Source organism: Mauremys reevesii, unplaced genomic scaffold, assembly GCF_016161935.1.
Source record: "Mauremys reevesii isolate NIE-2019 unplaced genomic scaffold, ASM1616193v1 Contig18, whole genome shotgun sequence".
In the NCBI taxonomy this organism is placed as follows: Eukaryota; Metazoa; Chordata; order Testudines; family Geoemydidae; genus Mauremys; species Mauremys reevesii.
In genome coordinates this window covers 209,983-341,126 of record NW_024100804.1, presented here as the reverse complement: position 1 = coordinate 341,126, position 131,144 = coordinate 209,983, and the positions used below count along the sequence as shown (strand labels likewise).

General features: G+C 59.6%; 5 protein-coding genes across 9 annotated transcripts; 2 read left to right on the top strand and 3 right to left on the bottom strand.

Moving 5' to 3' along the window:
• Nucleotides 1-25,228: 25,228 nt before the first annotated feature.
• Nucleotides 25,229-31,572, bottom strand: LOC120393312 (HLA class II histocompatibility antigen, DM beta chain-like). Its single transcript, XM_039517846.1, is given in 7 exon segments — nucleotides 25,229-26,329; nucleotides 26,410-26,445; nucleotides 27,679-27,795; nucleotides 28,633-28,697; nucleotides 28,699-28,915; nucleotides 29,426-29,707; nucleotides 31,164-31,572. Coding segments are annotated over 7 exon segments (780 nt in total). The 5' UTR covers nucleotides 31,216-31,572; the 3' UTR covers nucleotides 25,229-26,318.
• A 2,242-nt stretch (nucleotides 31,573-33,814) lies between these two features.
• Nucleotides 33,815-39,769, bottom strand: LOC120393316 (class II histocompatibility antigen, M alpha chain-like). Its single transcript, XM_039517853.1, has 5 exons — nucleotides 39,652-39,769; nucleotides 38,009-38,269; nucleotides 36,452-36,733; nucleotides 34,706-34,834; nucleotides 33,815-34,150 (listed from the first exon to the last, which is right to left on the bottom strand). Exons 1-5 carry the CDS (start codon nucleotides 39,728-39,730, stop codon nucleotides 34,146-34,148), a joined length of 756 nt encoding a protein of 251 aa, XP_039373787.1. The 5' UTR covers nucleotides 39,731-39,769; the 3' UTR covers nucleotides 33,815-34,145.
• Nucleotides 39,770-58,841: 19,072 nt separating this feature from the next.
• LOC120393306 (bromodomain-containing protein 2-like) lies at nucleotides 58,842-73,003 on the top strand. 4 transcript variants are annotated; one of them, XM_039517833.1, is made up of 12 exons: nucleotides 58,844-60,115; nucleotides 63,847-64,147; nucleotides 65,251-65,388; nucleotides 65,511-65,652; nucleotides 65,913-66,127; nucleotides 66,498-66,869; nucleotides 67,340-67,468; nucleotides 67,587-67,832; nucleotides 68,427-68,653; nucleotides 70,640-70,950; nucleotides 71,543-71,665; nucleotides 72,071-73,003. In XM_039517833.1, the coding sequence occupies exons 1-12, from the start codon at nucleotides 60,087-60,089 to the stop codon at nucleotides 72,199-72,201; spliced, it is 2,364 nt and encodes a 787-aa protein (XP_039373767.1). In that variant the 5' UTR covers nucleotides 58,844-60,086; the 3' UTR covers nucleotides 72,202-73,003. The 4 variants fall into 4 exon arrangements, with proteins under 4 accessions (XP_039373769.1, XP_039373767.1, XP_039373771.1 ...); XM_039517837.1 differs by lacking the exon at nucleotides 58,844-60,115 and adding an exon at nucleotides 64,667-64,763 and having other exon boundaries at nucleotides 63,861-63,988; XM_039517836.1 differs by lacking the exon at nucleotides 58,844-60,115 and adding an exon at nucleotides 64,667-64,763 and having other exon boundaries at nucleotides 64,009-64,147.
• An 11,988-nt stretch (nucleotides 73,004-84,991) lies between these two features.
• LOC120393313 (HLA class II histocompatibility antigen, DR alpha chain-like) lies at nucleotides 84,992-88,716 on the bottom strand. Of its 2 annotated transcripts, XM_039517847.1 has the most exons (5): nucleotides 88,609-88,716; nucleotides 87,511-87,768; nucleotides 86,486-86,767; nucleotides 85,978-86,128; nucleotides 84,992-85,741 (listed from the first exon to the last, which is right to left on the bottom strand). In XM_039517847.1, exons 1-5 carry the CDS (start codon nucleotides 88,688-88,690, stop codon nucleotides 85,738-85,740), a joined length of 777 nt encoding a protein of 258 aa, XP_039373781.1. In that variant the 5' UTR covers nucleotides 88,691-88,716; the 3' UTR covers nucleotides 84,992-85,737. The 2 variants fall into 2 exon arrangements, with proteins under 2 accessions (XP_039373781.1, XP_039373782.1); XM_039517848.1 differs by lacking the exon at nucleotides 84,992-85,741 and having other exon boundaries at nucleotides 85,974-86,128.
• Nucleotides 88,717-90,471: 1,755 nt separating this feature from the next.
• Nucleotides 90,472-108,989, top strand: LOC120393310 (H-2 class II histocompatibility antigen, E-S beta chain-like). The gene is made up of 6 exons (XM_039517844.1): nucleotides 90,472-90,631; nucleotides 91,418-91,687; nucleotides 92,347-92,628; nucleotides 107,726-107,836; nucleotides 108,361-108,384; nucleotides 108,752-108,989. Exons 1-6 carry the CDS (start codon nucleotides 90,526-90,528, stop codon nucleotides 108,763-108,765), a joined length of 807 nt encoding a protein of 268 aa, XP_039373778.1. The 5' UTR covers nucleotides 90,472-90,525; the 3' UTR covers nucleotides 108,766-108,989.
• Nucleotides 108,990-131,144: the final 22,155 nt, after the last annotated feature.

Here is a 131,144-nt window from a genome sequence, read left to right as displayed (position 1 = left end):
CCCTGGGGCCAGGGAGGTGCCGTGTGCTGGCCTCGCAACGCCCCGGGAAGAGGTGGCTGAGCTGTGAACCGCAGGATAATGCTGCATTCTCCATGACATCAACACAATAGTTAATCCTGCTTCTTAACCCAGCAAAGAATCCTGTGGCACCTTATAGACTAACAGACGTTTTGCAGCATGAGCTTTCGTGGGTGAATCCCCACTTCGTCGGATGCAAGTCACAGAACACAGAACACAGAACCTTCTGCTCCTGTTCTCCCCGCCCAAGGCCTTGTGCCCCCCCAGGGATCTCTTAGGCCTGGTCTGCACCGGTATCGGCGAGTCGGTTCTGTGTGCCAACGCACCGACAGGAAAGGCAGGATGTGTCCGCACCACAGGGCGTAGCAACTCGCAGCCATGAAGGCTCTGGCATGGGGGAGGCAGCGGGACGCAGTTCTGCTAAACACAGCAGTGTAGACGTGGGAGGTCGCACTCAGGCCTGTAGAGAGCTGTGTCGGGCATGTACCCTAAAGGTCTGGCTTGTCCTTACTCGCCTATGCTGGGCCTCCCCCCTGCACTGCTGGTGTACCCGTGCTAGCAGGGCGGGCAGGGTCTGTACCCCACACGCTGCCCACCTATAGCCGCAGCCTCTGTTTTTTCATTAAAAAAAAGAAAGAAAAAAATAGCCGGTGCCCCTGTAGTTAGTGCCTATAGCACCTGGCATCTGCAGAGAGGGCAGAGTTAAGGGCATTGGCACCCATCGGGGTCTCAGCCTAGCCCCCTAACCACCAAACTGTCCCTCATCCTCGTCAGCCCCTGTTGGCTGCCCCGCTGTGTTCTCTGGCCCACCGAAGGCAGCTTTGTGCCATTCTGAAGAGGGCGAATTCGACCTCCATGTGCCGTAGGGCACCTGTGGTCGCCCAACTCCCCCTCAGCCCAGGGGCTCTCTCTCTCCCGGGGTCTCTGCTCCTCTGCCTCCAATGTTCCCCTGCCCTGGGGGTCTGGACTGAGTGGGCCCATGGGGCACTGGCAGTGACCGCCCTTCCCTGGCAGCTCCCCAGGTTCTGCACAATCTCCGCTCCCATTTCAAACTACAGTAATACTCCTGGCCCTTCCAGTGGCCATGAAAACCTCCCAGCTGTGACCCTGACAGGAGGGTTCTCACTGGCTACAGCCAGCCTAAGACGACAACCCTGCAAGGGCTGAGCTGCCCCATTAATCTCAATGGGTGTGTTAACTCTGGACCCTAATGATGGTGATAGTACACGTTGACCTTGCTCAGTATGTCACTGCTGAACATTTTAGCAGAAGCCTCTGGTTTCTCTGGCATTGTGGGTGAGGCTTGGGGACAGCCCTGCCCCCCTGCTCTGACCCCCATGGCTGCTGCATCCCCTTTTCCACTGACTCTCTGCAAGGGCTATCGCTAGGGGTAGCAGAGGGGGGTTAAGAATAGGGGTGTGATTGGGGATGAGGGCTCAGCCCAACCCACGTGGACAGATCCTCCTCCCCGGAGTACAGGGATAAGAGGGTGTTTATCTTGTCTTTCCCGCTGGCCCAGAGCCCCACAGCCTGGACATCCTGATCACCGGGCTGAACGAGCCGGGCGGGACTCACGGGTTCTTCATGCTGGCCAAGCTGGACGGGCTGGAGCTCGCCTCCTACAGCAGCGCCAGCCGCGAGGTGAAACCCCTCCGGGCGTGGGCAGCGCAGGCCGTTGGCGCGAGCTACTTAAGGAAGAAGACCCAGGAGTTCAGGCTCTACGAGGCCATCTCCCGAGTGGTGACCCACCGGTGGATGGTGCAGCACAACCAGACCGGCGGTGAGTGCTGCCCCCGTGCCGAGCTCCAGTGCCTGCAACCTCACCGCCGGCAGCCTCAGGGCGCGGGAACCTGCGTGAGATTACCAGCCCTGATTGGCTGCCCTTCCCCACTGCCCCGCCCCCAGGGGAAGAGCAGCCAATCAGGGCAGCTGCAGGACCGTGGCCGACTTCTTGCTCCCCAGACTCAGGTCTCGGTGGCCAGAGGCTGGCTGGGAACCAGGCCCCAGGCGGGGTCTGTGCGGTGACTTATCCCGCTCAGTAAGTACCTCTGTGGGCGGCGATTTCTGAGCGCAGACGGCACTTTCATCCCAGACGTCGCTGTGCGAGAGCCAAGGGCTGATGACTGCAGAGAGATACATTCAAAGGGGCTAATTTTAACCGGGAGTAACTCCCGCTGGGATCGGGTCACAGGGGATTCTCCATGGAGGCTGGACGCCCGATTCTGGAGTTAGATCAGGAGTGATGGGCTCTCTGCGGGAATGCCAGGGTGTGCCTGACGCCCCGTGTGAGCTGGGCCCATTCATTCTGGAGCTCTGGGCCTCAGTTTCCCTATCTGTGACCCAGAAACAATGGCCCAGCCATGTTGCATGGGGTAATGGGGATACTTGCGTTGGAGATGGGGAGGGGCAGGATCTGTAGATGTACCAGCAATTAGACAATATCCTGCACCATTTTTTCTCCCTGTCTCTCCCCCAGGGATCCACACCCTGCAGCTGCACGTGAACTGTGTGCTGGACGGGGACACCCCCGTGCGAGGGCAGTTTCACTTTGCTTTCGACGGGCAGGATTTCCTCATCCTGGAGAGAAACCAATCCGAGTGGGTGCCGCTGGTGCCGGGAGCCTCCAACGAGGCGCACTTCTGGGATGCTGGTCACACCTGGACCCTGTTTGCCAGGGAGTTCCTGCAGGAGGAGTGCGTGGACACCCTGAGGAGCCTGCTGCGGGGCGGGAGGGAGGCTCTGGGTCGGCAGGGTGAGTCCGAGCAGCCGGTGGCAAGGTCCGGAGGGAGCCACAGAGCACCCCTCTCTCGTGTCCGGAGGGAGCCTTCGGCTGGTAGCGGGTCTCAGAGCTCCCCTCTCTCATTCTGTGACCACTAGTCCTCAGGGCTTTGCCAACCGCCCCGCACTGGCTCAGGGCTGACTGCACCCCGCTGACGTGTTCCCCTCCCCTCCAGTCCCCCCAGGGATCTCGGTGACCTACAGAGACGCCCCCCACGGCTCCGCCACCCTCTCCTGCCACGCCAGGGGCTTTTACCCGCGTCCCATCCGTGTCTCCTGGGTGCGGGACGGGGCGGAGATCCTGCCGCCCACGAACGCCAGCGGGATCCTGCCCCACGCTGACGGCACCTACCAGATCCGGCAGTCCCTGGAGATCCCCCCGCAGTGGGGCCACAGCTACGCCTGCCGGGTGGCGCACAGCAGCCTGGGGGAGCCGGCACCCACCACGGGTAAGGGGGGCGAATGGTGGAACCCAGAGGGCAGGGATGTCCCCTGTGGGGCAGTGCCCCCCAGGAGCGGGCGCTCGGCAGCGCTCTCTGTGTGTCCCGGTCTGCACCCGGCAGCGCCGTGCACCGTGTGAGTTGTGCCCTTCGAAAAGCAGCCCCGGGAGCTCCTAGCGTGGATGTCCTGAGACGGGGCTCCCACCGCTGCCCCCCTTGGGGGATAGCCGAGGGCTAAGCCGGCCGGGAAGCCCCTCGCTCCCGCGGGGCGTCTCAGAGCCAGGCCAGGCCGAAGGTGCCTCTTCTCCTGGGGCGATCGGTCCCCTGGGGCAGTGACACGGTGAAGATCCCTGACCGACGCGCTGATGGAGTCGCTGCTTGTACCACGTGTAACTCGCAGTAACGCTCCTGTCCGGGCAGCGCCCGGGGCGGTGTGAGCAGCTGTGAGGTTCCCTTTCTCTGCTTCCCCTCCGCAGGGCTGGCAGCGCAGCTCATGGTGCTACAACCATGGGGCGGTCACGGCCCAAGCGCCGGTTCTGGGGGCAGCGGGGCCGCGAGGGCCCCGGGGGAGTGGGGCAGCCCGGGGCTGCAGGGCTGAATCTCGCTCGGGCTCTGGGAGCGGAGCTGCGTCCGTTCCCCCCTTTGCAGGCTGGTCGGCTCAACGAGGAGGCAGCCAGACATCAGTGTAAATACGTCCCTGTCCTGTAACCACTGAAACGGGGGGTTGGAGGCTGCGCTTCCCCCTCGATCCAGACCCAACAGGGAGAACTTAACGGTCAGAGCAGAACAAACGTTGGGTGTCTCCTTTTCTCTCCCCCACAGCCCTGCCCGAGATCTCGGTTTCCCGCAGAGACGCCCCCGACGGCTCCGCCACCCTCTCCTGCCGCGCCAGGGGCTTTGACCCGCGGCCCGTCCACGTCTCCTGGGTGCGGGACGGGAAGGAGACCCCGGCGCCCCCCATCGGCGACACGTCCCAGCTCCAGAGATCCGTGGGGATCCCGCAGCAGCCCGGGGACGGGCACAGCTACTCCTGCCGCGTGCAGCCCCGCAGCCTGCAGGAGGCGCTGGCGACTCCGGGTAATGGGCTCTCGGGGTAGGGGGAGGGATGGGACCCCCGCTGGCACCGTCCCTGAGCGGGTCTCCAGCGTGAGCCATTGCTGAGCACGTCTGGCTGCATCCCCTGCCCAGGGCGGGGACCGGATTGATGCCCACGGACGTGGCAGCAGGAGCCAGGTGACCCCACGGCCCCCACACTGTGCCCACCCACCTAGCCCCATTGGAGGCGTCTGACAGCCGGGCCTCTCGGGGACTCGGACACCGGCCGGGTTTGCTCCCAGCTGGGGGAATGAGACACGTCCCCCTCGCCCCCCAACAGGGGCCTGCCTCAGACCGCACCAGGGCGGGGGGTAACTCGGCCCCCATGGGCAGCGACACAGAGCGGGGAGGTCCCTGAGTCAGACGCCCGGTAAATCCCCCATTCACCCCAGTGACCCTCTCTCCTCACCCCCGCAGCGCCCGGGGAGGTGGGGGGCCTGGCCCCCGGGATCCTGGCCGTCCTCTGCCTCGCTGCGCTGGCTGGGGCCAGTGCCATGGTGGCTGGTGTCGTGGTGTGGAGGAGAAAGCGCCTGGGTAAAGAGAGCGACCGTGGGGGGGGGCGAGGGGGGATCCCCCTCAGGCTGGGCTGGGGGCAGAGCCTGGGGAGGGGCACAGAGAGGGCGACAGTCTCCTCTGGGAGGGTGGGGCGGTGCCGGGACATGGGACCGTGGGGTGGGTAGCTCCATGGCAAGGGGCTGGGGGTGGGGCAGGTTCCTGCCTTGGCAAGATGGGCGATGAGCTGGGCTGGGGTAGATGGGGTCAGGATCACCGTGGGGTGGGGTGTCCTTGGCTGGCTGAGGGAGGTGGAGATGGGGGTCACTAGGCAGTGGGGGTTCAGGTGGGTCAGGGATTGCTGGGGGTCCTTTGCTGGCTGGGGTGGAGAAGGGGTCACTGAGGAGGGGGGTTCAGGTGGGGCGGGGATTGCTGGAGCGGGTGTGACAGGTTGGATCACAGAAACCCCCCTGGGAGCTGCCACCTGATGTGCCAAGACTACTCCTGCCCCTGCTTTCCTGCCCTGGCAGCTTAGGACCTCAGTGCCCTGCCTGGTTTGAGCCAGACCCGCTAGCCGGCTGCAAACCCAGACCCAGGTCAGGACCACGTCCCCGAACACCCGTAGGCTTAAGCTGAAAGCAGCTTAAGAAGTGTTCTTGTCTTTAGCACTCAGATGTCCAACTCCCAGTGGGGTCCAAACCCCAAATCAATCCGTTTTACCCTCTATAAAGCTTATACAGGGTAAACTCGTAAATTGTTCACCCTCTATAACACTGATAGCGAGATATGCACAGCTGTCCCCGCCCCCCAGGTATTAACACAGACTCTGAGTTAATTAATAAGTAAAAAGTGATTTTACTAAATACAGAAAGTCGGATTGAAGTGGTTCCAAGTAGTAACAGGCAGAACAAAGTGAATTACCAAGCAAAATAAAATAGAACACACAAGTCTATGTCTAATCAAACTGAATACAGATAAAACCTCACCCAGTAAGCTTCCTTTTACAGACTAACCTCCTTCTAGTCTGGGTCCAGCAATCACTCACACCCCTGTCATTACTGGCCTTTGTTCCAGTTTCTTTCAGGCATCCTTGGGGGTGAAGAGGCTCTCTTGAGCCAGCTGAAGACTAAATGGAGGGGTCTCTCAGGGGGTTAAATAGACTTTCTCTTGTGGGTGGCGACCCCCTCCTCTCTCCTATGCAAAGTCCAGCTCCAAGACGGAGATCTGGAGTCACCTGGGCAAGTCACATGTCACTGCAGGACTCACAGTTTCTTACCAGGTAGCAGCCATGGGTCACATGCTGCCTTGAATGTCCTCAGGTAGACCTCTTATGTGGATTGGAGCCTCCCAAGATCCATTGTCCGTTAAAAAAACAGGAGTACTTGTGGCACCTTAAAGACTAACAAATTTATTTTAGCATGAGCTTTCGTGAGCTACAGCTCACTTCTTCGGATGCATAGAATGGAACACACAGACAGGAGATATTTATACATACAGAGAACATGAAAAGGTGGAAGTATGCATAACAACAGGAAAAGTCTAATCAATTGAGATGAGCTATCGTTAGCAGGAGGAAAAAAAACTTTTTGAAGTGATAATTAAGATGGCCCATAGAAGGTGTGAGGAGAACTTAACATAGGGAAATAGATTCAATTGGTGTAATGACCCAACCATTCCCAGTCTCTGTTTAGACCACAGTTAATAGTATCTAGTTTGCATATTAATTCAAGTTCAGCAGTCTCTCTTTGGAGTCTGTTTTTGAAGTTTTTTTGTTGCAAAATTGCCACCTTCAAGTCTGTCACTGAGTGGTTAGAAAGGTTGAAGTGTTCTCCCACTGGTTTTTGAATGTTATGATTCCTGATGTCAGATTTGTGTCCATTTATTCTTTTGCGTAGAGACTGTCCGGTTTGGCCAATGTACATGGCAGAGGGGCATTGCTGGCACATGATGGCATATATCACGTTGGTAGATATATCACAGAGATAAACACCTACAAGATCTCTATCAAGCATTCTTAAACCTACAATACCCACCTGCTGAAGTGAAGAAACAGATTGACAGAGCCAGAAGAGTACCCAGAAGCCACCTACTACAGGACAGGCCTAAAAAAGAAAATAACAGAACACCACTAGCCATCACCTACAGCCCCCAACTAAAACCTCTCCAGCGCATCATCAAAGATTTACAACCTATCCTTAAAGATGATCCCTCACTCTCACAGATCTTGGGAGACAGGCCAGTCCTCGCTTATAGACAGCCTCCCAACCTGAAGCAAATACTCACCAGCAACCGCACACCATACAACATAAACACTAACCCAGGAACCTATCCTTGCAACAAAGCCCGATGCCAGCTCTGTCCACATATCCATTCAAGTGACACCATCACAGGACCTAATCACATCAGACACACCATCAGGGGCTCGTACACCTGCACATCTACCAACGTGATATATGCCATCATGTGCCAGCAATGCCCCTCTGCCATGTACATTGGCCAAACCGACAGTCTCTACGCAAAGAATAAATGGACACAAATCTGACATCAGGAATCATAACATTCAAAAACCAGTGGGAGAACACTTCAACCTTTCTAACCACTCAGTGACAGACTTGAAGGTGGCAATTTTGCAACAAAAAAACTTCAAAACAGACTCCAAAGAGAGACTGCTGAACTTGAATTAATATGCAAACTAGATACTATTAACTGTGGTCTAAACAAAGACTGGGAATGGTTGGGTCATTACACCAATTGAATCTATTTCCCTATGTTAAGTTCTCCTCACACCTTCTATGGGCCATCTTAATTATCACTTCAAAAAGTTTTTTTTCCTCCTGCTAACGATAGCTCATCTCAATTGATTAGACTCTGCCTGTTGGTATGCATACTTCCACCTTTTCATGTTCTCTGTATGTATAAATATCTCCTGTCTGTGTGTTCCATTCTATGCATCCGAAGAAGTGAGCTTTAGCTCACGAAAGCTCATGCTAAAATAAATTTGTTAGTCTTTAAGGTGCCACAAGTACTCCTGTTTTTTTTGCGGATACAGACTAACACGGCTGCTACTCTGAAAATTGTCTGTTAAGTGTTTCTTGATTAGTTACTTAACTTGCACATTCCTTTCTCCGGGAACTGACCAAACGCTCGACTAAGGTTATTTAGAAATCAAGCCAGTATGTGGCCAATATTCATAACTTTGAATACAGCAATGACACAGGCAAACAAATAGGATGAATAGATTCCGCAGATCAGAACCTTCACAGAGATGTGTTACATGGCATATGTAGCATAACGCATATTCTGGTTACGTCAGATATATATTCATAAGCATATTTTCATAAAGCCTTATGGGGGGGCACCATCCTTGGCTGGCTGGGGGGTGGAGATGGGGGTCACTGGGATGGAGGGTGTTCAAGTGGGGCAGGGATTGCTGGAGCGGGGGTGCTTGGCTGGCTGGGGGGTTGGAGATGGGGGTCACTAGGAAGGGGGGGCTCAGGTGGGGCAGGGATTGCTGGAGGGGCAGGGGTACCCCAACCAGTTCAGCCCCCACACCCCAGTGCCCAGTCGTGACACACTCTCTGCTTCCATTTCAGACTCTGGCAGAAGCAGCTACACCCCGACTGCCAGTGAGTGACCCCGGGGACACAGGGCCCGATCCCCACCCCACCACTGGGACTGCCTGTCCCAGTGCATTGTGGGTACACCGGGGAGGGGAGGAGCACAGCACTGACTGAACGTGGGTGCTGATTGCACCCCAGGGTGGAGATCAGGCCCCATCATGGAGTTGGGGGGGGCAGAACTGTATTTCCATTTCCCCTCCCCCCTGGGTCACCCCAAAACTTTCTTCACCTTCCTCCAACACACAAACTCCTCCCGCCCCAGCTCCTGTCCCGGCACATCCGCACCCGGCTGGCACCCATGGGCTGGGGGCCCTGAGACAGGCGCTGCCACAAGGTGGCTTTGGTGGGCTCAGACCAGACCCACCCCCCAAGGCAGGGTCCTCTCCTGCTGGGCCCCGGCTCGCTGGCCCCTGGGGCTCGCTGGCTCTTGTCCGGGCCGGGTTGGAGCTCTCTCCAGGGGACGCTGGTCACCGTGGGGCTGGAGCTGCCGGGTCCGTGCAGCTGGCGTCTCGGAGCAGCACCAACCCCTCCGGGGCCCGTGGGGCACAGCCGGGACCCCTGAGCCGGCCTGTGTCTGCAGCTCCCAAGCTGGAGCTCCCCGGGGCAGTGCCTGCCTGTCCCCTCACTGACTGGGCCCTGCCCAGGGCTGCTGGTCCAGGTCACCCACCCCAGGCAGCCCCCTCCATAGTGCCCAGCGGGGCGATCAGCCCCTCTGTGCCCACCCGACGCCAGGCCTGGGGTTGGGCTCGGAGTCAGCTGCCGTTCATTGGGCAGGGCCCCCAGAGACTTGGTCTGGGGCTCCGGGACCTGGGAAACCCCACGGGTGGGGGGGAAGGGGGGGTCACACCTGGTCAGGGTGACCAGTTTGGCTGGGACAGTCCCTTTTTTAGGCCCTGTCCTGGCCGTCCCCACGTCTCTGACAGAAGTGGGCGTCTGTCCCGTTCGCTCCTGCCGACTGATCATCCGTTGCCAGAGCAAAGGGGACAAATGCCCACTGCTGCCAAAAAAGCGGGGTGGGACCCCTAGGGAGGCACGAAGGCACATCTGTGGGGGTGCGGGAGTGGCACCCAGCCCTGCGCTGGAGGGAAGGTGAGGGAGAGGGGATCGCAGGTGGACGGTGGAGGGGGTTGGAGGACCAGCCCCATGAACAGGCAGGCAGTGGGGAGGCTCGGAGCAGCCCCGTGCACAGGGGAGGGGGGGCAAAGGCGGCTGTGAGTGGGCATTGGGGGGCTGGGGCCGGTCCCGGGCGCCAGGGGTAGGCTGGCCCCATGTGGGTGGGAGGCAGGGAGGGCTTGGGCTGGGCCCGCGTGTGTGGGGGGGGGTGAGGGAGGCCTCGGGTGGCCCCACAGGGAGGGTCGCGGTAGGACTCAGTCCAGCTCTGTGAGGGTGGGAGGCAGGGAGGGCTTGGCTTGGTCCCACGGGAAGGGGGCGGGGGCTGTTTTCCCTTTGGAAAAATATGGTTGCCCTGGGGAACACGGACTAAACCTTCCTCTGCCTCCCCAGGAGAGGATCCCGGCCTGGACCCCGCTGGCCAGTGTCGGACCACGCCTGTGTGATGGGCCGGGCGCCTGGTCACCTCACCACCCACAGCCCCTGCCGGCCCGGACCCCGCCAGCCAGCGTCAGACCCTGCCGGTGTGATGGGCCAGGCACCCGGTGACCCACCACCCACAGCCCCTGCTGGCCCGGACCCCGCCAGCCAGCGTCAGACCCCGCCTGTGTGATGGGCCGGGCGCCCGGTGACCCACCACCCACAGCCCCTGCCGGCCAGGACCCCGCCAGCCAGCGTCAGACCCTGCCGGTGTGATGGGCCAGGCACCCGGTGACCCACCACCCACAGCCCCTGCTGACCCGGACCCCGCCAGCCAGCGTCAGACCACGCCTGTGTGATGGGCCAGGCACCCGGTGACCCACCACCCACAGCCCCTGCCGGCCCGGACCCCGCCAGCCAGCGTCAGACCCTGCCGGTGTGATGGGCCAGGCACCCGGTGACCCACCACCCACAGCCCCTGCAGGCCCGGACCCCGCCAGCCAGCGTCAGACCACGCCTGTGTGATGGGCCGGCCGCCCGGTCACCACACCACCCACAGCCCCTGCCGGCCCGGACCCCGCCAGCCAGCGTCAGACCACGCCTGTGTGATGGGCCGGGCGCCCGGTGACCCACCACCCACAGCCCCTGCCGGCCCAGACCCCGCCAGCCAGCGTCAGACCACGCCTGTGTGATGGGCCAGGCGCCCGGTCACCTCACCACCCGCAGCCCCTGCCGGCCCGGACCTCACTGGCCAGCGTCAGACCCTGCCTGTGTGATGGGCCGGGCGCCCGGTGACCCACCACCCACAGCCCCTGCCGGCCCAGACCCCGCCAGCCAGCGTTAGACCACGCCTGTGTGATGGGCCGGGCGCCCGGTGACCCACCACCCACAGCCCCTGCCGGTCCGGACCCCACCAGCCAGCGTCAGACCACGCCTGTGTGATGGGCCAGGCGCCCGGTCACCTCACCACCCACAGCCCCTGCCGGCCCAGACCCCGCTGGCCAGCGTCAGACCACGCCTGTGTGATGGGCCAGGCGCCCGGTGACCCACCACCCACGGCCCCTGCCGGCCTGGACCCCGCTGGCCAGCGTCAGACCACGCCTGTGTGATGGGCCAGGCACCCGGTGACCACACAGTGACCCCAACACCCACAGCCCCTGCCTGCCAGGAGTCACCCACAGAGACCCCGAGCGTGGCACCGTGTGCATGGCTCCTCCCCAGACACAGCAGCTCCCCAGTCGCCAGAGGCTCCGGCTGCCCAGGCCCTGCGGCTCTCGCACTGGTTCGGGACACAAACTCCCCGTGCAGCTCGCTGGGCCTCTGCGGGTCCCGGAGAGCTCAGGGGGCTGGACCGTCCTGCGAGCGGTGCCGTTCCGGCTCCCAGACAGGCGTGCGGAGCCCTGGGGAATTGGACGTGATCAGGGCTGGATTAACCTTTTGTGGTCCTGGCGCCAAACGTATCTGTGGGCCCCCATGGGGACAAAGGAGCCTGGCGTGGGGAGGTTGGTCCCCAGAGCAAGGGGCCAGCCAGGGGCAGTGGGGTGGGGCCGGCCCCGCTCCACCCAGCCCAGTGCAGGGCACTAGTTACAAACCGGCAGTTGCCAGACGCACACTGGCCCGCCTGGCCCTGTGCTGCCAGCGTGTTCCTTCCCCTCGGGGGTGGGCCTATGCCACGCCACACAGCCCCCAACTCCCTATGCCCAGCATCCCCGCCCCCCAGACCCTCCACCACAAATGCACAGCAGCCTGCAGCCCCCCGTCCAGCATCCCCCCCAGCCCCACCACTACTGCCCAGTGCACTTCCCCACAGCCCACCACCACAACTACACAGCACCCCACTCAGACCCCACTGCCCAGCATCCCAACACACAGCCCTCCCCACCCCCAAGAGACTGCCCACTGCCCAGCATCCCAACACACAGCCCTTCCCAGCCCCAAGAGACCACCCACTGCCCAGCATCCCAACACACAGCCCTCCCCACCCCCCCAAGAGACCGCCCCCTGCCCAGCATCCCAACACACAGCCCTCCCCACCCCAAGAGACCGCCCACTGCCCAGAATCCCAACACACAGCCCTCCCCACCCCCAAGAGACCGCCCACTGCCCAGCATCCCAACACACAGCCCTCCCCAGCCCCCAAGAGACCGCCCACTGCCCAGCATCCCAACACACAGCCCTCCCCACCCCACAAGAGACCACCCACTGCCCAGCATCCCAACACACAGCCCTTCCCCACCCCCAAGAGACCGCCCACTGCCCAGCATCCCAACACACAGCCCTCCCCACCCCCAAGAGACCACCCACTGCCCAGCATCCCAACACACAGCCCTCCCCACCCCCAAGAGACCTCCCACTGCCCAGCATCCCAACACACAGCCCTCCCCCACCCCCCAAGAGACCGCCCACTGCCCAGCATCCCAACACACAGCCGTCCCCAGCCCCCAAGAGACCGCCCACTGCCCAGCATCCCAACACACAGCCCTTCCCACCCCCAAGAGACCACCCACTGCCCAGCATCCCAACACACAGCCCTCCCCACCCCCAAGAGACCGCCCACTGCCCAGCATCCCAACACACAGCCCTCCCCAGCCCCCAAGAGACCGCCCACTGCCCAGCATCCCAACACACAGCCCTCCCCACCCCCAAGAGACCGCCCACTGCCCAGCATCCCAACACACAGCCCTCCCCACCCCCAAGAGACCGCCCACTGCCCAGCATCCCAACACACAGCCCTCCCCCAGTCCCCCAAGAGACCGCCCACTGCCCAGCATCCCAGCACACAGCCCTTCCCCAGCCCCCAAGAGACCGCCCACTGCCCAGCATCCCAACACACAGCCCTTCCCCAGCCCCCAAGAGACCGCCCACGGCCCAGCATCCCAACACACAGCCCTCCCCACCCCCAAGAGACCACCCACTGCCCAGCATCCCAACACACAGCCCTTCCCCAGCCCCCCCAAGAGACCGCCCACTGGCCAGCATCCCAACACACAGCCCTTCCCCAGCCCCCCAAGAGACCGCCCACTGCCCAGCATCCCAACACACAGCCCTCCCCAGCCCCCAAGAGACCGCCCACTGCCCAGCATCCCAACACACAGCCCTCCCCACCCCCAAGAGACCGCCCACTGCCCAGCATCCCAACACACAGCCCTCCCTAGCCCCCAAGAGACCGCCCACTGCCCAGCATCCCAACACACAGCCCTCCCCACCCCCAAGAGACCTCCCACTGCCCAGCATCCCAACACACAGCCCTCCCCCAGCCCCCCAAGAGACCACCCACTGCCCAGCATCCCAACACACAGCCCTTCCCCAGCCCCCAAGAGACCGCCCACTGGCCAGCATCCCAACACACAGCCCTCCCCACCCCCAAGAGACCGCCACTGCCCAGCATCCCAACACACAGCCCTCCCCAGCCCCAAGAGACCGCCCACTGCCCAGCATCCCAACACACAGCCCTCCCCACCCCCCAAGAGACCTCCCACTGCCCAGCATCCCAACACACAGCCCTCCCCAGCCCCCAAGAGACCACCCACTGCCCAGCATCCCAACACACAGCCCTCCCCAGCCCCCAAGAGACCGCCCACTGCCCAGCATCCCAACACACAGCCCTTCCCCAGCCCCCCAAGAGACTGCCCACTGCCCAGCATCCCAACACACAGCCCTCCCCCACCCCACAAGAGACCGCCCACTGCCCAGCATCCCAACACACAGCCCTTCCCCAGCCCCCCCAAGAGACCACCCACTGCCCAGCATCCCAACACACAGCCCTCCCCAACCCCCCAAGAGACCGCCCACTGCCCAGCATCCCAACACACAGCCCTCCCCAGCCCCCAAGAGACCGCCCACTGCCCAGCATCCCAACACACAGCCCTCCCCAGCCCCCAAGAGACCGCCCACTGCCCAGCATCCCAACACACAGCCCTCCCCACCCCCAAGAGACCGCCCACTGCCCAGCATCCCAACACACAGCCCTCCCCACCCCCAAGAGACCTCCCACTGCCCAGCATCCCAACACACAGCCCTCCCCAGCCCCCAAGAGACCGCCCACTGCCCAGCATCCCAACACACAGCCCTCCCCACCCCCAAGAGACCTCCCACTGCCCAGCATCCCAACACACAGCCCTTCCCCAGCCCCCCCAAGAGACCACCCACTGCCCAGCATCCCCACACACAGCCCTTCCCCAGCCCCCCCAAGAGACCGCCCACTGGCCAGCATCCCAACACACAGCCCTCCCCCCCCCCCCAAGAGACAGCCCCCGGCCCAGCATCCCAACACACAGCCCTCCCCAGCCCCCAAGAGACCGCCCACTGCCCAGCATCCCAACACACAGCCCTCCCCACCCCCCAAGAGACCTCCCACTGCCCAGCATCCCAACACACAGCCCTCCCCAGCCCCCAAGAGACCACCCACTGCCCAGCATCCCAACACACAGCCCTCCCCAGCCCCCAAGAGACCGCCCACTGCCCAGCATCCCAACACACAGCCCTCCCCCACCCCCCAAGAGACTGCCCACTGCCCAGCATCCCAACACACAGCCCTCCCCACCCCCAAGAGACCGCCCACTGCCCAGCATCCCAACACACAGCCCTTCCCCAGCCCCCAAGAGACCACCCACTGCCCAGCATCCCAACACACAGCCCTCCCAACCCCCAAGAGACCGCCCACTGCCCAGCATCCCAACACACAGCCCTCCCCAGCCCCCAAGAGACCGCCCACTGCCCAGCATCCCAACACACAGCCCTCCCCACCCCCAAGAGACCGCCCACTGCCCAGCATCCCAACACACAGCCCTTCCCAGCCCCCAAGAGACTGCCCACTGCCCAGCATCCCAACACACAGCCCTTCCCCACCCCCAAGAGACCGCCCACTGCCCAGCATCCCAACACACAGCCCTCCCCCAGCCCCCAAGAGACCGCCCACTGCCCAGCATCCCAACACACAGCCCGCCCCACCCCCAAGAGACCTCCCACTGCCCAGCATCCCAACACACAGCCCTCCCCCAGCCCCCCAAGAGACCACCCACTGCCCAGCATCCCAACACACAGCCCTCCCCCAGCCCCCAAGAGACCGCCCACTGGCCAGCATCCCAACACACAGCCCTCCCCAGCCCCAAGAGACCGCCCACTGCCCAGCATCCCAACACACAGCCCTCCCCAGCCCCCAAGAGACCGCCCACTGCCCAGCATCCCAACACACAGCCCTCCCCACCCCCAAGAGACCGCCCACTGCCCAGCATCCCAACACACAGCCCTCCCCTAGCCCCCAAGAGACCGCCCACTGCCCAGCATCCCAACACACAGCCCGCCCCACCCCCAAGAGACCGCCCACTGCCCAGCATCCCAACACACAGCCCTCCCCAGCCCCAAGAGACCCCCACTGCCCAGCATCCCAACACACAGCCCTCCCCACCCCCAAGAGACCTCCCACTGCCCAGCATCCCAACACACAGCCCTCCCCAGCCCCCAAGAGACCGCCCACTGGCCAGCATCCCAACCCACAGCCCTCCCCCACCCCCCAAGAGACCTCCCACTGCCCAGCATCCCAACACACAGCCCTTCCCCAGCCCCCAAGAGACCACCCACTGCCCAGCATCCCAACACACAGCCCTTCCCAGCCCCAAGAGACCGCCCACTGCCCAGCATCCCAACACACAGCCCTCCCCAGCCCCCAAGAGACCACCCACTGCCCAGCATCCCAACACACAGCCCTCCCCCAGCCCCCAAGAGACCGCCCACTGCCCAGCATCCCAACACACAGCCCTTCCCCAGCCCCCCAAGAGACTGCCCACTGCCCAGCATCCCAACACACAGCCCTCCCCCACCCCCCAAGAGACCGCCCACTGCCCAGCATCCCAACACACAGCCCTTCCCAGCCCCCAAGAGACCACCCACTGCCCAGCATCCCAACACACAGCCCTTCCCCACCCCCAAGAGACCTCCCACTGCCCAGCATCCCAACACACAGCCCTCCCCACCCCCAAGAGACTGCCCACTGCCCAGCATCCCAACACACAGCCCTCCCCACCCCAAGAGACCTCCCACTGCCCAGCATCCCAACACACAGCCCTCCCCACCCCCAAGAGACCGCCCACTGCCCAGCATCCCAACACACAGCCCTTCCCAGCCCCCAAGAGACCGCCCACTGCCCAGCATCCCAACACACAGCCCTCCCCACCCCCAAGAGACCGCCACTGCCCAGCATCCCAACACACAGCCCTCCCCAGCCCCCAAGAGACCTCCCACTGCCCAGCATCCCAACACACAGCCCTCCCCACCCCCAAGAGACCGCCCACTGCCCAGCATCCCAACACACAGCCCTTCCCCAGCCCCCCCAAGAGACCGCCCACTGGCCAGCATCCCAACAAACAGCCCTCCCCAGCCCCCAAGAGACCACCCACTGGCCAGCATCCCAACACACAGCCCTCCCCACCCCCAAGAGACCGCCCACTGCCCAGCATCCCAACACACAGCCCTCCCCACCCCCAAGAGACTGCCCACTGCCCAGCATCCCAACACACAGCCCTCCCCTAGCCCCCCAAGAGACCGCCCACTGCCCAGCATCCCAACACACAGCCCTTCCCAGCCCCCAAGAGACCACCCACTGCCCAGCATCCCAACACACAGCCCTGCCCCACCCCCCCAGAGACCCCCCACAGCCCAGCATCCCAACACACAGCCCTCCCCACCCCCAAGAGACCGCCCACTGCCCAGCATCCCAACACACAGCCCTTCCCAGCCCCAAGAGACCGCCCACTGGCCAGCATCCCAACAAACAGCCCTCCCCAGCCCCCAAGAGACCACCCACTGGCCAGCATCCCAACACACAGCCCTCCCCCACCCCCCAAGAGACCGCCCACTGCCCCGCATCCCAACACACAGCCCTCCCCCAGCCCCCCAAGAGACCGCCCACTGCCCAGCAGCCCCCCACACCTCCAGAGACCCACTCCCTCACACCCTGCCCCCTGGTCACACTCACCGGCTGAGCTGGCAGCGTGGCCGGGGCCCGTCCAGTGCCAGGGCGGGGACTCACTCCAGCCTCTCGGGAGTGGTGCTATTAGCCAGGCCAGGGTATGCCCCTGGCCTGGCCGGACTCCCTCATGACCCACTTGCCTGGAAATAGGGTGACCATATGTCCCCATTTGGCTGGGACAGTTCCCTTTTTAACCTCTGTCCCGGCCATCCTGACTTTTTTTGACAAAAGCGGGCATTTATCCTGGTCGCTCTTCCCAATTAATCGGTTGGGAAGAGCAAACGAACAAATGCCCAGTTTATCAAAAAAGTCTGGTGCGCCTCCCAAGCAGGGCGTGGAGGAACATGTGTTGAGGGGGTGGGGGTGGCGACAGCACGACAAGGTGTGACGAAGTGGGAATGTTCTTAATGTTCCCTCTGAACACTGTGTGGGTGCCTCAGTTTCCCCTATGCATTCCTTAAGTCTCTAGGTGGTGGGATAAAGGCCAGTGTGCATAAATCACTGACACCCTGTCTCCTGGCAACTAATGGCCGAGGCCCTTCCCCACTGCAAGGGGATGCTAAAGGTGTTGGAGACAGAGAGGTCAGGTGACCTCCTGGCCCGGGGAAGGAGCTGAGCAGAGGAGGGGCTGGAGGGGGTTTCAGTCTGGAGCTGGCTGGGGACGAGGAGTGAGGGCAGATGTGGGGGTCTGGCTCACTGCCCCCCAGAATGGACCCGGCCGAGGGGTCCCGTTCGCGGTACCTACAAGCTCTGTGTTAGACCATGTTCCTGTCATCGAATAAACCTCTGTGTCCCCGGCTGGCTGAGAGTCACGTCTGACTGTGAAGTGGGGGGGCAGGACCCTGTGGCCCCCCCAGGACCCCGCTGGGGTGGACTCGCTGGGGGAAGCGCACGGAGGGGCAGGGGAGGCTGAATGCTCCCAGGAGAGACCCAGGAGGTGAAGCCGTGGGAGCTTCTTGCCCTGCAGACAGGCTGCTCCGAGGGAGAGGAGGCTCCCCAGAGTCCTGCCTGGCTCGGTGGGGAGCAGCTCCAGAGCAGCGCCCGGGGACCCCCTGACACAGGGCTTGGGGGGTGAGCCCCAGCCCCAGGTAGACTGGCGCTTGGGGGGTTAGGGGACAGCCCCAGCCCCTGGCAGTGGTGTGGGGAGCTGGGGCGAGGGAGGGGGTCAGCCCCTGTCCTGGCAGCAGCATGCGGAGCTCGGGGAGTGGGGGGTCAGCCCCTGGCAGCGGCGTGGGGAGCTGTGAGGGAGGGGTCAGCTCCAGTGGCAGATTTAGAGTTAGTGGGGTCCTGTGCTCAGCTTCATTTTTGGGGCCCCTCCTTGGGACCCAGCCAAGAGAAAGAACATTCTGTCCCTCAGCTCGGGGGGCCTCACACCCCCTCCCTCCATGGGCTGTGAGGGGATCCCAGCCCCCTTCTATGCTGCTCCAGGGCCACCTCTAGCAAGCAGCAGCGGTGCCCCTGCCCCAGCCCTGGGGCTGCCTCTCCCCTCTTTGGGTCTCCTCAGGCTGCCTGCCACCCTCCGCCCTGCAGCTATGGCATCTCCTCTCTCCCTCCCATGGTTCCAGCTGGGGGGCGGTGCTGGGTCCTTCCTGTGGCCAGGGGCCCTGGGTTACTTGGGAGCATTTACCAGCAGCTCCAGGTGGAAACCACCAACTGCTTGTGCCTGACCCTGCCGGGCGAGGGCTCTTCCCACGCCCTGATTGGACACCCAGGCCACTGGCAACTCAAGTGAAAGCAACCAGGGGTTTGCAGAGTCCCAGTGACTGGAGCTGGAGCGGGGCCAGGGGTCTCTTCTTTCTGCAGGGGGGAGACCCCTGGCCCAGCACAGGAGCCATAGCCCTGGGTGTCACCCTGGGGCTCTGCTGGGGGGTGCTGGGGGCAGTGGCTGATGGTGAGTAGAGACGGGGCGAAGGGGATCAGGCATGGGGGGGAATGGGGGAGAGGCAGACAAGGGAAAACCAGCTGGGAACACTGGGGGGAAACACCCAGCCAGTGAGACCTTTCTGCAGGGCTCCCCCCCCACCCCCCGGCCCCGCTCCACTGCCGAGCTCCCTGTCCGTGTCTGGCTGCAGCTCCCACAGCTGGGACGTGCTGCCAGGGACCCCCAGAGTGGACAGGTCCCACTGGCACCATGGCAGGGCAGCTGGCTGACTTTAAAATGCTGGATTGAAGCCCGCCAGGGCCTGGACGGCAGAGGCTGTGGGCCAGGTGTATTTCCAGGAAAAGATCTGGGATTTCCTGCAGCAGGAGAAAACCTCCAAACTGGAGACAAACTGATGGATGGGTCTGAGCAATCACACAAGTGGTGAATGGTTCTGTGGGTCTCCCTCCCCAAACCCAGGGACCACAACCTGCTCTGGGGGTCGCTCCCTAGGGCCGCACGGGGGGTGTCTGGGGCAGGGGACAGGTCCCGCTGAGGCCGAGGATTCACGTGCTGCTGCGTTGGCTGGGTGGCGAGGGGACAGCCCATCACGGCAGAGACACCGCAGCCGGACCAGCGGTGCTGGTGGATGCAGAAATGAGTGGGTGTGGTTCCCTGCCCAGGGCTCTGCAGGAGCTCAGACCAGCCGACCAGACCCGTCCCTTCTGGCCTTGACCTCTGTGAAGCTGATTAAAGTTAACACCGCGCATCTGGGCTTTGCTGGCTCAGGGCCTGGGTCTGCCAAGGCCTGGCACCTGCTCCAGAGTCTCAGCGCTGCCTGGCTTTAGCACCGTGGCCCGTGTCTCTCTCCAAGCCCCAGCTCCTGGAGTCCCGGGACTATGGAAGCATCAAATGTGAGTTTCTGGGTCTCGTGGGCAGAGGAGACATGACCAAAAACTGTGTCCCCAGAAGGTGAAAACCCCAAACGTGGTAATAACCAGACCCCAGACGGAGCGATCGCTATAATCCCTTCCCGTGGGTTTGCGGGGCCCGGCTGCCTCGTGATCTCTGAGCGCTTGTGGCTGATGATTTAGTTCTGTTCCTCTTTCCCCCCAGAGCCCCGCGTGATGCAGGTTCTCATGGGCTGCGCTCTGGACGGGGACACCCCCGTGGGGGCAAAGTTCCAGTTTGCCTACGATGGGGGGGGCTTCATTTGCTTCCACACAATGCGGCTCCCGTGGGTGGGGCCATGCAGCTGGCCTGGGCCCAGGATCAGCGGTGGGACCCCAGCCTGCACTATGGCCACTTCGCCCAGTGGTCCCCGAAGAACAAGTGTCTGGAGCCCACGCGGAGCCTGGCGCGGGTGGGGACGGGGATGCTGGAGCGGCGGGTGAGTCTGGGCTGTGGGCCGGGGGGGAGCTGCCGGTCCCTGGGAACCAGCCCAGCCTTGCCTCTACCGGAGCGACAGCTCAGGCAGGTCGGAGCCTTCGATCCCCCCGAGCTCTGTGCCGAAGAAGTGATGAGGAATTGAAAGGGATCAAAGCAGCTATTTTGGGGGCGGGGGCTGCATCTGGGGAACCCCTGGGCCAAATGTCCCCAGATTTGCACCACAGACTCTACACCGGACCCCGTTGCTGCGCCCGATTCCTCACCCCTGTCTCCCTGTGTGCTCCCGCGTTAGAGCAATGGGATCGTTACAATTAGCGTCTCCTGAGAGTGCCTCTATCTGGGGCAGCCCAGGACCAAACACCCCCAGACCTGCCCCCTTAACTCTGCCCCGGCTCTGATGCACCGTAGCAGCTCTCAGACCAGTCCACGTCTGGCTGTGACCCCAGCGCTCGCTGCGGTACCAGCTCGGAAACCCCAAGCATTGAGCTGCTGAGAACAAAATACCCCGAAGCCGCAGCAGGCCACGAGCGACAGGCACAACTGACGGTCTCCGAGCTGCTGGGAGAGACTCGAACTCACAGCCTGTGGGTGCTGCTCACGGTCAGCACGACCCCTCGGGGGGGCCCGGCTGCCTGCAAACCCTCTGGCATCAGCACAGCCCCCGGCCTGCGGCACGAGCCCATTTCACACGCTGCGCCTCAGTGTGGCTCGACCCGGGTGGGGGCTCCAAGCGCGCCCCCTGTTTGCAGTACGGCTTCCCCCAAGGGGCAGCGGGGGCTGGGCACTAGCTGGGGGCCGTCCCGAGGGCTGAGCTGGGCTTGGGAGGGTCACAGCCAGAGTTCCCACAAAACAGCAGCCGCACTGGAAATTGTTGGTGTCACATGGTATTTGGGGGCAGGGCTGGCTCCAGACCCCAGCGCTGCGCGCTTGGAGCAGCGTCCCGCGGGAGGGCGGCAGGCAGCTCCGGTGGACCTCCTGCAGACGTGCCTGCGGAGGGTCCGCTGGTGCCGCGGCTTCAGTGGAGCATCCGCAGGCACGCCTTGTTTTGCTTTGCCCCAGGCCCCCTGAATCCTCTGGGCGGCCCTGCTAGATTCTTCTGTGTCCATCTCCGTGGTATCCGGGCACCTCCCAGGAGCATAAGAAGCTTGGTTTTGGTCTGGACAGCCGTACAAGTGTGAAAGCGAGGGGCTGTCCCTGGAGAAGCCAGGCGAGGAGGAGGGGTGTGAATGCAGTGAGGTTAGTGCTCATTCTCATTTCATGTGGCGGGGAGTTCCGCAGTCCGTGTCCAGCCCATGGGAAGGGTCCAGGACTCCCCCTGCTGGGCGACAGCTGCATGGTTCTCCTGGAGCGCGGCTGTCTGATGGCCGGGAGGGAGGCGTCTCTTCGATCCATCGCCTTTAAGGCCAGAAGGGACCTTTAGCTCATCTCTGACTCCTGGCAATCGCAGGCCACCACGTTGCACCAGTTACCCTGCTGCGAGCCCAGTAGCGTGGGGTAGCCCGAAGCCTTTCAGTCCTCAGGAGACTAAATGTGCCAGGCAGAGATCAGAAGGGCCCAAGGCCCCTGCGACAGCCGGGCGCTGGGCAGGTGGGATCCGCCCGGTATCGCTCAGGGCTGTGAATGTCACGACTCTGCTGATGGTGTCGGGAGCCGGGTCCCGGGGGATCTGTCGCTGAGCAGGCAGCTGCTGTTGGTACCGATGCTGCAGCCTGTCTCTGGACACGGGGCTTTGTCCGAAGGCAGAGAGAGGGGCCCTGCTCCAGCCTGTCCCTCGCCCAGCGTGGGTCTGAGCCCTGCGCTCGTCAGGCCAGGCACAGACAGGGGGGTGACAGGATTCTGCCCCCCCCGGAGCTGTGTGTGTCCCAGGGCAGTGTGGGGGACAGGGTTCCCTCCCCACTCTGAACTCTGGGGTACAGTCGTGGGGACCCCCATGAAAAAACCCCTAAGCTTATATTCTACCACCTTAGGTTAAAAACTTCCCCAAGGCACAAATTCCACCTTGTCCTTGGACCACCACCACGTGAGTTAGAGAAAGATTCAGGAAAAGGACCACGTGGAGTTTCTATTTCCCCAAAATATCCCCCCAAGCCCTTCACCCCCTTTCCTGGGAGGCTTGAGAATACTATACCAACCAAACAGGTTAACCAAACGAGCGCAGACCAGACCCTTGGGTTTTTAGGACACTAAGATCAACCCGGGTCTTAAAAGAATAACTTTATTATAAAGAAAAACGTAAAAGAAGCGCCTCTGTACAATCAGGATGGAAGGTAACTTTACAAGGTAATAAGATTCAGAACCCAGAGCATTCCCCCTCTGGACTCAGCTTCACAGTTACAAAAACAGGGTTAAAACTACCTCTTAGCACAGGGAAAATTCACAAGCTAAAGCACAAGATAATCTAATGCATTGCCTTGCTGTTACTTACAGTAGCTGTAATTGTAGCTGTATCATTTCAGTAGGAGCTGGTTACCTGCTTGGTCTCTCTCTCCTCTCCCCCTCCCCCACCCCACCCCAGATTTGAAAGTATCTTCTCCCCTTGTTGGTCCCTTTGGTCAGGTGCCAGCCAGGTTACCTGAGCTGCTTAACCCCTTATGGGTAAAGGAGGGATTTGATGCTACCCTGGCTGTATGTTTATGACAGTGGGGGACAGGGCCCCCGTGCTCTGCTGGTGGAGGTTACCCTGTGGGGCAGACGCCTCTGCTGGCCGGAGCTCGTTGTGGAGGAGGGTCAGAGCTCTGCCCTCTTCCCACCGGCGTCACCTGAGACGGGGAGAGCCTAAACCGTCAGGGACTACAGGCCCCAAGGGAGGGCCTTGGCCCAAGGGGCCCATCTAGCCCAGTCTCTGGGCGCCGCAGCAGCCAGCAGCGGCCGCACGAGCGGCAGAGGAACTGTTACTAAATAATGGTATTATGGGAGCATAGACGAGCTCCAGCCACAGCCCAGACCCCAGTGTGTCAGGTGCTGTACGTTATATATTAGGTGTATTATGGTAGTGCCTGGGAGCCACAGCCCAGGCCCCGAGTGTGCCAGGTGCTGTACATTATATATTAGGTGTATTACAGTAGTGCCCGGGAGCCACAGCCACAGCCCAGGCCCTGAGTGTGCCAGGTGCTGTACGTTATATATTAGGTATATTACAGTGGTGCCCGGCAGCCCCAGCGGCTCAGGCCTCCAGCGTGTCAGGCACTGGATGGACACAGAACAGACAGGCCGTGCCCCAGTAGCCCTGGCCAGGGCAGTTATGGGCTGACCCATCCCCAGGGGGCACCCCCCCATCAGTCAGTCACCCTGGAGCATGGGGATGCCTAGCGTGACGCTCGATGGGCTCTCTGCCCGCGCCCTGCCCCGGCTGGCACCGGGTAAGTCCCAGTGTCAGTGTCAGCGGGTAAGGCACTGCGCTGACACTCAGGAGACCCGGATGCCATTCCCAGCTCGGCCAGCTGGGTCAAGTTGGGCCACTCGCGTCCCCTCCCTGTGCCTCAGTTTCCCCACCTGTTTGACTGGGTGCCGAGCCTGCCCTCTTTTGCGGCGTGCACGGCAATCTCTGGGGGCAGTGCTGGGGATTGTTGTTTCTGGAGGATGCCTGTGTTGGCAGGACGGGGTGCAGTCAGGGTGCAGGAGTCGCACTCCTGTAATCACACCTGCACAGAGGGAAGGTGTCCCTGGACAAAGCCCCTCCTGTGGGGGGGGGGCGGGTCGCCCGGGGTTGTGTCAGATAAAGCTGCTGGGCATTAACGCTCCGTGGCGTCCTGCATTATCGCGGTGAACTCGCTGCAGGGCCCCCTCCGAGGGGAAACGCCAACAGCCCTGGTCACGGCACCAGGCGGGTCACCGGCCCGGAGCAGGATCGAACCAGCAGAGTCACCACCCTGGGCACTAACAGACCCACCTCTGGACTGGCCCAGCAGCCACCAGGAGCCGGGCCAGGGACGGGATGGGCTGCAAACACACGAGCCGTACAAGACCCTGGAGAGGGAAACGGCTCTGGGAGGGGAGTGGGGGCTGGGAGCCAGGACTCCTGGGTTCTCTCCCAGCTCTGGAAGGGCAGTGGGGGGCTGGTGGGTTAGAGCGGGGGATGGGCGCTGGGAGCCAGGACTCCTGGGTTCTCTCCCAGCTCTGGGAGGGGAGTGGGGGCTGGGAGCCAGGACTCCTGGGTTCTCTCCCGGCTCTGGGAGGGGAGTGGGGGCTGGGAGCCAGGACTCCTGGGTTCTCTCCCGGCTCTGGGAGGGGAGTGGGGGCTGGTGGGTTAGAGCGAGGGGGGCTGGGAGCCAGGACTCCTGGGTTCTCTCCCAGCTCTGGGAGGAGTGGGGCTGGGAGCCAGGACTCCTGGGTTCTCTCCCGGCTCTGGGAGGAGTGGGGCTGGTGGGTTAGAGCGAGGGGGCTGGGAGCCAGGACTCCTGGGTTCTCTCCCGGCTCTGGGAGGAGTGGGGCTGGTGGGTTAGAGCAGGGGGGGCTGGGAGCCAGGACTCCTGGGTTCTCTCCCAGCTCTGGGAGGGGAGTGGGGGCTGGTGGGTTAGAGCGAGGGGGGGCCGGGAGCCAGGACTCCTGGGTTCTCTCCCAGCTCTGGAAGGGCAGTGGGGGCTGGTTAGAGTGGGAGGCTGGGAGCCAGGACTCCTGGGTTCTGTCCCAGCTCTGGAAGGGGAGTGGGGGCTGGTGGTTAGAGCGCGGGGAGCTGGGAGCCAGGACTCCTGGGTTCTATCCACTGTTCCCTCTAAGCTGTGCGTGTGTGCGCATGCACACAGATCCTAAACCCCACGCACACAGGAAAACACTGTGCATAGAAGCACAAAAATTTGCACAGAAGAAATTTGCCTGTCAAAAATTAGAGGGAACATTGGTTTCTACCCCAGTTCTGGGAGGGCAGTGGGGGCTAGTGGGTTAGAGCAGGGGAGGGGGCCTGAGAGCCAGGACTCCTGGGTTCGATATCTGGGTGGGGGGAGGAACCAGTGCTACATTCCTATCCCTCTGTCCAAATCCCATGCCCCCCCATTCCCCCCCTGGCTGAGTCCATGGGCACCATCCACAGAGCATTCCCTGCTGCACCAGAGAGGATCTTTAATGGGGGGAGGGGGAGATTACAACAGCCACCCTCTCCGTACACACCGCACGCGGTCAGCACCCGAATCGGGAACCCGCTCCCTAGAGCCCTGCCCCCGCCCCACCCCAGTGGGAATAGTGCCAGGCGGGGGGGTGAGGGTGCCGTGCCTGCCTGGGAGGGGGGGGGGGCTGGCTGCCACACTTGAGGGGCGGCTGGGTGAGTGATGGGGAATCTTATGATGACCCTGGAGGGAGCCCTGGTCTAGGGTGACCCCTGGTGGGGGAAGTGGAATTGTACCGGGGCTGGAATTGTACCATGGGGGTGGAGAATTGGGTGCATCCCCCAGTGCTGAGGGATCTGTGGGGCTGGGGAGAGGCTAGGGGTCTGATCAGGTCATTATATTCCTGTATTGCCCCGCTGAGCTGTACAGGGCAGAGGGCTCCAAGTCTGTGGGGATGGGGTCTATTACTGGGGTTCCTGTAGCCCTTTATGGGCCCTGCTATACACAGCGGGGTGCATGGGGGACAGTCCTTGTGGGCTCAGGGGCTCTGTCTGGAGGGGTGGCAGGGGCTGGTCCCTATCTCCATCTATAGCCCCAGTATACAAGTGTGGTCTGTATGGGCTCTGGGGCGCTGAGTTGGGGAGAAGTTGAGGATGGGGGTGTGTAGGGGATCTGTATTCAGGTCATTATATCTCTGTATTGGCCTGCTGGTCTATATAGGGTAGCTGGCTCTAATCTGGGGCTTGAGGCCAGCAATCAGGTCATTATCTTGTTATTTTATCCTACTTGCCTCAGGCGCTTGGAGTTGGGAAGGGGAGGGCTCTATAGCCATGTATAGGCCCCAGTATATACAGCCACAGTGGGGGGAGGGGTGCAGGAGGTGCTGGTCCGTACAGGCTCTATGGGGGATCTGGTCTGAGCCGTCCTTGCTGCGGTGCCTGGCTGGTACGGAGACATGTCCCGTCTCGGTCCCACGGATCCCAACTCCGTGGGGAGGGGTGGCTAACCTAGGGGGCGACAGACAGGACGAGCTGGGATCCTCCACTGGGGCGGGGGGACTGGAGCCAGGGGTCTCGGTGCCCACGGGCGTTAGGTGCTGCCTGCAGGGTAAACAGCGAGAGAGGTGTGAATGAACCGGGACAGGCGGCGGGGCAGACGGAGACGGGGGCAGCATAGTTACCTCCAGCGTAGTTGTGCCCTGTGAGGGGAGAATAACCTGGAAGGGGGAAGGAAACAGAGTTAGTCTGAGGTGATCCTGCCCCCTCCCGCACATGCTCCTCCCCTGCCAGCGGGACGGACACACACACACACACACACACACACACACACCCCAGCAGGGGGCAGCAGGACACACACACACACTCAGCAGCAGGGGGCAGCGGGACACACACACACACACACACACACACCAGCAGGGGGCAGTGGGACACACACACACACCCCAGCAGGGGGCAGCGGGACGGACACACACACACACACACACACACACCCAGCAGGGGGCAGTGGGACACACACACACACACCAGCAGGGGGCAGCGGGATACACACACACACACACTCACCAGCAGGGGGCAGCGGGACGGACACACACACACACTCACCAGCAGGGGGCAGTGGGACACACACACACACACCCCAGCAGGGGGCAGTGGGACACACACACACACCCAGCAGGGGGCAGTGGGACACACACACACCCACACACACACACACAGAGCAGGCGGCAGCAGGACACCCACCCACACACCCACACACACACCCAGCAGGGGGCAGCAGGACACACACACACACACACACACAGCAAGGGGCAGCGGGACACACACACACACACACACACACACACACACCCAGCAGGGGGCGGCAGGGACACACACACACACACACACCCCAGCAGGGGGCAGTGGGACACACACACACACCCCAGCAGGGGGCAGCAGGACACACACACACATACACACACACACCCAGCAGGGGGCAGTGGGACACACACACACACCAGCAGGGGGCAGCGGGACACACACACACACACACACACACACACACACACACCCAGCAGGGGGCAGTGGGACACACACACACACACACACTCCAGCAGGGGGCAGCGGGACGGACACACACACACACACCCAGCAGGGGGCAGTGGGACACACACACACACCCCAGCAGGGGGCAGCGGGACACACACACACACACACACACAGAGCAGGCGGCAGCAGGACACACCCACACACACCCACACACACCCACAGCAGGGGCAGCGGGACACACACACACACACACACACACACACACACACAATCAATCCCCAGCCCCCGGGAAGTGCCCCTCACTCACGTTGTCCCCATCTCTTGCAGGGACCCCAGGGACCCCCCCCCCCCGTTGGGAATTGGGTTGGGGGCTCAGGACCCCAGGCGAGGGGGACACATGGCCCCAGCCCCCCACTCCTTACCCGGGGCGGGCGCCCTCCACCAGAACACCAGGCCGGTGCCCAGGAAGATGAGGCCCAGGATCAGCACCACGACAGCCACGCTGACCTTCACCGTCAGCCCCGGGGACAGGCCGGGCCCTGGGCGGGACAGCGGGGGAGGGGTTAATGGGGGGTAGACTGGGGAGCCCCCCACAGCACCCCTGCACCCCCAGCCGGAGTCCTTCCCAGATCCCCCAACCCCCAGATCCCCTTCACCCTCTGTCTCTTTCCCCGCTCCCTGCCCCATTCTGCTGCCCTGCACCCCACTCCTACTGCCCCCAGCACCCCATTCCCCTGCCCTGCACCCCTCTCCATGCCCTGCCCCCAGCACCCCATTCCCTGCCCTGCACCCCACTCCTACTGCCCCCAGCACCCCATGCCCCTGCCCTGCACCCCACGCCTACTGCCCCCAGCACCCCATTCCCCTGCCCTGCACCCCACTCCTACTGCCCCCAGCACCCCATTCCCCTGCCCTGCACCCCCCTCCTACTGCCCCCAGCACCCCATTCCCTGCCCTGCACCCCCTCCTACTGCCCCCAGCACCCCCTTCCCCTGCCCTGCACCCCACTCCTACTGCCCCCAGCACCCCATTCCCTGCCCTGCACCCCACTCCTACTGCCCCCAGCACCCCATTCCCTGCCCTGCACCCCTCTCCTACTGCCCCAGCACCCCATTCCCCTGCCCTGCACCCCACTCCTGCTTCCCCAGCACATCCTCCCCACCCTGTACCTCTGCCCAATCCCTTCCCCCAGTCCATGCCCTGCCCCCAGCACCCCATTCCCTGCCCTGCACCCCACTCCTACTGCCCCCAGCACCCCATTCCCCTGCCCTGCACCCCTCTCCTGCTGCCCCCCCGCACCCCAACCACCCAGCACTCTCTTCCCCCCACCCTCGGCCCCACCCCCCAAGCCCGTACCCCGCCCCGCCCGGGCTCACCCCACTCCTCCGGGTGGGGCTCTGCCAGGCTGACGTGCTGCACGTGGCAGGTGTAGGTGTCCCGGGCTTGGGGTGGTGAGCAGGCTGACGTGGGTCTGGTAGGTCCAGTCGCCGTTGGCCAGCGCCGGGCTCAGGCCGTCCTCGCTGGGCTCCACGGGGCTCCCGTTCCGCAGCCAGGTGACCCCCACCTCCGCCGGGTAGAAGCCCCAGACGTGGCAGGTGAGGCGCACGGATCCCGCGGGGTTCGACAGGGCCGTGGAGACGATGCGGACACTAGGGGGCGCTGTTGGGGTGGGGTCACTGTATGGACCAGCTCCTGGTACCCCCACCGCCCCCACCACACACCGGGGTCAGACCCACGGGCCCCCAGCCCAGTATCCCCCACCTCGGTGCCAGGGGCCCCGCAGCCCCTCCCCCACCCCGCTCGGTGCCCCGCAGCCCCCCACACCCCGCCTCGGTGCCAGGGCCCCCGCACCCCCCAACCCAGCTCTGTGCCAGGGGCCCCAGCCCCCTCCCCACCCGGCTCAGCGCCAGGGCCCCACAGCCCTCCCCACCCGGCTCAGCGCCCGGGGCCCCACCGCCCCCCCCCCCCCCCGGCTCGGTGCCATGGGCCCCACAGCCCCTCCCCACCCCGCTTAGTGCCCCACAGCCCCCTTCCCCACCTGGCTCAGCACCAGGGCCCCGCACCCCACCCCGGCTCGGCGCCAGGGGCCCCACAGCCCCTCCCCCACCCCGCTCAGTGCCCCACAGCCCCCATCCCCACCCCGCTCAGTGCCCTGCTTCCCCCACTCACTCCTCCTTTGCCCCGTGCGGCTCCAGAGGTGCTGGCTTTGGCTCTGGCAGGCCTGGCGCCCCCCTGCCACGCGCTGGCGCAAGCCGGGGTCCGTGTTCATGGCGGCGGCGATGTCCACGGCCATGCGTCTGAGCAGGCCCATGTCGCAGGCCTCGAAGAGCCGGTCCTGCTCGTTGTAACACACCAGCGGGTTCTTGTTGAAGACGAAGGCGAAGTCGAACCGGAGCACGGAGCCGTCGGCTGCCAGGGGGCACTCGCTGGCCAGGTGCATCAGGAACCCGCCTGCGGGGACGGCGCCGTCAGGAGCGGGTTCGGGGCAGGGGCTGGACTGGGCGGCCCAATGGGGGTGGGGTGGGGGAGGGACGGGGCAGGGAGGGCAGGACATTGGGGTCATGGGGATCAGGGAGGTGATGGGGACAGAGGGGGACCGGTTCCACACTAGGCCGTGTCCCCGGGGTGTAGACCAGGGGATGGTGGGTTTAAACCCCATTCAGATGGTTGCTCTGCGGCTGTAGTGCCCTACTGTGGGGTGTGTGCACTGGGAACAACAGGGCTTAACCACCCCCTACAGACACACACTGCCCCCAGGGGTACAGACTGGGGTTATACCCCCCACACACCGACACAGTCCCCAGGGGTACAGACTGGGGTTATACCCCCCCACACACAGACACAGCCCCTAGGGGTACAGACTGGGGTTAACCCCCCACACACCGACACAGTCCCCAGGGGTACAGACTGGGGTTATACCCCCCCACACACAGACACAGCCCCTAGGGGTACAGACTGGGGTTATACCCCCATCCACACACAGTCAGACACAGTCCCCAGGGGTACAGACTGGGGTTATACCCCCATCCACACACAGACACTGCCCCTAGTTGTACAGACTGGGGTTAGACCCCCATCCACAAACAGACAGACAGTCCCCAGGGGTACAGACTGGGGTTAGACCCCCCACACACACAGGCACAGCCCGCAGGGGTACAGACTAGGGTTATACCCCCATCCACACACAGACAGACACAGTCCCCAGGGGTACAGACTAGGGTTATACCCCCATCCACACACAGACAGACACAGTCCCCAGGGGTACAGACTGGGGTTATACCCCCATCCACACACAGACAGACAGACAGACAGTCCCCAGGGGTATAGACTGGGGTTATACTCCCCCCACATAGACACAGCCCCTAGGAGTACAGACTGGGGTTAGACCCCCCACACACACACACACAGGCACAGCCCGCAGGGGTACAGACTGGGGTTATACCCCCATCCACACACAGAGAGACACAGTCCCCAGGGGTACAGACTGGGGTTAGACCCCCATCCACACACAGACAGACACAGTCCCCAGGGGTACAGACTGGGGTTATACCCCCATCCACACACAGACAGACAGACAGACAGTCCCCAGGGGTATAGACTGGGGTTATACTCCCCCCACATAGACACAGCCCCTAGGAGTACAGACGGGGGTTAGACCCCCCCACACACAGACACAGTCCCCAGGGGTACAGACTGGGGTTAGACCCCCATCCACACACAGGCACTGTCCCCTAAGGTTAGACATGGGGTTTAAGCCCTATCCTGACATCTCCAGCAAGGGTCCTGATCCCGGGGCACAGCTCTGGGGAACAGGTGGTCGGATGCTCGTGGGGATCCCCGGAGAGGATTCTAGGGGGCAGGGACCCCAAGCTCCCCCCAGGCCTGTGGCACCGACGGGTGCCCTCACCTGCTCCGTGGTGGCCCAGAGCCATGGACAGCAGCCACAGCACCAGCGTCATGGCGGCCCCTCGGTCCCAGGCCAGGGCAGGTCTGTCGGGGTCCCCGGCTCAGCGCGGGGCTCTCGGGTCTCTGCTCCTTGAAGCAAGTTTCCAGCTCCCTGGCTCTGCTGCGGGCGCACCCTGGGATCTCTGGGGATCCCACACGCCCTTCTCCCGGCTCTGCGGGGGGAGATCACTGGATCCCAGGGGCGCCGGGAGAAGATCTCTCTGGATCCTGGCGTCGGACTTCTCTGCTGCTGGATCCCTGCTGCTTTGGGGTGATCCCACTGAATCCGGGGCTTGGTGGGGATCCTGGGCTCTGTTGCAGGAGATCTCTCCTGGGACCCCTGGGTCTGGGGGGGGTCTCTCTGGATCCCGGCTCCGAACCCCGCAGGCAGGTCCCGCTGTCCTGACCCCCCCAACACACACACCCCGGTCCGGCCCTGGCCAATGGCAGCCGGCTCCGCTGCCGGCATCACCAGTCGCTAGGTGGAGGCGGCCGGGCCGGGAGCCCGACCGGGAGATGTCCCGCCGCGCCTGGGGGCCGGGCCAGCCTCGGGGCGGCCCGCGGTCCGGGGTGGGTTTATCTCCCCGGACCTCCCGCGGCATCAGGGGATCTGTGACACCCCTCCCCACGCCCCCGTTACAGGTGGGGAAACTGAGGCACGGAGCAGCCACGGGGCATGGGGCCAGGCGTGCAGCGGGGGGGTTTGCTGTGGGGGAAAGGGACGAGTGATGGGGGGTGCGGATCCCGGCAGAGGGGGGGCCCTGAGGAGGGGCTGGGGAGGATCCCGGCAGAGGGCGGCTGGGGAGGGCCGGGGTGGGAGGGGCAGATTCCAGCAGAGGGGGCAGCCGGGGGAGGGGATCCCGGCGGGGGCTCTAAGGGGACTGGGAAGGGGATCCTGGAGAGGGGCAGCTGGGGGAGGGGACGGGGCTGGGGAGGATCCCGGCAGAGGGGCGGCTGGGGAGGGCCGGGGTGGGGAGGGGCAGATTCCAGCAGAGGGCAGCCGGGGAGGGGATCCCAGCGGGGGCTCTAAGGGGACTGGGAAGGGGATCCTGGAGAGGGGCAGCTGGGGGAGGGACGGGGCTGGGAGGATCCCGGCAGAGGGGCAGCTGGTGGGAGGATCGGGGTGGGGATCCCGGCAGAGGGGCGGCTGGGGGCGGCTGCCCTGGCCAGAGCAGGGGATGGGCCCACGTCTCCCAACCCGGGATTTCACTTCCCCGTGGGCGGCTGGCCCGGCGTGTCTGAATCCCCCGTTCTGCTGCTTCCCCTATTCTGGGCCCAGCTTCCCCTATTTCAGGGGTTCGCAGCCTTTCTCTTTCTGAGCCCCCCCCCCCGCACTATAAATACTCCAGGGCCCAGCTGTGCCACAGCCCCTGGTGTTCTGCGTATAAGGCCCAGGCCGGCGTTAGGGGGCCAGGGCCGGTGTTGGGGGGCAGCCAGCCGGGCAGTTCCCGGGGCCCCACCCCACAGGGCCTCCCTCGGAGCTAAGCTGCGCCGGCTGCGGCTGCAGGACTCGGGGGCCCGGGCTTCGGCTTTCTGCCCTGGCCACTGAGAGCCTCACGCCGGCCCTGCTTGGAGCACCCCTGAAACCTGGTACAGGGCCCCGGGGGGGCCCTGGGTGAGAAACCCCCCCCCCATTTCCTCACCCTGCACCAGCCGCTTCCCCTCGGCCCGGTGCCAAGAGTTCCCTGTTCCCAGCAAAGCTAACGCCCCCCACCCCCAGCCCCCGCATGGGGAAGTGAGCCTGGCACTTCACAGGCATCTGGGCTGCAGCTGCCCCCGGATCCGCTCCCGGCTGCATGGGGACCTGAAACCAGCCGGGCTCGGCCTGAGACACTTCCACTTCCTCTCTGATGGAGACGGAGGGAACTGGCCGGTTCGGGAATGGGCGGCGAGGAATGGGACACGGGGCCTGTCCCTTCCAGGGGACGCTGGTGCTGATCCAGCCCCAGGGCAGGGACTGGCTGGCTCAGGCGGCGAGGAATGGGACACGGGGCCTGTCTCCTCTGGGGGTCACTGGAGGAATGGGACACGGGGCCTGTCCCCTCTGGGGGTCACTGGTTCTGATCCAGCCCCAGGGCAGGGGCTGGCTGGCTCAGGGGGTGAGGAATGGGACACAGGGCCTGTCCCCTCTGGGGGTCGCTGGTTCCGATACGGCCCCAGGCCAGGGACTGGCTGGCTCAGGGGGTGAGGAATGGGACACGGGGCCTGTCCCCTCTGGGGGTCGCTGGTTCCGATATGACCCCAGGGCAGGGGCTGGCTGGCTCAGGGGGTGAGGAATGGGACACGGGGCCTGTCTCCTCTCGGGGTCACTGGTTCTGATCCGGCCCCAGGCCAGGGCCTGGCTGGCTCAGGGGGTGAGGAACGGGGATACAGGTTCTGATCAGTGTCATGGACTTGGTGGGTCTCAGCCGAGATCCTAGCGGGACGGGTGCCCCCGGCACGGGCAGTAACTGTCCCCTTCGCTGAGGGCTGAACTGGCCGCAGCGTGTGAGCTCCCCCCGCCCCAGCGGGGTCCCTGCAGGACAGGAGGGGTTGGGGTGGCATGGGGGGAGGGCTATGGGGGTGCGGGGAGAGGTGGGGATACAGAGGGGCAGAGGCGCGACGGCTCCAGGAAATAGACCTTTATTAGCAGGAGGCTGGATAAGGCACCGATACGCCGGTGTGGGGCGACCCCTGGCACAGACCGGGAGTGGGAGTCTGCCCCAGGCACGCTGCATGGCTGGAATGCAGGAGGGGGCAGAGCGTGGCACCCCCGGAGGAGAGGCACCAGGTTCCCACGGACGTGGCCCGTGTGTAGTGAGTGTGTCCGATCTCAGCACCATGCTGACTGCAGCTGGTTCCAGGAACTGCCTTTCCCACAGTTCCCAAGGGCTGGGGGGCTGGAACGGGGAGGGGTTCGGGGCGTCTCCTCACAGTTCTTCGGGCGTTTCCAGCCACTCGGAGTTCACTCTGAGGGTGAAAACACAGAACAAGGAGATTCAATGGAAGAGATAGAACCCAGGAGTCCTGGTGCCCAGCCTCCCTCTGTAATCCAGCAGATGCCCCCCTTCCCCTCAGAGCCAGGGATAGAACCCAGGAGTCCTGGCTCCCAGCACCCCCATCTAACCCACCAGATGCACCCCCAAGCCAGGGATGGAACCCAGGAGTCCTGGCTCCCATCCCCCCCACCCCCCTGCTCTAACCCACTAGGTGCACCCCCAAGCCAGGGATGGAACCCAGGAGTCCTGACTCCCATCCCCCCCTGCTCTAACCCACTAGATGCACCCCCAAGCCAGGGATGGAACCCAGGAGTCCTGGCTCCCATCCCCCCCTGCTCTAACCCACCAGATGCACCCCCAAGCCAGGGATAGAACCCAGGAGTCCTGGCTCCCATCCCCCCCTGCTCTAACCCACCAGGTGCACCCCCAAGCCAGGGATAGAACCCAGGAGTCCTGGCCCCCAGACCCCTCTGCTCTAACCCACTAGACTCCCCCCATCCCCAGCTGGGGCAGCGCCCTGGCGTACCTGTGGGGCTGGGCCTGCGGGATTTGAGGAGGAGGACGATCCCGGTGACCATGAAGAAGATGCCCAGGGCGATGGCCAGGCCGCACAGCGCGTTCTCCAGCAGCTCCGAGGGGACGGGGTTCTGGGGCACTGGAGACACAACAGCGGGGGGAGGGGGGTACAGGGTGAGATTGGTGGGGGGCTCCCGGCAGCGGGGGAGGCGGGAGGGGTGGGGCACACAGGCCAAGGGCGGGGAATCAGGGAGGGATCCCAGAAGCGGGGGGAGCTGGGGAGATGCAGGGTCAGGAGGAGGGGGATTGGGTATGGAGGGGATCGAGTTTGGGGGGGCTTGAATTAAGTGCAGGGGGGAAATCTCCTACCCCAGTGGGCCGTGGTGGAGAAGCAGTCCCCAGGCCACGGTGGAGAAGCGGTCCCTGGGCCGCGTGATGGTGCAGGTGGGGAGACGTGGGGAGAGCAACCAGGCAGGGGGGGGAACCGGGGTCAGCGGGGCGGAACGGGGTGCAGCAGGCGGCGGATCGGGGAGTGGTTCGGGGGCTCCCTCACCCCAGTAGGCCACGGTGGAGAAGCGGTCCCTGGGCCGCGTGATGGTGCAGGTGGGGAGACGTGCAGGGGAGGGATCGACGGAGGGGGGAGGATCGGGGTGCAGCAGGGAGGAACGGGGTGCAGGGGTGGATCGGGAAGCAGATCGGGGGGGTCTCTCACCCCAGTAGGCCACGGTGGAGAAGCGGTCCCTGGGCCGCGTGATGGTGCAGGTGGGGAGACGTGGGGGAGGGATAGAAGGATGGGGGAGGAACGGGGTGCAGGGGGAAGAACGGGGTGCAGCAGCGGGCAGATCGGGGTGCAGCAGGGAGGACCGGGGAGTGGATCGGGGGGTCTCTCACCCCCGTAGGCCACGGTGGAGAAGCGGTCCCTGGGCCGCGTGATGGTGCAGGTGGGGAGACGTGGGGGAGGGATAGAAGGATGGGGGAGGAAAGGGGTGCAGCTGGGGGCGGAGGGGGGTGCAGCTGGGCGGATCGGGGGGTCTCTCACCCCAATAGGCCACGGTGGAGAAGCGGTCCCTGGGCCACGTGATGGTGCAGGTGGGGAGACGTGGGGGAGGGATAGAAGGATGGGGGAGGATCGGGGTGCAGGGGGCAGATCGGGGAGTGGATCGGGGGCTCCCTCACCCCAGTAGGCCACGGTGGAGAAGCGGTCCCTGGGCCGCGTGATGGTGCAGGTGGGGAGACGTGGGGGAGGGATAGAAGGATGGGGGAGGATCGGGGTGCAGGGGGCAGATCGGGGAGTGGATCTGGGGGTCCCTCACCCCAGTAGGCCCCGGTGGAGAAGCGGTCCCTGGGCCGCGTGATGGTGCAGGTGGGGAGATGTGGGGGAGGGATAGAAGGATGGGGGAGGATCGGGGTGCAGCAGGAGGTGGATCGGGAGTGGATCGGGGCTCCTCACCCCAGTAGGCCACGGGGGAGACGCGGTCCCTGGGCCGCGTGATGGTGCAGGTGGGGAGACGTGGGGGAGGGATAGAAGGATGGGGGAGGATCGGGGTGCAGGGGACGGATCGGGGTGCAGCAGGGAGGATCGGGGAGCGGATCAGGGGGGTCTCTCACCCCAGTAGGCCACGGTGGAGAAGCGGTCCCTGGGCCGCGTGATGGTGCAGGTGGGGAGACGTGGGGGAGGGATAGAAGGATGGGGGAGGAATGGGGTGCAGCAGGGGGCGGATCGGGGTGCAGCAGGGAGGATCGGGGGGTCTCTCACCCCAATAGGCCACGGTGGAGAAGCGGTCCCTGGGCCGCGTGATGGTGCAGGTGTAGACGTCGCCCTCCTGCGGGGTGAACTCCAGGTAGGAGAAGAGCAGGAAGCCCAGGTCCTCGGTGGGGTAGTACCGTGTGGTGTTGATGCCCTGGCTCACCGGCTCCCCCAGCCGCTGCCACGACACGGTCACCGAGGCCGGGAAGAGGTTGCCCACCTGGCAGATCAGGGTGTTGGGTTTTCCCAGCTCCTGGGGCTGGGCTGTGAACACGTTGGCCTTGGGGGTGCCTGCGGGGAGTGGGGAGATGGTACGGGGGGGCCTGTGGGGGCTGGAGCACTGGGGGTATGTGGGGAGGAGGAGGGGGCGGTGCTGGGGGCTGGGAAGGGGATGGGGTTGCTGGGGAGGTGGGCAGGAGGGGGCACCACCGTAAGGGGCTTGGGCACCTGTGCAGGGGGTGCTGTGGGGTGCAGGGCCTGGGTGCACAGACACTGGGGTGCCACGGGGAGGGGGTGTGGGCACCTTGGCCTCGGGCAGGGGCAGGGCAGTATCAGGGATTGCTGGGTGCTCCTCAGGCGCTGGGGGAGACACGGGCACCAGGGGTCAGGGGCCTCGGGCAGGGGCAGGGCAGTATCAGGGATCGCCGTGGGTGCCGTGGGAGGGGACGCAGGTGTTGGGGGAGACACGGGCACCGGGCGCCAGGTACCTCTGGCCTCGGGCAGGGGCAGGGCAGTATCAGGGATTGCTGGGTGCTGGGGGGTCGTGGGAGGCCCACGGGCACTGGGGGAGACACAGGCACTGGGGGCCGGGCACCTTGGCCTCAGGCAGAGACAGTATCAGTAATCCCTGGGGGCTGGGGGGGCCATGGGGAGGGGCTGTGGATGCTGGGGGAGACACAGGCACCGGGGGCTGGGTACCTCTGGCCTCGGGCAGGGGCAGGGCAGTATCAGTGATCGCTGCGGGTGCCGTGGGAGGGGACACAGACACTGAGGAGACCGGGCACGGGGTACCTCTGGCCTGGGGCCGGGGCGGGGCAGTTACAGGGATCGCTGGGGGTGCCGTGGGGGGGATGCGGGCGCTGGGGGCCGGGTACCTCTGGCCTCGGGCAGGGGCAGGGCAGTATCAGGGATCGCTGGGGGTGCCGTGGGAGGGGACACGGGCGCAGGGGGAGACCGGGCGCCGGGTACCTCGGGCAGGGCAGTATCAGGGATCGCCGTGGGTGCCGTGGGAGGACACAGGTGCTGGGAAAGACACGGGCGGGGGAGGTGACCGGGCACCGGGTCCCTCTGGCCTCGGGCAGGGCAGTATCAGGGATCGCCGGGGGTGCCATGGGAGGGGACACGGGCGCTGGGGGAGACCGGGCGCCGGGTACCTCGGGCGGGGCAGTATCAGGGATCGCTGCGGGTGCCGTGGGAGGGGACACAGGCGCTGGGAAAGACACGGGCGGTGGGGGAGACTGGGCACCGGGTACCTCTGGCCTCGGGCAGGGGCAGGGCAGTATCAGGGATCGCCGGGGGTGCCATGGGAGGGGACACGGGCGCTGGGGGAGACCGGGCGCCGGGTACCTCTGGCCTCGGGCAGCACGCCCGTGGTGATGTTGGTGATCACCGAGAGCAGTTGCCGGCACAGACTGGAGTCGTTGCGGATCTGCTCCTTGCTCTCCTGGGCACTCAGCCAGGGCTGGAAGTCGGGCAGCCGGGCCTCCCAGCGCGCCCCCGGGAAGTCGAACGAGAACAGCTGGTCCCCGTCGAAGGTGTCGGCCAGGCCCAGCGAGGGGCGGTCGGGCTGGCAGAACAGCACGCGGGACAGGACGTGGGCCGTGGGCGCTGCGGGAGAGAGACACCGACCGGGGTCACAACGGGCACGCACGTGCTGGGCGCGCACACACCCTGCACACAGACTGTCACACACACTGCGCACACAGTGCCCCGTTTTCTGTGCACACACTCCTCGTGCACACAGGCACACCCACCCTATACACACAGTCCTCACTTACATGCAAGCACACAGTCACACACACACAGAATCACGACAGTCCCTAAACACACACATTCCTTTGCACACACAGTCCGTTCACCCTCACACTGCAGCCCCTGTACACACACAGCCCCCACCACACAATGCTGCTATCCCTCACACACAAATACACATTACAACCCATGTGTAAGCACACTCTTCCCATACACCCACACTCCACACCCTGTACACACAGCCACACACATGCATTAAATACCCTATATACACACACAGTCTGCATGTGCACAGTGACAAAACACACCACAAGCCTCCCAACCCTGACCCCACACTGCACACCTACACAATCACACACAACCAACCCCTCCACACTCTGCACTCCCGTGTGCACAATCACACACACACACACACACATACACAAAATTGACTGCCACACCACACTCCCATTTACATGGGTACACACCCTGCAACCCCATGCACCCAGCAATACCCATGAACACAACATCGGACACGGACACACACTGACAGAGCAGGGATAGCTTCCTCCCCACACACACTCAGGCAGGGCCTGGCTAACCCCTGGGAAGTGCTCGCTCTCACGCACACAGAGTGTAACACACCCTATTTACACGCAATCTCCATGCATGCCCAATTCCACACACACTAACACAACCCCGACACACTTTCACCCCCATGCAAAAACACACACTCCCCCGAGATACATCCATGCACCTGCACACACACAATCCCACACACTGTCCCCATGTGCACACACAAGCATTCTCAGACACAGTCCCCCTGTACATACACACAGACAGTCCCCTTCTCCACAGACACACAATCTTTATGTGCACACAATCCCCTCGTAAACCACACACACAATCCCCGACCATGCCCACACAACCCCCGTGTGCACACACACAGCCGCACTCACACAATCTCCGAGCATGCATACACAACCACACATACAATCCTCTTGTGCACACACACAACCACACATACAATTCCCGAGCATGCACACACAATCACACACACAAACCCCTTGTGCACACACACAACCACACATACAACCCCCGACCATGCACACACAACCCCCGTGTGCACACACAGCCGCACTCACACAATCCCCGTGCATTCACACACACGGTGACGCACACCATCCCCTTGTGCACACACACACACACTAGCCGTGCAATGGCCCCGCCCGCCAGTAACGCCCGTGGGCAGCTCCTACCCTCTGTCGCGGCGGTGGCCGCTGCCCCGCGCAGCAGCCCCAGGGCCAGCAGCAGCCCCCAGCAGCCGGGCGCCTCCATCCCCGCCGGGCTGCCTCTGCTCCCGGCCCGGCCCGGGCTCCCGGGGCATCCCCGGCCGGCTGCCGGCCAATCCGCGCGCGCCCCGCCGCCTCCTGGCCAATGGCTGGGCCCCGCCGCCGCTTGTCACCTGTTACCGGGGAGACGCCCGCAGCGGAGGGCCGGGGAACGCAGATGGGCGGCCGGGATGGGACACGTGGGAGAGTCGGAGACCAGGAGGGACCATTGCCAGCATCTGGTCTGACTCCTGTCTAGACAGTTAGAGCCCTGCTCCGGATTCACCTCAGATAGCCCCTGCTTCGGATTCACCCCTGTACAGCACAGGCCAGAGCCCTGCTCCAGATTCACCTCAGATAGCCCCTGTTCCGGATTCACTCCTGTATAGACAGGCCAGGGCCCTGCTCCGGATTCACCCCTGTATAGACAGGTCAGTGCCCTGCTCCGGATTCACCCCAGATAGCCCCTGTTCCGGATTCACTCCTGTATAGACAGGCCAGGGCCCTGCTTTGGATTCACCCCAGATAGCCCCTGCTTCGGATTCACCCCTGTATAGACAGGCCAGGGCCCTGCTCTGGATTCACCTCAGATAGCCCCTGTTCTGGATTCACCCCTGTATAGACAGGCCAGGGCCCTGCTCCGGATTCACCCCAGATAGTCCCTGTTCTGGATTCACCCCTGTATAGACAGGCCAGGGCCCTGCTCTGGATTCACCCCAGATAGCCCCTGTTCCGGATTTGCCCCTGTATAGACAGGCCAGGGCCCTGCTCCGGATTCACCCCAGATAGCCCCTGTTCTGGATTCACCCCTGTATAGCACAGGCCAGAGCCCTGCTCCGGATTCACCCCAGATAGCCCCTGTTCCGGATTCACTCCTGTATAGACAGGCCAGGGCCCTGCTCCGGATTCACCCCTGGCTGAACCAGAGCTGATCTCTTTGGGATGTCCACACACCAAAACAAAACCCAGGGCCGCGCAGAGCCAGGGTCTGCAGACGTGGTCGGCGGTGCCAGTGTTTTCCCCAGGAGCTGAACTCGGCAGGGAGAGGGTGTTGGAGTTTCCAGGGCGTGAAGGGCGAGGCCGTGAGGGTGAAGGTGCACCGTACGGTTTCGCCAGGAAGGCCATTTGGTGCTAAGTCTCGGCCCCACGCTCTAGACAGGGTAAGACACCAATAAGCAGCAGCCTTGGGGCTGAGGGTGATTTACTGTTGGTTATAAATCAGAATGTGACATGGCCAGGTTGGCCAATGTGTCCGAAAGGAACGCGCCGGGCGCCGGCTGCTGGCAGTGCAAACGCAGCGATGTGAGGAGACGAGGCGTCATTCCTACTGTCAAACCTGCTGTGTGTTTTCAGGGACGAGCCTTTTATCACCTCTGAGCTCTGAACGTGACTGTTCAGGTTTCAGTTTCAATTCAAATTTCCAACCAGACTAAATGGAACTGGTTTCAAACTGCCTGGGCATCTTGTTCCAGTCGTTAGTGCCACTGGGATGGAAATTCGCACCTTATTTCCAGTCAGAATTTCTCCAGCTTCAACTTCCAGCCACAGGCGCTCGTTAGACCTCTGTCCGGGCTGGGCCAGTGGGTGCCTGGCCAGTGGGGTGCCCCCAACGCAGAGCCTCCCTGCGTCCTTGTCCCCCCCCCACCCCCCGTCTGTCTCTCTGCACAGCCCTGAGCCAGGACTGCAGCCTGCTGGCACCCCAGCCAGAGAGAGAATAATTAATAATAGGAGGCGAATAAGAGGGGACTTGAGAACAGTAACGGCTAGCTCGTCTCCTCAGCAGCTCTCGACGCATTGTACAAAGGAGTCAGGATCATTATTCCCCTCATACAGAGGGGGAAACTGAGGCACAGAGAGGGGCTCTGACTGGCTAACGTCACCCAGCAGAGCCAGGTATAGAAGCCAGGTTTCCTGAGTCCCCGTTCAGTGCTCTAGCCACTAGGGAACACTGTCTCTCCTATAGTTAGACTGTGGAACTCATTACCACAAGACCTCACTGGGGCCAGGAGCTCAGCGGGATCCCCCAAAGGGTGGGAGATTTTTATGGACAGTGAGACAATCCAGAGTGACACTAGATAGGATCAAACATCAATTGATTGGGGATGTAAACTCTCAGACCCAATCTGATATGGCTGAGGAGTGGGGACTCATCCCCTGAGGGCAGGGCAGCCCATCCGTGTAGGGCTTTTGCCCCATCTCTGGAGTAGCTGGTGCTGGTCGCTCTCGGAGCCGGGATGCCGGGGTAGATGGGCCCATTGATCTGATCCAGCGCAGGAATTCCACAGTTCCATAGCTAGAAAAATTAGCAAAATGATAACAATACAAAGCTAATTCTGCTTTGCTCTCCAGCCCCTGCATATGTACCAGCTCCCGTTGGATGTAAGCGACCCAGGGCCGGGAATGTGCTTATCTGTGCCCAGATTCAGCAGAGCTCCTATGCATGCGTTCAGCTTTATGGGACTAACTTAAATCCCTCTGGAGTGAATGGGATTTAAGCACATGCTTAAAGTGAAGTACTTAAGTGCTTTGACTTATTGTACAGCACCGAGCACGGGCCCCGATTCAGGAAAGTATGTGCTGTGCCAAGCACAGACCGAGGTGCTGTAAAACAGCCATTGGTAATGCTTTATTTATACCGATCATGATGTCTATATGCATTGCCTAGGTCAGGGGTGCGCAAATATCACCCTTCCTATGGATTTATTTCTATTGTGCTGATATCTGCATATTATTTATTTATAAATATTAACTGTAGGATTCATTAACGATATGCAGTTCTGTGATTTCAGTTAGAACCTGTAGGTGCTCTGGGAACATGATTTCTCTCGGGATGCACTGATTTCAATCAAGTGGTGCCATCACTAGCAATGCTTAGATCTATTCGCCGTCACTGGCAATGTTTTTCTATAAGATTTGCTCTAATTCAGGGGTGGGCAATCTATGTTCCTGGGCTGGATCCAGCCCACCAGCTGTTTTAATCCGGCCCTCGAGATCTCGCTGGGGACCGGGGTCTGGGGCTTGCCCCACTCCAGTGCTCCAGCCGGGGAGCAGGGTTGGGGCCGCTCCACGCGGCTCCCGGAAGCAGCAGCATGGCCCCCCTCCGGCTCCTACACATAGGGGCACCCAAGGGGCTCTGCTCTGCATGCTACCCTCACCCCAAGCACCTCCCCCGCAGCACCAGTTGGCTGGGAACCGCGACCAATGGGAGCTCCAGGGGCAGTGCCTGTGGACAGGGCAGCACGCAGAGCCGCCTGGCTGTGCCTCCACATAGGAGCCAGAGAGGGTCATGCCGCTGCTTCCGGGAGCCGCTGGAGGTAAGTGCCACCCGGAGCCTGCACCCCTGAACCTCTCCCTGCAGCACAACCCCCTGCCCCAGCCCTGATCCCCCTCCTGCCCTCCAAACCCCTCGATCCCAGCCCGGAGCACCCTCCTGAACCCCAAACCCCTCGATCCCAGCCCTGATCCCCCTCCAAACCCCTCGATCCCAGCCCGGAGCACCCTCCTGAACCCCAAACCCCTCGATCCCAGCCCTGATCCCCCGCCCGCCCCCCAAACCCCTCGCGCCCTCCCCGGAGCACCCTCCTGAACCCCCCACCCCTCGAGCCCTGCCCTGCTCCCCCTCCAACCCCCTCGATCCCAGCCCGGAGCACCCTCTGGCACCCCAAACCCCGCATCCCCACCCCCACCCCAGAGTCTGCACCCCCAACCAGAGCCCTCACCCACTCCTGCATTCCAACCCCAATTTTGTGAGCATTCATGGCCTGCCATACAATTTCTATTCCCAGATGTGGCCCTCGAGCCAAAAATCCCCGGTTCTAATTCACTCAGGATTGAATTCAGGGCAGTCCTACGGCCTGTGTGTTTGTGAGGTCAGACTAGAACCGGGGCGGGCACACTTTTTGGCCTGAGGGCCGCATAGGGTTTCGTAAATTGTATGGAGGGCCGGTTAGGGGAGGGGGTTGTGACTCGGCCCCCACCTCCTATCTGCCCCCCCGCCAGACTCCTGCCCCATCCAACCCGCCTGGGGCCCCTGCCCCATCCACACCCCCGCTCCCTGTCCCTGACTGCCCCTGGACCCCTCCACCCCATCCAACCCCACCTCTCATTCATGACGGCCCCTCCCAGGACTCCTGCCCCATCCCCCTCCTTTCATTCCTGACCACTCCAACCACCCCTTCTACCTGTCCTGACTGCCCGCAGAACCCCTGCCCCTGAATGCCCCCTGCTGCCCCATCCAACCCCCCCTCCTTCCTGACTGCCCCCCAGGACCTCTGCCCCCATTCAACCCTGTTTCGCCCTTGACCACCATCCACACCCCTTGACCACCCCCCTGAACTCCCCTGCCCTGTATCCAGCCCCCCACCCCACCCCACCCCACCCCCTTACCACACTGCCTGGAGCACCGGTGGCTGGCGGCGCTACAGACAGGCCACGCCACCGCTGCCGCCATGCAGCATAGAGCACCGGGTCAGGCCAGGCTGTGCAGCTGCACTGCCCCAGAAGCTCACAGCCCCGCCGCCCAGGGCTGGGAGCTTGGTCAACATTTTTTCTCCGTTAAAATCCAGTGAAGCAGTAAGCAGAAAGCAGATTTCGTGAGGCTGGAAACATGTCTACTGGAGTGTGCAAAGTTCACAAAAGCTGTTCAGAAACGGAAGAAAATGGAGCTATCAACATCTTGAGGATCAATGGCAAACCTATGATGGCACAGCCTTTCTTTTAGTCTCACATTGTAAAATAAAACATCGCAGTCTGAAAGGTGAAACAAAAATGAACTCATGCACAAGATTAAATTATTTAAGGATAAAGGGCAAAGACCTGGCTCCCTCCACTGGTATGGAGTGTCTTAAGTACAGCAGAAAGGCTCGATTTCCATTGCAAGGGGTGAAAGTGGAAGAAGCAGGCTGTAAAAAGGGCAACCTTCTTTACACCCTTTAATACTAAGGGAAAACAAATGTGCCTCAGTAGCTCGGCGACAATATGAGAAAAACACTCTGCATCTTGTCTTCGGTCCGCTCATTTTTACTGAAGGGCTCCAACTGCAAAGCGAACACATCACACTCAAACAAAGGTCAATGTCTTTGGAGTGCGCCATCCGTTGGGGAAACGCGGGCATTACAGGGAAAGGTAAAATGAAGGAGGTTTAATTATAATAAAATTTAATTTAATAATATAACTTGGACAAGTTCGGCGGGCCGGATTAAAAAGCCCAACGGGCCGTATATGGCCCGCGGGCCGTAGTTTGCCCATGTCTGGACTAGAATGATCACAGTGGGTCCCTCTGGCCTAAGAGTGCATGAATAATTAATCCCAGCTTCATTATGGGAAATGAAATTCACATCATCACCAAGCAGCAGGATTCAAAAAGTCATGAGTCAGTGCCTCCCCCCAGCAAAAATACCCCATAAGTTTGTGTCACGGAGTCCCCGGGCGCTGCTCTGGAACTGCTCCCCACCAAGCCAGGCAGGACTCTGGGGAGCCTCCTCTCCCTCGGAGCAGCCTGTCTGCAGGGCAAGAAGCTCCCACGGCTTCACCTCCTGGGTCTCTCCTGGGAGCATTCAGCATCCTCTGCCCCTCCGTGCGCTTCCCACAGCGAGTCCCCCCAGGCGGGGTCCTGGGGGGGCCACAGGGTCCTGCCCCCCCACTTCGCAGTCACACGTGACTCTCAGCCAGCCAGTTTATCACAGAGGTTTATTTAGACGACAGGAACACAGGCCAAAACAGGTCTTGCCGGTACAGACAACAGGACCCCCTTTAGGTAGGTCCATCTGGGGCCCCCAGGGAGGCCACAGCCCCTTTGGGGCTCCCCTCCAGTTCCTAGACAGCTCCAAACTGAAAACTCCCCCCCCCCCTCAGCCTCCCCCGGCTCCTCCCCCAGCCTTTGTGTCCTTTGTCCATTTTTCCCGGGCAGAGGTGTCACCTGGCCTCCAACCCGCCTCCTGGGTTCTCAGGTTACATGCTCAGGTATCCTCCCTTCCCCAAGGCAGCCAGTCTCAACTCTCCTGCAACTTTCCCAGGTCAACGCTCCCCACTCAGCCTTCACAGAGCACAGCCAGAACAGCCCCACGTCATCACAGTTTGGTTTAAAAATCATGACATTTTAAAAATAACAATTTTGAGATCTTTTATTTGCCTTTTAGATTTGTGTTTTCAAGCTTTTCTCCACAGCTAAGAGAGCTAGAAACTTGTTTGTTTGTTTTTTAAATGAAAGCTGAGATTCTTACACAATACCATGACTCTATGAGCTGGGGCTTTAAGAAAACCACCACATATCACAAGACTTGCAATAAAATGGGGAGAGTTGCAATGCTGCATTCACTCCCCTTTAGAAAGCTAGCGCAATAATTACGTCTTTAGCAATTAAGCCTACAGCTCAGATCTAGGGAACATACAAAGAACATTAACCCCTTCACTGCTCAACTAGTCCCATTAGAAGTATTTCCTCCAGGGGAAGGGATAGCTCAGTGGTTTGAGTACTGGCCTGGTAAACCCAGGGTTGTGAGTTTCCTCCTTGAGGAGGCCATTTAGGGGTCTGAGGCAAAAATCTGAGTGGGAATTGGTCCTGCTTTGAGCACAGGGTTGGACTAGATACCTCCTGAGGTCCCTTCTAACCCTGATATTCTATGACCCACTTTGGGATCCTTCTGCCAAATGTATTCATTTAAAGCCCTGACCTTTATGCCTCATCAATGCAGTTACCATGCCTCTATTTAATTTATCTTCGTAGAATGGCCTGTTTTGAATGACTCTTCCGGGCTCCGAGAGACTCCCGAGGCTTTCAGCTGAATAGGTTACAGAATGCACCTTCCATTGGGCAGGTCTGCACTGGAGGCTTTATTAACTGAAGCTAATTGCCTGCCAGCTAACCTGCCTTTACAAATGCTGGTCAGGGCACCCAGTGGGCCTGGCACAATGAAATCCAAGGGAGTTGAAGCTAGATACGTTCAGAGTAGAAGTGAGGGGCACTTCTTTAAACAGTGCGGGGAACTAACCTGGGCTCTGGTGGATTCTCCATCACCATCAAGATTACACCTTTCTCTAAATAGGGTGCCCAGACGGCAAGGATGAAAAATCGGGACGGAGTGTGGGGGGTGGTAGGCGCCTATATAAGAAAAAGCCCCAAATATTGGGACTGTCCCTACAAAATCGGGACATCTGGTCACCCTATTTCTAAAGGACGAGCTGGAGCTCAGCCAGTGCCGTGGGCTTGATGCTGGGTGAGATTCTCTGCCTGTGATGGAGAGGGGGTCAGACTACAGGGAACCCTTCTGGCCTTAATATCTATTCATCAAACTTCAGGTGGGATACAAACATTTGCAGCTTGTCTCGTGGAACAGAGGCTGTGTGGCCAGCTCTCTTGCGGCCAGTGAGTGGCGTCTCAGCTCCCGGGGTCATGAGATTGTGTAAGAACCTCGGTGCTCATCTTTAAAAAGCAAGTTGTTAACCCTAACGGTTGTGGAGAAAATCTTGACACGATGATCCCGAACAGCTCAACGAAAACAAAGAAGAATAGGAGGCGAGTAGAAAGAACCCAGCCGTTATTACTTTCTTTAGCTTGCATGATTTTTAAGCCGATCTCATTATTTCTGCGGCTCTGGCTCACGATGGGTTCTCCGTCAGGGGCAATTTTTACATCAAGCGTGGTGGTTTTTCTAAAAGCTGTTCTAGCGCAAACCGGGGTTAATTCGGGGCAGGCCTGTGGCCTGGACGCTGCTAGCCTGGGTGACCACAGTGGTCCCTTCTGGTCCCGGCCTCGCTGAGCTTTGAATGCAGGGGTGCCATTGCTTGCCCCCAATGACCTGGATGTGACCAGGGGGGTTGAGGAGATGCTGGAACTATTTATCCCTGACCCTTGCAGAGGAGTTAATGGCACTTTTTACCATCATTCCTCGAGTTAATTGCATGCAAATCACAACCTTCAGGTCCTGTCCCTGGGGTCACTGGTCAGAGGGGTGGGAGGTGTCTCTAGACTAACCTTTCCAAACTCCCTCACGCCATTGAGTTAAACTGGAATTTAATAGTCAGTGGAAACTTTTGTACCTTTAATTTCAGCTGTGATCTTAACTGTGTGAACGTTTGCACAGCCCAGATCTGAGCTCTGGAAGATTCACAGCTGGGCTGAATTAACACCTCATTGAGCTGAATGGGGTTTTGCTGAAGCCGTTATGTATTTCCTGCAACACTGTCTGGCTGACAGGGTAAGAAGTGACAGGGTTCACCCCATCTTTGCTGCAAAATTAAATAGAAATCTTATTTTTTTGTAATAAGATCTTAAAACTCTGCAGAAGATGGCACTCAGACTAAACTACCCCAGGGGCTGAAGTCAGTTTCGGCAGCAGCTAAATCCCAGTACCTTTACTTTTAAATTCCTTTCTGCCCAATTTTAGGCTTGATCCTCTCATGCCCTAGAGGCAGTATGGAGTGAGCGTTCAGTGCTTTACAGCACTGGTCTGTCTTCTCAGATAGGGACCTGCATGTATTTTGCAATATGTGACTTCATACTGCACTGCCCACCACTCTTTTACTTTGCACAATTGGCGATAACATTTCACAGAGTGCTGCCCTGTTTTATGCTGTAATATGCTGTCGTGCATTGCATTGCGTTTTCTCCTGTATTGCCTAGAATGATTTCCGGGGTATATTTTCCCATTTTATAGTGCATTGTATTAGTGACTATTGGATGGTTTTATTTCACTTGACATCAACACTGCATTATTTCACAGTGCAGGGTTGTATTCTGTGCTGCACTGTATAGGTCACACTTCACAGGCCCGGAAGCTATGCAGTCACAAGCTGGAGTTCCTATATCTAAACCCCACTACTGTGATGTACATGTGTGACCGGGCTCCCAGGGGGCCACACTGGAGTTACTTAATGAGGGTGAACTGCAAAGAATAGGGCAGACAATCCCCGAAGTTGGTGGATATTCCAACACTTAGATTCACCAAGCCAGCACAACACAGTCCCCTTAAAGCAACCCGGCCTTGGGCTCCCACCCAGCCAAGTCAAATATGATGACGATTACTGAAAATCGTATTTGTCATGTAAGAAAGTTCTACCAATCCCCAAAGGATCGGACACACTACCTCCCAGGTTAATTGGATGTAAGCAGAGTCAGGATGAGCTCTACCCTGACATCTGGTGGTGAATTATGGCGAGTGTGGAAAGGAATTTCAGGTGTTTGCATTTGCACACCCACCCCGCCTAGCATAGCCCACGGCAGCCTGGGATGGTCACTTTGACAGCTGTGGGATCCCCAATTTCTTTATCATTGGGGCAGGAGGAATAAAGTGTTGTCACCCTGATTATGTGAATGAGGAACTATGAGGCTGCTTTATGACAGAGGATCTCACCATCAATGAAGTAGCACTCACTAGACAAGGGACATGGGTGCCAAAACCCAGTGAACTGAGAGAGGCTGGGGACAGGTGTCTGTACCTGGTGGGGTGGGTGCCTTGTGTGAGCCAAAAGCACTAATTACACTGCCTCCTCTCTCCAGGGTTGACTATCAGAGCTGATTTTTGATTCCCTTAAGAATCTAGTTACAGGTTACTGAGCTGAACTCACTTTGGGCTAATGGTGCACCAGCACTGGGGCTCCCCTGCTATGAGCTGAAATCACTAAAGAGCTGACATTACTCAGCTGAGAGCACTGAGTGCTGTGCTAACTAATGCGGGAGCCTGAAGCTATATTGTGGAGCAGAGCAGCTGGCGGAGCGGAGTGGACGGCTGGCGGAGCAGAGCAGCTGGCAGAGCGGAGCAGTTTGTGGGACGGTTGGAGCAGCCCACAGAGCGAGTGGAGCCGAGCAGTTTGCAGGGACAGCTGGAGCGGATCATGGGACGGTTGGTGGAGCAGAGCAGCTGGCAAAGCAGAGTGGAGCGGAGCAGTTTGTGGGAATGGCTGGAGGAGCAGAATGGAGTGGCTGGTAGAGCGGAGCAGTTTGTGGGACGGTTGGAGCAGCCCACAGAGCGAGTGGAGCCGAGCAGTTTGCAGGGACAGCTGGAGCGGATCATGGGACGGTTGGTGGAGCGGAGCAGATTGTGGGAATGGCTGGAGGAGCAGAGTGGAGTGGCTGGTAGAGCGGAGCAGTTTGTGGTGAAAGCGGAAGCAGAACCCCACGGAGAGCCCCGGACTATGTAAGGTGCCCCTTTCTACCCAGGCTGGGGGCGGGAAAAAACCCTGCAGATAGACTCTCGAACTCTGGGGCTGCACTGACCTGGGACAGAGACTTTTGGGTTACGGGACTTTTGGGACTGTGGGTGATTTTTGGGTTGCTGCTCTCTAGGGACATTTGGGGTATTGGACTTTGGAGTCGTGGGGTGATTTGGGGTTGCTGGACTCAAGATCCCAGGGAAAAGGACACAGCCAAGTTGAGGTGTTTTCCCAATTTAATGCTTGTTGTTTATCTCATGTTGTTAAACATTTTCTGCTACACCGAGACTCTGTGCTTGCAAGAGGGGAAATATTGCCTCTTTGAGGCGCCCAGGGGTGTGTGTAAGATTTTCCCAGGTCACTGGGTGGGGGCTCGAGCTGGTTTTGCATTACGTTGTAGGGAAGGGACCCCTATGTATTGAACCCGGCCCTTGCTGCTATTGTTTCAGCCTGGCAAAGGGGTTACATGAATATTCCAGTTCTTACCCAAATACACACTGCAGCCAATTCTTATTAACTAAACTAACATTTATTTAAAAATAAAAGAGAATATTGGTTAACAGATCAGTCTACACGAGTACAGGTCTGAGATCAGATCCATGGTAGAGATGGTGAGCTTTGTAGTTGCAGAGTTCTTTCAGAACCAGTCCATATGTCATAGTCCAATGTTCATACTCAGGGTGATCCAGATTAGGACTGGAGATCTCAGCCTTATGACTTAAGCTTCTCCTGCATCAAACATCCAGCAGAACTGAAATAAAAAGGATCAGGACCCAAGGGGTTTTATACAGTTCCAGGCCTTCTCTTGACAGCTTGGGGTCCTGAACAACAGGCAGTCGTGGGTTCTTTGAAGTAGACCTATTTCCTAAGCATCACTGGTAATTAGCTACACCGATTAATACATAGCAATTAGCTGTTATTCCACCATTTGCAGATTATTTTCTGTACATTTCAAAGAGAGATGAATAGTGATATCATAGAATCATAAAAGATTAGGCTTGGAAGAGACCTCAGGAGGTCATAGACCTCCATAGCAGTCCAACCCCCTGCTCAAAGCAGGGCCAATTCCCAACTAAATCATCCCAGCCAGGGCTTTGTCAAGCCGGGCCTTAAAAACCTCTAAGGATGGAGATTCCACCACCTCCCTGGGGATCCCATCCCAGTGCTTCACCACCCTCCTAGTGAAAACATTTTTCCTAATATCCAATGTAAACCTCCCCCACTGCAACTTGAGACCACTGCTCCTTGTTCTGTCATCAGGTACCACTGAGAACAGCCGAGCTCCATCCTCTTTGGAACCCCCTTTCAGGTAGTTGAAGGCTGCTATCAAATCCCCCCTCATCCTTCTCTTCCGCAGACTAAACAATCCCAGTTCCCTCAGCCTCTCCTCATAAGTCATGTGCTCCAGCCCACTTGACTCTCTCCAATTTGTCCACATCCTTTCTGTAGTGGGGGGGCCCAAAACTGGATGCAATGCTCCAGATGTGGCCTCACCAGTGCCAAATAGAGGGGAATAATCACTTCTCTCTATCTGCTGGCAGTGCTCCTCCTAATACAGCCCAATATATCGTTAGCCTTCTTGGCAACAAGGGCACACTGCTGACTCATATCCAGCTTCTCCTCCACTGTAATCCACTTAGCTAGTCAGTCCCCAGCCTGTAGCGGTGCATGGGATTCTTCTGTCCTACGTGCAGGACTCTGCACTTGTTCTCGTTGAACCTCATCAGATTTCTTTTGGCCCAATCCTCCAATTTATCTAGGTCACTCTCGACCCTATCCTTACCCTCCAGTGTATCTACCTCTCCCCCAGCATAGTGTCATCTGCAAACTTTCTGAGGATGCAGTCCATCCCATCATTCAGATCATTAATGAAGATGTTGAACAAAACCGGCCCCAGGACCGACCCCGGAACACTCCGCTTGAAACCAGCTGCCAACCAGACATCAAGCCACTGATCACTACCCATTGGGACCAACAATCTAGTCAGCTTTTTATCCACCATATAGTCCATTCATCCAGCCCAGACTTCGTTAACTTGCCGGCAAGAATACTGGCGGAGACCGTATCAAAAGCTTTGCTAAAGTCAAGGACTAACACGTCCACTGCTTTCCCCATATCTACAGAGCCAGTTATCGCCTCATAGAAGGCAGTTAGGTTAGTCAGGCATGACTTGCCCTTGGTGAATCTGTGCTGACTGTTCTTGATCACTTTCCTCTCCTCCAAGTGCTTCAGAATTGATGCCTTGAGGACCTGCTGCATGATTTTTCCAGGGACTGGGGTGAGGCTGACTGGCCTGTAGTTTCCTGGATTCCCCTTCTTCCCTGTTTTAAAGATGGCCACTACAGTAGTCTTTTTCCAATCGTTCAGGACCTCCCCTGATTGCCATGAGTTTTCAAAGATGATGGCCAATGGCTCTGCAATCACATCAGCCAAGTCCCTCAGCACCCTTGGATGCATTAGATCTGGACCCATGGACTTGTGCACGTCCAGCTTTTCTAAATAGTCCTTAACTTGTTCTTTCACCACTGACAGCTGCTCTTATCCTCCACATACTGTGTTGCCCAGGACAGCAATCTGGGAGATGACCTTGTCTGCGAAGACCGAGGCAAAAAATGCATTGAGTACTTCAGCTTTTTCCACATCCTCTGTCACTAGGTTGCCTCCCCAATTCAGTAAGGGGCCCACACTTTCCCTGACCTTCTTCTTGTTGCTAACATACCTGTAGAAACCCTTCTTGTTACCCTTCACATCCCTTGCTAGCTGCAACTCCAACTGTGCTTTGGCCTTCCTGATTACACCCCTGCATGCTCGAGCAATATTTTTATACTCCTCCCTAGTCATCTGTCCAAGTTTCCACTTCTTGTAAGCTTCCTTTTTGAGTTTAAGCTCACCGAAGATTTTTCTGTTAAGCCAAGCTGGTCGCCTGCCATATTTGCTATTCTTTCTGCACATCAGGGTGGTTTGTTCCTGCAACCTCAATAAGGCTTCTTTAAAATACAGCCAGCTCTCCTGGGCTCCTTTCCCCCTCATGTTATTCTTCCAGGGGATCCTGCCCATCAGCTCCCTGAGGGAGTCAAAGGCTGCTTTTCTGAAGTCCAGGGTCCATATTCTGCTGCTATCCTTCCTTCCTTGTGTCAGGATCCTGAACTCAACCATCTCATGGTCCCTCTGCCCAGGTTGCCACCCAGTTCTACTTCCCCTAGCAATTCTTCCCTGTTTGTGAGCAGCAGGTCAAGAGAACTGCCCCTGGTTGGTTCCTCTAGCACTTGTACCAGGAAGTTGTCCCCAACCCTCTCCAAAAGCTTCCTGGACTGTCTGTGCACTGCTGTATTGCTCTCCCTGCAGATGTCAGTTGTTACTATGTGTACAGTTCATTTAAATGTTATTTCCTTTGGTCTCTGAATTAAGAGAACACAGCATGGGCAGGGACTGTTTGAGTACACTGTTAACCTCTAATAATATATATTGAAACACACAACACACAAACATTATCTACCAAAATATCTCTAAGGGTTGAATTTGGGTCATTTATCCTGCAGGATGCTTAACCCTTTCTGGCCATGCGTCACACCATGTTTAACTCGAAGCACTGGAATCATTGCACTGACTACTTGTGAGAGTAAAATCAGGCACTTGCTTAAGTGTTAGCAGGACTAGGACCATTTAAAATGCCTTCTAAAGTTTGCCTGCCACCACTTCATGCATTATTCTTCTTGCTTTGCATGTGCTGAATTTCCAACTCCATAGCCTCTGTGCTTTCACTATTAATTAGCGTGCACATGGAAATTCTGCAATGTATTTTCCTGCTGTGCACCTTTCAATTGTATAGCGCAGAATGGTGCGTGCCCGCTGCACTACGTTACTACGCACTGTTGCATGCAGCGTGGGGTTATTTCTATGGGCAGCCTGCCAGGTCGCAGTGTGGTTCTGTGCCGCACACTGCACGCCGGTATTTCACAGCGGAACACGCTCGCTCCCAGCAGGGCTGTCCCATTGCACGCTGCAGGCTGCTGCTTGCATGCACGCCCTTGGGCGCTGCCCAGTTCCCATTGCGTGGTTGATGCAGTTTCCCGTGCAGTGACAAAGGCGCCTTGCGGCGGCCCCGGCAGCCCCAGGGACACTGCACCCTGTTTGCACTGCAGTCACGTGCACGATACGCTGCACGCTCCCCAGGCGCTGCAGAGCCGCCGCCCGCAGCAGCACGCGGCCGGCCCCGCCCAGCCCTGGAGGAGGTGGGCGGGGGTCGGAGCTGCAACGAGAGCCCAACGCGCATGCGCCCCCTCCCCGCGCATGCGCCCTGGGCTCCTCGTGCCGCCGCCATGCTGACATTAACCCAAAGCAGGAGCCCGGGGGGGCCTGGTGGGAAGGGCCCCCCCCGCGCGCCCCGGTTCTCGGGCCCGGCTGGCGCGCGGCCCCCCCGGCAGCTTTCCCGGCTCCGAGCGGGGGATCGGCCCCCGGGAGGGGGAAGGGCGCCTTGGAGCGGCACGTGACGGCGGCAGCCAATCAGCGCGGCGGTGACGTAGGCGGCGGCGGCTCCCTCCGCCCGGGATGCGCTGGGCCCCCGCCCGGCGGGGCGCCGCGGGGATCGCGGCCGGGCTCCGCCGGGGCGAGGAGATGGGACCCCCGCGCCCCGGGACGGGCTTACCGCCCGCCCGGCAGCCCATCCGGTGAGTGCTTCGTGCGCCTTGCAGGGCGGGGGGGGGGAGAGCCACGTGGGGTGCGGAGCTGTCAATCAACCGCGTGCCCGCCCTGCGCTGGTCCTCCGCCAATCGGGGCCGAGCATGGCGGTGACTGACGGGCGCAGAGGGCCTCGCGCCGATCGATGCGTCACGTGGTCTGCTAGTGGGGGGGCGCCACCATTGTGTGGGGCCGAACGGGGTGTGAGCCGCTGTAACGAACAGTCTAGCGGGGTAATTAGCAAACATTAGCATATGGCTTAATAATTTGGGGAAGCTGGGGTGGGGTGAGGACAGGCCCTTGGGGGCTGGGGATTCCGGGGCCAGGGGCCGGGCATGACAGGGGGTCTGGGGTCACTGGGGGCAGTGAGAGCCTGGGGAGGGGCCGGGCAGGGCATAGAGATTGTGGGGAGATCCTGGAGTGCGGGTCACTGGGGAGAAGGAGGCAGAGAGAGCCTGGTGTGGGGCTGGTCAGGGTGGGGGCTGGGGAGGGGACTGAGGATCCCTGGAGTGGGGGTCACTGGGGAGAAGGGGCAGTGAGAGCCTGGGTGGGGCTTGTCAGGGCATAGAGATTGGGGGTGGCGGGGGGAGAGATCCTTGCAGGGATCACTATGGGGAAGGAGGGAAGTGAGCGCCAGGGTCAGTCAGGGAAGGGGGGCTGAAGGAGCTGGGGTGGGGATTGCTATGGGGAAGGGGGGTAATGGGAGGAATCCCTGGAGTGGGGGGTCACTCAGAGTAGGGGGAATCCTTGTGGGTGAGGTGAATAGGGGTGTCCCCGTCGCTCAAGGGTACTGTGGGATGGGGGTTTCACCCGGGGTAGGGGCAGCGCAGTTACCAGAGGGGGGCTGGTTTCACCTTGGCCCAGGGTCTGTTGGTGACCTTGGGCAAAGAGGGTATTTGCCCCTTGAATAAGCAGCCATGTGGATGACCCAGACAGGGGGATTTGCTGGGAGTGAAAGGCGGGCGGAGAGCTGGTGCCAACCATAAAAGATACTTAAAACCAAATATCAGTACAAAGCAACAGTATGAAATCACTGGGTTGAATGTAAACCAGGAAAAATGAGGTTCAAATCTGCCTGGGCCTTCCCAGCTCTTCACTCCCTGCAAAGTAAGGGGGGGTGTTTAGAGGGGATAGTAATGGGGTTAAACACCCCCAAATCCCTAGGATCATCCCCCCCAAATCCACGTCTATCCCTGCAGGAGTGATCACTGCAGTTAAGGTGGCAAAGCAGTTTCCAGTATAATATATCTAACTTATTTCCTGGTGCGAATCATGCAGCAGCAGGCGAGAAGCAGTGAAAATGCTGTGTCACGGCTGTAGGAGGGAGCGGGCCCTGCACCAGGGGGTGGGACCGCCTAGCACAAAGACCTGGTGACTTCAGGGGCTGAAATGACTCATGTGCCTCGCTGTCCGCCTCCTGTTACCACCCTGGCGGGGCAGCGCCTGATCCTTTCAGGGGGTTATTAGGGCATCGGGCCTGGGATCTGCACTAACGTGACTAGGGCTTTCCATGTAAAATGGCCGCTGCAGACAGACCTGAAGGGTGGGATCCACCTCCCCACCATGTGTGGCACTAACCCCCCCGTTCTGAGATCACTGATCCCCCACGCCACCACCTTCCCTTCTGGGGGGTCAGCCCTGGACCGAGGCGTAAACAGGGAATTTCCATCTCACTGGATCAGGGAGGATGAAATGTGGAGAGACAAGGAGGGGCGGGGATGGACGGGCAGAGAAGAGGGAGGGAGCCCACGCCCGCCCGCAGGAAAAGGGGGGTGAAAAATCACCAGATGCCCCCTCAAGTTACCCCGTAATCGTTCCCCTTTCCCCGCCCTCCAGAGAGCTTTCGGGAGGAGATTTGCTGCCTATATTAAAGGGGAGGCGGAGGGAGGGGGGAGCTGCCAGGATGGCGGCTGCCTGCACCTTGGAGACAGCCTGACAACAGAGGAGAGAGAGAGAACGAAACGTGTTTCTAGGCTGAAACCCTTTAGTTCCATCCCTTCCTTTGTGCTTTGGGAGAAGCCCTGGTCACTTACCTTTGCTAGTCACTTGGGGGGGGCTCAGAGTAGCAGCCGTGTTAGTCTGTATCCGCAAAAAAAACAGGAGTACTTGTGGCACCTTAGAGACTAACACATTTATTTGGGGGGATGACTCTAGAAACCCCACATCTGCCCCCTCTGTGGGGACCTTTAACCCTTTTGGGCAGCCAAGCCCGCTCCCTAACGGGGTTCCGTGTCCCTATGCTAAGCTGGTCCCATGGTGTGAAAGGTGCTGGAGCAATGAGTGGGGGTCATTGTGTGTGGGGGGGGTGGAATGGCACCGTTAGCATCCACGCTGTGGGGGGCTCAGCTCAGAAGGGGTGTCGGGTGTGGAGACAGGAATTCCTGTGGGGTTTCTGTTTGCGCTCTGTGGTACACGGGAACGGTGGTGGTGTCTGTGCTCGGGGTTGGAGGTGAGGGTGGGCGTGAGTGCTGAGGGGGGAGGGGAGGTGGTAGTGCCACAGGGGGATTGGAGTGGTTTTCTGACAGTATTTTTGGTGACGTCCGTGTTTTATTGGAGTTTGGGGGGTGAGGTGGGATTGGAGGGGATGGTGCTGTTGACATCTGTGCTGATGGGGAGGGTGCAGGGGTTGGCATGAGAGCAGGCGGGGGGAGGGAGATGGTAGCATTGTGGGGGGCATAGGGATGTGTTTCTGGTGGGATTTTGGGTACCCCCATGTTTGGGGGGATTAACGGGGTATGTGGGGTATGGCTGGGATGGGGGAGACGATGCTGTTGACTTGCATTGAGGGGGCTGGAGAGGGGTTGGTATGAGAGCAGGATGGGGAGGGAGATGGTAGCATTGTGGGGGGCATAGGGATCTGTTTCTGGTGGGATTTCGGGTACCCCACGTTTGGGGTACGGCTGGGATGGTGCTGTTGACGTGCTCTGAGGGGGGGCGGGGGAGGGAGATGATAGCATTGTGGGCGGGCATAGGGATGAGATTCTGGCGGGATTTCGGGTACCCCACATTTGGGGTACGGCTGGGATGGTGCTGTTGATGTGCTCTGAGGGGCTGGAGTGGGGCTGGTATGAGAGCAGGCGGGAGGGAGATGTTAGCATGGGGGCATAGGGGATGCATTTCTGGTGGGATTTCGGGTACCCCTGTCTGGGGTACGGCTGGGAAGGGGATGGTGCTGTTGATGTGCTCTGAGGGGCTGGAGTGGGGCTGGTATGAGAGCAGGCGGGGAGGGAGATGTTAGCATGGGGGCATAGGGGATGCATTTCTGGTGGGATTTGGGTACCTCCATGTCTGGGGTACGGCTGGGAAGGGGATGGTGCTGTGGCCGTGCTCTGAGGGGGGGCTGGAGTGGGGTTGGCGCGAGAGCAGGCGGGAGATGTTAGCATTGTGGGGGCATAGGGATGAGATTCTGGCGGGATTTGGGTACCCCAAGTTTGGGGTACGGCTGGGGAGGGGACGGTGCTGTTGACGTGCTCTGAGGGGGCTGGAGGGTTGGCGCGAGAGCAGGCGGGGAGGAGAGTTGTTAGCATGGTGGGGGGCATAGGGATGTTTCTGGCGGGATTTCGGGTACCCCAGGTCTGGGGTACGGCTGGGGAGGGGGGACGGTGCTGTTGACGTGATCTGAGGGGGCTGGAGTGGGGTTGGCGCGAGAGCAGGCGGGGAGATGTTAGCATGGGGGCATAGGGATGAGATTCTGGCGGGATTTCGGGTACCCCATGTCTGGGGTACGGCTGGGAAGGGGGGGACGGTGCTGATTACGTGCTCTGAGGGGGGGCTGGAGGGGGGTGGTCTGAGAGCAGGCGGGGGGGGAGATGTTAGCATGGGGGGGCATAGGGATGAGATTCTGGCGGGATTTCGGGTACCCCCATGTCTGGGGTACGGCTGGGAGGGGGATGGTGCTGTTGACGTGCTCTGAGGGGGCTGGAGTGGGGTTGGCGCGAGAGCATGGGGGCATAGGGATGAGATTCTGGCGGGATTTCGGGTACCCCCATGTCTGGGGTACGGCTGGGAAGGGGGGGACGGTGCTGTTAGGGTCTGAGCAGAGGCTGGACTGAGCGCCAGGAGCAGGCCCAAGTGCCAGGTTAGTTGGGGGGCACCGGCAGGCTGGCGGGGGCCTTTCCCCGTCTCTCGCGGCGAGGCGCGCTGGGGATGTCAGGGCCCGGGCTGGGGGTAGGGTGCGTTCGGGGGCACGTTTGTGACAGGAGTTTCGGAGCGGTTCGCGGTGTATGTGGGGCGGCGCAGGGGCCGTCTGAAGGGAGCAGCCGCTTTATTGTCCGCCCTCTTCCCCGCTGCAGCTCAAAATGGCGCTTCCCTCCTCTCCCCCTCCCCCGCGGGGAGCAGCACAACAACAGCCAACTGCCAGTTCCAACGGTCGCCCCGCCCCCACGTGACTCGGCAGCCAGTTAGCCAACAACGAATGGCAGCGCTGGCCAATGGCAGCGCGCGCCGCCTAGGCCGGCAGCTCGAGCGCCTGACGAGGGGGCGGGGAAGAGCAGAAATGTGACTGATGGTTATGGAGGCCCATCAGAACGCGGCGTCTGGCAAGCTTCCGCCCAATGAGCCGGCGAAGGGGCGAGCCCGGATGGCGGGGTGATGTCACAACCGTTGCCACCCAATCAGAAGCAAGCCGCTGTCTATATAAGGCCGACCGGGGACAGGCCGAGAGGCGCCATTTCGCTGAAGAGGAGGAAGGAACTGGTTGAAGTCTGGTCCGTGAAGGGGGCGGACTCAATCCGGATCCATCCTCCGCCGGGCAGCCCCCAACCCCCGCCTCCACACCACCGACGGGCTCGCAGGACCTCCCCGGCTTCCGTAGAGACCCCTGCCTGCGGCCTCGAGGGGCCTCGCAGAACGCCCCATCCCCCTGGCAGCCAAGATGGAGCCGGGCCAGTGATCTCCGTACAATCCAGTGGCATCCGCCTCCCTGACGGGGACCATCCTTCCGGGGACCGGCCTCCACGGGCAGAGGGGGCGCCGGGGGACCCAACGAGCCCTATATTGACCGGAGCCCGCCAGGATTTGGAGCCCGCCGGGGGCTCCGAAGAGGGCCCCCCCCACCCTGCATCCCCCTCCCTTCAGCCGCCGCCATTTTCTTCGCTTCCATTCATGTAAACCCGGTGAATGGTGCTGGGGTCCCCGCCCCCCTTGCTGGTGCCGCTCGCCTCGCTGGAGACATCGGCCCCGCGGCTGTGCATGGGCCCGGCACCCGGCCGCTGCTAGCCTGAGCCCCCGCGCCTGGTTCTAGCCGCTGGGGGGAGGGGAGGGGGTGCCAGGCCTGTCCCCCTCCCCAGCGCCTTCCCCCCCCCCCGCCGTGTGACGGGAGCGCTGGGGGGAGCCGCTGCCCGCCTGCCCGCCCTCCTCCGTCGGTGATGCTCAGCAGCGGGCCGCCCTACACCCGGCGGCGCGGGAACAGCATGTGTCACTAGGGCTCCTCTTCCCCGCCCCTGCCCCCGCACCCTGGCAAAGTGGGGGGCTCAGCCGAGGACCCAGGACCTGGAGGAGGAGGAGGAGGGAGACCCTGGAAAGCAGCCGCTGCAGGCATGTTGCAGAATGTGAATCCCCACAACAAGTAGGTGCCTGGCTCTCTGCCTGGGGGCTGGGCTCGGCCCCGGTTTGCATGGGGCGGGGGGCGGGGTATGCCATGGGGGTGCCAGTGCTGGGCGATATGGAGGCAGTGGGTTGGGGTGCCTTGGATGCGCTGCTGTTACATGGGGCCTGCTGCGGGGTGTTATATGCAAAGCCATTTTGCACAGCTGCCATTAGTGGGGGGGCTGGTGTGTCCTCAGTGACCCCTTGTCCTGTGTTAGAGGACTTGGAGTTATTGACACCCTCGCTTTCCGTTCCTGGGGTACATGGGGGGCCTGTGGGTCAGCATTCCTTTCTAAGCGCTCTTGTGCTAGGGTTTGGGGTTGATCCTGTTGTATGGTAGCTGGGGCCTGGCACCCTGTGTTTCTGCAATGCGCAGTTAATTGGGGGTGCTAGCCCCCACTTACCAGTGTGCACCTTGCCTGCTAAGGTCACTGCATGCGGCTCGGCTCTGCGAGCTGAGGGGTGAAATCATCATCTACTACTTGCTTTATGATGTTAATTGGGGGTGCCAGACACTGCCAATGTATTTGTGGAGTGGGTTTTTTGAAACAATGCATTAAATGGGGGTGCGCTGCCTCTGCGGTTCCTGCATTCTGTAGGGGGTTTATGCATTTGATGGCTTGGGTTTATTTACACAGAATCAGTTTCTATCATGCTCTTCCTTTTGGGGGATGCCCATATTTTAGCAACTCTTGGCTGTCCTGGCAGGTGTTTTGGGTGCCTTTTATTTGCCTTTTGTGAGACGATGCTGGGTCTGCACTTGCCACGTGTTGGCGGTATGTGCATGGGAACTCTGAGACCTGCCACTGCTATTTCTCGGCGGCCGAGGGGGCTGTGCTGTCACTGCAGTTGTGCCTTGCAGCAGGGTCATTGGAGTGGGGTCAGGGCTTGGGAGGGGTGAGTTTTCTGTGCAGTCGTGCTTGTGGCAAAGGGAGGAGGGCTGCAGTGAGGGTGAGTCAGGCACATGTCAGCCCTGTGTGCGTGGCCAGTTTGCCCCTGGCCTGCTCCCACCACTCTTCACTAGCCTTGCCCCTCTGGGAGAGAAGGGAGGTTGCTCCTAGTCCCTGGAGGTAGAAAGATTGGATTCATAGGTTCATGTTAAGGCAAGAAGAAGGAACATTAGGAACATTTCTGATTTGTACAACATAGAGGATTCTACTCGGTGATCCCTGCTTCCAGCCCCCTTGTTATCTGGAGTGGCTGAGATGGGACAGGTGTGAGGTCAGCCCTTTGGGATTGCTTACAACCTCAGCCTGTCTCCAGACTCCCCAAGGGGACGGCCTGGGCTGGACCAGACACTGAACCCAACCCAAACAGAAGCAATAAGCTTCTCAGGTGTGGACTAGATCTGCCAAGTGGCTTTTCAACCCTGCTCCAGTGACCCCCTGGTCCATTGCTGAGTAAGGGGCTCCCAGCTCTCCTCAGGCAGAGGGTGTGGAGCAGGATGGTGTGTTGGCGACAGGGCTCTGTGGAGTGGTGCAGCACTGGAACAGATGGACCCCTCTGTGCCACACTGTCCCCTGGATGGGAAAGGGGAAGTGACCCCTGCCCTGTCCCCCTGGGAATTACTCCTGGCTAATCAGAGGCACTGTGATTCCTGTCCCTTTATCCTTGGCTTCTGAGTGTGTCCACACAGCCTGGGGAATCCCCCCACACAGGACCTCCTGCCCATGACAGATGAGCTACGTGCCCCTGACATGTCAGCGCAGGGCATTCTGACAGGGATCCCACTCTGGCATCTGGCCCCCCAGGGAAGGCAGGAATTGTCAGAGCTAGTCCCCTGGCAAAGACCGCTTGCCCTGGAGTTGAGTAGTAGTTGCTTATGGAGGGGTGAAGTGATGATTTTGCTAGGAGTCTCCCAAGTGTTAGGGAAACAACACAACACCTAACCCCTCTCTCCTCTTGATAGCACGAGGCCCCTGGTGCAGCTCCTGACTCCCTGGGGCCAGCCCTCCACCCTTTATCAGCCTGTCCACAGGCCCTGTCTGGAGACACAGCATGGGGGAGGGGGATCTCAGTATCCCAAGATTACGGGTTGGCTTCTGGCTGGCTGCCAGGGATAGGAAACCCGGGTTCCCCACAGGGTGACCCCCCCCCCCCCCAATTCCTTGTTAAGCAGGATGCAAGCTCTGAACTGGGATTGTAACACTGGTTTGGTTCCCCTGGTTTTTGCAGGGCTGTGATTAGAGGCCCCATAGCAACCTGGTGACACAGTCCCAGCCCCTGCCAGTGCCTTGCTGTGTGTGCCTCTAAGGAGAGCGGTGGGGATGTCGAGTTTGGCCCTGGGGATGCTGTTCCCCTGAGTGTATTCATTGACCGGCTCTGGTTACTATGCACAGCACAGCTCTGTACAGAAGCTCCCCGACTTACGCATAAGTTGAAGTTTGCGCAAGTCGGGAATGTATCTCTGACAATTACGCGCCAAAAAGAGCGTACGGAACATTTTCCGTAAGTCGGGTTTGCGTAACCCGGGGAGTGTCTGTATAGCACAGGTGATTTGGTTCACTGGAGATGGGGTTCTCCACAAAAATTACTAAACAACCCCAGGAGGGAGGAGGATCTGAGCCTGCTGGGGCAGCTGCCCCCAGTGGGGAGGTCAAAGCCAAAGGCCCAAGAGCTTCATCTCTGGGGGGTTCTGTAACCTGAGCTCTGTTGTCCAGGGCTGAAGCAGAAGCCTGAGCCCTGGGCGGTGAGGCTTGGGCTTAGCCCCGGCCCCAGGCAGTCTAACGTGGGCCCTGGCGACCCATCGCTGCATTATAGAGCAGTGGTGAAATGTACCAGCCTGGGATACACAGGAGGTCAGACTGGCCTTAAAGCAGATTCCATGCTAGATTGCTGAGCTGCAGGAGACCTCCATGTGGTGTGACTTCTGCTTGTGCTACCTGTCTCATGGGCGTGTAATGCTACCTAAGTGGAGTCCCCATCTCCTGTCCCTTCCACATCCTGCTGGAGAGCCCTGCCCTGTGCCATTGGGACCTTGGGCAGTGACTTCTAGGGAACAGTCCTGTCCAGAAGGCACAGAAATAGGTGAGGCTTTTCATGGAGCTAATCTGCCGCCCTTTGTTTCCAGACATAACCTGGATGTGTGCCAGAACCTTGGCTCTGCAGCCCTGAATCTCTCTGGTGCTTGCGGTGTGGTTTCGTAGCTATGACACACTAGTGTTGTGTGGGGTGTTGGTGTTCCACAGCAAGATCTCTGGGGTCTGGGCCCTTAGGAGAGGCCCTTGGTTCGTGCTCCCATAGAAACAGTTGGGAATGCTGCCCTAGGCTAGCGGCAACTGGCTAGAGTTCATGGCCTCTCCCTGGGCATGCGTGTGGCTGAGAATTCACCCATGTCCCAGAGACAGATTGCCTTAGTACACTTTCCTCTCTGCTTTCGCTTGGTATTGGATGGATGTTTTCGGAGAAGCAGCACAATCTTCCCAGCACTAATTGTGCCCTAGGAGGGGTATAAATAGCACAGGTGCCTCTCAGGTTTGCTTCAGGAATGGTTTTTTGGGGAGACTTTTCAGAAGAGCTCCTTCCTGGACCCAAGAGTAGCTGTCGCCAGCAGGCACAGAGTTCTTTCCCTCCACCCGAGTTGTCCTGCCCCTGTGGTGTCTGCAGGCCCTGTTGCTCTGTGTTGCTGTGTGCTGGTGGCCCAGGGCCAGATGGCATGAGCTGCTTAGTCCTAGAGTTACCCTTTTAATGGTGTCTTTGCTCCCATTTCAGGATTTTGGGGGAGGGCAGTACTGGGCTCATGGGCCTGGCGACGGAGTCGACCCCAGGCAAGCGGATCCGCAAGCCGTCACTGCTCTACGAGGGTTTCGAGAGCCCCACCATGGCGTCGGTGCCAGCCCTGCACCTGCCTCAGGTGAACCCTCCACCACCGGAGGTGTCCAACCCCAAAAAGCCAGGCAGGGTCACCAACCAACTGCAGTATCTCCACAAGGTGGTGATGAAGGCCCTGTGGAAACATCAGTTCGCCTGGCCCTTCCGCCAGCCTGTCGATGCTGTCAAGCTGGGCCTGCCGGTAATGAGCCCTGTGGGCTGGGCATGGGAGTGACTGAGGCCCAGAGGGTGGGAGGGGTGTGTGTGTGTGTCTGTCTGTCCCCTGGTTGATCCTTACTGGCTTGGAGAGTGTGTGCCTTTCCAGGGGTGTTTGGAGGATGCGTCAGTCAAATATTGCTTCACCAAGTGGCCTAACCTAAAGTATCCCCCCAACCCCCCAGCCTGACAGTCCCAGGGACAGCACTATCCCATCCTGGGGTCTGTGCCACAAAGATGCAGCTGCAGGTGCCTGGGCTGTGCCATCCCCAACTCCTCCTTCCCGACCTGTGGTGGTCTCTCAGCTGGTTCCATGCTGTCCCAGAGCTGAGGGTCTCCAGGTCCCTGTAGATCCGGCCTGCTTGGCTTGTCCTGGGAGCTTCCCCAAACCAGCTGCCCCACCCTGCTGCTCCCTACAAAGGTGGGGATGAGGTGAGGCAGCCCCTTTACAGGTAACCCGGACACTTCCCCACCTAATCTCTTGTGCCCTGAATGCGTTTTGCAGATTCCCATCCATGAATTTGTAGAAGACATCACGTGACCCCAATATTAAACGCCAGCCCCCCGTGCACCTGTGGCGCTCAAGGATTTAAAGCCCGGAGGTAAATTCCACGTAGGTTTGCTCTTTCCTTAGCTTTAGTCTCCCAGCCCTGTCGCACCCCACCTGGGACTGGAGTCGTCCAGGTTGTTGGGTCACTGGGACCGCAGCCATTCATGGTCACCAGCTGTCCCAGTAGCTTAGGCTTCTCCGCTCCAGGGTGCGCAGGGGTCCCCGTCCCTGAGTTGTATGCGAGGCTGAATCCAGCGTTGACTGGAACACTGCAGGCACCCTAGTAAGTGTCCCTGAGCGGATACAACCCCTGTCCTTTGCCAGGTGACTTGAGTGTAGAAACCGGAATGAGATGTGTGTGCATGAGTGACATTACACAGCTCCTGCGTCCGTGAGCTCCTCTTGGGTATTTCTGGACTGAGATGCCACCCCCCTCCCTTGATCGTGTGCCTCTGGGGCGCGGGTGTGACTGGGATCCTTGTTGTAGGGCTCCCGCCTTGTGTCTGACCTCCTGGCCCCTTGTGCTCTTCTGCCGGCAGGATTATCACAAGATCATCAAGCAGCCCATGGACATGGGGACCATCAAGAGGCGTCTGGAGAACAACTATTACTGGGGGGCGGCGGAGTGCATGCAGGACTTCAACACCATGTTCACCAACTGTTACATCTACAACAAGGTGAGAGCCAGCCGGCCAGCCCTCCCTGCAGTGCTCTCCTCTTTGGGCTTTCCCTGGAGCCGGTGTGAGCCCCAGCCCCTTCCCTGCCCCCTCTAATCCCTCACCTCTGCCTTGGCCTACAGCCCACCGATGACATTGTGCTGATGGCCCAGACCCTGGAGAAGATTTTCCTGCAGAAAGTGGCTCAGATGCCTGCAGAGGAGCAGGAGATTGTCATCACCGTGGCCAAGAACAGCCACAAGAAGGGGGCTTCCCGGGCTGCAGGTACGTGCACTCTGTGACGGGGAGACTAGCCGGAGTTTGCTCTGGAGGGGTGGGGGCAAGCAGATCCCAGACATGGAGGAATGAGTGTCCCCCTGGAAGGGTGGTCTGGAAATTGGGGGGGGTGTAGTGGTTAGAGATGGGTGGGCTGGGAGCCAGGACTCCTGGGTTCCATGGTCAGCTGTGACACTGGGCCAGTCCTTGTGTGGTGGTGACTATATTCCCAGGTGCTGGTGCTAACTGGTGCTTGCGTATTCCCCCAGCTCTCCTGGCAGGAGCAGTCACTGCAGCTCACCAAGTGCCCGCAGTCTCCTCGGTCTCGCACGCCTCGCTCTACACCCCAAGCGCTGAGATCCCCACCACTGTGCTCAGCATCCCCCACCCCTCGGTGATCTCGGCACCGCTTCTCAAATCACTGCACTCCGCCGCCTGCCAGCCAGTGCTGGCTGTGCCCGCGCCCACGCAGCCCGTGGCCAAGGTAGGCACCCACCTGTCTGGCGTGGGGCTGGGGGTGGTCGAGTGAACAGCTGGTGAGACTGGCAGGGGGGTTGGTGGGGCAGGGGGGTTTGGCCGGGTTGAGCCATCTGCAGTCTGTCCTGCTGTGGAGGGGGTGGTGTTTGCAGACCTGGAGGGAGGGGCTGCGGTTGGCCACATGGGGGTCAGAAAATACTTGGCTGTGGGGGTGCTGTTCGCATTTGGGCCGCAGGACGGTGGGGTTTCTGCAGTTGTCCCACGTGGGACAGGTGCTGGGTGGTTTGGGGTTTCAGTTCTGTATGGGCATGAACGTGGGGGGGGGAGGGGGGGTGGTGCTCAGCGCACTGCTCATGTTCTCTGTCCCTGCCCCACAGAAGAAGGGTGTGAAGCGAAAAGCGGACACCACCACCCCCACCACCACAGCCATCATCGCCACCAGCGGGGAGTCGTCCCCGTCGGCCACCCTTCTGGAGCCCAAAGCGGCCAAGATCCCCACCCGGCGGGAGAGCGGGCGCCCCATCAAGCCCCCCAAGAAGGACCTGCCCGACTCGCAGCAGCACCAGACCTCCAAGAAGGGCAAGCTGTCCGAGCAGCTCAAGTATTGCAACGGCATCCTCAAGGACCTGGTGTCCAAGAAGCACGCGGCCTACGCCTGGCCCTTCTACAAGCCCGTCGACGCCTCGGCCCTGGGGCTGCACGACTACCACGAGATCATCAAGTGCCCCATGGACCTCAGCACCGTCAAGGTGCGGCTGGGGGCTCTGCAGGGAGGGAGGGGAAGGGAAGGGGGCTGGGGAACCTCCGGGTGTGTCTGGGGACTGGGGGAGAGCTTAGTACCAAGGCATCCCTGAAGTGCAGCCCGTGACCTGGCCCTGGGAAGGGGGCATCCCAGAAACCTCCGTGCTGTCCAGGTCTGAGCTGAGGCCTTCCTGGTGCGGGTCTACAGGAGACAGGTCCCCCACTGGGGAGCCTGCCAGATCGCCCTGTGGAAGGTGTCCTGTGGCAGCCTGAGACCCTGCCCCTCCTTGCGGGCGGTGGGGGCTGTCCTGCCCCCAGCGGTGCCAGGAAGGCTGTGGCCAGTGGTAACTGCCTGATGGGCTGTTCTGAGCCCCCTTGCTGCAGCCCAGTCTGGGGAGAACCTTGGGGGTGGGGGGTCTGTGCCCCTTCCCTGGTGCAGCCACCCCCGCTCACCCTGTGTTCTCTGCCTGTGGTGCAGCGGAAGATGGAGAACCGGGATTACCACGACGCGCAGGAATTTGCTGCCGACGTCCGGTTAATGTTCTCCAACTGCTACAAGTACAACCCGCCCGACCACGACGTCGTGGCCATGGCTCGCAAGCTGCAGGTGAGTGGGGCAGCGGGGCCAGGTGGCACTCCCCTCCCCCCGCCCCCACCCCAGGACTCAGCACGCCTTTGTCTCCCCACTGCACCCGCTAACCCTGGCCTCCCTCGCCCTCCCGCAGGACGTGTTCGAGTTCAGCTATGCCAAGATGCCGGACGAGCCCCTGGACACCAACCCGCCGTCGGCCGGGCTGTCTGGAGCCCTCTCCAAATCCTCCTCCGAGGAGTCGTCCAGCGACGACGAGGATGAGGACGACGATGAGGATGAGGACGACGAGGAGAGCAGCAGCGAGAGTTCGTCGGAGAGCGAGGAGAGCTCCGACTCGGAGGAGGAGCGCGCCAACCGGCTGGCGGAGCTGCAGGAGCAGGTGAGGCCGTCGACCCTGACTATACGGGTGTGGAGGCTGCGCCTTCTCTTTTGGGGGGGCGGGGGGGGCGGCAGTGCTTGGCTGGGTCCCTCCACTCAGCACTTAGCTCCTCCGTGGGGTGCTGTCTCCCTGCCTCCCTCTGCCCCTAGTGGTGTCTTCCTCCCTGTCTCTCTCGTTTCCATCTCCCTCCTGGCCACAGGCAGGGCGCTATCTTCCCTGGGTTCCCTGGCTGTGTCCTGGCCCCCTTGCACGGGAGCCCTGTCTCTGGGCTAGTGCTGAGCTCCCTTCTTCTGCTCCTTGTCATCCCTCTCCAGCTGCAGCTGGTGAGAATTCATGCATCTCTGGGTCCCCTCTCACTGGTGTCTGTCTTTTCCCCCCCCCCCCCAGCTGCAGGCAGTGCATGAGCTGCTGGCTGCCCTGTGCAGGGTTCGGCTTCGCAGCCCCCTCGTGTCTCTGGGTCCCCTCTCACTGGTGTGTCTCTCTCCCCTCAGCTGCGGCAGTGCATGAGCAGCTGGCTGCCCTGTGCAGGGTTCGGCTTCGCAGGCCCCTCGTGTCTCTGGGTCCCCTCTCACTGGTGTCTGTCTCTCCCCCCAGCTGCGGGCAGTGCATGAGCAGCTGGCCGCCCTGTCGCAGGGCCCGGTCTCCAAGCCCAAAAAGAAGCGGGAGAGGAAGGAGAAGAAAAGGAAGAAGAAATCGGAGAAGCACAAGGGCCGGGGAGGCGATGAGGAGGCGCGGGCACGCCAGGCCCAGCTGAAGAAGGCCAAAAAGGCAGGGGGCAGCAGTGGAGGGACCAGCGGGAGCAGCAGCAGCAGCATCACCAAGTGAGCAGGGTGGGGATATGTGGAGGTGGCAGGGCAGCCTGTGCCCCAACCAGCTGGGGAGTGGCGAGGGCAGCTGCGTGATGACTCTTTCCCCGGCGGATCGACCATGGCGATGACCTTGTGTGAACAAGCCAAAGCCTGTCTGACGGCTGCCTGCCGCCATCTCCCTTGGCTGGGTGGGGGTACAGGGCTTAGCTGCTCCTGGCACAGCGTGGGTCTGACATCCAGTGGGCAGCTCCTGGGGTCCCCGCACTGTGGCTACAGGGGCTTCCAGGGTCCCCAGGAGCACCTCAGTGTGTGAGCACCTCTCCCCTTCCACGTGAATCCCCGTCTCAGCAGCTTCAGCTTCCTGACGGGTGTGTCTGACGGGGTGTGAGCAAAGGGTGTTGCTCACCTCTCCGCTTCCACCTGCCCCCCAGCCCCACATGAGTTCCACAGCAGAGGCCTTGGGTGGTGGGCTGGCTCCTGTGATACCCACAGGAGGTGGATTTGTGGCCATCACGGTGGATTGATTTCAATCAAGAAGCAGAAAATCTGGGTTGAAATCCTGTTTTGCCATTGTATTTAGTTCTTTTCCTACAAAGGGTCATTCTTGTTAGTTGAGAACCATTAAAACATGTTGATTTGCAAAAAAGCTAAGAGGGTGTTGGGAATCATTAAGAACGAGATAATCAGACAAATATATTGCTGCTATATAAATCCATGGTACGTCCACACCTTGAATACTGCGTGCAGATGTGGTCACCCCCCCATCTCAAACAAGATCTGTTGGGATTGGAAAAGGTTCAGAAATGATGAGGGGTATGGAACGGCTGCCGTATGAGGAGAGATTAATAAGACTGGGACTTTTCAGCTTGGAAAAGAGACGGCTAAGGGGGGATGTGCTAGAGGTCTATAAAATCATGACTGGTGTGAAGAAAATAAATAAGGAAGTGTTATTTACTCCTTCTCCTAACACAAGAACTAGGGGTCACCAAATGAAATGAATAGGCAGCTGATTTAAAACAAATAAAAGGAAGTATTTTTTTTACACAACACACAGTCAACCTGTGGAACTCCTTGCCAGAGGCTGTTGTGAAGGCCAAGACTATAAATGGGTTCAAAAAAGAACTAGATAAGTTCCTGGAGGATAGGTCTATCCATGGCTATTAGCCAGGCTGGGCAGGGATGGTGTCTGTAGCCTCTTTGCCGGGAGCTGGGGATGGGTCACTTGATGATTCCCTGTTCTGTTCATTCCCTCTGGAGCACCTGGTACTGGCCGCTGTCGGCAGACAGGATACTGGGCTAGATGAACGTCTGGTCTGACCCAGTGTGGCCGTTCCTATGTTATGTAACTGAATATAAGCTTTATGCTAAACTTGGTGATATTTTTTGCAGTTCACGAAGAAACAGTAGAGCTCTACATTTTTATTTAAGCCATTATATTGTGTTTTATTGTGCAAAGAAATTGGGAATGATGCATTTATTTACTAGATTGGTTGTGATCTATTTTGATGGAAATTGGAATGCAATTTAAAAAGGCACACGTTTTTGGACTGATTTTTAATTCAGTAAAATGACCTCAAATGTCTTGGAAATGTAAAAGAAAAGAAGCTTATCAAAAACTTTGTGTTTACAACTGATTTGGTGAACAAGTTAGTGAACTGAGGTGATTGTTTCTGGTCACTGTGTCCTTCAAGCCTTCGGAACCAGTAGATCTGATTCTCTCACACCTACGTTCTCCTCAGAGATTGGAAAAGGATAAACAAGCTTTGTCCTGCTTTTTCAGTTCCCGCTTAGGTTCTTTTTGATTTCCACTCTGGCCATGTGGGTGGCAGGGCTGGCTCTGTGGCGCACCGTGGCCGGGGTGTGTGTGTGAGGAGATGTGGCGCACGGTGGCCCGGATGGGGTCTCTGGCCATGTGGGTGGCAGGGCTGGCTCTGTGGCACACAGTGGCCCAGAAGAGGGATATCTGGCCATGAATGACATCCTCCCCCTCCCCCCCAGAAATTCCAGTAAGGTGTCGAAGGCGGCGCTGCCGGCACCCCCCGTGCTCTACGACTCGGAAGAGGAGGAGGAGAGCAAGCCCATGACCTACGACGAGAAGCGCCAGCTCAGCCTGGACATCAACAAGCTGCCGGGGGAGAAGCTGGGGCGGGTGGTGCACATCATCCAGTCGCGGGAGCCCTCGCTGCGCGACTCCAACCCCGAGGAGATCGAGATCGACTTCGAGACCCTCAAGCCCTCCACCCTGCGGGAGCTGGAGCGCTACGTGCTGTCCTGCCTGCGCAAGAAGCCGCGCAAGCCCTACAGCGAGAGTGAGTGGGGGGGTGGTCCCGGGCTGGGCTCTGGCCTAGGATGTGGGAGCCCCGCGTTCAGTTCCCGTCCCATGCCAAAGACCCCAATCCAGTCCCTGAGCCTCGTGGTGCTGACGTGAGAGAGGCCCTGCCCTGCTGCTGGGGGGTATAGACGTGGTCGAGAAAGCGCCCCAAGATCTACTGCAGAGAAGCACTAGATACGAGCTGGGGGGCTGGGAGCCTTGCAGCAAGGGTGGAGGGAGATGAAGTTGTTAGGGTGGGGAAATCAGGGAGCTTAGGGGGTTGGGTGCCTCCCAGTGAGAGCGTGGGGGGATGTTCTGGGAGCCTTGCAGTGAGTTAGCCAGGGGGGAAGGGAAGATCTCAGCAGTGACCCCCCGTCCTGCCTGTACACAACCCCGTATGCCTTACGAGGGATGGGGGGGGGCCTTGGGGAGCAGTGCGCTCTGCCCCTGCGCACACTATACAGAGATGGGGTGGGGCTGAGTGCAGGGGTGGGCTTGTCTGCTCCCCAGGCGGGGTGGGCATAGGGGGGCTCAGGGAGGCCAGCCAGCCGCGGGGAGCTCTCTGAGCATGTCTGTCCTGCCCGCTGCAGCCATGAAGAAGCCAGTGGGGAAGACGAAGGAGGAGCTGGCGCTGGAGAAGAAACGGGAGCTGGAGAAGCGGCTGCAGGACGTGAGCGGCCAGCTCAACTCCACCAAGAAGCCCCCCAAGAAGGGTGAGTGCTGGGCAGGGGGCGGGAGGTCCCTGCCTTCCCTCTGTGGGGCGTCAGCGTTGGGGTCTGCGAAGCAGGGATTCGGAGCTGGGTGAGGGGGAATGATTCCAGCTCTGCCGGTGCCCTCACTCCCGACCTGCAGCCCCTGCTAGCCCAGCTCTGCCCCCCAGCTCTGCCGGGGCCCCTCACTCCCGACCTGCAGCCCCTGCTAGCCCAGCCCTGCCCCCCCCAGCTCTGCCAGTGCCCCTCACTCCTGACCTGCAGCCCCTGCTAGCCCAGCCCTGCCCCCCCCCAGCTCTGCCGGGGCCCCTCACTCCTGACCTGCAGCCCTTGCCAGCCCAGCCTGGCTCCCAGCGCAGGATAAAGTGCGTGTTCTGTTTGCTGACCGGCTCCCTTGTTCCCCTGCAGCCAACGAGAAGCCGGAGTCTGCCCAGCAGGTGCCTGTGTCGCGGCTCAGCGCCAGCAGCTCCAGCTCCGACTCCAGCAGCAGCAGCTCCAGCTCCTCGTCCTCGGACACCAGCGACTCGGATTCCGGCTAGAGCGGTGGCGGCGATGGCAGTGGGCGGGCGGCATCGCGGCCGGGTGGAAGCGTGGGCAGGTTCAGAAGAGGCTCTGCGGGACCGGACCCCATGTGAACCGGACTGAGCAGCTCCACCCGGCGGGCAGCACCCCCAAGGCGGGGGAGGGTGCCAGTGACTGCCCCCTCACGGACATGGGCACTGCCCCAGTGTTTACAGTTAGGAGGCCCCTGGGGGTTGTCGGCGCAGAGGCACCTGCCGGGCACAGCCTGTGCAGGCCCCGGCACGACCCCAGCCAGGTTTTACCGTTTGGTTTGGTTTGGTTCTGACGCATGGGAGCTTTTCCCAGCGCAGAGTTTGGGTTTTAAAGGGTTTGGAAGTCTCCACGCTTGGATTTGCTCTTGGGGCTGGAGGTTTGGGGGGGGCTGGCCGGACAGATGGAAGCCGCAAGCCCCTCACGTGCTCTGGGCTGCATCGCTGGCCCCCCATCTCACGTCCCACCGGCGGCCTCGTCCCCTTCTCCGGGGAGGGTTTATTTATTTGAGCAGCGGTTGGGCCGCGAGGCCCTGCAGAGACGGGTGTCGCCCGCCCGGCTCCAGGACTGCAGTGTACAGAGCCCGCGGGGGCCCGGCCCGGGCAGCATGCTCCTTACTGGGGGGGCAGGGAGGGGAGGGGGGCTGTTTTTTATGTTGACTGTACAATTGTTTTCTACTCCTTCCTTTTCCCTCCCCGTCCCCTGCCCGCCCCGTCAGACCCCGAGGGCGGGCTCAGCTGTTCTGACCTTTCCAGCCTGGAACATGTAAATAAAGAAAATATTATTGGAGCTCCTGTTCTCTCTGCAGGTCTCTGCCCGGGCCTCGTTCCTCGGTGCCCGCTGGGCCTGGGAACATGGTCACCCGGCCCGTGGCAGACGTGGGATGGAGTCCTAGACACCCCCACTTGCTGAGATGGAACCCCGGAGTCCTGAATCACTGACCCCGTCCCCCTCCAACTCCTGTAGAGGGAGCTGGGACTAGCCCTGGGCTCTGCGGCACGCCCCCTGGAGACCCCCCTGGAAACAGCCCCCCAGCCACACACCCAGCCCCCCAAGACCCCACTGGAAACAGCCCTCCCAGCTCTAGCGCTCTGCCATGGCTGAGCTGTGAGCCCTCGGGCTGGAATGGGGTGAGGGGGGAGCTGGCAACGGAGCCAGCCAGAAATGCTGGGGGCTGGGGACCCCCCTGCAGTGTTGGGGTCTCCCAGCACATCCCATCTCTTCCCAGCTGCCTGGCCCCTGGCATGGGGCATGCAAGGGGGTTCTCTGGCCAGGGATGGAGGTGGGTGCCCTAGCCCCCACTTTGGCTTCAGAGCCGGTGCTGCCACATCCCCCTCCTGAGGCTTACAGCCTGGGGCAGTGGTGCCAGGGGGGAGCCCCAGACCTGCCCCTCCCAGCACCCACCACAGGGCAGGTTCCCGCCCCCCGTGACATGAGGGCAGTGAACCCCAGGAACAGCTTTCGAAGGGGTGGGTGGAGGCTCCAGCCTGCCAGGGTTAGATCAGGTTTTTTTTTATTGCAACCAAACTGCAGCCCAGGATTTTGTACAGCCATTCCCAGGGCACTGGCTGTCTGCTGGGTTTTGTGCAAACGGAGACAGCCACAAGGGGGCAGCAGGGGGTGGCTGGGAGCCAGGGCTGTGTGCAGTGGGGTAAATTCCCCCCTCTCTGGGGCTCCGTTCCCAGCTGTAATGGGGGGGGGGGGGATCCCACCTTTGTCCTGTTGTCCGGCTCCTGTGGGCAAAGCCCCTGGGTCTGGGCAGCGCCCGGCACAACACAGCCCTGCTCTCAGCCGGGGTCTGTACAGCCCAGGGTGGGGGGCACTGGTACATGGGGCTTTTTCCGCCCCACCCCCACAGTGAGCGCTGGCTCCACTCCAGCCCTGGGACGGGCACTGGCTGGCCCAGGGGCTGGGGATTGGGGCAGGTTGATTCCATTTCATTCCTAACCGTTAGAACACGCTGGTTTGCTGCTCGCTGGAGCCTTTATGCCGCCATGTGCCTGGGACTGGGGGCTTCTACCCGGCAGCGTCCAGTGCTCTACCTGCGCCGTCGCTCGCCTGGTGCGACGACCGAACCAGTGACCCCCTCGGCCATTGCTGAGTAACGGGCTCCTGGCTCTCTCCAGGCAGAGCGTGTGGAGCAGGATGGTGTGTTGGCGACACGGCTCTGTGGGGTGGTGCAGCACTGGAACAGATGGACCCCTCTGTGTGTGCCACACTGTCCCCTGGATGGGAAAGGGGGAGTGACCCCCGGTCCCTTTATCCTTGGCATCTGTGTGTCCACACAGCCTGGGAATCCCCCACACAGGGCCTCCTGCCTATGATGGATGAGTGTCAGGGACATGACCTGACGTGTCAACTCAGGGCATTCTGATGGAGGACCCCCCCCCCCCCCGCATCTGGCCCCCCAGGGAATGGTCAGAGCTAGTCCCCTGGCAAAGACCGCTTGCCCTGGAGTTGAATAGTAGTTGCTTACGGAGGGGTGAAGTGATTTTGCTAGGGGTCTCCCAAGCATTATGGAAACACCTCTCTCCGTAGGCCCCTGGTGCTGCTGTGCATCTGCAGGTGTCACCCTGTGACGAAGTGGGGGATTTTCTTGTTTCCAGTGATTTGCATGCAGAGGGGGTGGGACTCAGTTTCCCCCGGTGTTACTGGTTTAAAGAGGTGAGGGGAGAGGGAGTTTATTGGTACAGAGGACCAGAGAGGGAACTTGGGATCCCAGCCGATGGGCTGGAGGACGGAGACCCCAGCAACTGGTGACCTGGTGACCCGGAGACCCAGCTCAGGAGTCACAGCCGGGTCTGGCCAGTGGGAGGACAATGGGCTGCGGGGAGAGGACCCCGGTGACCTGACCAGTTGGTTCCGGCCAGAGGACAGAAGAGGGGAGAGGAGGCCCAGGCGACCCTGTTTGCCTGGAGAGTGGACAATGGACAGAGGTGGGGCTTGGGGCCGGGGATCTCAGATGCTGGGCTGGAGAGGGGGAGCAGGCAGAGCCCCCCTGGCTGCAGGGAGACTGCGATGTGCTGGGCTGAGGGAGGCCAGGCCTGAGGCCCTGAGAGTTTCCTGTGTTGGGTTCAGACACTCAATAAACCCTCCTGTGTTACGCTGACCCAGGCTCCCTCACGGAGGTGTTCCTGTTTCCTTGGACGGGTCGCTTGCTTTACGCCTTCCCTCCGTTCCCAATCGTGCACAAGGTCCTGGCCAAGGTCCACAGGGACGGGGCGAGGGTGATTCTGGTAGCGCCGGTGTGGCCTGGCCGGCACTGGTACATCACGCTGCAGGAGCTGTCAGACGTACTGGTCCCGCTACCTCTCCTCCCCGACCAGCTCACTAAGGACCACGGTCACCTCTGCCATCCCGACCTGCGGTCCCTCCACCTCACGGCCTGGAACCTGCGTGGCTGAACCCCCTGGAGCTGCTGTGTTCGGACCCTGTAAGACAGGTCCTGCTGGGCAGCGGGAAGCCCTCCACTAGAGCCATGTATCTGGTGAAGTGGAGAAGGTTTTTGTGTTGGGGTGACCAGCGCCGCTCATACCCCATCCGGGCACTGGTGCCCCTCATTTTGGAGTGCCTCTTGCACCTGAAACAGCAAGGCCTGGCGGCGGCGTCCACCTCGCTACCATCTCGGCCTTCCACACGGCTGTGTCTGGCCCCTCTGTCTTCGCTGACCTGATGGTCGGTCGCTTTCTCAAGTGCTTGGACAGTCTCAGATTCATCAACCTGCCCTGCCTGGGACCTTAATCTGTTCCTTTCGAGGCTCCTGGGGCCCCCGTTTGAACCGCTGGCCACGTGCTCCCTCCTGTATCTCTCCTGGAAGGTGGCTTTCCTGGTGCCATTATGTCGGCGAGACGCGTCTCCATGCTGGAGGCCTTCACCTCAGAACCGCCTTACGCGTTCTTCCATGGGGATAAGGTGCAGCTCAGACCGCATCCGGCCTTCCTCCCCAAGGTGGTGTCGAACTTCCACCCCAGCCAGGACATTTTCCTGCCCATCTTTTACCCAAAACCGCACGCTGGTCCCCGGGAGCAGCAGCTGCATTCCCTCGATGTCTGCAGGGCCCTGGCTTTCTACATCGAGCGCACCAAGCCATTCAGGAAATTGACCTAGCTCTCCTGGATGACGTCCTGCATCCGCGCTTGCTGTGAGCTGGCCGGGGTGCCAACCCCAGCTCTCACCGCACACTCCACCGGGGCCCAGGTCCTGATCCAGGAAATCTGCAGGGCAGCGATGTGCTCCTCGGTGCATAGCTTCACCTTGCACTGTGCCATCGTCCGGCACGCCAGGGACGACGCGGCTTTCGGCAGAGCCGTTTCCTTCACTCCGACCCCACTGCCCAGGTCAGGCTTGGGAGTCGCCTGATTGGAATCGACATGAGCAATCACTTGAAGAAAATAAAAACGGTTCCTCACCTCTCGTAACTGTGGTTCTTCGAGGTGTGTTGCTCACGTCCATTCCACACCCGCCCCCTTCCCCCCTTTCGGAGCAGCCGGCAGGAAGGAACTGAGGGGCCCCAGCTCAGCAGAGTCACACATTCGGTGCCAGGCAGGCGTGATTCCAGGGGGCTCCACAGCCGACCCGCTGGGAGCTGCTGGGGAAAAACTTTCCAGCGTCCGTGCACACGGCGCACACACCTGCCTGGAATGGACGTGAGCAACATCTCGAAGAGCCACAGTTACGAGAGGTGAGTCACCGTTTTCTCTTTGCCATTTACTTCCTGGTTCCCAGCCTCTGCACTGACTGGGCTCTGATCTCCGTCCAGCTTGGGGTTTGCATGTTCCAGCCATTCACGCAGCGTTCCTAAAATGCCTTTTTAACCCAAAGCCTGGACCCTGTCGGTGGGTGGACTCCTGCCCCCCCCCCCCCCGCAGGACTCAGTGGAGCTCCCCCCTCCAGGGGCTGTTTGGGCAGATCCAGTCTCAGGGTCTGGCTGTGGTTGGAGAGCAACGTGCTCCCACCGGCTCAGCCATCGCAGGGGTGCCCCCCTGTGTGCCCCCCCCCCCGGTAAAAACGTGACCCTGGTTTCTAGTCTGAGGTCATCTCAGATCAGCCCCAGACGCTGGTTCCTGTTCTGCTTTGTCTGGGAGACGGACGCGCCCCCTGCTCCCAGCAATCGGCTCCCCGGCGGGTCCTTACAGACCGGGATCAGGTCACCCTGAGCCGTGCACAGAACAGGCTCCTTCCGTCGCTCACTCACAGGCAGCTTCTCCAGACCTTGAGGCACCTTCGTGGCTCCCCTCTGAGCCCCGCTAACGTTTCAGCCTTTCCACAGGGCCAACGCCAGGGCTGGACACGGCAGCCAGTGACGCTCTCACCAGGGCCGTGTGCAGAGGTGACACCATCTCCCAGCACCTGCCCCATATTCCCCTGTTCTTCTTCGAGTGATTGCTCCTATGCATTCCATGTAGGTGTGCGCGCCGCGCGTGCACGGCTCTTCAGAAGATTTTTACCCTAGCAACTCCGGCGGGTCGGCTGGGCGCCCCCTGGAGTGGCGTCGCTATAGCACTGGATATATACCCCAGCCGGCCCGTCCGCTCCTCAGTTCCTTCTTACCGCCCGTGATGGCCAGTTGGAACAGTGGAGTGCTCCTTGACCTCCACATCCCTAGCTTCTCTCTGGTTCTTAGTGTAATTTAGTGTGTATAGTTAGTTAACATAGTTAGATTAGTTAGTTAGTAGTTAAGGGAAATCGGGGGGGGGGCTTATCCCCTCTTTTTCCCGAATTGGTGCGGGCTCATGCCCAAGGCACCGGGGTTTAAGCCCTGTGCGGCTTGCCAGCGGCCCATGCCGATTGGAGACCCTCACGACTCCTGCCTGCGCTGCCTCGGAGAGTCCCATCGTGCAGATAAGTGCCCGATCTGCAAGTCATTTAAGCTGAGGACAAAGAAAGAGTGAGACTTTAGATTAAAGCAGCTCTTGATGGAGTCGGCACTTAGCCCTACGGTGCCGACACCAGCAGCTCAACAGTCCTCTTCGGTGCGGAGCGCACCAGCGGTCCCAAGCCGTTCCGGCACCGAGACTCTGAAGAAGCAGCAGCCGGCACCGGCGTCCCGGCACCGTTCCCTCTCTCCTGCAAGGAAGCGCAAGCCGACGCAGGCAACTTCCAAGCCTCCGGCACCGGGGCTGCTCACCCAGCCGCCTCCAGCACCGACTGTGATGGTGCACAAGCCATGCACAGTACCGTCGACTCCGGCACCGCAAGAGCCATCGAGTCCGGTACCGCCCTGCTCCCCGGTGCAAACCGTGGTCGAGCTGCCTCTCCCGTCGAGGCCAGAAACATTCTCGACGGCAAGAGAACTGATGGCGCTCACAGAGCCATCAGGCCTACAGCCCCCAGCACCGCCGGTGCGGGCTGTGAAGTCAGTGGGCAAGCCGGCCATCATGAGGCCCCCGTCCCCTGACAGACGAGACAGAAGGCGCTCCAGGTCCCGGTCCCGATCCCGGAGACGTTCACCTTCTCGTCGGTCCAGATCACGGCACCGATCACGATCCCGGTACCGTTCTCCATCTCGGCGCCGGTCGGAGTCCCGGTACCGCTCCACTTCACAGTATCGGTCGCACTCCCGGAGACTATCCCGGTCCCGGTCACCCGACTGTCGGTACCGCCGGAGATCCGGATCCCGGTACCGCTCCCGGTACCGATCATCGCGCAGCCGCTCCCACTGACGATGATCGCGATCTCAGTCGACCTCCCGGCACCCGCGCGGTCGATGGTCCTGGTCTCGTTCTCAGCACCGCGACGACCGGCACCTTCCAGGGACAGATTGACGGCGCAGTCTCTCAGTGCCTCTGCCCCCCCGTGGCCTTCCCGCCAACCTTCAGTCGCCTCCCAAGCGGGCAGCGGTGGTGATCTCCGCGCCGATCCCCAAGGGCAGGACCACGGACCTCAACAATGGGGCTTCTGGACACCCTGGGCCTATCACGAGGCTCAAGGGGTCCCCGTCACTCAGCAGCCCAGAGCTTCCGACCACAGGGTGCCGGAAGCCGCGGTCAGCAGACCTCCTCCATCACCTTTGGGAGAGGAACCGCAGCCACCGGTAGCGGGAGATCATCCCACACACGCAGAGGCTTCGCAATGCGTGGACGAACCACCTCCGGAAGCCATGGTCCAGGGCCTATCCTCGTCTTCATCACCGGATGAGGCGGTGGCAGAGGCATCGACATCGGGCCCTCCACCAATTGACCTGTGTGCCCACCAGGACCTGCTTCGACGGGTGGCACATGCTATTGACCTCCCTGTCGAGGAGGTCGCGGAGGACGATGACCCAGTGACCAGCGTTCTTGGAGCTGAGGTCCCACTGCAGGTGGCCTTGCCCTTCATTAGGGACCATACAGAGAAATGCCAATACGATCTGGCAGTCGCCGGCTTCCATCCCGCCCACCACTCGAGGGGTGGAACGGAAATACTCAGTTCCCCCCAGTGGGTACGAGTATCTGTACACGCACCCAGCTCTGGACTCCTTAGTGGTACAGTCCGTGAATGACCGGGAGCGCCATGGGCAACTTGCTCCAGCGCCAAAATCGAAGGAGGCCCGGAGGATGGATCTGTTGGGCCGGAAGGTCTATTCGGCCGGTGGCCTCCAGCTACGGATTGCCAACCAACTGGCTCTCCTCGGTCGCTATACGTACGACGCCTTGGTCTCACTCTCCAAGTTTACGGAGCTGGTACCAACGACCTCCTGACCGGAATTCTCAGCCCTTATTGAGGAGGGCAAGAAAGCCTCCCGGTCCTCCATCCAGGCCTCTCTGGACTCAGCAGACTCAGGAGCCAGAACCTTGGCCTCGGGAGTGACCATGCGGAGAATTTCCTGGCTGCAGGCCTCCACCTTGCCGCCCGAGGTCCAGTACACATTGCAGGACCTCCCGTTCGACACCAAGGGCCTCTTTGTTTTTAAAAAAAAAAAAAAAAAAAAAAAACAGACGAGAGGATTCAGACCCTCAAAGATGGGCGAATCGCCATTTGCACCCTGGGCATGCACACGCCGGCTACCCAGCGGAGGTCCTTCCGGCAGCAGCCGTACCGCCCGTTTAGTCAAGGCCGGCCACGGCCTGATAATAGGCGCAGAGGCAGGGTGAGCCACCGTAGACCGTCGGGCAACCGGGGTAATCAGTCCCAAACACCCTCCAAAGCCCCTCAGGGGCCTAAGTCTGTCTTTTGATGGGACGCCCGAGGACAGCCCATCAGTGTCTTCACCAGATCCTTCCCCGTTATTTTGCCACCGTCTTTCCCACTTCCTCCCGGCGTGGTCCCAGATAACAACGGACAACTGGGTACTGCGCACGGTAGAGTCTGGTTACCGCCTTCAATTTGTTTCGCCCCCTCCCTCCCCGTCCCTCTTCAGGGACCCCTCTCACGAGCAATTCCTCTTGCAAGAGGTCGAGACTCTGTTGGGTTTGGATGCCATAGAGGAGGTGCCGAGCGACATGTGAGGCAGGGGATTTTATTCCCGATATTTCCTAATCCCCAAGGCGAAGGGAGGTCTACGACCTATACTAGACCTCCGAGAGCTCAACAGATACCTACTCAAGCTCAAGTTCCGCATGGTAACCCTGGGGACCATCATTCCCTCCCTGGATCCGGGAGACTGGTTTGCCGCCCTCAACATGAAGGACGCGTATTTCCATATCGCGATTTACCCTCCTCATCGGCGCTACCTGCGTTTCGTCATCAACAACGCGCACTACCAGTTTACGGTGCTACCCTTCGGCCTCTCCACCGCGCCACGGGTTTTCACCAAGTGCATGGCAGTGGTGGCAGCAGCCCTTCGCCGTCATCGCATACACGTGTACCCGTATCTCGATGACTGGCTGGTCCGCGGCCCATCCCGCCAACTGGTAGTGCGTCAAGTGGCTGACATCCTTGCCCTGTTTCAGCGTCTCGGACTTCTAATAAACGCCGAGAAGTCCACTTTAGCTCCATCACAAAGGGTGGAGTTCATCGGAGTGATCCTGGATTCCAATTTGGCCAGGGCCTGCCTCCCTCGACCTCGGCACCAAACTATGGTTTCCCTCGTCCGGAGCCTACAATCCTTTCCCACAACAACGGTGCGGTCCTGCCTCTGCCTCCTGGGCCACATGGCGTCATGCACGTTCGTGACTATGTACGTGAGGCTGCGCCTTCGCACATTTCAAACTTGGCTCACGTCGGTGTACCGGCCGCACCGCGACCCCATAGACATGGTAGTTACAGCCACAAAAACCGACCCTCGATTCGCTCAACTGGTGGCTGGACCCAGAGGTCGTGTGTGCAGGAGTCCCATTCCGCCCTCCTCGCCCGTCCGTCACCCTGACCACGGATGCCTCGGCGTTGGGGTGGGGAGCGCACCTCGGCGACCTTCACACCCAAGGTCTCTGGTTGCCCCGAGAGCTCTCCTTCCACATCAATGTCAGGGACCTGCGGGCGATCCGCTTGGCGTGTCAAACCTTCCACGCCCACCTCCAAGGGCGCTATGTAGCTGTTTTCACGGACAACACGACAGTGATGTTTTACATCAACAAACAGGGCGGGGCCCGCTCCTCCCTGCTGTGCACGGAAGCGATGCTCCTTTGGGACTTCTGCGTGACCCACTCGATTCACCTGGCAGCGTCCTTTCTTCCAGGAGTGCAGAACACGCTGGCCGACCATCTCAGCAGGTTGTTCCTCTCCCATGAGTGGTCCCTTCGTCCGGATGTGGTGCACACAATTTTCCAAAGGTGGGGCTTTCCCCAAATAGACCTGTTTGCCTCCAAAGAGAACAGCAAATGCCACCAGTTCTGCTCCTACCAGGGTCGCTCCCAGGGCTCCCTATCGGACGCTTTCCTCCGCCCCTGGACGGGTCGCCTGCTATATGCCTTCCCTCCGTTTCCCCTTGTGCACCGGGTGCTACTCAAACTCCGGAGGGACAGGGCCCGCCTCATACTTGTTGCTCCGGCCTGGCTGAGACAGCGCTGGTACACCCTGCTGCTCGAGCTTTCAGTATGGGATCCCATTCCCCTCCCATTATGGCCGGACTTGATAATGCAGGACTTCGGCAGGCTTCGCCACCCGGACCTACAGTCCCTCCATCTTACAGCATGGTGCCTGCGTGGCTGACTCGCGCGGAGCGTGTCTGTTCGGCTGAGGTACAGCAAGTCCTAATGGAAAGCAGGAAGCCTTCCACTCGCTCAACCTACCTCGCAAAATGGAAGCGTTTCACACTCTGGTGCGATCAGAAGGGTCTCGATCCTTTCGCAGTCCCTATTCCTACCATCCTGGACTACCTCTGGTATCTCAAGGAGCAAGGCCTCGCGGTCTCCTCCTTGAAGGTGCACCTGGCGGCCATCTCCGCCTTCCGACCCGGCGTAGGAGAACGGTCCATCTTTTCCAACCAGATGGTTTCCCGCTTCCTTAAGGGCCTAGATCGCTCGTTCCCACCAGTACAATGTCCTACCCCGTCCTGGGATTTGAACCTAGTTCTAGCCAGGCTCATGGGAGCCCCCTTCGAGCCCTTGGCCACGTGTTCCCTGCTCTATCTATCATGGAAAATGGCTTTTCTCGTTGCTATAACTTCAGCGAGGCGAGTTTCCAAGCTTCATGCCCTAACGGGTGGTCCGCCGTATACCATCTTCCATGCAGACAAGGTACAGCTTCGGCCACACCTGGCCTTCCTTCCTAAGGTGGTGTTGGCCTTCCATTTGAACCAGGACATTTTTCTCCCGGTCTTTTTCCCGAAGCCACACGCCTCAAGTTGTGAACAACAGCTTCACACCCTCGACGTCCGCAGGGCCCTCGCATTTTACATAGAGCGAACAAAACCCTTCCGGCATTCGCCCCAACTATTCGTGGCGGTTGCTGATCGCATGAAAGGCGAGCCGGTCTCCTCTCAGAGGATTTCCTCCTCGGTAATATCATGTATCCAGACATGTTACGAGCTTGCTCGTGTGCCAGCTAGCCGCCTCACCGCTCACTCTACAAGAGCACAAGCCTCTTCTGCCGCCTTCCTGGCCCATGTCCCCATTCAGGACATCTGTCGGGCGGCTACCTGGTCTTCCGTTCACACCTTCGCTTCCCACTACGCATTGGTGCAACAATCCAGAGAGGATGCAGCCTTCGGCTCCGCAGTCTTACACTCTGCCACGTCTCACTCCGACCCCACCGCCTAGGTAAGGCTTGGGAATCACCTGACTGGAATGCATAGGAGCAATCACTCGAAGAAGAAAAGACGGTTACTCACCATTGTAACTGTTGTTCTTCGAGATGTGTTGCTCCTATCCATTCCAGACCCGCCCTCCTTCCCCACTGTCGGAGTAGCCGGCAAGAAGGAACAGAGGAGCGGACAGGCCGGCTGGGGTATATAACCGGCGCCATAGCGGCGCCACTCCAGGGGGCACCAGCCGGCCCGCCGGAGTTGCTAGGGTAAAAATGTTCCGGAGAAGCCGTGCACGCGCGGCGCGCACACCTGACTGGAATGGATAGGAGCAACACATCTCGAAGAACAACAGTTACTACGGTGAGTAACTGTCTTTTCCTACAGCCCAGGGTCACACCTGCCCCCCAAGACACAGCACGGCCCTGGGCGCTCACGTTCGTTGGGTTCTGACTTGACCCCCACATCCTGTTCAGGGTCTCTGCATCTCAGAATATAGCCCACCTAACCCCCATCCTCAGTTCCTGGTTGTCCAGCCTGGCCCTGGCTGTGTGAAAACACGCGTGAATGGGCCCAGCTCCCCGCATGCCCCAGCTCACTGTGTGTAACTGACCCGTCCCAGCATCACTCCCCCTGCCCAGCCTCGGTGTCCTTGCAGACGCGCCCCATGGTGCGGTTACATCGTCTCTCGGCTCACCCAGCTACTGACTAGCCCGGCCCTGCCCTGCCCGCCCCCCCTGGAAACAGCCCAACCAGCCGTGTCCCCGCTGGAACCAGCCCCTGACCCCACTGGAAACAGCGCCCCTCCCCGCCACATGCCCAGGCCCCCAGGGCCTCCCCAACTGGCAGAAGCCCAGGGCCGCTGTCTGGAGCTGCCTAAAGGGACCTGGGAACATTCCCCCCAGGGACAGCTGGATGGTGGCAGCCAGTGGGAACACGCACGAGGCTGGACCGAGGCTCCGGCGGCCAATGGGAGAGCTTGGCAGGTTGGTGGCGTTATTGGCAGATTGGAGCAGCTAATTGCTGCTGGTGGGAGCCGGGGGTGGGGCGGGGTCTCTTAGCTTGTGCCAGGGAAGGGGTGTGAGGAAGCTGGGCTACGTCTCAGTGCCACGTTCGGTGGGGGGGGGGGAGGAGGGGATCTGCCCTTTGTATCATGGTGACCCCAGCCTGGGGGATGTCACTGCAGCCCCCAGCCAGGCCAGTGTCTCTCTGCAGCCGCTCGCCCTGTGGGGCTCAGTCCTGGGGAGCCTGGCCCATGAGCCCTGCCCTGCTCCTGGGCTCCCGGCCATGGGGCGAGCTCAGAGTGCTCCATGGACCATCCCTCAGCCCCAGAGCTCCCACCACCGACCCAGGAAGGGAATGGCCACATTTCACACCAGGGGAAACGGAGGCAGAGGAAGATAATTTACCCAAGGGCATGTGGCAAGTCAGAGTCAGCAATGGGAATAGAACCCCAGAGTCCTGACTCCCAGCCCTCTGCTCTAACCCACTAGCCCCCACTCCCGACCCAGAGCTGGGAGAGAACCCAGGAGTCCTGGCTCCTTCCTTACCCCTCATACCAAACTCCCAGTGTAACCTGGTGCCCCTGAACAGGCTGCGTCTGGGCTGGGATAACACAGGCTGCCGCGGGCATGGCCCAGACTGACCAGATTTTAAATCAGGATAAAAAACTCAGGAACGTCCCAAACCCACTTTATTGCTGTTAGCAAAGCTGCAGAGCGATGGGGGGGGGGGGGGCAGGGCTGTGACACACCTGGGGCGCAGGGCGGGGGCTGTACAGGGACTGGGCCCGTCCCACACGGACCCCGCGCTGGGCTCAGCAGGGCTGGACCCCGGGGAGCCGCACACGGGTGCGATGGGGCTGTTAGCCGGGTACTGGGGCTGCCCCACCCCCAGCCATGGGCCCGATCCTGCCCCACCGGGACCCCATTGACCGGGAATGGCCAAATCAGGCCCAAAGCCTTCTGGGTAATGGCTGGAGGGGCTTTACCTGGGGTGACTGACAGCAGCCGCTGGCCAATAGGGGCCGGGCTTGGGGCCCAATCCAGCGCCCACTGGAGTCAAGAGAAACCTTCCCCATGACGGCAGTGGGGTTTGGATCAGCCCCGTGGGCCCTGCTGCCCCTGACGAGGGGGCGACCCCCCATTCCCACCCCACGGGGCAGCAGCCCTCTCCCTGCATAGGCTCCCCCATCCCAAGCACAGAGTGGGCGCAGGGACAACCGGAGGCACCGGCTCCCCAGTGAGTCTCTAACGGGTTGGATGTCACGGTTACGGGTCGGGGGGGCTCCTGGCTGGGTACAGCAGCTGGCACCGACGGGAGCGGAGCAGGGATGCTGGGGGCAGCGGGAGGGGAGGGGGCCGTGCGAGTGGGTCCCACGAAGGCACCGGGCGGATTCGAGGGCTCTGACTCCTCCCTGTGTTTATCTGAAAGGCAAAGAGGGTCAGTTACCAGGAGCCCTGGGCCCCAACATGAGACTGGCAGGGATCAGGGTCACTCCCCAGCACCCCCAGGGACTCTCCCATTAACACAGGGGGTGCTGTGTCGGGGAGGGGCTGTGGCTGGCTGGTGGGGCACAGCGGGTGGGGGGTCTCCCCAGTGGGTGCTGGGTGCTGGGTGGGCCCGGGTGCAGCGGGTGCCTCCCCAGGCAGCGGCTACTCACAGGGGGCCCCGCGGGTTGCGGGCGGCGTTCATCTTCATCCCCTTGACGATGAGGATGGTGCCCGCAATGATGCCGACGATGCCCATAGCCAGGCCCAGGGCGCACACCAGGGTCTCTGTGGTCTCGGGGACGGGGGTGGGCACCTGGGCTTCTGGAGAGAGGAGGAGGAGAAGCCCATGGAGTGAGGAGGGCTGTTCCTGTCCCTCCCTCCCAGAGCTGGGATAGAACCCAGGAGTCCTGGCTCCCAGCCCACCCTGCTCTAGCCACCAGCCCCCACTCCCCTCCCAGAGCCAGGAGAGAACCCAGGAGTCCTGGCTCCCAGCCCCCCTGCTCTGACCACCAGCCCCCACTCCCCTCCCAGAGCCAGGAGAGAACCCAGAAGTTCTGACTCCCAGCCCCCCCTGCTCTAACCCACCAGCGCCCCCTGCCCTCCCCGAGCCGGGATAGAACCCAGGAGTCCTGGCTCCCAGCCCTGTGCCCAGCGGGTCCCCGGGTGCCCCGGCCTCACCCCAGTGCTTCGTGAAGGGCTCGGCCAGCCCCCCGTGCTCCACCCGGCAGTCGTAGAAGTCGCCCTGGCTGGGGAGGAAGGGCAGGTAGGAGAACTTGCGGAAGGAGTTGTCCTGGCGGGGGTAGAAGTCGGTCTCGGAGACGCCCTTGGTCACCTCCTGCCCGTTCTTCAGCCATGTGACGCTGAGCGCAGGTGGGGAGAACTTGTCCGCGAAGCATATCAGGACGTTGGGCTCCCCCAGCTCCACGGGGTCTTCGGGGAACACGGTCACCTCAGGGGGCACTGGGGAGACAGGGGTTAGTGGGTCCCATTGCCTGCCCCTGAGCCAGCCAGTCCCTGCCCTGGGGCCGGATCGGAGCCAGCGCCCCCCAGAGGGGACAGGCCCCTGCCCCATTCCCCGCCCCCCTGAGCCAGCCGGTCCGCACTGTGGCGCTGGGTGGGAGCCAGCGCCCCCTAGAGGGGACAGGCCCCTGCCCCATTCCCTGCCCCCCTGTGCCAGCCAGTCTCTGCCCTGGGGCCGGATCGGAGCCAGCGCCCCCTAGAGGGGACTGCCCCATTCCCTGCCCCCCTGAGCCAGCCAGTCCCTGCCCTGGGGCCGGATCGGAGCCAGCGCCCCCCAGAGGGGACAGGCCCCTGCCCCATTCCCTGCCCCCCTGAGCCAGCCAGTCCCTAGTGCTTACGCTCCAGCTCAGGGTCTCTCCCCAGGACTGTGGGGCGTCACCAGGGCCGCCCCAGCTCCCTGCCCTGACGGCTCATGGGGCACAAGGGGCAGGGGAGAGAATCCCTCAGGGGCAGGGCCTGGCGCTGGGCAGGGGCCATGAACAGCCCTCGGCAAAGGAGCTGCCCTGGGCCCCAGCCTGGAGGGTGAGACCTGCCCGGGCCCCCTGCCCTGCAGAGCCCTGGCCCGGCTGACCGGCTCCCCGGAGCCCTGCAAGGCCTGGGGGGGAGCTGAGTGGGGAGTCGCAGTAGGTGGGCATGGGGAGGGACGGGTCCCAGGAGGGTGCCTGGCAGGGAAAATGTCCCACCGTTCTCGGCCCGTGTGCGGTTGGACCTCTTGATCAGGATCTCCAGGTTGTTCTTGGTTATGGCGATGTTGCGCAGGGCGAACTGGGCCTCGAAGCTGGTGAACTTGCTGAAGTCAGGCAGGCGCCAGACCGTCTCCTTCCTCTCCAGGTCCACGTGGAAGGTCTCATCCTGGTCGAACTCCTGCATGTACTGCCCAGACCCCTGCTGGGATCGGTCCGTGCGCTGGTAGAACTCCGCCTGGGAGATCACTTGATCCACTGCGGGGAGACGGGCGTCCCCATCAGCACCCACCCCAGCCCCTCCCCTGGGATACAGGGTCTCTGATCTCTTCCCCTGGGGCCACAGCCCCCGGCCGTGACACTGGCACTGGGGCGCCCCGGTGTGAGGGGAAAGCGGGTGCAGGGAGTCAGTGACCCCTGGTATCATGCTGGGGAGACATTAAAGCTGCACTGGGGGGTCAGACACACTCCGGGATGGGGACGGGTCTGGCTCAGGGCTGAGGCTGGGATCCCCCAGGGCCCAAGGGAGTTGGGCACCTGCATCCTAGGGAGTCGTTCGCTGACCCCAGCTCGCCCAGCAGGATCTCACCGAGCGACTGCAGAGGAGGGAACCTGCCACCACCAGCCAAGGAGAGTCGGCCCCACAGAGCCCTCCCCCGCCCCCCCGGCACCGTGGGTCTGAGCCCTGGCGGGAAGGGGGACAATGGGGCCAGGCCGGGGAGCGGGGCCAGGGGCTCCCTGCTCTGCACAGACGCACTCACTGCTCAGCAGGGTCTGGCCCTGGCGCGGCTCTTCGGGGAATGTTCCCCCATCACCCCTGTGCTTGGTGCCCCCCTGGGGGGATCAGCCCCCGAGTCCCTGTGGGGGAGGGGGGCTGCACCCCTAGGGCAGGGCTGTGTCGTACCCAAACCACAGTCACTTCCCCGCAATCCCTCTGCTGCCCCCGCACCAGCCTCCCCTCCCCCTCCCTGCAGCCCCCATCTCATCCAGATCAGCCCCCCATTCCTGCCTGCTCACCCCATCCCCTCACCACTAGGGGGTGAGACCCTCCTCCCCGCATCCCCCACCCCCAGTCTGGCTCCCCTCCCTGCCCCGTACCTGTCACCGCCCCGGCACCCGGCAGGGCCAGCAGGGTGAGCAGGGCCAGCTGGGCCATGGGGACGCCCCGTCCTGCGCCCATCTCCTCTCCCTGGCACTGGGCTGGGCATGGGGCCGGCAGCACTAGGGGGCCGGGCGTGGGGGGCACATGTCACACCCTGGGGGGGGGCAGCACCCAGCATTGGCCAGGGGAGCCTGTCCCAGGGGCCCGCACCCAATGGCAGAAATCCCTGCACCGACCAGGCTGTTACCGGGCAGAGCAGCAGCGCTGAGCCTCGCAGAGAGGGGAGATGGAGAAATACTGTACGGCAGCTCCCGGGGCTGGGGCTGCACGGTGGGGCCTGGAGCAGGGCGGCTCTGACCCCCCTGGTATGGACGCGGCGCTGGCGGGGGGGTGTCACACCCTGGACCCGCAGAGCTCTGCTGGGAGACGCATTAAGTGCAGACCAGGCCATGAAAGGGGTTTGGGGGGGATCATTCATGCAGTTGGGTAGGGCCCTATCAAATTCACAGCCGTGAAAAATGCATCACGGACCATGAACTCTGTCTAGGATAGGGTGGTAATGGTAAAAGTACACAAAAGCCCAGATTTCACAGGGGAGACACCGTGTCTCAGACTGGAGAGCCCAACCCAAAAGGGGATCGATCACACGGGGGTCGCGAGATTATTGTAGGGGGTTGTGGTGTTGCCACCCTGACTTCTGCGATGCCTTCAGAGCTGGGTGGCCAGAGAGCGGCTGCTGCTGGCCAAGTACCCAGCTCTGAAGGCAGCAGCGCAGAAGTAAGGGTAGCAATACCGCACCCCCTACAATAACCTGCCAATCCCCCACAACTCCCTGTTGGGTCAGAACCCCCACAGTCACAACACCCTGAAATTTCAGATTTTTAAATCCTATGGCCGTGAAATTGCCCCAGATGGACAATGAATTTGGTAGGACCCTGGAGCCTTTCCCCTCTGGGGGGCACCGGCTCCGATCTGGTCCCAGAGCAGAGGGTGGGACAGAAGCTCTGTACCGCTAGAAGCTGCTGGCTCCGATCTGCTGTTAGTGACCAAACTCCCTCCCCCCAGGTCTGTCCTGGGCCCCGTGTGGGGCACGTTGGTCCCTGTCCCCTGCCCAAACCTGCCTCCCACCCCATGGCACCAACTCACCCATCCCCCCACGCTCTGGGTGTTCACACTGCCCCCGGCAGGAGGGGCCGGGTGCAGGAGGGGCTGGCTCAGCAGTTTGGGGCTGGCCTGGGACCCAGGAGCCCTGGGGTCATTCCCGGCCCTGCCACAGACTGTGTGTAACCCTGGGCCAGTCACTGACTCCTCTGGGCCTCCCTCCCCAGCTGGGCCATGGGGACACTGGCCCGGCCCTGCCCCACGGGGTGGGGGGTGAATGCAGCAGAGAGGGGGAGGGGCTCAGGGGGGGGAGGGGAAGCTCAGAACTTTTCTCTGTGGAACCAGCCCCAAACCTTCCCGAGACTAAATTTACCCCCCAACAAACCAGCAACCCGCCCCACACCCGTCCTGCCCCAGCCGGCAGCAGAGGGTCGAGGCACCGGGGAAGGGGACGGAGGGTCCCAGGCCCATTGCTGGGGGCCCTGCTCTGGGGGGGGGCTGGTCCCTGGGCCGGCCCCGCTCTCCAGCTGCCCCGGGGCCATGGCAGGCGCCAGGCGGGTCCTGCAGCCCGACCCCAGGCCCTGCTCTGCCCCCTGCGAGGGAGAAGTAGGGAACCGAGCCCTGCTGGGGCCGGCTCTGCCTGGCGACTGGTGATGCTGCCAAGCACCGATGCTGCCTGGCCCCTGGGCTGGGGGTGCCCAATCCCCGGGGCCGTGGGCAGCGTCCGGGGGGCTGGTGCTCGGAGCTGGGCAGAGAAGGTCTCAGTCTGGGGGGTCCCGACGAGTTTCCAGGTCTCTCCCTCCTGAGCAGTGATGGGGGCGGGTCGGATCCTGGGGGCCGGTAGCCGCTGGGCTGGGGCTCTGCTGGTGACACTGACGGTGCTGAGAACCCACCTGGCTCATTGCACGGAGCCCCCAGGTGAGCAGAGACCCCAGCGCCCCGGGGAGCCCCGTCCTGGGCAGCGCTGGGTGTATCCGGGGGGGGTCAGACCCCAGCGCCCCGGGGAGCCCCGTCCTGGGCAGCGCTGGGTATATCCGGGGGGGGGGGGTCAGACCCCAGCGCCCAGGGGAGCCCCGTCCTGGGCAGCGCTGGGTGTATCCGGGGGGGTCAGAACCCACCCCCCCGGGGAGCCCAGGCCAGGGCAGCGCTGGGTGTATCGGGGTCAGACCCCAGCGCCCGGGAGCCCGTCCTGGGCAGCGCTGGGTGTATCCGGGGTCAGACCCCAGCGCCCCGGGGAGCCCCGTCCTGGGCAGCGCTGGGTGTATCTGGGGGGGTCAGACCCCAGCGCCCCGGGGAGCCCCGTGCTGGGCAGTGCTGGGTGTATCGGGGAGGGGGTGTCAGACCCCAGCACCCCGGGGAGCCCCGTCCTGGGCAGGGGCCGGGTGTATCTGGGGGGGGGTCAGACCCCAGCGCCCTGGGGAGCCCCGTCCTGGGCAGGGGCTGGGTGTATCTGGGGGGGGGGTCAGAGCCCAGCGCCCCGGGGAGCCCCGTGCTGGGCAGGTGCTGGTGTCTTCCCCAGGCCCTCTGCCCTACACCCCCCGCGTGTGTTACCGCCACCCCCACCCCGCCGCCCACGGCCCTGCCTGCCCGCCGCGCTCCCCTGGGCCTGGGAGGGGTTATGGGCGGTGGGGGGGGTCCGGCGGCTCCGGCTCCGATCCCGGGGGCAGCTGGGGGGTGTCTGAGCCGAGCCCATTCCCCTCCCAGGGCGGTTCCTGCACCAGTTCAAGGCTGACTGTCAGTTCACCAACGGCACCGAGCGGGTCCGGTTCCTGTACCGGCACATCTACGACCGGCAGCAGATCGCGCACTTCGACAGCGAGGTGGGGCGGTTCGAGGCGGACACGGAGCTGGGGCGGCCCGACGCCGAGCTCTGGAACAGCCAGCCCGAGACACTGCAATACTACCGGGCTGCGGCGGACACGTTCTGCCGGAACAACTACGGGGCGTGGACGCCTTTCGCCGTCAACCGGAGAGGTGAGCGCGGGGGGGTCCAGACACGCTGCCCCCCCCCGGTTATCTCCGTGGTCCCGACCTGGGCCAGAGACGGGGGTGGGAGGGGCTGAGAGGGTCCTGCGGGCGGGGAAGCAGGGAGAGGGCGGGGCCCGGGCCCGGGGACCAGGAGCCGGCGGGGGGCGGGGTCACTCTGCTGCGGGGGAGGGGTCACGGGGGGCATCTCTTCCCACCCCTCCCCTCGCCGCCCCCGGGTCTGGCTGCGGCGCCCCCTCTCTGCAGGGAGCAGAGCCCCACCCGGGTCAGTCTCTGGGCGGTGTGTGACTGACCTGCCCCCGCCCCTCTGAGGGTTCAGCCTCCAGCGCCCCCCACTCAGACCCCCGGGGCAGGTGGCTCCTACCCCCCTTCCCGGGCAGAACTCCCCCCCCCTCAACCCCCCCCCTCCCACCATGCAGTGCCCCTGGCGGGGGGGGGGAGAAGCCCCTGGACTGAGACCATGGGCCCAGGGTCTGACAGTCCCTGGCTCTGTCCCCATGGGGGTGACGGGACATGACTCCCCTCGGGCCCTTTCTGCCAGAGCCTGGGACACTTGGGGGGTTGGGGCCTTTCCCTGGAAGTGGGGTGTCACTTGTTCTCTCTGAGTCCTGCTCAGTTTCCAGCCCCCCTCCTCTCTCTCTCCCCAGTTCAGCCCAAGGTGAAAGTTTCCCCCACGAAATCGGGGTCCGAGCCCCACCCCCACCTGCTGGTTTGCTCGGTGACGGGGTTTTACCCCGGGGGGATCGAGATCCAGTGGCTGAAGAACGGGCAGGAGCAGACGGCCGGGGTGGTGTCCACGGAGCTGCTCCAGAACGGAGACTGGACCTTCCAGATCCTGGTGATGCTGGAGATGAGCCCCCGGCGCGGGGACGTCTACACCTGCCAGGTGGAGCACGTCAGCCTGCGGGGGCCCCTCGCCGTGCACTGGGGTAAGAGCCTCTGGGTGTGGGGCACCCCTCGGGGCATGGGCCTGGGGCAGAGCCCCGCCCCACTCCTGGGGGCAGAGAGCCAGGATGTGACCCCCCCCAGCCTGCCCCCCCTCACAGCAGCACTGGGCTGTGGGGAGTGAGACTGAGTGCACGTTTCTACAGCCCCCCCAGCCCCCAGCACTTCCCAGCCTGAGCCTCCAGCCAACACAGGGCCCCCCACCCCCACTGCAATGCAGCCCCCTCTGGGGTGGGGCACGGCCGCTGTTTAACAGCCCCACAGCAGCACAGCCGTGCAGTTTGGGACAGGAAGCGAAGGCGAATCCCGTCTCTCAGGGACACTCAGGGGATCCCCCCCATGCCCTCAGTGCCTCAGCCCCTGGCCCTGGCCCTGGCCCCCTCCACAGGGATTTGCTCTCACACTTGGGGTCGGCTCTCGCTCCACAGGGGATGTTCCCCTGGGGTCTCCCAGCTGCGCTTTGGGGGAAGCAGCGGGAAAGGCCCCAGGGCTGGGCAGGACACAGCCCTGAGCGCTGGTCCCTGGGGCCCATCACCCTCCCATGCCCCACCTAGAGCAGCCCCCAGGAGGGGACCGAGGGCGTCTCCCAACCCCTCCAGCCAGCACCCGGGCCCAGCCAGCGACTGTCCTGCAGCGGAACGAGAGGCTGGGTCGAGCCCCGGCCCCTGTTTGTCCTGCCCCTGGATGCCTGTGCTGGAAATGTTCATTGCACTAGGCTGATGAACCCCAAGGGGATGTGGCTGTGCTGGGGGATGAGCAGTGCAGGGTCTGCCAAGGGCCCCATGGCCCCATAGCTTGGGGGGGTGTCTCTGAGCAGGACCAGGACGGAGGGGACAGGGAGCCAGGACAGAATCTGCTGAGATGGACCAAAGGCATCCCCAAGGCATCCCCTTCCTCCCCGGCTGCTCCTTGCCCCAGCCACCAGTCAGGGAAAGTTCTCCCCATCTGCCTGGCCTGGGCAGCAGCCGAGAGAGCTCAGGAGCCTGTCTCTGCTGTCCGTGCCACACCCCAGCCACCTGCACAGCCAGGGGCAGCAGCTGCAGGAAACATTTTCACTCCCACTGTTGATGCCATGTGGTGGGGCTGGCCCATGTGCAGTGCAGCTGGCGGGTCGGTGCTCTGTGGGCATGGAGCACACTCAGTGCACATGGGATCTTCATAGAATTTAGCCGATACACGCTCACAAATCTCTACCGAGCCTGTGCACAACCAGACTCTCGGGAGCTTATAATGTTGCTCTATTTTGGATGGATATTTTGACCGTGCGTCTCCAAACCAGGGAGGCACCAGAACTCCTCTATGGGCGTAAGAACATTTAACATGGGCAAAACCAAGTATCATTCCCCAGCAGCGTGGATTTGATTTAAATCGTGATTTAAAACATTAGTCAGGAAGACTCGATTTAATCAGGGTTTTCTACATAAAAGTGCATTCTTGTTGGTTGTTAGAACCTTAATACATATTCTTCACAACTCAGAGATGGATGTAGGTCTCGTTTTTAGAAGGTACACACGATACATTTTTAATGTGATTTATTTTGAAAACTTTTCAGATGAGTTTTACAGCTATATCAGAAAATGAAGGATTGTTTGGTTATTTCATTTACCAAAGTAATTGAAGCAGATATTTATGAAGTCATTGGGAGGTGAACTATCTCCAATTCAACAGGTTAATCATTAATATTTGGAGGATTTGCTTGCCATGCTGTTTTAGGAGGAGATCATCACCAGACAAACATTTAAACTGTTTTATTTAACTAAAACAACAACATTATGTATTCTGGATTTTTTTCTTCAACAGCAAGCATAAAATATTTTAACAAAACAAGCATATGAATTTTTGAATTTAGTTAAACATTCAAGTTTTTTAAAATCAGGTTTGTTTTTGTTAAAATTGTTTTTAACTATAATAGTAAAATGAAATATTAAAAAAAAAATTAAATCGACTATGTCAGCCAGGTCAACATGAGAAACCTAAAATATTGGCTTCTGCAGCTAACTCAGTTGTCTTCACCTTCATTTTCCTCTTTGTTCATAATCTGGAAAAGAAAAACAAGCTTTCCTGCTTTTTTAGGTCCCAAACAATCTCTCAGTTTGGAATGAATTAGTGCAAAGGAAGAAAATATTCTTCCTACACTGGCAGAAGAAGCTATTGCTGTTAAAAGTGAGATTATCACTTCAACAGTCTCTGAATCCAAGTGCTTAAGTGACTTCCACCAGTTCACTGGTGTGACTTTCTTTAAAACATCATCAGCAAACATATATTTCTTGAATGGTCACCCTAGCTCTGAAGTTTATTATAGTTGGCACTATGGAGGGATGGTTGCTGGATGCCCATGTCAGAGCCAACTCCTCTTCTCCAGCAGTTAAGGTTTGACCCTGGTACAGAGTATTGAGAATATTTGAAAGAAGATGAGCTGGAGATAGTGCTTGTCCCATTCGTTTTTTTAATGCTTGTAATTTAACTCTCTCATTGCATATTTCTCTTTTTAACATCTCATTCAGTTTCTTCCAAATTTCAACAGCGTCAGCAATAAAACAGCTATTTCCCTGCATTTTGTTCAAGGCGACAGAAATAGGCTTCAGAGTACTCGGCATGTGTTCAACATTTCTCTTAAGCCCAATGTTGAGAACTTCGGCGGTGACCGTGCCATCTATTTTTTCACAAACTGTCATCAGATTAGGCGAGTTCTTGATATAGTGCTCAAACAGCCCACTGCTGAGTTCCATCGCACGTCTTGTGGGAGGGTTAGCTTGGTTCCTCTCACTTTTTTCAGAGCAGCTGCTGCAAAGTAGTTGTTATGGAAGTATTTTGCAATTTCAACATTAGCCTTTATTTCTGGAACACTGAAGTCTTTGGCTAGGAGGTGCATCAAATGAGCACTGCAACCGTATGTTATTAGCTTGGGACTCTCTTCTAAATTTCTTCTCATCTTGGATACATTTGCAGCCTTGTCTGTGACCAAGCTGCATACTAGACATTTGAATTTTTTTTCACCATTTGTTAAAGTTTCTTGTAAGTATTCTGCTGTGTGTGCATTTCCTGATGTATCAATTGTTTCTGTAAGGAAGACATTCCCTTCTTCTGTTGTTACACAAGCACATACAACAGGATCATTGTGGACATTGCTCCACCCATCAAGACTCAAGTTAACAATTTCACCCTCTAGACTTTTTGCACACTGCTCAGTTTCTCTTTCATACACTTTATCCAGCAATTTGCCTGCAACATCTGTTCTTCTTCGAGTGATTGCTCCTATCCATTCCATTTAGGTGTGCGCGCCGCGCGTGCACGGCTCTTCGGAACATTTTTAGCCTAGCAACACCGGCGGGCCGGCTGGGCGCCCCCTGGAGTGGCGCCGCTATAGCGCTAGATATATACCCCAGCCGGCCCGTCCGCTCCTCAGTTCCTTCTTCCCGCCCGTGACGGCAGTTGGAACTGTGGAGTGCTTGTCGTCGTCCACTGCCTAGCTCACCTTTGTTGTAGTTTGTATTTAGTGTATATAGTTAGTGTTGAACTTAGTTAGTTGAGTAGTTAGTAGATAGATTAGGGGGAATTAGGGGGGCTTAGCCCCTCTTTTCCCGTCCGGTGCGGGCGTATGCCCAAGACACCGGGATTCAAGCCCTGTGCGGCTTGCCAGCGGCATATGCCCGTTGGGGACCCCCACGACGCCTGCCTCCGTTGTCTCGGAGAGGGACATCGACCGGACAAGTGCCTCATTTGCAGGTCGTTTAAGCTGCGAACTAAAAAGGAGCGGGACATTAGATTGCGGCAGCTCCTTATGGAATCGGCGCTTACCCCCGCGGTGCCGACTCCTCCGGCTCCGGCGTCGTCCTCCGTGCGGAGTGCTCCAGCGGTCCCCGGCCGGTCTGGTACCGAGACTGTTAGAAAGCAGCCGGCACCGAAGCCCCGGCACCGCTCCCATTCGCCATCGGGGAAGCGGAAGCCCCAGCCTAAGGCTGTCGAGACTGCTGAGGCGAGACCTTCGGTCCAGCAGCCAGCAGAGGCGACTTCGGCACCGTCCGTGCCAGCGCACGCACCGTGCGCGGTACCGTTGACTCCGGCACCGGCTGGGCCGTCGAGTCCGGTACCCCCGCGCTCCCCGGTACAAGCCGTGGTCGAGCTGCCCCTCCCGTCTACGCCTGAGACGTTTTCGGTGGCAAGGGAGCTCATAGAGCAGTCAGAGGCACCGAGCCTCCGGCCCCCGGCACCGCCGGTGCGGGCTGTTCCCTCAGTGGGTAAACCGGCCATGGTACGTCCGGCCACCCCAGACAAGCGGACTAGGAGACAGTCCAGATCCCGCTCCCGGTCTCGATCCCGAAGACGGTCACCTTCCCGCCGTTCAAGGTCACGGTACCGGTCTCCATCACGGTACCGGTCTCCATCTCGGCACCGGTCGCAGTCCCGGTACCGCTCCTCCTCGCGGTACCGGTCGTACTCCCGGAGGCGTTCGAGGTCCCGGTCCCACTCTCCGGACCGTCGGCACCGAGGGAGGTCCGGATCCCGGCACCGCTCCCGACGTCGTTCTCGGAGCCGCTCCCGCCGACGGCGATCGAGATCACGGTCGACCTCCCGCTACTCTCGCGGTCGTAGGTCCCGCTCCCGGCACCGAAGCGATCGGCACCGGTACACGGCACCGTCCACGGACGGCCTGATGGCTTCGACGGCGCAGTCTATGAACGCGTCTGCTCCTCCGTGGCCTTCCCGCCAGCCGTCGCTTGCTTCACACGACGGCAGCGGCGCAGATTACCGCGTTGACCCACAAGGACAAGACCTGGGTCCCCAGCAGTGGGGTTTCTGGACCCCCTGGGCTGGTCACGAGGCTCAGGGCGCCCCCTTCCCTCCGCAACAAGGGTTTTCTGACCATGGGGTGCCGGAAGCCACCATCAGCAGGCCCCCTCCATCACCTCCAGTTGAGGTTCCACCGCCGCCAGTGCAGACGGAACATCCCGTGGAGGCGACGGCCTCACACCCCGTGGACGAGCCTCAGCCTCTGCCTGTCGGTCAGACCCACTCCTCGTCTTCCTCGCCCGACGAGGCGGTGGCGGGATCATCGCCATCTGATCCCCCACCAATTGATTTACGTGCCCATCAGGACCTCCTGCGTAGGGTGGCACAAGCCGTTAACCTCCCCGTAGCGGAGGTCGTCGAGGACGAGGATCCGATCACTAATGTGGTCGGAACGGAGGCCCCCATGCGAGTGGCTCTACCGTTTGTTCGGACGATCCAGAAAAATGCCACCACGCTCTGGCAGTCTCCGGCGTCCATTCCTCCCACTGCCCGTGGAGTAGAGAGGAAGTACTCGGTACCCCCCACTGGGTACGAGTACCTGTACACCCATCCGGCCCCGGACTCCCTAGTGGTGCAGTCTGTGAATGACAGGGAGCGAAATGGTCAACCTGCACCTGCGCCTAAGTCCAAAGACGCGCGCAGGATGGACCTGTTGGGCCGGAAGGTGTATTCGGCGGGTGGCCTTCAGTTGCGCATAGCGAATCAGTTGGTTCTCCTGGCCCGCTATGCTTATGACAACTTTGTAGCCCTCTCCAAATTTACGGAGCTGGTTCCAACGTCCTCTAGGCAGGAGTTCACAGCTTTACTGGAGGAGGGCAAAAAGGCTACTAGGTCCTCTATTCAGGGCTCACTGGACTCTGCTGACTCCGGAGCCAGGACCTTGGCATCAGGGGTGACAATGAGAAGGATCTCGTGGCTGCAATCAACCACTTTGCCGCCAGAGGTTCAGTATACGCTGCAAGATTTGCCCTTCGACACCAAGGGCTTATTCTCGGAGAAAACGGACTCCAGAATACAGACCCTTAAGGATGGGCGCATTGCCATCCGTACGCTAGGCATGCATACGCCTGCGACACAACGGAGGCCTTTCCGGCAGCAACCCTTTCGGCCGTTCAACCAATCCAGGTTTCGGCAGGATAATACGCGAAGGGCCAGACTGAACCGCCGAAGACCTTCCGGCAATCGGCGTAACCAGTCCCAGGCGCCTTCCAAGGCCCCCCAAGGGCCGAAGCAGGCGTTTTGACGGGACGCCCGAGGACGGCCCGTCAGTCTCTCCTCCGGATCCTTCCCCATTATTTTTCAATCGCCTTTCCCACTTCCTCCCGGCGTGGTCCCAGATTACGTCAGACAACTGGGTGCTACGCACGGTAGAGTCTGGTTACCATCTTCAGTTTGTTTCGCCCCCCCCCTCCCACCCACCCACCCCGTCCCTCTTCAGGGACCCCTCTCACGAGCAAGTCCTCCTACAAGAGGTGGAATCTCTGCTGAGATTGGGTGCTATAGAGGAGGTGCCGAGCGATATGCGAGGCAGGGGTTTTTACTCCCGATATTTCTTAATCCCCAAGGCGAAAGGAGGCCTACGACCCATACTCGACCTCCGAGAGCTCAACAAATACCTTGTCAAGCTCAAGTTTCGCATGGTAACCCTGGGGACTATCATTCCCTCCCTGGATCCGGGAGACTGGTTTGCCGCCCTCGACATGAAGGACGCGTATTTTCATGTCGCTATTTACCCTCCTCATCGGCGCTACCTTCGCTTCGTTGTCAACAGCACTCATTACCAGTTCACAGTGCTGCCTTTCGGCCTCTATACAGCGCCAAGGGTATTCACCAAGTGCATGGCAGTAGTGGCCGCGGCCATCCGTCGTCGTCGGATACATGTCTATCCCTATCTCGACGACTGGCTAGTCCGAGGACCGTCCCGCCAACTGGTAGCGTCCCACATGGCCACGGTCCTAGCCCTATTTCAGCGTCTGGGGCTCATGATAAATGCCGAGAAGTCGATGTTGACCCCGTCGCAAAGAGTGGAGTTCATCGGGGCGGTCCTGGATTCCAATTTGGCCAGGGCCTGCCTGCCCCAAGCTCGGCATCAGTCTCTGGTCTTGCTAATTCGAGATCTACAGGCTTTCCCGCGGACAACAGTGCGTTCCTGCCTCCGCCTTCTGGGCCACATGGCGTCGTGTACGTTCGTCACTCAGTACGCGAGATTGCACCTTCGCCCGTTTCAAACTTGGCTCGCGTCAGTGTACCGACCCCACCGCGACTCCATCGATACGGTGGTCACGCCCACGAAGCCAGCTCTCGCTTCTCTCACTTGGTGGCTGGACCCAGCAGTCGTGTGTGCCGGAGTCTCTTTCCGCCCGCTTCAGCCGTCCGCCACTCTGACCACGGATGCGTCAGAGCTGGGGTGGGGAGCACATCTAGCCGACCTGCACACCCAAGGCCTCTGGTCGCCCCGAGAGCTCTCCCTCCATATCAATGTCAGAGAGCTCCGAGCGATTCGCCTCGCCTGCCAAGCCTTTCGCCCAAGTCTTCAGGGGCGTTGTATCGCGGTGTTGACGGACAACACAACGGCAATGTTTTACGTCAACAAGCAGGGGGGAGCCCGGTCTTCTCCGCTGTGCACGGAGGCGATGCTACTGTGGGACTTCTGCATAGCCCACTCCATTCACCTAGTGGCCTCCTATCTTCCGGGGGTACAGAACACACTGGCCGACCGTCTGAGCAGATCATTCCTGTCTCACGAGTGGTCCCTCCGCCCAGACGTGGTTCACACGATTTTCCGGAGGTGGGGGTTTCCCTGCATAGACCTGTTCGCCTCCAGAGAGAACAGGAAGTGTCACCGGTTCTGCTCATTCCAGGGTCACGCCCCGGGCTCCCTGTCGGACGCATTCCTCTATCCCTGGACGGATCACCTGCTGTACGCCTTCCCTCCGTTCCCGCTCGTACATCGGGTGCTTCTCAAGCTTCGGAGGGACAGGGCCCGCCTTATACTCATCGCTCCGGCCTGGCCGAGACAGCACTGGTACACGCTGCTGCTCGAGTTATCGGTACGAGATCCCATCCCTCTGCCCTTATGGCCGGACCTGATAACGCAGGACTTCGGCAGGCTCCGCCACCCGGACCTACGGTCCCTCCATCTGACAGCCTGGTACCTGAGTGGTTGACCCACACGGAGCGGACCTGTTCGGCTGCGGTCCAGCGGGTCCTCCTGGAGAGCAGAAAGCCCTCCACTCGCTCGACCTACCTCTCCAAATGGAAGCGATTCGCCATATGGTGCGACCAGAGAGACCTGAATCCGTTCGTCGTCCCTGTTCCAACGATACTAGACTACCTCTGGTCCCTTAAAGAGCAGGGTCTTGTGGTCTCATCGTTAAGGGTGCACCTAGCAGCGATATCGGCCTTCAGGCCACCCGTTGGTCACCGATCGGTCTTCTCCGATCCTACAGTTTCCCGCTTCCTCAAGGGTCTTGAGCGTTTGTTCCCGCCGGTGCGGGCCCCGACTCCACCCTGGGACCTGAATCTGGTCTTGGGCAGGCTCATGGGACCACCCTTTGAACCTATGGCTACGTGCTCACTACTCCACCTGTCGTGGAAAACAGCCTTTCTCGTCGCAATAACCTCAGCAAGGCGAGTTTCCGAGCTCCAGGCCCTGACGGCCGGTCCTCCTTACACCATCTTCCATGCGGACAAGGTCCAGCTTCGGCCTCACCCAGCCTTCCTCCCTAAGGTGGTGTCAGCCTTTCATGTAAATCAGGACATCTTCCTTCCTGTCTTTTTCCCGAAGCCTCATGCCTCGAGTCGGGATCAACAGCTGCACACCCTGGATGTCCGCAGGGCCCTTGCGTTCTACATACATCGGACGAAATCCTTCCGGCTTTCACCACAGCTGTTCATAGCGGTTGCAGAGCGTATGAAAGGCAAGCCGGTCTCCTCTCAGAGGATATCCTCGTGGATCACCGCATGCATTAAAACTTGCTATGAGCTGGCGGGGGTGCCAGCTGACCGTCTTACCGCCCACTCTACGAGAGCGCACGCCTCGTCTGCCGCCTTCCTGGCCCATGTCCCCATTCAGGACATCTGTAGAGCGGCTACCTGGTCCTCGGTCCACACCTTCGCCTCCCACTACGCGTTGGTGCAGCAATCCAGAGACGATGCAGCCTTCGGCTCCGCAGTCTTGCACTCTGCCACGTTTCACTCCGACCCCACCGCCTAGGTAAGGCTTGGGAATCACCTAACTGGAATGCATAGGAGCAATCACTCGAAGAAGAAAAGACGGTTACTCACCTGTAGTAACTGGTGTTCTTCGAGATGTGTTGCTCCTATCCATTCCAGACCCGCCCTCCTTCCCCACTGTCGGAGTAGCCGGCAAGAAGGAACGGAGGAGCGGACGGGCCGGCTGGGGTATATAACCGGCGCTATAGCGGCGCCACTCCAGGGGGCGCCCAGCCGGCCCGCCGGAGTTGCTAGGCTAAAAATATTCCGAAGAGCCGTGCACGCGCGGCGCGCACACCTAACTGGAATGGATAGGAGCAACACATCTCGAAGAACAACAGTTACTACGGTGAGTAACCGTCTTTTCTGTTGGGTGGACTGTATCCTGGTCTTAATGACTGAACCATGTTAATGAAGTGTGGATTCTCAATCATACGGAAAGGAGAGTTTGTTGCATAAACAAACTGAGCAATTTTTTCATCAATTACCTCTTTTTGTAATCTGTTGGTTCTTATCACAGACTTATCTGTGGTTGTTTGTGGATGAGGGAGATTTTTTTTTTCATTTTGCTACAGGTGAGATAAGAACATAAGAACGGCCGTACCGGGTCAGACCAAAGGTCCATCTAGCCCAGTATCTGTCTACCGACAGTGGCCAATGCCAGGTGCCCCAGAGGGAGTGAACCTAACAGGCAATGATCAAGTGATCTCTCTCCTGCCATCCATCTCCATCCTCTGACGAACAGAGGCTAGGGACACCATTCTTACCCATCCTGGCTAATAGCCATTTATGGACTTAGCCACCATGAATTTATCCAGTCCCCTTTTAAACATTGTTATAGTCCAGCCTTCACAACCTCCTCAGGTAAGGAGTTCCACAAGTTGACTGTGCGCTGCGTGAAGAAGAACTTCCTTTTATTTGTTTTAAACCTGCTGCCTATCAATTTCATTTGGTGACCCATAGTTCTTGTATTATGGGAATAAGTAAATAACTTTTCCTTATCCACTTTCTCAACATCACTCATGATTTTATAGACCTCTATCATGTCCCCCCTTAGTCTCCTCTTTTCCAAGCCTCTTTAATCTTTCCTCATATGGGACCCTCTCTAAACCCCTAATCATTTTAGTTGCCCTTTTCTGAACCTTTTCTAGTGCTAGAATATCTTTTTTGAGGTGAGGAGACCACATCTGTACACAGTATTCGAGATGTGGGCGTACCATGGATTTATATATGGGCAATAATATACTCTCAGTCTTATTCTCTATCCCCTTTTTAATGATTCCTAACATCCTGTTTGCTTTTTTGACCGCCTCTGCACACTGCATGGACATCTTCAGAGATATCCACGATGACTCCAAGATCTTTTTCCTGACTTGTTGTAGCTAAATTAGCCCCCATCATGTTGTATGTATAGTTGGGGTGATTTTTTCCAATGTGCATTACTTTACATTTATCCACATTAAATTTCATTTGCCATTTTGTTGCCCAATCACTTAGTTTTGTGAGATCTTTTTGAAGTTCTTCACAATCTGCTTTGGTCTTAACTATCTTGAGCAGTTTAGTATCATCTGCAAACTTTGCCACCTCACTGTTTACCCCTTTCTCCAGATCATTTATGAATAAATTGAATAGGATTGGTCCTAGGGCTGACCCTTGGGGAACACCACTAGCTACCCCTCTCCAGTCTGAGAATTTACCATTAATTCCTACCCTTTGTTCCCTGTCCTTTAACCAGTTCTCAATCCATGAAAGGACCTTCCCTTTTATCCCATGACAGTTTAATTTATGTAAGAGTCTTTGGTGAGGGACCTTGTCAAAGGCTTTCTGGAAATCTAAGTACACTATGTCCACTGGATCCCCCTTGTCCACATGCTTGTTGACCCCTTCAAAGAACTCTAATAGATTAGTAAGACACAATTTCCCTTTACAGAAACCATGTTGACTATTGCTCAGCAGTTTATGTTTTTCTATGTGTCTGACAATTTTATTCTTAACTATTGTTTCGACTAATTTGCCCGGTACCGACGTTAGACTTACTGGTCTGTAATTGCCGGGATCACCTCTAGAGCCCTTTTTAAATACTGGCATTACATTAGCTAACTTCCAGTCATTGGGTACCGAAGCCGATTTAAAGGACAGGTTACAAACCTTAGTTAATAGTTCCGCAACTTCACATTTGAGTTCTTTCAGAACTCTTGGGTGAATGCCATCTGGTCCCGGTGACTTGTTAATGTTGAGTTTATCAATTACTTCCAAAACCTCCTCTAGTGACACTTCAATCTGTGACAGTTCCTCAGATTTGTCACCTACAAAAGCCAGCTCAGGTTTGGGAATCTCCCTAACATCCTCAGCCGTGAAGACTGAAGCAAAGAATCCATTTAGTTTCTCCGCAATGACTTTATCATCTTTAAGCGCTCCTTTTGTATTTCGATCGTCAAGGGGCCCCACTGGTTGTTTAGCAGGCTTCCTGCTTCTGATGTACTTAAAAAACATTTTGTTATTACCTTTGGAGTTTTTGGCTAGCCGTTCTTCAAACTCCTCTTTGGCTTTTCTTATTACACTCTTGCACTTAAGTTGGCAGTGTTTGTGCTCCTTTCTATTTGCCTCACTAGGATTTGACTTCCACTTTTTAAAGGAAGTCTTTTTATCTGTCACTGCTTCTTTTACATGGTTGTTAAGCCACGGTGGCTCTTTTTTAGTTCTTTTACTGCGTTTCTTAATTTGGGGTATACATTGAAGTTGGGCCTCTATTATGGTGTCTTTAAAAAGGGCCCATGCAGCTTGCAGGGATTTCACTTTAGTCACTGTACCTTTTAACTTTTGTCTAACTAACCCCCTCATTTTTGTATAGTTCCCCCTTTTGAAATTAAATGCCACAGTGTTGGGCTGTTGAGATGTTCTTCCCACCACAGGGATATTGAATGCTATTGTATTATGGTCATTATTTCCAAGCGGTCCTGCTATAGTTACCTCTTGGACCAGCTCCTGTGCTCCACTCAGGATTAAATCTAGAGTCGCCTCTCCCCTTGTGGGTTCCCGTACCAGCTGCTCCTTGAAGCAGTCATTTAAAGTATCGAGAAATTTTATCTCTGCATTTCATCCTGAAGTGAAATGTTCCCAGTCAATATGGGGATAATTGAAATCCCCCACTATTATTGGGTTCTTAATTTTGATAGCCTCTCTAATTTCCCTTAGCATTTCATCATCACTATTACTGTCCTGGTCAGGTGGTCGATAATAGATCCCTAATGTTATATTTTTACTAGAGCATGAAATTTCTATCCATAGAGATTCTATGGAACATGTGGATTCGCTTAAGATTTTTACTTCATTTGAATCTACACTTTCTTTCACATATAGTGCCACTCCTCCCCCTGCACGACCTGTTCTGTCCTTCCGATACATTTTGTACCCAGGAATGATTGTGTCCCATTGATTGCTCTCAGTCCACCAGGTTTCTGTGATGCCTATTATATCAATATCCTCCTTTATCACAAGGCACTCTAGTTCACCCAGCTTATTATTTAGACTTCTAGCATTTGTGTACAAGCACTTTAAAAGCTTGTCCCTGTTTATTTGTCTGCCCTTTTCTGATGTGTCAGATTCTTTTTTATGTGAATGTTTCTCATCTGATCTGGCCCTTACATTATCCTCTTCCATCCTCTGCTCCTGACTATAACCTGGAGATTCTCTATCATCAGACTCTCCCCTAAGAGAAGTCTGTGTCCGATATACTGTGGCTGTGTGACATACATGATGTGACTGAAACACTATCACTGGCAGATAACTCTGAAACTATAGAAAATGATGGTGATCTTGAAGGTGGATAGTCTTCAGAATCTTGCATGTTGAGGATGGATTCTCCTACACAAAATAAGTCAATGTGGTTATTTAATTATTATTACCATACTGCTTATTTAGTATTACTCATTGCATTCACTGACACTCAGCACTACTTTAAAGGTGAAATGGTAAAAGGAAGTTCTGCCTATTTCAGCTATTTATTTTTTTTTATCACAACTGCATCTAAAATGATAGTACCGTAGAGTAACAACTATATTTTTTGCTCAAACATGAGAATTCAACAATAGTCCTGAAGACAGGCAGTCCTTAAGAATGAAGTAGGAAATAGTTTACCAACCTGAAGATCCTGCATGTTCAGACATGTTCCTTTCATCATCTTCAACGCAGCTTCCTCCTGAGAAGAAGCACTTCTCATGATGTTTCATTTGGGCAACCAGGCCTTGCATTTCTTTGTTGCACTGTTTGAATTTGCAGGCATGCCTGTCTTACCCACAGGTAGAGGAACTTCATTACAATATTCCCAAACTGGGTCTCTTTTACAGCCTGCTGCCATTACAGGTTTTCCCTTCTAGTGGGAGAATGGTACGGGTAGATCTCAAATCAACGAAGGCTACACTCAAAGACCTCACGACTTCTGGAATATGCCGCTCAAACAGTTTCACTTTGGTTTCTACTGCCTGTCCCTCCATTCTCACATTTATCTCCAGACTTCTCTTTGTCCAGATCTATTCCACCCCCAACAATCTTCTATTCATTGAACTTTTTGAAACTCTGCACTTTTAGAGAGAGGTAAGGGATTGACTCTGTACACAAATTTGCAGAGGGACAATAGAGTTGAGGTCTGTTATTTCTCACCTCTATATATTATGTATTTATTTTAAAACATTTTTGCTGTTAACAAGCATGTTACCTCTGGAGACACAAATCCACAGTTTGAGAAGTGCCAAACTAAGCATCTCTGCTGGTATCTTCTAGACTGAGCCCTGAGTCCTGCTGGGTAGACCGAAAGATTAACCTAAATAATCTCTACAGAAGTCCCTGGAACCCCATAAAATTGGGTCCCTAATCCAGAACTATTGGAATTCATTTACAAAACGTTTCTTAAACATGACATGAATATATTGTTTCATACTATAGAATTAGAATTTATAATCCCTATTCCATAATGAGATATCTTTGAGCTATAATGTATCTTAATTAAAACTATCTTTAGATAGGTTTTTTCCTCAAAAAGCATTTTATCAAAAAAATCTGATTTAAATTTTTAAAAAAATCTTATTTATTTATTTGTTTTTATTTTAAATAATTGATTTGTATCCACCCTGTTCCCCATGCTCAGAGCCCAGCACGGTACATTTCAGCCCAAACTCCCGCTCTGGGCAGAAACGTTGGTATTGTTTGTTATTGGGCCTGGCAGCCCCAGATGTGGAGCAGGCCCCCCTGACACTCTGTCCTCCAGTGCCTTGGCTGGTCAGAAATCCCACCGCTGCCCACGGGAGGCTGCGCCACAGGAGAGTTAGTGCTAGGAAACTCCCTTTCCTCAGATCCACTCCAGCCTCCGTTTCCTCTGCTAAACTATCCCTCCCTCTGCTTGGGTCTCTGCCTGCCCAGGACATGGGGACAGGGCTAGACTGGTTCATGCTGGCAGTGGGCAGGGATATCAGACCTCGCACTGAGGGGCCTGACGATCACAGGGCAGGAGGAGCCCTGACATGGGGCAGATTGTCCCACAGCTGCTCCTGCAGGCCCTGGCCCCTGGCTCTGCCCCGCCCGGCACCGGTCACTGGCACAGACGGGAGCCTGGCCCGGAGGCCCCTGGCTCTGCCCTGGCCGGTGCTGGTCACTGGGCAGACGGGAGCCCGGCCCGGAGGCCCCTGGCTCTGACCCAGCCAGCGCCGGTCACTGGTGCGGACGGGAGCCTGGCCCGGAGGCCCCTGGCTCTGACCCGGCCGGCGCCGGTCACTGGCACAGACGGGAGCCCGGCCCGGAGGCCCCTGGCTCTGCCCCGGCCGGCGCCAGTCACTGGCGCAGACGGGAGCCCGGCCCGGAGGCCCCTGGCTCTGACCTGGCCGGTGCCAGTCACTGGCACAGATGGGAGCCCGGCCCGGAGGCCCCTGGCTCTGCCCCGGCCGGCGCCGGTCATTGGGCAGACGGGAGCCCGGCCCGGAGACCCCTGGCTCTGACCTGGCCGGAGCCAGTCACTGGCACAGACGGGAGCCCGGCCCGGAGGCCCCTGGCTCTGACCCGGCCCGTTCCGTGTCCCTGTTTCAGAGGCGCAGTCTGACTCCGCCAGGAGCAAGATGCTGACGGGGGTCGGGGGCTTCGTGCTGGGGCTGATCTTCCTGGCGCCCGGACTCCTCATCTACCTGAAGAATAAGAAAGGTGAACGGCTCCGGCGGGGCGGGCACCAGGGGTCTCTGGGGAGGTGGGGCTGGGGGCTCAGGGAATCTGGGCCTGGCTGCAGGTTCCGCCCCCCCACCCCCCAGCAGGAGCTGCTCAGAGTCTGGCAGGGGCCTCCCGGCTTCTAGTCCCCTGGGCCCGGGACAGGGACAGAGCAGGGGCCGTGGGGAGATCTCAGTGCGGGGCCCCGGGGCCAGGCTGGGGGCTCCCACTCTCCCCTCCCCCGGCCGAGCCCCCGGGTGGGACAGACCCCGACCCCTCGCAGTGCAGGGAGCTGCCCCTGCCCCGGGGCTCAGAGCGTTTCCCGTCCCCTCCCCCGGGCAGGGATCCTGGGTCAGGGATTTACAGTAATAACGGGGGGGGGTAACCCCAGGTCTGGGGGCCGGAGGGGGGCTGGGTTCCTAGTGGGGGGCGTTCCATGCCGTGGGGCAGGGGCTGGAGCTCTGACCCCCAGGAACCGGCTCCCCCTGCCCAGGGCTCTGACCATGTTTCTCTCTGTTTTTCAGGGCGCCCCGTTCCCCAACCTGCAGGTAATTTCAATCCCCCTCCCCCGTTACACCCGCCTCCCCCCACACTGAGCACAGGCTGCCTGGGGCGCCCGTGGGGCGGCTGCTTCTGCCCCTCGGCCCGTGACACCCGCCCGGCTCAGCCCCTGGGCCGCTGGGCAATGGGGCGCTGGCCCCGCGGAGGAGGAGGCTGCGGCTCCCTCGGTCCCCGTTCAGGCCGATCCCCGAGCTGCTCCCGGGGGCAGAGGGTCCTGGGTCCTGCCGAGCATCCCCCAGCCCTGCGGCTGCCGGGCAGAGTCCCTGGGGCGCCCTGGGGCCTGGCAGAGAAAATCCCCCGTCCGTCCCGCTAGCCCCACGGCCAGGGGCTGATTTCTCTCCCCTCTCCCTGCAGGGCTCCTGAGTTAGATCCTGGGCGTCGGATCCCCCGGCCGGCAGGAGTTTCCGTCCGTCTGTCCCAGCCCCTCGCCCAGCCCGGAGAATGCAGAGCCTGGGGCTGGTCCCTTCCTGTCCCCGCCTGCTGCCCACGCTCTGCCCGGCTCCAGCCCGCGCTGCCCCCCCTGGGGACCCGTCCCTGCCCCTCAGTCCCTGCAGGGCCCTGGAGCGACCCTGTCACGCTGTCTGGAGAGGCTCCCAAGTGCCAACCTCATCTAGTAGCAGCCTAACTAGACTGTCAGGTTTGTGCCCCGGCTCCTAAAATTGGCTGAGTTCTTACCAAGGTATCAAGTGTGAACGCCGCAGGCCCTGTAACAACCGAGTCATGGAGTCACGGTCTCCTGGGGTTCTCTGCTCTGTCTGGCCACCCCAGCCAGCCTGCCCTTGTGATCCATTGATCGTCCCTTCCACCACAAATCACAGCGACATTCGGTCACTCCCTGTCCCACAGGACCAGTCGCTCACCCCAGGGCAGCTGCACCTTCGGTCTCACCCCACAGACAACGCTTGTAGCCAGTCCTGTAATAACCTCAGTAAAGATTCATTAACTACGACAAAGCACGGGGAGTGCTTTACCAAAGTTACAGCAGGTCCCACACACACGGGGGAGTTACAGTCCCAGGTTTCAAAAGGAAATAGAAACTCCTGTCAGAAGCAAGCGCTGTGTGTGCTGCGGGGCTGAGCCGGCACAGCCAGGGGATCTGGTGCTTATGCCTGGTCATTCCTGCCCCTTCAGAGCCCAAGCCGCAGCCCGATGCGGGTTGCTCCTTGATGGGGAATGGAGCCTCCCCTTCCTCCCCGAGTTTAAGCTGGTGGGACGAGCTCCTGCGCGTCTCCTCTTCACGGGGAGGGAACCATCAGCAAAGTCCTGTGTCCTCTGATGTCCCCCAATGGCCCATCTGGGGCTTAGGGCCTTCTGTCGGCGGGCGGGAGATAACACCCCCCATCACCCCCCCCCCACACACACACTGGCATTTCACCCTTGGCAATGCGTCTCTCCTGCCTGGCTTTACTGTTTCGTTTCACTATCGCCTTATCGCGTGGGGTACAGCTGTTATTGGTGAGATTAACGCAGGCAGCAATTCACCAGCATTTCACAAAGCCCTGATCACCTTCGCTCAGTCTGATCCCCATTTTAACAATGCGAACACGCAGCTGAGCCCGGCCGGTTTCCAGCCAGGGATCTGTCAGTGATAACCTGGGGCCTTGGCATGAGCTGGCACCTGGTCTGCCAGCGGCTGAGACCCCCTCCCCGCATTCCCCCTTTCCCTGCCCCAGCCCAGCCCCACGTTCCCTCTCACTGACCCCGCTGGGGGAGGGAGGATGACCGGAACGCCCGGGGGGTGGGGGCTGCAGGCCCAGGCATCCAGCCTAAGGAGGCAGGGAAGCCGCAGGGCTCACCCTGGAGGAAGAGTGAGACCCCCGAGGGTCTGGCTCACTGACGGGTCCTCCCAGAGCCTGTTCCAAAGCCAGGCCCCCCCACCCTGCGTACCTGGGACACCGGTTCCCCCCGGGTCACCCTCAGCAGAGACAGTGACTCGCAGGGGAAAAGCAGCAGCAGCGAGAGAAACCACCTGATGTAACCTGCCCTGGCCAGCAGGAATCACCCAGCTCCTCCGTGGGGCGTGGGATGGGCCCGAGTACTTCCCAGCCCTCCAACCAGGATCTGTCGCCGGATCAAAGCAAGGCCCCAAGTCTGTTTAACCTCATCTCTCTGGCCCCAGTTTGTTCTGCGGCCCTCACCCCTCCTCTGGCCCAGCCCTGCCAGCCTGGGACCCCCCCGGCGGGGGGATGTCTCTGAGCCGGTCCCAGTCCCAGGCACTGCGGCGATCACCCCCTGCTGCTGTCAGTGTCTGGGCGGAGGAGCCGTGATAACCTCTTGCCAGGGAGCAGATCAGTCCCTGGCCTGCAGACCTGTCACCCCTCCCCCATGGAGGTGTCATGGACCCAGGTCAGGACTGGCATCCTGGGGGAATCCGTAGCTCACGGCCTGGCCAGGCACCAGCTGAGAGAGCTGCGTTCCCTGTAGCATGAATCATCCAGCACCATTCGCTGTGGCACCAGGCTCCATTCTTCCCCTGGCCTGAGCCCGTCACTGGCTGCGGCCGGCGAGGGGTCAGTACACGCAGGGCGACGGCTCCAGGACAGACAGGGCTGTGGTTTGCGCAGGGTCCAGCCCCAGGCCAGACGTTCATTGTCCATTGTCCCCTAGTTTGCTCTGGGAAGCAGTGTCTTGCTCAGATCTGCCCCAGGGGTGGGGGTGTCTCTGCCCCGTCCATGGTGTTACAGCAGCGCAGCCTGTCAGAGGCAGCTGTGAAACCCACAACCGGTGTGTCACAGTCGGGGCTCCCCAGCGCTGGGGGTTCTCTTCCTTATGGACTTTTCAATGTACCATCATTTTAACCAGGCTGCCCACCCCGATGGAGAGTTGGTACATACGGGGCTCACTGAGGTACGATCATGGACACATTTAACCCCGTAACGTCCAGCTCAGTTTGCTTTTGAGATGCTGTTGGTGATATAATAACTTGTTCCCTATGATCCAAGTTTACCACACGTGGTTCATTTAATGGGTGTTGTCTTGGGTTTTGAACATCAGGATCCATGGCAATTATTTTAAACTGTACTTTCACCCAGATGTTTTGCAATACACGTTCACGCAGCTGGGCAGGGATAATATAGAAATTAGTCAGACACTGATACTGTAATTGAACTTCAGGTTGTTTTTAGTACATTCACTGCCCTGAGTTTAATCCATCCCGGGGGTCCCAGTTCCCTTGTGTCCCGGATTCCCTCTGCCAAGGTGTCTTGGGGCAGTTTCCTGATGTTTGCAAGCGCTGCCCTGCGGGAATAGTCAGTGCGCTGGGCCTTGAGTCCTAGATTTGAAGCAGGTGAGGCTCATTAAACCCCATTAACATCCTAATGTCAGTGTCCCCAGTTGCCGGGTGTCTGCGAAGAGCTGTGGTGATTGCAACAAAACTGGCCTGGGAGTTTCTTATAACCCTTCGGTGGCGCTGCCTCTGCCAGCCGGCCAGCAGGGACGTGTGTGAGGAGGGAGACACCCACTAGGGGGCAGCATGGGCTAGAGCACGGGGTGGGAGCCAGGGCTGTGCCCATGAGGGTAAATCCCCCACCCCACCCCCGGGGCTCCGTTCCCAGCTGTAATGGGGTGGGGGGGGGCGATCCCACCTTTGTCCTGCTGTCAGGCTCCTGCGGGCAGAGCCCCTGGGTCTGGGCAGCACCTTTCTGCTACACCTGGACAGTCACGTGCTGTCCCTGTGGGTCCCCAGCCGTGGGTCACCCGCGCGCCATGCACCTGGGACCGGAGGTTTCTAGCCTGCAGCATCCACTGCTCTGCGCCTGCGCAGTCGCTCGCCTGGTGCAATTAACCGAACCAGTGACCCCCTCGTCCATTGTCCATTGCTGAGTAAGGGGCTCCCGGCTCTCTCCAGGCAGAGCGTGTGGAGTAGGATGGTGTGTTGGTGACACGGCTCTGTGGGGTGGTTCAGCACTGGAACAGATGGACCCCTCTGTGCCACACTGTCCCCTGGGTGGGAAAGGGGGAGTGACCCCTGCCCTGTCCTCCTGGGAATTACGCTCCTGTCCCTTTATCCTCACCATGGCCCACACCCGCTTGCGATTGCCTGCACAGACGTGATCAGCCGTGCTTGACTTCACCTGTGGTCCCGCAAGCGTGGCTGGCTGCGGTCTGTATCTCCAGCAGGCAGGGCCTTGGACCGACTGGTCACGGGGCCGAACCACGTCCTTTCGGCCCTGGACTGGTGGCTGGATCCCAAGTCAGCGCTGCAGGGAGCTCCCTTCGCGACCCCATTGCTCGCCCTGGTCGCAGACACTTCAGTTCTGGGCTGGGGAGCCCAGCTGGGCGAGCTCAACACCCAGGGCCAGTGGTTGTAACACGACCTGGCCCTTCATGTCAACGTCCGGGTGCTCAGAGCGGTTCCCCTGCCCTGCCTGGTGTTCTCGCCCCAGTGGAAGGGCTGGGTGGTGCCAGTCCTGACGGACAGTACAGCCGCGGTGTGTTACATCAACAGGCAGGGCGGGACCAGGGCTTCGGCCCGGTGTCGGGAGGTGCTCAGCCATTCACCTGGTACCTGCCCCCCTGCCTGGCACCAGGAACATCCTGGCAGATCCCCTCAGCAGGGCCGTCTCGTCTCCCCCCGAGTGGTCGCTCCACCCGGAGGTGTCAGCCTCGTCTCCCGCGGGTGGGGGACTCCCCGACTGGACCCGTCCGCGTCCCGGCAGAACAGGAAGTGCCCCGGGTTCTGGTCTGTGCAGGGCAGGGACACGGGCTCCCTGTCAGACGCCTTCCTGATCCCGTGCTCAGGGACGCTGATGTTCACCTTCCTACCAGTGCTCCCCAGGGTCCTGCTACAGGTGAATCAGGACAAAGCGACTGTCACCCATAGCCCCGGCGTGGCCTCGCCAGCACTGGTCTGTCAGCGGCCAGCCCCCTGCAGCTCCTCTTCGGCCGGACCGGCTGTCCCAGAGCCCCGGGAACCTGCTGCACCGAACCTGGCGGCGCTGCCTGACAGCCTGGCTGCTGCGTGGCTGAGTCTGGACGAACGGGCATCTCTCCGCTGGTGTCCAACGGGTCCTGCCGGGCAGCAGGAAACCCTCCACCAGCGCTGCCTACGTGGCGAAGGGGAAGCCGTTCACGTGCCAGGCCTCAGACCGACACATTCGTGCTGACGAGGCCCCATTGCAGGACGTCCTGGGCTATTTGCTGCACCTTAAACGCCAGGGCCGGTTGCTCTCTTCAGTCAAGGTCCACCTGGCGGCCATTTTGGCGTTCCACCCTCCGTTTCACGGCAGGTCGGTTGTCGCCCATCCCATGACGGCGCGGTTCCTGAACGGTCTGGAGCACCTTTACCTGCACGTCCGGGAGCTGGTCCCCCCGTGGGGCCTGAATCTGGTGCTGTCGAAGCTCATGGGTCCCCCCTTTGAACCCTGGGCTTCCTGCTCCCTCCTGGAAGGTCTCCTTCTTGGTCACTGTAACCTCGGTCCGCAGGATGTCCCAGCCAGGCACTTACGTCAGAGCCACCTTATACAGTCTTCTATATTGGCAAGGTCCAGCTGCATCTGCACCCGACTTTCTGCCCAAGGTCGTCTCCCTGTTCCATACTGGTCAAGACATTTACTTACCGGTCCTCTGTCTGAAGCCTCATGTGATGGAGGAGGAACGCAGGCAGCATCCCTGGATGTCAGACAGGGACTGGCCTACGTTGACAGAATGAGGCCGTTCTGTGAGTCAATGCCGTGGTTTGTCGCTGCTGCGGACAGGATGAAGGGTTGCCCAGTGTCTACCCAGAGAGTCTCGCCCTGGATCACGGCCTCCATCCCCTACGGTTATGAGCTGGCAAAGATCCCCCAGTTGGCGATCGTGCCGGCTCACTCAGCTAGGGCGCAGGGGCCTATCCAAGAAACCTGTCAGGCTGCTACCTGGTCACCCATCCTCACGGTCGCTTTGCACTACGCGCTGACCCTGCGAGCTCGAGGTGACGCTGGTTTCGGCAGAGCAATGCTCCAATTGGTAAGCTTGTGAACTCTGAGCCCAGCTCCGTGGAGTCTGCTTGTGCGTCCCCTAGAGTGGAATCGACATGAGCAAGCGCTCAAAGAAAAACCGGTTCCCTGCCTCTCGTGTCATTCTTCGAGATGTGTCGCTCATGTCCCTGCTTTTACCTGCCCGCCTGCCCCTCTGTCGGAGCGGCCGGCGAGAAGGAACCGAGCGGGCGCAGGGCCGGCAGCCCCTGATATACCAGTGCCTGAGCACGGGGCTCCGGAGGGCACCAGAGCCGGCCTTGGGATACTGCTAAGGCAGAAATCTCTGCCCACCGCGCCCATGGGTGCACACCTAGACTGGAAGGGACGTGAGCAGCACCCCTCGAAGAACGTTGGTTGGTAACCGGGTTTTGGGGGCGTTTGGTGCAGACTCAGCCTAGCTGGTCACAGGGACTTTACCCTTGAAATCCCGGCGCTGTCGGCCCAGGGGCTCAGGCTGGCGGAGCTGGTGGCTCACAGTGAGTTTGTCACAGCCCGGAGCGCTGCAGCTCCCTCCACCCAAGTGTTTGGTGCAGACCAGGCCTGGCTGGTCATGGGGCCCTTTGCCGGCCGAGGTCTGTGACTGGCCCTGCAGGGGGCCCCAACCTGCCCCCCACCTCCCCAGCCTGCCCCTGGGGCGTCCACTGCGGCTGCTGTTCCCGCTTTGCCCTGCAGAGGGCGCCCTCTCCTCTCTCATGGGGCTGGGGTTGGGCTGGCTCTGGGCTGGGGGGTCCCCAGCTGGCTGCCGTGGGGGGACAGACACGTGTGGGGCTGGTGGCTCTTGCCCTGGGGTCTCTGGGTCTCCCGTGGCTCAGGTGGGGAGAAAGGTGGCACTGGTTCTGTTCAACAGTTGCTATTTGGAGCACTCACAAAACCAGCTCCTCTGCCCCGAATCCAGCCCTGCTCCCCCTCACTGCCCCCCATCTGGCCCTGCCCCCTGCCCCTACTCCCCACTTGCTGCCCCACATCTGGCCCTGCCCCCCCACACTGGCGCCCATCCAGCCCTGCCTGCTCCCCCTGCTCCCCAGGAGCGAGCTGCCATCACAGCCTCAGCGGGTGGACGTGCACGGCCCAGACCCCCCCTGCCCCAGCATGGCCCAGGCTCCCCCCAGCACTGCTGGGCTGCCAGGGGTCCTTTCAGCCCCCCCAGCCCGTGGAAGCTCTGTGCACCTCAGCCCAGTGTGACGTGGTGCCCGGCGTTGTGACGGTGCCGGGTCCCTGCCAGTGATGAGCTGCCAAAATCTTAACAACCGGTTCCCTATAAAAAGTTCTGAGTTAAGGGGGGGAGCGGGGGAGGGGCTGGGGCAGGAGGAGACATACTTGTGGGGCCGGGGGCCCCTGCAGGGCCTGGGGAAAATTGCCCCACTTGCCCCCTCGGCAACCCTAGAGCTTGCAGCTCCCTCCCCCCTTACCTTGCCGGCAGCTCAAAGCAGCAGGATGACTCAGGAGCTCTGCTGAGCTGCCCAGCTGGTGCCGGCGGCTGGCCCCGCTGCAGCTGGGGAAGGGCCGGGGGAGCCTCAGCCTCCCCAGCTGGGAATCCTGGGAGCAACAGGATGGTCCGGCCCACGGACCAGAGTTCTTTGCCCACTCCCTGGCCCTTTAACAACCGGTTCTCCACCGAGGTCTAATTTTAGCAACCGGTTCTTGGGAACCTGTGTGAACCGGCTCCAGCTCACCACTGGTCCCTGTGCCACACACTCAGAGCCGGCCCAGCTGCCCTCTGCCAGCGCTGCTCTCCGTGGCAGGGAGCTGCTGGGGGCACAGGCTGGGCCCTGCCGCTGGCAGCAGCACCCGAGGTGAGGAACGTTCCTGCAGCTAAGAACGGCTGCGGGTGTCTGCGAAGCGTTGTGGTGATTGCAACAAAACTGGCCCGGGAGTTTCTTACAGCCCTTCCCATGGTGCTGCCTCTGCCAGCCGACTCATGGACAGGCCACATGCAGGATCTGCCGGAGTTTCAGGCCCCACACGCGAAGTGACAGGGACATTTGTCTGAAAGCCCCATGTACGGGAGCTGTGCTGAGACCGGCCTCCAAACTGATGGGACTCAGCATTGAGCACGTCTGCCTCTGTGCGTAGTGACCCCCGGCATCGTCCCCCCTGGCACTGGGGCGCCCTCGGTGCCTGTGACGATGCGGTTCTGGCGGGACCCAACTGAGGTGCCAAATCAGGACCAATTGCTCAAACAGGGCAGTCACAGCCCTAGGCTGGGGTTTTTCCACCTCTAAGGCAAACCAAACCAGCCAGACAAAGAGGACTTCGGTCTCACCCCACTGGCTAACCACAAGTCACACAAGCAATTTCCTCAGACACTCCAGTCTCCCAGTATCACCACCAGTGCACTCGTCCTGGGGATGAATGGTTATGAAAACCAACACCCCAATAAAAGGAAAAGGTTCTCTCGATCCCAAAGGACCAAGCCCCAGACCCAGGTCAATATACACATCAGATCTTACCCACAAATCACGCTGTTGCCAATCCTTTAGAATCTAAAATCTAAAGGTTTATTCACAAAGGGAAAAAGGTAGAGATGAGAGGTAGAATTGGTTAAATGGAATCAATTACATACAGTAATGGCAAAGTTCTTAGTTCAGGCTTGCAGCAGTGCTGGAGTAAACTGCAGGTTCAAATCAAGTCTCTGGAACATCCCTCGCTGGGATGGGTCCTCAGTCCTTTGTGCAGAGCTTCAGTTTGTAGCAAAGTCCCTCCAGAGGTAAGAAGCAGGATTGAAGACAAGATGGAGATGATGCATCAGCCTTATATAGGCTTTTCCAGGTGTAAAAACCTCGTTGTTCCCACTATGGAAAATCCCAGCAAAATGGAATCTGCAGTCACATGGACAAGTCTCTGCATACCTTGCTGAGTCACAAGGCGTGTCTGCCTTCTCTCCATGGGTCAATTGTGTAGCTGATGGTCCTTAATGGGCCATCAAACAGGCTAGGCAGAGCTAACACCAGCTTGTCTGGGAGGCTTCCCCCAGAAGCACAGCACCAACTTGAAATACAGACAGCATAGAGCCAACATTCATAACTTCAACTAAAAATGATACAGACACACAGACAGCATAATTATAACCAGCAACCCATAACCTGGTCTTAGACACCTCATATGACCCCCTTTACATCAGATTTGGTGCCACTACAGGACCTTGGTTGCAACCCATGTTCTATATGGTCCCAATTTATATCAATAACGTCACAGTGCCGCTTGACCTCCCCAGCACCAGCAAAGCAGCACAGGACTTGTGCCGACAGAGGGCACTGCCCAATGCCCAGAGGAGACTGGGATGGCCTGGGGGGGTGAGATGTGACCCGTGTCAGGCACTCGCCTTCCCATCAAAGGTGACAGCGGTGGAGATCACACTGCCTATGGTACCCAGGCCACCAAGGGATCCACCAGGTACCTGGGCACTAGGAGAGGCCTGGCTCCCTTCAGGGCATCTCCTGCACCAGAGCCTTCCCGGCTGCCAGGCACCTAATGGCCCTACTGGGTCCTCCCACACCTAGGGACTGCCAGCCCCCCAGGGAGCCATCTCAGACAGTGGGGTCCAGGGGGAAGGTCGTGTTGGGCCCCTCGGTGGTCCCCAGCCCATCACTGGTCTCCATCCCCAGTCAGGTCTCTGGCATTGAGGTGCCGTTCCCCAGCGGGCCGCTGCCAGTCACCCAATCCCGGGCATCGATCACCAGAGATCCGACGTCGTTCTCCAGCTGCGCGGCACCGGTCCCCTGAGGCCCAGCGTCGGTCCCTCCAGCCCTGGCACTGACCACCGGGCCCCCAGAGTTGTTCGCCGGTACCGAAACCTCACTCCCTGGCGTCCCGTCCTAACCAGCTGTTACCTGCACAAAATTCTGTCCCTCACACACTCTGTAGGCACCGACCCTCCCCCGTTCCTAGGGCTCAGGCGTAACCTTTCCACGCTGCGGCTGTGCGGGGTCTTTACCAGTGAAGGAGCCTCACACAGTAATATCCTGATCCTCTATTTGTTCCCAATCCCTACAAACAGACGCACACGCTGCACACACACTGCTCACCACTCCCAATAAGACAGGTGGCCAGTCAGGATCAGGCCCATCTGGGGGACTCCAGTCTCTGCGCGGTGTCATTGGCAGTGTTGAGCTCTGGCAGCTCTGATCTTGGGGGCCGTGTCCTGAAGTTGGTTCCCAAAGAACTTCCCTTTGGACCCAGTTTATAGAGTGAAACTTGAGTCCTGCTTAGCTGCGCCTTAACCAGCCATTATACTAAAATGTTACTAACCAACCCTAACATAGTGTAATGTAATTCTCTAACCAGCCCTACCCCACCACCTTCATTGATTTACACCCAGCAAAATTAATTATGTAACAGACAGAAACAATCAAAGAACCAGACAGAGACCAGACAGACAAACAATAGGGAAGTGGGGACCATAATGACAAAACAATAAAGAAATGGGGATTTCACATTTGATAAGTGATTTCTCGCCAGACAGACACCATCAAACCATGTTTTCTTTAACCCTCTTAAGCTCTGTTTCTGTATCTGGTGATGGTGGGGGCCATTAGGACGGGGTCTCCTTCCTAACAGCCTGATGTGACATTGTTTTAATGTAATTTAGATGGATTGTGAGAATGTGACTTCCTGCTGCTCAGCTAATGGCAGCTGCTCTTTCAATCTGGCTGCTGATGAAGGCCGTAGGCTTTAGGCCTGGCAATATGGCTGCAGGAAAAGGGCCTGATCCTTACACAGCAGGCAGGTGCAATGGCATCACCACGGTCATCGCACGAGGAATCCGCCTCGGACGCCGAGAGGAGCCAGCACCGCCTCCGAAGACTGGCCAGCGCTACCCCAGAGAACAAGGAGGCAAAGCGCTAAGACCTTTTCGGTAGAAAGGCTTCTCCTGCTGCGTCTGGCGAACCAGCAGCTGTGGCTGGGGCAATGGGATTTCGGTGTCTGGGACTCCCTGGCTTGACTCAAGGGTTCGCTGCCCCAAGGCGGGTGGCAGGAACTCCCGGCCGTTGTGCAGCAGGGAACGAGGGTGGCGAGAACCTCCCCCAGGGCTGCTCGGGACACGGCGGACTCGGTGGCCAGACCGGTCACCTTGCAGACAGGCTTGTGGCTGCAGATGTCGGGGCTCTCGCAGGAGGGGCAGCACCGACTGCAGGGCCTTCCCTTCAACGGGGCCTCGTTCTGCTGGGAGCACATGGACACAAAGCTGCCTGGCCTCAGGCTCCAGAGCCGCATTGCGATCGACCCCTGGCCCTGTGCACATCAGCCGTCTCACTCAGGCCTCAGCAGCCCCTCGGGTCCCTCCCGGCACGAGCCTCACAAACGAAAGGGGAGAGGTGAGAGGTGCCGTCAGAGCTTGCTGGGATCCACCTCTGCCCAGCAGGGCACTAGCCGCGCGCTGAGTGGGCACAGACAGGCCTTCTGGAGGCAGGCCTGGGGACGGACAATCAGTCTCCCCCCTGGATCACCAACACTTCTACCCCCTCATTGTATATTTTTGCACAGCCTTTCCCCAAACCTCCCCGCTTGGGCAGCAATGACGTCAGAGCGCTGTGGGCTCAGCACCGGTGCACCCCTCAGTGTATTCCCATCCCTCCTCCCCACCCCCTTCCCTGTCCCTCTTCAGGGGCCCGTCTCACGAGCAGCTTCTCGCCCAGGAGCTGCCGGCCTGACTGCGGGTTGGGGCGGTGGAGGTGGTTCTCCTGGAGCGGAGAGCAAAGGGATCCTACTCCTGCTCTTTCCTTGTTCCCAAGGCGAAGGGGGACCAATCCTAGACCTGCATCGACTCCCCATGTCTCTCAAGAAAGTGAGATTCCGCCCGGTCTCCCTGGCCTCCATTGTCCCCTCACCTGATCCAGGGACTGGGTCGCTGCCTCGATTTGAAGGACACATATTTTCATATCTCCATTTTCTGGGCACTCAGACGCTTCCTGAGGTTCGTGGTGGGCCACGCTCGTTACCAGTTCACTGCGCTTCCCTTTGGCCTTTCGGCGGCCCCACAAGGCTTCACACCATGCAGGGCAGTGGTCGCGGCCCCCCTCAGATCTACCCGTACCTGGAGGAGCGGGTGATAAAGGGTGACTCGAAAGGTCATGTCCAGCACAGCGTCCCCATGGTACAGCCCGAGCTGGCATCATTTGGACTCTATTCTCACCATTCCAGCCTCAGCCCTGGCTTCCCTCGAGTGGGGGTCAGACCCGGCTTCGGCCCTCGCTGGAGCCCCAGTCCAATACCCGCGGGTGTCGGCGACGCTGGTGCTGGGCGTGTCGGATGTGGGTTGAGATCTCCTTGCACACAGACGTCAAGGAGCTCAGAGCAATACGCTCAGCCTGCGAGGTGTCCCTCCTGCAACTCTCCTGCCAGAACGTGCACGTGCTAACGGCCAACGCAGCAGCCATGTTCTCTGTCAGCGAGTGGAAGGAGCCCGCAGCAGGGCCCTCTGTCAGGAAGCCCCCGGGCTGGGGGAGTTCTGCGTGAAACTCTCCATCCATCTGGGGGCATCACACCTCCCCGGGGAGTGGAACGTATCCGCAGATCCACTCAGCAGGTCCTTCTCATAGAATCATAGAATTCAAGATCAGAAGGGACCATTATGATCATCTAGTCTGACCTCCTGCAAGATGCAGGCCACATAAGCCGATCCACCCACTCCTGAACTAATTCTCTCCCTTGACTCTGCTGTTGAATGCTCCAAATCATGATTTAAAGACTTCAAGTAGCAGATAATCCACCAGCAAGCAACCCCTGCCCCATGCTTCGGAGGAAGGCGAAAAACCTCCAGGGCCACTGCCAATCTACCCTGGAGGAAAATTCCTTCCCGACCCCAAATATGGCGATCAGCTGAACCCCGAGCATGCGGGCAAGACTCTCCAGCCAGACCCTCTGGAAAGGGCTAACAATATCCCAACATTGACCCTTTGTACTAATTACCAGTGTGGCACGTTATTGACCTATTGACTAAACCCGTTATCCTATCATACCATCCCCTCCATAAACTTATCCAGCTTAATCTTAAAGTCATGGAGGTCCTTCGCCCCCACTGTTTCTCTCGGTAGGCTGTTCCAGAATTGCACTCCTCTGATGGTTAGAAACCTTCGTCTAATTTCAAGCCTAAATTTCCTGACTGACAATTTATATCCGTTTGCCCTCATGTCCACATTAGCACTGAGCTGAAATAATTCCTCTCCTTCCCTGGTATTTTTCCCTCTGATATATTTAAAGAGTGCAATCATATCTCCTCTTATCCTTCTTTTGGTTAAGGAAAACAAACCGAGCTCCTCAAGTCTCCTTTCGTACGACAGGCTTTCCATTCCTCGGCTCATTCTAGTGGCCCTTCTTTGTACCCGTTCCAGTTTGAATTCATCCTTCTTAAACATGGGAGACCAAAACTGCACACAGTACTCCAAATGAGGTCGCACAAACGCCTTATATAACGGGACTAGCACCTCCTTATCTCTACTAGAAATACCTCGCCTAATGCATCCCAAGACCGCATTAGCTTTTTTAACGGCCACATCACATTGCCTACTCATAGTCATCCTGCGATCAACCAGGACTCCTAGGTCCTTCTCCTCCTCCGTTACTTCCAACTGGTGCGTGTCACGGAGTGTAGGGGAGTCAGGCCCTGCACCCCCAGGTGCCCTGCCGATTCATCAGGACTCTCAGCCAGCCAGTAAAGCAGAAGGTTTATTTAGACGACAGGAACACAGTCCAACACAGGTCTCGCAGGCACAGATAACAGGATCCCCCCGGTTAGGTCCATTTTGGGGGCCTTACAGCCCCCCTCGGGGATCAGAGACCTTTTTCCCTGCTTCCCCTCCTTTGCCCAGCCAACACCTGTCTGCCCAACCCCCCACCGGCCCCTCCTCTCTCCTTCGCTTCTTTCCCGGGCCAGGAGGTCACCTGACCCCTTTGTCTCCCACACCTTAGCCGGCACCTCTGCAGGGAGGGGCCCGGCCATCCGTTGCTAGGAGACAGAGTGTCAGGCATTTGTGCTGCTAGATACTTAGGATCTGTCCCCAGCCCCCAGTAAGACCAGTCCCACTTCGTCACACCTCTCCCCCCTTCGAGACCGAACTGAGCGGGGTCACTCCAGCCAGTGACCTGGGGAAGTTCGAACCCACCTACATTCCCATGGCTGCCCCAGGGTCCCCCCCGTTCTGGGGGGAGAGTTACCCCAGGTCATTCCAGTTTCCTGCCCCCCTGTAGGTTGGGGGGACTCGAGGGCACTTGCAGGTTGCAGGGGAGAAGCCTTATGCCGCCCACACCCTTTCCCCACCCCAATACCCCTGGGGTGACCACGGGGCTGGTGCCTTCTCCCCACATTCCAATCTGGGGGGCTGTGATTCGGGCTCTCTCGGTTCAGAGCCCCCCTTTTGACCCTGGCCCCCCTCTGGACAGGCTCCTCGGGGCGGGGCAAGGGCCTTACAGCCATCTTCCCCCTGTCCCGGGCCTTCCTCCCCCTCTGGCAGAAGTCACAGGAGCGGCAGTGCTGCCGGACATGGGTAAAGACCCCAGGCCAGTAATAGTTCTGCAGCAGCCGCTGCTGGGTACGCCAGGCTCCCGGGTGCCCTGAGGGGGGAATGTCATGGGCCCGGCACAGCAGCTGGCGGTGATACTCCTGGGGTACCACCAGCTGCCTCCTGATCCCCCCGACTCCATCTTCCCTGGGGGAGCCCATTCTCGGTACAGGAACCCCTTCTCCTACAGGAACCTTTTCCGGCCACCTCATCCCATGGTCTGTCCCCGCCCGAGGCTGGCCAGGTCCCCTATCCCCCGCAAGGAGGGGTCTTCCCGCACCGCGGCCTGGTACTCAGCCGCTGGGGCAGGGACGGGGATCTGCTCTCTCTCACCGGCTGGGTCTGGGGCCACAGCCTCTCTGAGCCCTGTCCCTGGGCGTTTCCTCCCCACCGGGTCAGGGTCCAGTGCCCCGGGAAGAGTGCCTTCCCCGGTGTCAGGGTGCAGAGCCCTGCGCCGACTCTGACTACAGTTCACGGCCAGGGCACCCCGGGTGTTACTGGGCCAGTCCTCGAGATCCCCCCCCATTAACACCTCTGTGGGCAAATGTGGGTGCACCCCCACGTCCTTGGGGCCCTCCTTGTCCCCCCACTTTAGGTGCACCCTCGCCACAGGCACCCTGATTGGGGTTCCGATCACACCCCTCAGGGTCAGGTAGGTGTTGGGCACCATCCGATCTAGGCCCACCACCTCGGGCCGGGCCAGCGTCACCTCTGCGCCCATGTCCCAGTACCCAGTGGCCTCCCTCCCATCTACCTCCAGGGGAACAAGGCACTCGCTCCGGAGGGGTAGCCCTGTGCCCACCCTGTAAACCCAAAACTCAGGGCGGGGAGCATCCAGCTCCTCGGAGGGGCCGACCCGGGGCCCCCCTCCCTCCTTCGCAGGTGGTACGCGGCCAGCCCCCCTTTCCTGCGAACGCTGCCCCTCATCTGCCTGGGTCTCTACCAAGTTGACCCGGTGTGGGGTTGGTCCGCTCAGTTTGTCCCAGAGCTTGGGGCACTGGGCCCGTATGTGGCCTTGTTGGCCACACTGATAGCATCCCATGTCTCGTGGGTCCCCTCAAGTGGGACGACTGGGCCTGACACCAGATGTTTCCCTTTGGTGGGGGCCCTCCCTCGGCTCCTTCTGGGAGGTCCCATGGTGACTCTCTCTCTGCATTGAGGCAGACCTGCTCCTTCGAGACGCCTCCCTATCCCCTGCCCGACGGTCCACAAACTCATCGGCCAGCCGGCCTGCATGCTGCGGATTCTCCGGCTTCTGGTCCGTCAACCACAGCCTCAGGTCCGATGGGCACTGCTCATACAGGTGCTCCAGTACAAATAGGTCAAGCAGGTCCTCTCTAGTTTGGGCCCCAGCCGTCCACTTGCGGGCATATCCCTGCGCCCGGTTGACCAGTTGTAGGTATGTGACCTCCCGGGTCTTATGTTGACTCCGGAACCTCTTCCGGTACATCTCCGGGGTCAGCCCAAACTCGTGGAGTAGGGCCTCTTTGAACAGGTTGTAGTCCCCCGCCTCCGCCCCTCTCATCCGGCTGTACACCTCCACGGCGGTGGAGTCCAGTAAGGGAGTGAGAAACTGGATCCTGTCTGCAGGGTCAACCTGGTGCAGCTCGCAGGCATTCTCAAAGGCCGTCAGGAAGGTGTCTATGTCCTCCCCCTCCTTACGCCGGGCCAGGAAGCTCTTATCAAAGCTCTTTGTAGGCTTGGGCCCCCCTCCACTCACCGCAGCCGGGGCCTTACTGTTGCTCAGCTGGGCCAGGGCCAGCTCATGTCTGCGCTGCTGCTCCTTCTCCCTCTCCTCGTATTCGCGTTGCTTCTGCTTCTCCCTCTCCTCGTATTCGCGTTGCTTCTCCTTCTCCCTCTCCTCGTATTCGCGTTGCTTCTCCTTCTCCCTCTCCTCGAATTCACGCTGCTTCTGCCGGTCCTCCATCTCCATCTCCCTCAGTTTGATCTCCCTCTCCAAGTCCAGCCGCCTGCGCTCCACGGACGCCGAGCGTCGCAGGGATGATCCCCGGCTGGGGGGTGAGCTTCGCCGGGCCGATCCCCTGCTGGCCGGGGGGGTCACGGTGCCCTTGGTAGTCGCTGGGCTCCTCCTCCCCCTCCCCCTAGGCCTAGGGGTGGGGGGTCTCGGGACGCCCTCAGAGGCCGGCTGACCACTCCCAGCGGGGACAGACACTGGTGCCTGCGCTGCATCTGCCGGGCTGCTTCCCTCAGAGACCGGGACTGGCTCATTGACGCGGTCTCTCTCCTCCAGCTGGGCAATCAGCTGGGCCTTGGTGAGCTTCCCACTGCGCAGCCCCCTCTGCTTGCACAGCTCCACCAGGTCGCACTTGCGTTGCTGGGCATACATCTTCCTGCTGGCCGCTCGCAGGCCGGGGTGCTCGCCGCTCCCCACGGGTTCCAGGGGGACCCCTAGTGTGCGAGTCCTTGAGGTCACCCCCTCTCTGCCAGGGTCGAGCAGCAGACTCCTCCGCCCCTGGGACTGCTCGCTGCGATCCCCCGGGGGACCCTGTTACTGCAAAGTCCTGCTCTTTGGCCACACTCGCCCAGGGGTGAATCGCCCCTTCGTTTTACTGCTCCCCAGTCACTTACTGCAGGAAGCGCCGTCCACGGGGTGCCGTCGATCCCACCGCTGCCACCAGTTGTCACGGAGTGTAGTGGAGTCAGGCCCTGCACCCCAGGCGCCCTGCCGATTCACCAGGACTCTCAGCCAGCCAGTAAAGCAGAAGGTTTATTTAGACAACAGGAACACAGTCCAACACAGGTCTCGCAGGCACAGATAACAGGATCCCCCCGGTTAGGTCCATTTTGGGGGGCCTTACATTCCCCCTCGGGGGTCAGAGCCCTTTCTCCCTGCTCCCTTGTTTCCCCAGCCAATAACAGTCTGCCTAACCCCCTCCGGCCCCTCCTCTCTCCTCCGCTTCTTTCCCGGGCCAGGAGGTCACCTGACCCCTTTTGTCTCCCACAGCTTAGCCAGCACCTCTGCAGGGAGGGACCCGGCCATCTGTTGCTAGGAGACAGAGTGTCAGGCATTTGTGCTGCTAGAACTTAGGATCTGTACCCAGCCCCCAGCAAGACCAGTCCCACTTCGTCACACCGCGTCCCCAGCTTATAACTAAAATTCTTGTTAGTCATCCCTAAATGCATAACCTTACACTTCTCATTATTGAATTTCATCCTGTTACTAATACTCCAGTTTACAAGGTCATCCAAATCTCCCTGGAGGATATCCCGATCCTTTTCCGAATTGGCAATACCTCCCAACTTGGTGTCATCCGCAAACTTTATCAGCCCACTCCTACTTTTGGTTCCAAGGTCAGCGATAAATAGATTAAATAAAATCGGATCCAAAACCGAACCTTGAGGAACTCCACTGGTAACCCCCCTCCAACCCGACAGATCACCCTTCAATACGACCCTCTGCAGTCTCCCCTTTAACCAGCTCCTTATCCACCTCTGGATTTTCATTTCGATCCCCATCTTTTCCAATTTAACCAGTAATTCCTCATGCAGTACCGTATCAAACGCCTTACTGAAATCAAGATATATTAGATCCACCGCATTTCCCTTGTCTAAAAAATCTGTTACTTTCTCAAAGAAGGAGATCAGGTTGGTTTGGCACGATCTACCTTTCGTAAAACCATGCTGTAATTTGTCCCAGTTGCCATCGGCCTCAAGGTCCGTAACCACTCTCTCCTTTAAAATTTTTTCCATGACTTTGCATACTACAGATGTTAAACTAACAGGCCTGTAGTTACCCGGGTCACTTTTTTTCCCCTTCTTGAATATAGGAACTATATTAGCTAATCTCCAGTCAAACGGTACAACCCCCGAGTTTAGAGATTTATTAAAAATCATCGCTAACGGGCTTGCAATTTCACTCGCCAATTCCCTTAATATTCTAGGATGAAGATTATCCGGGCCCCCTGATTTACTTCCGTTAAGCTGTTCAAGTTTGGCTTCTACCTCAGATACCGTAATGTCTACCCCCATATCTTCATTCCCGTCAGTCCCTCTACCACTATTCCTTAGCCCTTCATTAGCCTCATTAAAGACCGAGGCAAAATATTCGTTTAGATATTGTGCCATGCCAAGATTATCCCTAATCTCCACTCCGTTTAAAGTTTTAAGCAGTCCCACTTCTTCCTTCTTGGTTTTCTTCCTCTTTATATGGCTAAAAAACCTTTTGCTATTGGTTTTAATCCCCTTCGCTAGGTCCATCTCCACCCGGCTCTTTGCCTTTCTCACTGCTTCCCTACACCCTCTGACCTCAATAAGGTAGGTTTCTTTGCTGATCCCTCCCATTTTCCAGTCCTTGTACGCTTTCTGTTTTTTCTTAATCACCCCTCTGAGACGCTTGCTCATCCAGCTCGGTCTAAAACTGCTACCTACGAACTGTTTTCCCTTTCTCGGGATACAGGCCTCTGACAGCTCCTGCAACTTCAACCTGAAGTAACCCCAGGCGTCTTCCGCCTTTAGATCCCTAAATATGTTAGTCCAATCCACTTCCCTAACTAGTCGCCTTAATTTAGTAAAGTTAGCCCTTTTGAAATCGTAAACCTTAGTCTCAGAAGCAATTTTGTTTATCCTTCCATTTATTTTGAAACGAATTAGCTCATGATCACTTGAGCCAAGGTTGTCCCCTAAAACTATTTCCTCAACAAGGTCCTCGTTACTCACCAAAATCAGATCTAAAATGGCATCCCCCCTCGTCGGTTTAGCAACTACTTGATGAAGGAATTCATCAGCTATCACGTCTAGGAAAAGCTGAGCCCTATTATTATTACTAGCATTTGTTTCCCAATCTATATCCGGGAAGTTAAAATCTCCCATGATCATACAGTTCCTATTAGTATTTACCTCCTTAAAAACATTAAAGAGCTCTCTATCCATATCCAGGCTAGATCCCGGCGGTCTATAGCACACCCCAATCACTATCCCAGGGGACGCTCTAGTAGTTTATTTCCCCAATGTCACCATTGCCCAAACAGACTCCGTATTACCCATTGCATTGCTAGTTATTTCGTTACATTTCACCTCATTATTGACATACAATGCTACTCCCCCACCTTTACCTTTGTTTCGGTCTTTCCTAAACAGCACATACCCTTCCATACCTGTACTCCAGTCATGGCTACCGTTCCACCATGTTTCGGTTATTCCTACGATATCCGGTTTCAATTCTCGGACCAGGAGCTCCAGTTCCTCCATTTTGTTACCTAAGCTTCTCGTATTGGTGAACAAACATCCTAATTTTTGCTGTTTGGCTCCTCTCACCCTTTTCACCCAACTTGGTAGGGACACAGTACTACCAGTATGACCTGTCGGTCTAGTATCCGTCCCCCCCCCTCTTCCTTATACCTAACCCTCCCCCTCTGGCTATATCTGTTGTTATCCTGTTGTTCTCACTCTCAATGTATAAATTTGGCGTGGAGAGTACCTGGACCTCTCCCAACCGTCTCCCCCCAATGTCTAGTTTAAAGCTCTTTTAATCAGATGAACCAGCCTCCCTTCTAGAATTCTACTTCCTTCCCTACTTAGGTGGAGCCCATCCCGTGAGAACAGTTCTCTGTCCCCAAAAGCCTCCCAGTGCCCATACATCCCAAAGCCCTCCTTGTAACACCACTCCCTCAGCCAACTATTTATCGTCACGATCCTGTCACCCCTTTGGCGCCCTTCCCTAGGGACAGGTAGAATCCCACTGAAGATCACCTGAGCCTCAATTTCCTTGAGCGTCTTACCCAACCTGGCATAGTCTCCCTTGATCCTCTCTAGCGAGAATCTAGCCGTGTCATTCGTTCCTACATGAAGGATGATCAAGGGGTTCTTACCTGCTCCTCTTAGGATCCTTTTCAACCTCAGGTCCACATCCCGTATTTTAGCGCCCGGTAGACAGCACACCCTTCTGTTCTCCGGATCGGCCCTGGTCACAGGCCTGTCCAACCTTCGCAGTATGGAATCCCCAATCAGATAGACCTGCCTTTGCCTGGGGACAGTGCGGCCCTCTAACCTATCCTCCGTCCCCCCTGGTTGCAAGCTCCTTCCATTCCTATCATCCCTTGTGGTTCCCCTTAAGCCATCCTGCATCCTCCCTGGGCCCAAACTTGGTGCTGCCTCCATCAACTCCTCCCCTCTTTCTATGGGACTGGCCGCTCGTCTCTTTTTCCTTACCCTCCCACCGTCAGCTACCACCTGCTGTACCCCTTTCTCATTCTCCAAACCTTCAAACCTGTTCCTTAGCTCTATTTCCCCCTCACTGGCTCTCCTTTTCCTCAGCCTGCTTCTCACGGTCACATGCTTCCACCGCCCATCTTCCTCGTCCGGCTGTGCCCCCTCACTGGCCGTAGCCCCTGCTTCCCCCTATACTCCTGGGCGTTCCCCTTCAGTTACTGCTTGCCATTGCTCCATCAGCTGCTCGAACCCCCTTCTATGCTCTACCAGGGTTTCTACCTGCAGCTCTAGACCCTGGATCTTTTCCTCCAGCAGCTCTATTAGGCGGCACTTCATGCATACATAGTACTGTTGTGGGTCCCCTGCTAGGACCATGTACATACCGCAGCTGCTGCATGCTATCATCCTCAGTGTATCCTCTGCTGCTTGGCTCATGGCTGCTGCTGTCTCAGCCTCGCTCGGCGTTCCTACCTGGGGAACACAGGAAACACGGTGCCGCCCCTGTTATATCCTTGGGGCAGCCGGTGTAGGAAGCAATCACTTGAGGCCAGAGAGCAGACAGCTAACCAAAACCTCCATTTTATTTACAGATACAGAGAGCTCACTCAGCCGGTTGAAACCGGCTGAGCTATCCCTTAATAGTCTAACTCAGTTGCCATAGTAACAAAACCCATGACAACCAAATACACAACATATTCCTCCCCCCCAATAAGAACATCCCCTAAATAAAACACACACTAAACTAGAGAAGGAGGGCAGACTGCCTCCATTCCCGGCTAAACCCTGGGGATTATTTTGCCCCATAACCGTGGGTTCCCCCTAACTAAAGATCCAGCCGATGAGGAGGCCTTCTGTCTCTAGGTGGATTACGGCGAACTTCTGGTGTTGTTGCACCCGAAAGTACTAGGGGCTCAGGGTCTGCAGCACGAACAGGTGAGGAGGTGGTATCAGCTTGTGCTGGGCAAAGGGGTATCTCAGCTGCCGGCAGTAATGGAGGAGAACAGTCAGGAACAGGTGACTCATGATTCGGTGTCTCACCAGGAGGGGTGAAGTCAGACCCCTCAACTGCAGATGGGTCCTGAAGACTGGCATGACCTGGCAACAGCTGATCTACATGTCGCCGCCAGGTAAGATTCTCTGCAGTCCGGACTGTATAGGAAACAGGTCCTGTTTGAGTGATGACTGTGGCCGGGACCCATTTAGCTCTGGAAGTATAATTCCGAGCCAAAACTGGCTGTCCTGGGCTAAAGGTTCGGTCTTTTGCTCTGGGTGCCCGTCTGATGACTTGATATTGCTGCTGATGTTGCACAGTTTGTCTGGGTTCAGAAGGTTTCAGCAGATCAAAGCAAGTGCGCAGCTGTCGTCCCATCATTAGAAAGGCTGGGGAAGCCTGGGTCGTAGCATGAGGTGTGTTTCTATAGGAAAGTAAAAAGGTATCCAGATGCTTTTGAATGGAGTGTTGTCCCTTTGCTGATTTCAAAGCGTTTTTCATTGTCTGCACAAATCTTTCAGGTAATCCGTTGGTGGACGGATGATATGGTGCTGACGTGATGTGGTGTATCCCATTTGCCTTCATAAAATTTTGAAACTCCTGAGAAACGAACTGCGGTCCGTTGTCGCTCACAAGTTGTTCTGGCAGACCAAAACGACTAAAGAGTCCTCGTAGTTTTTGGATAGTACTCTCTGCAGTAGTGGACTGCATTATAGAGACTTCTGGCCATTTAGAATGGGCATCTATTGCCACCAAGAACATGCTTCCTTCAAGGGGGCCAGCAAAGTCAACGTGAATACGTTGCCACGGGTTTTCAGGCCAGTCCCATGGGTGTAGGGGTGCCCACTGGGGTGCATTTCTTACACCCTGACATGACATACAAGCTTTTGCCTTCTCCTCAATAGCACTGTCCAATCTAGGCCACCAAAAATAGCTTCGTGCAATTTCCTTCATGCGCACTATTCCACAGTGACCGGAATGTAGCTGTTCTAACATCTGTGATCTCAGGGGTGGTGGAATAATGACACGCCTCCCCCACAACAAACAACCAGATTGGACCGATTACTCCGTCCTCCTGGACATGTAGGGAACAAGGTCGGGTGAGACCGGAGAGGTTTGTCGAGATTTTCCAT

Excerpts from the sequence above, each read along its gene's own strand:
- LOC120393316 (XM_039517853.1), bottom strand. The coding sequence starts at position 39,730 with ATGGAGGCGCCCGGCTGCTGGGGGCTGCTGCTGGCCCTGGGGCTGCTG. Across the intron at positions 36,734-38,008 it reads CGTGCTGCCCGAGGCCAGAG|GCACCCCCAAGGCCAACGTG; the intron begins GTACCCGGCGCC and ends CACTCCCCGCAG. Across the intron at positions 34,835-36,451 it reads CTCCACCGTGGCCTATTGGG|TGCCCCAGAACCCCGTCCCC; the intron begins GTGAGAGACCCC and ends TTGTGTCTCCAG.
- LOC120393306 (XM_039517833.1), top strand. The coding sequence starts at position 60,087 with ATGTTGCAGAATGTGAATCCCCACAACAA. Across the intron at positions 60,116-63,846 it reads AATGTGAATCCCCACAACAA|GATTTTGGGGGAGGGCAGTA; the intron begins GTAGGTGCCTGG and ends CTCCCATTTCAG. Across the intron at positions 70,951-71,542 it reads GCGCAAGCCCTACAGCGAGA|CCATGAAGAAGCCAGTGGGG; the intron begins GTGAGTGGGGGG and ends TGCCCGCTGCAG.
- LOC120393313 (XM_039517847.1), bottom strand. The coding sequence starts at position 88,690 with ATGGGCGCAGGACGGGGCGTCCCCATGGCCCAGCTGGCCCTGCTCACC. Across the intron at positions 87,769-88,608 it reads GGGTGCCGGGGCGGTGACAG|TGGATCAAGTGATCTCCCAG; the intron begins GTACGGGGCAGG and ends GTCTCCCCGCAG. Across the intron at positions 86,768-87,510 it reads CCGCACACGGGCCGAGAACG|TGCCCCCTGAGGTGACCGTG; the intron begins GTGGGACATTTT and ends CTGTCTCCCCAG.
- LOC120393310 (XM_039517844.1), top strand. The coding sequence starts at position 90,526 with ATGGGGGCGGGTCGGATCCTGGGGGCCGGTAGCCGCTGGGCTGGGGCT. Across the intron at positions 91,688-92,346 it reads TTTCGCCGTCAACCGGAGAG|TTCAGCCCAAGGTGAAAGTT; the intron begins GTGAGCGCGGGG and ends CTCTCTCCCCAG. Across the intron at positions 107,837-108,360 it reads CTACCTGAAGAATAAGAAAG|GGCGCCCCGTTCCCCAACCT; the intron begins GTGAACGGCTCC and ends TCTGTTTTTCAG.